Source organism: Perca flavescens, chromosome 2 (assembly GCF_004354835.1).
Source record: "Perca flavescens isolate YP-PL-M2 chromosome 2, PFLA_1.0, whole genome shotgun sequence".
In the NCBI taxonomy this organism is placed as follows: domain Eukaryota; kingdom Metazoa; phylum Chordata; class Actinopteri; order Perciformes; family Percidae; genus Perca; species Perca flavescens.
The window spans coordinates 21,978,421-22,100,316 of NC_041332.1; the positions used below are offsets into that span (position 1 = coordinate 21,978,421).

At 39.6% G+C, this 121,896-nt stretch overlaps 11 protein-coding genes and 1 long non-coding RNA gene across 17 annotated transcripts; 7 read left to right on the forward strand and 5 right to left on the reverse strand.

Annotated features, from left to right (window-relative positions):
* Window positions 1–1,639: 1,639 nt before the first annotated feature.
* On the forward strand, window positions 1,640–3,123 carry LOC114546936 (retinal cone rhodopsin-sensitive cGMP 3',5'-cyclic phosphodiesterase subunit gamma). Its single transcript, XM_028566117.1, has 3 exons — window positions 1,640–1,694; window positions 2,743–2,864; window positions 3,006–3,123. The coding sequence occupies exons 2-3, from the start codon at window positions 2,755–2,757 to the stop codon at window positions 3,121–3,123; spliced, it is 228 nt and encodes a 75-aa protein (XP_028421918.1). The 5' UTR covers window positions 1,640–1,694; window positions 2,743–2,754.
* A 6,480-nt stretch (window positions 3,124–9,603) lies between these two features.
* Window positions 9,604–14,907, forward strand: erp27 (endoplasmic reticulum protein 27). The gene is made up of 7 exons (XM_028590132.1): window positions 9,604–9,661; window positions 10,625–10,710; window positions 11,637–11,774; window positions 11,875–11,991; window positions 12,917–13,042; window positions 13,159–13,356; window positions 14,866–14,907. Exons 1-7 carry the CDS (start codon window positions 9,604–9,606, stop codon window positions 14,905–14,907), a joined length of 765 nt encoding a protein of 254 aa, XP_028445933.1.
* Window positions 14,908–23,978: 9,071 nt separating this feature from the next.
* bglapl (bone gamma-carboxyglutamate (gla) protein, like) lies at window positions 23,979–25,131 on the forward strand. The gene is made up of 4 exons (XM_028567410.1): window positions 23,979–24,046; window positions 24,164–24,523; window positions 24,645–24,741; window positions 25,029–25,131. Exons 1-4 carry the CDS (start codon window positions 23,986–23,988, stop codon window positions 25,129–25,131), a joined length of 621 nt encoding a protein of 206 aa, XP_028423211.1. The 5' UTR covers window positions 23,979–23,985.
* A 5,269-nt stretch (window positions 25,132–30,400) lies between these two features.
* slc34a2a (solute carrier family 34 member 2a) lies at window positions 30,401–44,185 on the reverse strand. Its single transcript, XM_028589087.1, has 13 exons — window positions 44,162–44,185; window positions 42,833–42,854; window positions 42,562–42,672; window positions 40,008–40,136; window positions 39,345–39,488; window positions 39,044–39,155; window positions 38,449–38,641; window positions 37,063–37,158; window positions 36,854–36,974; window positions 32,152–32,319; window positions 31,938–32,054; window positions 31,490–31,614; window positions 30,401–30,958 (listed from the first exon to the last, which is right to left on the reverse strand). The coding sequence occupies exons 1-13, from the start codon at window positions 44,183–44,185 to the stop codon at window positions 30,401–30,403; spliced, it is 1,920 nt and encodes a 639-aa protein (XP_028444888.1).
* Window positions 44,186–47,367: 3,182 nt separating this feature from the next.
* LOC114566361 (OCIA domain-containing protein 1) lies at window positions 47,368–54,170 on the forward strand. Its single transcript, XM_028594758.1, has 8 exons — window positions 47,368–47,567; window positions 47,765–47,849; window positions 47,967–48,020; window positions 48,120–48,167; window positions 48,715–48,844; window positions 48,930–49,102; window positions 53,666–53,815; window positions 53,953–54,170. The coding sequence occupies exons 1-8, from the start codon at window positions 47,514–47,516 to the stop codon at window positions 53,988–53,990; spliced, it is 732 nt and encodes a 243-aa protein (XP_028450559.1). The 5' UTR covers window positions 47,368–47,513; the 3' UTR covers window positions 53,991–54,170.
* Window positions 54,171–55,014: 844 nt separating this feature from the next.
* rhbdd2 (rhomboid domain containing 2) lies at window positions 55,015–57,053 on the reverse strand. The gene has a single exon (XM_028599197.1). It carries the CDS (start codon window positions 56,444–56,446, stop codon window positions 55,448–55,450), a length of 999 nt encoding a protein of 332 aa, XP_028454998.1. The 5' UTR covers window positions 56,447–57,053; the 3' UTR covers window positions 55,015–55,447.
* Window positions 57,054–57,079: 26 nt separating this feature from the next.
* Window positions 57,080–63,433, forward strand: chic2 (cysteine-rich hydrophobic domain 2). The gene is made up of 6 exons (XM_028599204.1): window positions 57,080–57,428; window positions 59,011–59,065; window positions 59,288–59,443; window positions 59,579–59,635; window positions 59,726–59,785; window positions 60,611–63,433. The coding sequence occupies exons 1-6, from the start codon at window positions 57,292–57,294 to the stop codon at window positions 60,659–60,661; spliced, it is 516 nt and encodes a 171-aa protein (XP_028455005.1). The 5' UTR covers window positions 57,080–57,291; the 3' UTR covers window positions 60,662–63,433.
* Window positions 63,434–64,128: 695 nt separating this feature from the next.
* On the reverse strand, window positions 64,129–66,731 carry LOC114546507 (uncharacterized). The gene is made up of 7 exons (XM_028565331.1): window positions 66,694–66,731; window positions 66,190–66,271; window positions 65,902–66,041; window positions 65,717–65,781; window positions 65,462–65,575; window positions 64,846–64,944; window positions 64,129–64,396 (listed from the first exon to the last, which is right to left on the reverse strand). The coding sequence occupies exons 1-7, from the start codon at window positions 66,726–66,728 to the stop codon at window positions 64,218–64,220; spliced, it is 714 nt and encodes a 237-aa protein (XP_028421132.1). The 5' UTR covers window positions 66,729–66,731; the 3' UTR covers window positions 64,129–64,217.
* A 37-nt stretch (window positions 66,732–66,768) lies between these two features.
* On the forward strand, window positions 66,769–72,825 carry LOC114546525 (uncharacterized). Its single transcript, XR_003691062.1, has 2 exons — window positions 66,769–67,522; window positions 72,332–72,825. It is a non-coding gene; the product is annotated as an uncharacterized LOC114546525 (long non-coding RNA).
* On the reverse strand, window positions 69,253–72,436 carry LOC114546515 (uncharacterized). The gene is made up of 6 exons (XM_028565343.1): window positions 72,127–72,436; window positions 71,604–71,746; window positions 70,128–70,189; window positions 69,797–69,910; window positions 69,575–69,673; window positions 69,253–69,484 (listed from the first exon to the last, which is right to left on the reverse strand). The coding sequence occupies exons 1-6, from the start codon at window positions 72,238–72,240 to the stop codon at window positions 69,360–69,362; spliced, it is 657 nt and encodes a 218-aa protein (XP_028421144.1). The 5' UTR covers window positions 72,241–72,436; the 3' UTR covers window positions 69,253–69,359.
* A 2,127-nt stretch (window positions 72,826–74,952) lies between the features above and the next one.
* On the reverse strand, window positions 74,953–88,895 carry fip1l1b (FIP1 like 1b (S. cerevisiae)). 5 transcript variants are annotated; one of them, XM_028604178.1, is made up of 16 exons: window positions 88,518–88,895; window positions 88,040–88,094; window positions 87,587–87,656; window positions 87,308–87,420; window positions 86,840–86,904; window positions 86,550–86,657; window positions 86,166–86,296; window positions 85,656–85,774; window positions 82,336–82,392; window positions 81,467–81,566; window positions 81,098–81,248; window positions 80,880–80,961; window positions 80,320–80,375; window positions 78,752–78,947; window positions 77,258–77,404; window positions 74,953–75,633 (listed from the first exon to the last, which is right to left on the reverse strand). In XM_028604178.1, exons 1-16 carry the CDS (start codon window positions 88,594–88,596, stop codon window positions 75,489–75,491), a joined length of 1,674 nt encoding a protein of 557 aa, XP_028459979.1. In that variant the 5' UTR covers window positions 88,597–88,895; the 3' UTR covers window positions 74,953–75,488. The 5 variants fall into 5 exon arrangements, with proteins under 5 accessions (XP_028459979.1, XP_028459994.1, XP_028459988.1 ...); XM_028604193.1 differs by lacking the exon at window positions 82,336–82,392 and adding an exon at window positions 83,185–83,238 and having other exon boundaries at window positions 88,518–88,894; XM_028604187.1 differs by having other exon boundaries at window positions 74,953–75,630; window positions 88,518–88,893.
* Window positions 88,896–97,897: 9,002 nt separating this feature from the next.
* kitb (KIT proto-oncogene, receptor tyrosine kinase b) lies at window positions 97,898–119,730 on the forward strand. 2 transcript variants are annotated; one of them, XM_028600245.1, is made up of 21 exons: window positions 97,898–98,059; window positions 99,821–100,096; window positions 100,192–100,476; window positions 102,103–102,242; window positions 102,930–103,098; window positions 105,566–105,755; window positions 105,837–105,952; window positions 109,436–109,550; window positions 110,368–110,555; window positions 111,337–111,443; window positions 112,662–112,788; window positions 113,154–113,258; window positions 114,236–114,346; window positions 115,057–115,198; window positions 115,340–115,407; window positions 115,491–115,582; window positions 116,213–116,335; window positions 116,661–116,772; window positions 117,048–117,147; window positions 118,674–118,779; window positions 119,574–119,730. In XM_028600245.1, exons 1-21 carry the CDS (start codon window positions 98,005–98,007, stop codon window positions 119,715–119,717), a joined length of 2,871 nt encoding a protein of 956 aa, XP_028456046.1. In that variant the 5' UTR covers window positions 97,898–98,004; the 3' UTR covers window positions 119,718–119,730. The 2 variants fall into 2 exon arrangements, with proteins under 2 accessions (XP_028456046.1, XP_028456053.1); XM_028600252.1 differs by having other exon boundaries at window positions 115,343–115,407.
* The last annotated feature ends 2,166 nt before the right edge of the window (window positions 119,731–121,896 follow it).

A 121,896-nucleotide genomic window follows, 5' to 3' on the forward strand; every position in this document is an offset into this window, starting at 1 on the left:
ACTAGTTCAGTTAAGTTGGCAGATCTGTCTCAGTGTTGTCCCTCTTTAACCCGAGTCTGAGCCACGAGATGAGAGATTAGGAGCTGGATGCTTAAAGTAAGTGTTCTTTATTTGTCTCTAAGTGATTGATCACCTGAACGGGGTCAGGGCTTCCCTGATCTTACATCACATGCTCTGATCTTCGTGCCATGACACATGTTTGTTTGAAAATATATCCTAATCTTTAGTATTAGTACGATTACTGCTGTTTTCTGTCATAGTGCTGTATCATTATATGACTGTGAAGCTTCATGTAATATTTGGAAATTGCTGTTTGCCCTTTTCAAATCTCAGTAAAACTGGGAACTAAAACTAGCCCATATATTCCATACCATCAAACATATAGACTTATTATTATTTGTATTATTATTATGATAAATAAATAGGGTAGTAGTGGTGGAAGAAGTACTCAGATCCTTTACTAGAAATACCACAGTCTAAAAATAGTCCTAAAAGTACAAAAGTATTTTCAGCTAAATGTACTTAAAGTATCAAAAGTAAAAAAAATACTCATTAAGCTTCTGTCAAAGTGTTACAGAATATAATATTATTCAGTGTTTTTTTTAATCACTAACGATTCCATGTAAGAGCACTTTAATGTTGGTCAACATGGAGACAATTTTAGATACTTTGAAAAGTCAAATAAAGATTTATGATAGTCCAACATCACAAAGCATGTCCCAAAGGGCTGTACACATAATAAAAACAGCAATAAGCAACATTAGCAAAACACACACAAAGATAAACTACATACAACGCATTACAAATGGAATATTTGACACACAAGACATACAATAAAAACAGCGATGAGCAGCATTAGCAAAATATACACAAACATACAGAAGTGAGATAACACATACAAAAGTATGCGTAACATACAGTACGTATACTGTACGTAACCATGCACATATTTACAAAAGGCTTCAGAGCAGCTGCTGATTCACACCTTTTTGTGTTCTTCAAGATATTGAGTAAGATACTACATAATAAATTATCTCTCTGCATTTGCCAGCTCCCCTTCTTTTTTCTTTGTGGCCTATTATCACGATCCTGTTTGGAAAGCCTTTCCCAACTGTTTTTGTAGATGAATAGTAAAAACAAAGGTGATCCACATTAACCATGACATGCAGTTATTTTTCATATTGTAAATAAAGTATTCCTGTGGTTAAACCCAAATGAGCAGTTACTTGTACTATAAAGAACTGTAGAATTTAATGCAGAAGGGTACAGTATGTGTGGGTGAAATAACTGATGTATGTGGTGTGCTGTGACAGATAGACAGAAAGACAATGGATATCGTTCAGCAGATCTTTTGGCTTCAACTTGACAGTCTAATTACTGTCACTTACACCTGCCAATAATGAAACCTCAATAGTTCACTTCAATTCAACATGTTGACCGATATAGCTACAGTCACTTGGAATACACCTTGTATTTATTTATCGCCCTCCTTGATCTCATCTATTCGTGGCTGAGCTGGTACAGAAAAGGACAGAGCAGAGTTGGCACACAAAAACAATCACATAACATCTGAGTGGATTAGCCGCTCAAAGGACTTTAAAAAGGGCCAGACAGAGAGAGGAACACCAAAAGCTAGAAACAAGACAAGCTCATCACACAGCATCAGAAAATACACTTGGAGACTTCAACAAAAGGTAAGATGAAACTGCAATTTTATTAGCTCTGGTACAGTGAGGCTTTTACTGCTTTGATAACACGTAATGCTTCAGAAAAAAAGAAAGACAGACATATTGATGGCTTTATAGTCTTTGTCTTGAGTATCATGAGGAGCTGAAATGAGATCTGAGATTCTTACTGAGAAGACTTCATACGGAGTAGTTATTTGTGCTGTCCTTCTTGTAGGCCCGGTTCTTTATAATGTCCTCTTTTTACTTGATAGATTTGGATGAACCCAGAGGAATTTTGAACAGTGGTGGTACTTTGTTTTTATTATCAATGCCTGAGGCATCAATACTTTGGTGTTATGTCTGGACATGGATAAGCTTTTGATTTCTGATTTTACTGTGATGACACCTCTACAAAGGGGAGAATATTAGTTGATGGGAGCAGAGGAATCTGCGGTGCAAGACACGCTTATGTGTATAGCACCTTTCAACAGCAAGGCCATTCAAAGTTTAGGTTTATTTGCACAATTTAAAATGAACAGAGTGACAAAGATAACAAACAAATATAACGCAGGGAGAGGCAAAAAACCCAGTGGGCTTATTTGAAGCCTCCACCTTGATACTTTTAAAATGTCATTACATTGTATCGAACAAAAACAGAGACAATAATAAGACAACATAAAATTGATGCAAAATAAAATAAAAATACATACAAAAAAATTTGGGAATAACGGTATTAAATTAAAAACAAGATCAACACGTGTGTGTACATGTGTGCGCACGTGCAACGGTGTATAGGCTATTAATTTATCTGTATGAGCGAAAGTAATGATACATGATACAAAGTGCTGTACATTAAACTCAAAAAGGCATTAAGAAAAGATATAAAACCCAAACCCAAGGCAACCTAAAAAAGATGTAAAATGTAAATAGGATTTCATAAAGGAAAAGAAATTGAATAAAAGTGATGGTGCAGTGTGAGATATTTAATTGAATACAAAGCAGTGGCAAACAGGAAAGTTTAAAAGAACTAAGAGTTGCATGGATCTCATAGACGTTGTTCTTTTTTCTTTGTCAGTATCCAATTAAAATGGCAGACACAGCCGTTGCACTTCCCGCCGACAAGAAGGCCCCTCCCAGATTCAAGCAGAGGGCCGCTCGTACCTTCAAGAGCAAGGCACCTAAACCCGGCCAGAAGGGGTGAGATGGATTTAAGATCACACACAACAAAAAACCACATCTTTTCTTTATTTGCCATTTTAGGCCTACTTTAAAACAAAAAACAACAACTTGGATCTCTTACTTTGTACTCATCAGATCTTTTTTGTCTTATGCACTCAGATTTGGAGACGATATCCCCGGCATGGAAGGTCTTGGCACAGACATCACAGTGGTTTGCCCATGGGAAGCCTTCGGGGACATGGAGCTCTGTGACCTGGCGAAATATGGAATTGTTTAGCCCTCTTCCCTACCATCCGTTGTTCCTCATGTATCCCAACTGTTTACTGAACAGCTGAAAAGAGATAGCAGCTTTTAATTAAAGGTTTTGATCTGGAAAAAAGGAAATCCAGTACTCTAGCTTGTCTCATGCACTTTATCTTCGACCAATTTTCCATCATCCTCGTAACGAGTGGTGTCAGCAGCCTGTACTTTCCACAGAGGAAAAAAAATAAATCAAATGGAGTATTTATTTTATATTATGAAGGAGGGTGCTCTTTTTCCACCTCTTCCCCTCAAAGCTGCTAATCCAACATGCACAGATGTCTATTTTGTGTCTTAGCTACATAAACATTTTATTTTTAAGAGAAAGTCTATGATTCACTTCACTCTTCAGTGAAAAGATCATGTATCTATTTTGTCAGTAGAGAGGAACAACTCCATAAACACAATAAAAGTTAATAGTTTGACCATCTGTCTTTGTGTTCTTCCTATTATTAACACCACATGCTACACTGATATTTAAAATGATGAACACATAAAAAAACAATAACAAAAAAAACAACTCCATAGGCCTACATGTTGTTTGGCCTCTTGTGTCTTTCACTGTTAGTTTTTTACAGTATAATTTTTTATAATGACTCACTTGGTGACACGGGTGTGGCCACCACCATTTTTTTTTAGCTGCCACACATATTATAGAAATATTATATAATAATTCATGAATAATTCACTCAAATTGTAAAAATAAATCTGGCTTCAAGGACAGAGAAGGTAAGGGACAATGGAAGAAGGTGACTGAAGCTGTTGTTGCTATGGCAACCAAAGCTGCTTATTCACAGCAAGTAAAAAGTCTATTGTTTTCCTCCACAAGTATGTTAAAGACAAAAATGTTTTTACCATGTGCCAATAAAGATCAAGTTATCAGCTATTACAGAAATCTGGCAGTTTGTAATAATGAAGACACAATTTAGCAAGAGATGATTTGTCTGTACAAATCCTAAGTGTACAAGTACTTGTACACTTAGTGTTATATAACATATGATATTATTGCATTAATTATTACTGATGCATTACAGTGTAAGTAGCATTTTTACTGTTGTATTTGGATGGGTAAAGATCAACTAGTTTATTTACGGTTGGGTAGTTTAAACTGTAACAATGCATCTTTTCATTCAATGATTATAGGTTTTATATTTAAAATCTTAATCTGCAGTGTAAACTATTATTCATAGCTGTCAAAAAAATGTAGCATAAAAGTATAAAGTATATAAAATATGTGTGTGTGTGTGTGTGTGTGTGTGTGTGTGTGTGTGTGTGTGTGTGTGTGTGTGTGTGTGTGTGTGTGTGTGTGTGGCCTCCAGATATCAATGCACATTTGTGTCACTGCACCAATTAACTGTTGGAGCGTCTAAACAGCAAGCAGACAAAGAGGCAGTGCCTCGTGCAATGTGGCATAAATAGGGCAAACATCAGTTCCAAACCTTTGGCCACTTTATGTGGGGACCTGACAGGGAGACGTGGGGTCTGTGGGTGAACACAGAGAAGGAAATGATTACAAGGTCTGTTATATGTGTGTGATTGCATGCAATTTTTGATGCATTTAAAAAAAGGCATTGACAAAATAAAAACCCACGTAAAACAAAAAAATAATTATTTTTAAAAATTGCCACTGCTAATGGATAAAAGAAAAACATAGATTAACATATACAAGACATTTGTAAGCTGCTTAAAGAGTGCAGTGTAAAATAATTAAGTTGTTCTTGAGCTAATTGTCTTGTAGTCTGTCAGAGCGCCTGCCAAACCAGATTATCAATCAGGGCCGACCAGAGCAGTCTGTCTTTTTTTTAAGATGCATGTTGTTCTCTGGTGAGCAGAGCTGCAACAGCTGCATCTGCTGGTTACTGAGAGAAAGAGGAGTCAGTTCACTGTGGTGGGTGTTAAGATGTTTTCAATTTTGTGTGACGTAGCCCATAATCATCATCATAATGTTGATTATCTGTACCCCCCTCTGAATCATAACGTTTGATGCCAAAACTCCTTTGTGGATTTGTAAATTAATGAATTAATTAATGTTTTGCTTATTTCAACAGCCAGAGATGGCTTTGGCAGAGAATAACAGAAAGACAATTTAAAGTAATATTGTGGTTAGGTTTGTTTATTTTAAAATGTAGCAACTACTGTATTTGGTACCCAGAGTAAAATTATCCTCTAGTGTCTATTTTTAGACTCTTGCTGTAGGATTAGACTCAGCAAAGTAACAGAAAGCCCATGCACAGTAATCATCTGGACTAAATCACACTGCGTACCTGATTTTGTGTACTAATTGTCTCTTATCAGCTCTACATTCAGTTCATGCCATTGGTTTTGTTTGTCCTGCCACTGCTAGGGGAGCTAATTTGTGTGTTGTAAAAAGGGAATCCAAAAGTTTACTTTTTACCAGTACAGCCAGGAATCCATGTTTGATCAACTTGAAATGTAAATTGTGATGAAACAGTTCTGAGAAACAATTTGCACAAGTGCACAACATGAGTGCATATGTACCACAGTGTAGTGTCATTTTACAGCTGACAATAAAGTAATAATAAATCTTTCCCAAAATGGCAAACAACTACATCCAGGAATCACCCACAAACTATGGCATGTGTGGTTAAAAATATGGTTCCTAAAGAGAGAGTTGATCTGAAAAGCCCATGAGTTTGTGATTGCAACATAAATACTGTGTGTCTAACATCACAAATATATTCCTTCTAAAATTCCAGCTGAAACCAGCTGCAACACAAGCAAAAAAAGGCTGAGGGTGTACAGAAAGCTCAGTGCAGAACCAACCTCTGCTGATGCCTTCAGTTACTGTCTGGTGGTTTACTATCCACTTTGTTGTTTGCTCTGCAACAAAGGTTTAACTCTTCAAGCTGACAGGCTGTGATAGGATTGGGGTCTGAAAACCACTGTGACCCTATCACAGAATATTGGATTCTAGAACTCTCCAGTTGTCTCTCCATCAGCTCCACGAATAGCTTTACAAATAGTATCTGTGCTTCATGTGGTTGACATTGGACGAGGGTGTGTGGCTGTGAGTCGAGATAGGGAAATCAACCTGCATGTCTCCTGCTGACTCGTCCTTCCTTCCAACTTTTACACTGATTAGTTGCAATTTCATTTTAGTTGTGGACAAATTACCTGGTAATTATTATTTAATACAGTATGAATCCCCCAACTGACACAGATTCTGTTTCTCCTACAGAGATCGAGGATTATACAGTGTCATATGGGTAATTAGAGTGTCAGAGGGCCTCCCTATCCTCTGTGGATACCATCAGGCAGCCTGTAAGCTGTTTCCATCCCACACATGAAATCCAAACTGCAAACACTCCCACACAGCTGACACATTTACCATGACCCACAAAGACATTTGGGATATTATTCTAGTTAATTTATATTTACTGTAGATCATTTTAGATTATAAAAATACTTACCTTTTTTGCTGTATTAAAAAGAAAAATGTTTTGGTCATATGGTTGTTTTTTTCTTCAGTCTTTTGTTGCAGTTACATTTTTCTTATTCTTATTATTATTATTGTAAACTGAAGTAATTATTTGAATAATCATCTTGTTTAATTTTTTAAAATGTGTTTCTTATTACTGCATATTTATAAATCTCCATGGCAAATGTTGATGTTTGCATGTGCACATTACATAAGTGAGACAGTGATGGTGTGAGGAGAAGCTCATCAGCAGTCTGAGGCCTAACAGGGTTAAAAGTTGTGTAAGTGATGATCGAAATCATGACAGCTTTAACCTGACCACAATCTAAATACCAGTAATCCAGGTTTACCTTGTTACATCATGATCTCACCCCTAAACTAAACTTAGGAGAAGCATCTGTTGGAGGACCTGTTGGGACACTCATGTTTTTATGAGTAGAAACACAGATTCTGCCCTAATGTCTATCCAGCAACCTCCTGCAAAGCTTATTTTTTATTCAATACAAATATAGTCTGAATTTCCACAACAAAATAAACAAGAAAGAAAATGAACCTGTTAGATGGTACGGTGTCCTGCACAGTGTTTGCAAACTTCAGAGCATTTTTTTTTTTACAATTATTTGCTCACAAAGTTACCCTGAAAAAGACAAAGTTTCACCACAATCCATTTAGAGAAAACACATCACTAAGTCTGTGTAACTAATCAGATGTTTCTGCCACTGTGTGTATTGTAATCATCAATTTTGCTTTGTTTATTTGCAGCACCAACTATATGACCAACTGGGCCTGTAATTTTAAACTAAACTGCATCTTCCGTGAAACTGTTAAACATTTCACACTTGTCCACAAAGAGTCAGAAATGGCCAAAGACAACATTTTTTAAATTCATTTCTGTCCTTCCTACTTTTTTTTCTATGTTTCCTCTTCATTGTTCTCCCAGTGTGCCTTTGTGTCAGGAATGCTATAAACACCAACTTTACTGCAGAGCAGTATGCAGCATGTGTCAGCGCTGTTATAAATTAAAGATGGTAAACTGTTGTCTTAAAGCAGCACAGTGAAAAAATAAATAAAGGAGACATCTATGCAGAGATACAGAAAACAAGAAACTATTTTGATTGGATAGAAAAGAGAAAACAGAAAAGGTTTACATGTTTACTTCACCTCTGTACAACATTCCAGCCTAAAGTCTCTATAAGGTTTTGTCATGATTTATACCTTATATCTCCAACGATACAGTATATCCCTTTCTTTACCTCACTGGGTAATGATTTAGATTACCGCCCGCCCACAACTTAAAGCTTGTGCTGTGACGCTAGAGAGACAGAATTGTGTTTGTAAGAAGCTTTATTTTCTTGGGTCCTCACCTGAGAAGAGTTGCAGTATCACTGCTACAGACGTCACCTGTATGTGCATTTCACACAAGTCATGGGCCTATGACGTTAGCAGTATTAGTGTTGCCCTTAAGCCCTATGTAAACATACATTACAAAAACCAGCCCTGAGAATAAGGCAAGACTTTTCACAGCTTGGAACAACACGTTTTTTTAAATCTCAGAAGACGATTGTTGGTGTTGTGATAAGTTATAAGTTATGAGTCTTTTTCATTATTGCTCTCATTAGTCTCCTTGCACTGAATACATTTGAACTTGTAGAAACAGCTAGGAGGCTATTTGTACAATCTGTTTCACAACCAGAATAACGTTTTTTATCTTTTATTTTTAGAATTATATGTAGTGTATTTGGATTTTATTGACACACACACAAAAAAAGTTTACAGGGTTCAGACCATTTTGTCCTATGGAGTTCACTGTATTTTGGTACATCCTGGTTTTTCTGCTCTGTGGTAAACCAAACTTTAACTTGCCAGCAATTTTTAGCAGATTCCTTTTCTGGGAATTCTTTTTTTTGAAAATCATCAGAGTAAAACATAAAACTTCATATAAATTATTCTTTTTGAGTTTAGTCCAATAATTCCCACAATGCTATTACAAATAATTCTGCATTTGAGAGGCTTTAAGATTTTTTCGACACATAAAACAACATTTCTGTGGTGGTTTGTGGGAGCTACTGAAGGCTTTTTCTTCTGTCTCTGTATGTAATATTTTTTGGCTTACAATTTTAGATTTTTAGTTGTTCTTCTGTTATTTGTTCTGGTATGGTTACATCATCGGTTTTAATCAATACTATTAGCTGTTAAGATGTTAGATTACAGAGCAAATGTGCACTCACTCTATTTCTGGTGAACAAATTAACTGTTATTGTAATGTCACATCTGACACCACTCATTTGTGGGACTGACATGATTTTATGGTAGTTTTATGTTGCACTTTTCATCAACTCAAAGAGGTTTTAGATTTATGTAATAACATGTAATAACCTATGCATAAAACAACATTTATATTCCAAAGTGTCTCCAAATACCAAACTCTAAACTCCATACATTTACTTCCCTGGGTGTCTGCATGGGGATGAATGGATTGGCTGGGAGTTGTGTCCCTCCTGTGGAGAATGTACCAAAATGCAGCCCAGTTGAACTCCTTCACTGGTCACACAGGCCTCCTCACTGGATATCTGCAGCCTGAGTATTAACCAGGCTGCTATGTCAGCAGAGGCTCACACCCACAACTGATGTATGTAACTCACTATAGCACAAGACATTTTCAAAGTTTTTAAGAAGATGCTACTAACGAGACACAGGAAGACGTGTGTGATATTTCACAAAAGCAAAAGTCAGGTTCAATCATTGTTGTCCCTCTCAACTTTAGATTGCCACCACACCACAGTGCAGAAACACACTCACACCTGTCCCCTGTCGCACAGTGACACGTAGTCCAACGTCCCAGCACTCCAACTTATCAAGAACACCTGGCTGGTTCTCATGAAGGCCTCCAATCACATCCCAGAAGAGTTGTGGTGGCTGTCAGAGACAGACCAGAGTTGACACGACTTCATACAGAGTCAAACAGCTACAACGTCTTGTGTGTATTCCTGCCTCTCTGTCAGTCGGATTATTTGAAACATGCTGATCACTCTGTTTTTCTCCCTTCTGGTGTCTACTGTCGTTGCCACAGAGAAAGGTAAATTGATTTTAGTATACTGTGTCATATTGGTTTTATTCTAGTTTTCTTTCTGCTTTCAATGCGGAAAATCAAACTTCCCTCAAAGTGTTGCACCTCTGCTAGTATAGTTTTAGACTCTATGTTTGGTTGGTCTATCACCACTTTCACTTGCCATTAAAGTTTGTACAATTATGACTATTACTAGTCCCCTGAGGATGAATCCTAATCATTTTGATTTCACCTCTAGTGCCACCATGAGGTTGACATTTAGATTTTTTTGTGAAATGTCTTGACAGCTGTTGGATAGATTGCCATGAAATACTGCGAAGGCTTTCATGGTCCCCAGAGGAGGAATCCTACTGACTTTGGTGATCATCTGACTAGATACGTTTTCACTTATCTAGCATACAATTGTGATATCAATAGTGCCCTGAGGATGAAGTTTTCACTTATTTAGTGAAGTATCTTAACATCTACGGTACTTGATGGATTGTCACAAAATATTGTCGAGATATTCATATTTCCCCTGACTTTTCCTTCAACGACACCCTGCGCTTCACATCATGGTGATTTTGAGTGAAAAGAATATTGGATAGATTTTAATGTAATTTGGTGCGAACAGGATATTATAATAACTTTGTTGATCATCATGTCAATATTGTCATTTGTTCAATACTTTTATTTATGATCAAATACCTGCAAAACTAATAAGACATAAAGCCTTGGCTGTACTTTGTGTATATTGTTAATTAGCTAATAAGATGAACATGGAAAACGTTATACCTGCTTAACTTCAGCATGTTAGTGATTTTCATTGTGAGGATTTTAGCATGCTGACGTTAGCATTCAGCCCACAACTGTGTCTAAGTACAGCGACACAGAGCTGCTAAAGTGGCTGTAGAATCTTATTGTTCAGACAACGTCTAGGACTGTAAGGTACAAAATATGTTTAATTGTGTATCTTGTGTCTTTCTTTCTCAGACAATGCCCTTCCCAGACTGACTGACACCAAAGCTGCTGAGGCCTTTATCGACTCTGCTGAAGTGGTGGTCATCGGATTCTTGGAGGTCAGACATGAAAATTGCATATTGAGAAAAAAAAAGTCTCAACCATGGGCTCAAATCAGATTTTAGACATCTTTTAAACAAGCCTACATGGGTCTACATTTTATGGCTTTGTTTATTATGCTAACATGCATGCGGCGAACCAGGCAGGATCAAACAAATTAGCTGAGAGTGAGACTGTGAGGGTTCCAAAAATACAGCATTTGTTTGCACCCTGGTGTTGGTGATGCTGCTGTCATGAATAAATCTGGAAGAAGAATATATTTCCTGTGGCCACACCTTTGGCAGCGCTGGTGCAGTGAATGCCATGGAGGCGAGCCCTTTGGCTAGACTCTGTGTGCGGGGGAAGATGGCGGGGCCACTTCACAGGAAATACATGAGTATCTGAAGACTTGCGGGATTGGCTTCATTGACCCTCTCGTAAACAAACGCAGGGATAAGGTTCACGAGAGGAGAATGGAAGAGAGAGCCCATGAGAATCAGGCATAGTTGGACTGTGATGCTGAAGGCAAAAAGAGACCAAAATATTGGTGCTGTGACTCACTGGGAATGAGCACATATTACAGGCTGCAAAATGATTAAATGAATTGCCAGAGCTCATGCAATACTGTCTCAGAAATACACATGATTCACCTTCCTTTGAGTCAGCCTCACCTCTCTCTTCTTAGTATATATTCTTTTGTTTCTCCATCTCTGACTTTCTCTCTCTGCTCCCTTCCCTTTTTTAAATTTACATTTTCTTTGAGGAAAAAGGATGGTAACAGGAGAGTTTCTGGTGTCTGCTATACCTAAACCTTCTAAAGAGGAAAAAATACATCCCAACTCTAAGATGTGTTATTGTATGCCTAAGACTGCATCCATGGGTAAAAAAGTGTGAGAAGAGAATGTACATGAAAAGATGAGATGTAACTCACTCTCTTTCCTCTCAGGGAGAGGAGAGTCTCGGCTATCAGGAACTCGTTGCAGCTGCAAAGCGAGTTGACTCAGTCCCGGTAGCCATCTGCACTGAGAAAGAGGTGTGGGCAGTCTACAGCCTCTCCTCAGACACCATCACCCTTTTCAGAAAGGTATTTTGCACCATTTGTCTACATGAGGCATCTTTTTCAACAATAAATGTGATGTGAGTTTTTGAATGATGTCGATATTGATGTGTGTGATGTGATCCAGGCAGATAATCACCAGGAGAACCTTGTCATTGCCGAAGCCAAGAAGTTAGAAGCTGAGGGTCTTGTAAACTTCATCACCATCAACGAGGTCCGATACATCACAGAATACAACCAAGTGGTAGGTCCAACTCATGTAGTCATCACTATCATGTATGAAATGTTTTAACAGCCTGCCTCTGTTTGTCAAACTGTTCTTTATTTATCCCCTAAAGCTTTACTTCTTCCATCTTAATAATATATTTTCAATGAAGACAAATGTAAAATTGAAAAATAAGAAAATGGGGCAACATAAAAAAGTTACACTTCTTATTTTGTAACATTCCCTGCTACCCACTCACTCACCACTCCATCATCATTGTCTCACCACAGTGGTGGAAGAAGTATTCAGATATTTATATGTTGATATATATTATTTACTTAAATAAAAGTTGCAGTACCAAACTTAAAAAATACTCACTAGTAAAAGTCCTGCATTCAGAAGTACTAGTAACAAAATGTACTTAAAATATCAAAGTTCTCAATAGGCAGCAGAGTGTCCTGTCAGTGTTATATTACCTATATCATATTTGCACATTATTATTCCTGATTCCAGCATTTTAATGTGTATTTTTAACTAGTTTATATACTGTAAAGAAGTTAATCCTTGACAATGTATGATTTCAAATAGTCCGATCTGAATAGTGACTGTCAGATAGTAGAGTAAAAAGTACAATATTTCTCTCTAAAATGTAGTTGAGTAGAAGTATAAAGTTGCATAAAATGGTAATACTAAGGTACAGTACAAGTACCTCAAAATTGTACTTTTAGTTTTTCTCCACCACTGGTATTAAGAGTATTCTAAGAATATGAACGTATCCAACATAAATGACAAGTTGATACAAGAACAATAGGCACACAAATGTCACTACAAAGAGTAAAAAAAAACACAACAAGCTCAGGTGAGAGGCTTCTGAAAAAGAAAACCATGGTTGGCCAGTGGGAACAGAGCTTCTTCCACCTTAACCAGTATTCTATAAGCTACGTGCTGTTTTCCCTCTCCTCAGACCGCAGTGGGCTTGTTTCATTCAGAGGTGAAGACACACCTCCTGCTCTTTGCCAACAGGGGGAGTAAAGAATACACTGAGCTCAGGGAGCGACTGGGAGCTATGGCCCCTGAGTTCACAGGCAAGGTGAGAATATTCATCTTACTTCACCTACAAAATAATAGTTTCAAATACGGCTGAGTTACCGGTTACTTAATATAAGCTATAATAAGCTAAATAAAGTCATAAAAACTGTGTTCCAGTTTTTGTTTGTGCTAATCAACGGAGCAGTGAAGTCCAACTCCCGGTCACTGGGCTACTTCGGCCTGAAGTCTAAGGACCTCCCTCGAGTTGGCATGTATGATGGTGACTCGGACATGAAGTGGCTCCTGCCAGAGGGAGAGATCTCTACTGAGAGGGTACGGGAGTTCTGCCAGTCCTTCCTACGAGGGGAACTGAAGGTGAGTTAAGGCTTACCTACAATTAGCCACTGCTGATGGTTAGATGTATTATAACCTGGTAGCTGCAACACCTGGTTAAGATTTAGATGTTGCTCATTGTGCTCAGAAGCCCTGTTTTCTTGTAACATGTAGACTGACTTTAAACAATTTAAACCAAAAAAAATGGGCAGCAGATTTTAGTGATTTAAAATCATAAGCACATTATATCAAACAGGAGTTTCATACTTTCACTCATCATGTTGGAAAAAAAAGTATCAGAAAGAAAAGTGACAGTGAGTTTGATGATAAATAAAACCTAGGTGGCCAATAGATTTAAATTCACGGTTGAAACAAATGAGATATAAATGAGATTGTGATGCACGATACAGTACAAGGCAGGTGACATATGCAAGAAAGGATCAAAACAGATAAGGAGAGAAAATTGTTCTTTAAAATACTCTGTTCAAGTTCCCTAATGACTTAAATCATCAACAATCAACCAAAATCACAAAAAACACAAACAATGTCAATCTTCAAGCTTCAGTTTTGTACATTTGACTCAATGACAGTATTGCAGCTTTCTACAGGATCATTGCTTGAGAAGTAATTACATTTTTTTTAATAATCCCTGGACCTTTACCTGACAAATATGGTTCATAAATTAGTCCTGCCCCGAAAAACACCCCCATAAGTAATTTGTTCAAGGCACAATTACGACTCTTATTTATGTTTTATAGTGGTGGGTCCCTCTTGTGGCCTCCCATAATTATTATGGGATCAAGGCAGGAAGTAAGGTGACAAAGTATAAAAGCCCAAATTTTGCATGAGGAGGTTGGGGTGTTGGATAGGTCAAACAAACACAGGACTTTCACCCAAGAGACTAGGGTTTGTGCCAGAAAATAAAAGTAAATGGTGAGGTTTTTTTTTTACTTTACGGAACAACGTCATGTCTGTGTCATGTGTGTAACATGTAAAGTAATTTAACAAATGTAATTTCAACCCAAACCAAGATCTTTTTCCAAAAAACTATAAAGCTTTGGTGCTTAAACCTAACCAAACTGCAACCGTTTTACAACATTACGACATCCACTGCGACCTTTATGTTCTCTGGTTTAGATATGAGGATGGAAAACGCTGCCACCTTGTATTCCCTGCCACTGCTAGGGGCGCTCATTTATGAAACACTCCTGTGGATCGTGTTAGAGGATAGGAATAAACGATAGGGGTGTGCAAAAAAATGGATTCACATTCATATCACAATTCAAGTAAATCTGTAAAATGTTATATTTATTCTTCTGAAACCAAATAACTTAAAATTCTTGACATATCAAACTAAAATTGAAGCAGAGCCAAAATAGATTGATGTTAATTACTAAAGGAAAGCATTTCGTTGAGCTTTCCTTTGAAGGGAATCCAATAGTAGACGTATTATGTCTGTGTCTGTTAAATGCTACATACTGTAAATACACTCTAGGTAAACTATATTACCTCTTTGCTGTATTTCACTTATTACACTTTTATGTTTTTCAGGAGGTGAAGCAGGCAGGAACAGAAACAAAAACAGAGCTCTAGGACTTTAAAACAAATGTAAATTAATTATTAAAATAAAAGACTAAATGGAAAAGGAGCTTCTGGTGTGAATTCTGTCTTCTGTGAAAGCCCTGCAATTTCTTTCTTCCAACTCAAAGGAAACTATGCAAAGTGAACAAGTGTCTGTGTGTGTCATGTGTTCTTACTTATTTACCCATGTGTGTTATGTTTTGTCTGTTTACGCGAGTGTGAGCTCGTCTGCGGTCTGGTTAGCAGACCACAGGTCACTGCATGGCCACAAGTCGCAGAGATCTGGTGGAGTTTGTTAGTCTGTCCACTCATGTTATTGTCAAGACCACAACACAGAGACCTCAGCGAGACTGACAGAGAGCAGACCTGGAAGATATGGACCAAGGCGGTAAAGTCTTCATATAATTAATCCTGGACAGAAAAGTGCATCAATAGAAGTGATAAAAATCATCTGTAGGCCTACATGATAAACTAGAAAATGCATTTCCTGCAGAAAATGCTTGTGAATGCTAAAAAGCTAAATTGCTGAAGCTAAACTGGATTGCTGGCATAATTGCATAAGAAGAAGGTGAAGTAGTGAGAATAGTTGGAAAAGTGGGAATGGTTTTAATTAGTATGAATTTCATTGAAATGTTGAATAATATCAATAATGTATAAACCAAAATGGAATATTTCAAGTTGTTTTTAAAAAGCTGTCTAAATTACACTAAATTGCTAGTTAAAATGTGTAAGAAGATGAAGTTGTAGGGAAATGTGGAAGAGTGGAAATGGTTCTAATTAATAAAAATGTCTTAAAAAGGCTGAATGATACCAATATGATATGAAAGTTTTTGTAAAAGGTGATGCTAAACTGAATTGCTGGCTTTAATTTGGATGAGGAAGTAACTGAAAGAGTAATGAATGACTTGGTAAAATGGGAAATGGGTGGGTCAAATGAGGAAATCTCAATCAGCTGTGTTTAATATTTTCAAAAACTACAAAAAGTAGAGAATTTATAAGTTGTATAAAACTCCTAATGAATGAAAGATGTGGAACATTTTTAGGCTTGAATTAAGTATGTATCCCTAAATAAGAATTGATTAAGCATGGAAAGCAGCTGAAGCAATATAAATAGCTAAAAAAAGGAATGGAGGATGCAAAATAAAGAGTAAGAAAGTACAGGGGTTCAAATGTTTTGCCCATCTGCAGCACAATTTATTTACAGCAAAAATGTACAGTACAGTACAGTAAAACATGTAAACATATGGATATGTAGAGAGTCCCCATTTTGGTATTACAAGTAGACAGCTCAAAGTACAGGTGTAAACACACTCAGAACACACATACACTGACACACATGCCAAAATGCCAAAAATAGTCATAGTATAGTATGTCGAAAAAAGTGATAAAAAAAGTCATAGTATAGTAATCCCAAAAATAGTCATAGTATAGTATGTTGTAAAAAGTGATAAAAACGTAATAGTGTAATATGTCGAAAAAAAGTTATAAAAAAGTCATAGTATAGTATGTCTCCCCTTTCATATCTGAGCTGTCCTATTAAATGAAGGCAGTGGGGCATTTAGCTCAATTGGTAAAGCAGGTGCACATATAGAGATGAATTCCTTGTGCAGAAGGTCCAAATCCAATCTGTGATGATTTTTCTACATGTCTTCCTCTTCTCTCTTCCCTTTCATGTCGAAAAAAGTCAGTATAGTAAGAAAAAACTTACTTGTACTTATAGTATGTTGAAAAAAGTCATAGTATAATAAATCAAAAAAACTGATAGTATAGAATTTAGAAAGAAATTATAAAAAAAAGTCATAGTATTGTATGACGAAAAAAGTGATAAAAAGTAATGGTGTAATTAGTCAAAAAAAAGTGATAAAAAAGTAATGTTAAAGTCATAGTATAGTATGTCCAAGAAAGTCTGGAAGAACATGCAAACTCCACATAAAAATGGCCTGGACTGGGTATCGACCATAAACCATAAAAAAGTCATACTATAGTATAGTTTCTCAAAAAAGTTATAGTATAGTATGTCGAAAGCAGTCATATTATAGTATGTCAAAAAAAGTGATAAAAAGTAATATTACAGTGTAACAAAAAAAGTGATAAAAAAAGTCATGGTATAGTAAGTCGAAAAAAGTAATAAAATAGTCATATTATAGTATGACGAAAACAGAGGCTCAGTCCTTGCCGCAGTGGCTGCCGGTTCACTTCCGACCTACTGCCATTTACTCCATGTCAGTCCCCCTCTCGCTTCCCTTTCATATTTAAGCTGTGCTATTGAATAAAGGCACTGACTCAGTTAGCTCAGTTGGTAGAGTAGGCACATGTATATATATATATATATATAGAGGTGTGACCCTCGAGGCACAAGGTCCAGGATTCAAGTCTGACTTGTGACGATTTCCTGCATGTCTTCCCCTTTCATATCTAAAAAAGGCATTGTATATTATGTCGAAAAGTCAGTATAATAAGTCGTTAAAGTAATTAAAAAATCATAGTGTAGTATGTTGAAAAAAGTAATTGTATAGTATTTCGAAAAAAAGTCATAAAAAAGTCATAGTATAGTGTGTTGAAAAAAGTGATAAAATGTTATAGCATAGTATGTCGAAAGAAGTTATTGTATAGTATGACATAAAAGTCATAGTATAGTATGTCAAAAAAAGTGATAAAAAAGTGATAGTATAGTATGTTGAAAAAAGTGATAAAAAGTCCCAGTATAGTATGTCAAAAAAGTGATAATATAGTATGTCGAAAAAAGTCATAGTATAGTATGTCTAAAAATGTGATAAAAAAGTCATAGTATAGTAAGCTCAAAAATAGTCATAGCATAGTATGTCGAAAAATGTTATTGTATAGTATGACATAAAAGTCATAGTATAGTATGTTGAAAAAAGAGATCAAATGGCATAGTATAGTATGTCGAAAAAAGTAATTCAAAAAGTCATAGTATAGTATGTCTAAAAAAGTAATAAAAAAGTCATAGTATAGTAAGCTCAAAAATAGTCATAGTATAGTATGTTGAAAAAAGTGATAAAAACTAATAGTGTAATATCTTTCATTTATGTTTATTATGTCAAAAAAGTCAGTATAGTAAATTATTAAAAAGTCTTGTATGTGTGTGTGTAGTATGTTGAAAAAAATCATAGTATAGTATTTTGAAAAAAGTGTTAAAAAGTCATAGTATAGTATTTCGGCAAAAGTGATAAAAAAGTCATAGTGTAATATGTCGGAAAAAGTGATGAAAGAAAGTCAATATATAGTATGTCAAAGAAAGTCTGGAAGAAGATGTAAACTCCATATGGCCCAGCCTGGACTGGGTATCAAAACTAGGTTACAGTGTGTACTGCCTACTCGTTGGTGTAGTTGAAACATTGCTAACCACTGAGCCATCATGCCGCAAAGTTAAGTACGTACAAAAAAAGAGATAAAAAAGTCACTATAGTATCTCAAAAAAGTTATAGTATAGTATGTTTAAAAAAATCATAATATAGTGATATCTGTAAAAGATATCAAAACGCTGAATTATTTTCTTATAGCTGGAGGTTTTGCGAGTAGTTTGTTCGAATGGCGTCTGTAGGGAGTATCATTTCAAAGTGGAAGCAGCCTGAAGAGGATTTGAAGATTGCTACATTAACTTTCAATGTAAAAAGAAAAAAGCTTAAAATGTAAGTATAAATGGTAGAAAAAAGTTGAATACAAGCACAAATGTCCTTAAAGAGCTTGATATTTGAATGGTTTTTGTAGCTGAAAGTATGCAGAAGTAGTAGGAGACCGAAAGTCATATTGAAGAATGGAATAACAATACTATGAATGTTCAACTATCATTGGGGCTCTTAATGTGGATAAAAAGTATTTAGCAATAAAAAAAGCTCTATAAAAAACAACAGATGGGCTGTAGACATCAAGAGTAAAAATGTTGGGCTTGTCCCAAAAATATTCTCTCAAGCAACAAGAAGGGAATGTCAAGGCCCAGACTGGGATTGGTGTAATTAGGGGTGTTGTATTGCCAAGTGGATGCATCCGGCGGAATTGGGAAAGCCTGGCAGGTGGACGTTTCTCAGAAACCAGATGGAAATATACAGTGTGTGTCGCCTGCCATCTGAGTTTGTTTACGGCTGCAGTCAAGACAGTCCACATAAGGCAGTGCTACATGAAGCTCTTTATACCATCAACCGGAAAACTGTAAGACAAAGCTCCATTATCAAATAGTTAGTCCCATAACAGCTGTGTTATATTCTTCACTGTTTCATGTTACTAGATAGTAACAATAGTAACAATGATAACCCAGACTCAACAGAATATTAACCGTTTATTAGCCCAACAGCATGTCTGTATAGCAGCATGGCTAACACCAACAACGGAAGCTAAAGTTATCCACAATCCATTAGGTGTATCTCAACTACGAATCTTGTAGCCCAAAATACACAGCAAGCTAATTTTAAATAATATTTTGAGCTCAAACCATAAACAATATGGTCACTAATTAGACCTACTGTTGCCTACTTAAAAAACACATTAATGTAAACTTGAGGCTTAGATTACATTTACTTGATGTTTACATTATGTAAATAAATGTGATGTACAATTGTGTTGTTCATTAACATTTTTTGTGTTAATTAATATATATTATATAATATGTACAATAGCTTAAAACATACTTCATTGTGGTAAAAAGCATATACAATAGAACAAACAACATGAGTGTTACAGTACAGGTAAAGTATGAGTAGGCCAACATTTAGGCCTATGTTAAAGGGGGATACAAATAGCATCATTGTTGGTTCTCAATAAGGCATTAATGAGTTATATAATGGAGACTCTCTAATTAATTAGGCTTCTTCTGACCTCTCTCTCTATCTAATCTCTTAAATGGGAAACGAAAACAGCCTAGATCTCTGATTCATGTTATTCTCAACAAATTTAAATGAATTTATTTATTTATCTTGAATTAGCTGGAAAATGCATGGTCACAAAAGCTGAAATTTTTTTAGGGATAAATGGTTCTTACAGGACAGTAATGCAACAAACATATGATGATCTTATAGAATATGAGATGCTTTGCTGTACATTAAACTACCCTGTAGTATATAAAGGAGTTAAATTTAGCACAACCGTAAACATCTATAGCAGTAAAATGCAACACACACATTAATGCATCAGTAATAATAATAATCCAGAAACATCACAATAGTAAAGCACTGACAGGGAACATTTGCACAATGAATACTTTTACTGTTCATACTTTGCTGATAATACTTACATACTTTTACTTAAGTAAGGTTTTGAATGCAGGATTTTAACTTGTAGTGGAGTTTTTTCACACTGTGATATTGAGTAAAGGATCTGAAAGCAAGCCTTCTTAATGACATGTCACGTGTGAAGCAATTCTACTTCTTCATCTCGTACTTGAACTACACAACACAAAGGTCTTTAAAACACAGTAAATCCTGGAGGTCTCTCTGTCTTATTGGTGTATACTGAGAAGTAACTTGGCTCTTACAGTTCCAAAGAAACCTTATAAATCACTGAATGCAAAAATATAAAGGACACTTTTAGGTCCAATGTCCCATAACTGCACTGTTCTGTACGTCCAAACATGAGGAACCATGGATGCTGCATTAGATGTCTCCCACCTTATCTGAGTTTTAATTTCTTTTTTTCACATATACAAAATCACACGTACATTTTTTTTTAATCATCCAGTTGTTGTATTACAGCATCTTTCCCTAAAGTCCCTGCCACCTTGCTGAGGTTTCACATACGCTTACCTACACCAGAAAATGTTCTCTCTAAGTAATGAGTATCCACATGCACGCTGAGGTAATGGTTTAAAAAGAAAAGTCTGAATGCACGCCTGTAACAGGTCATTTAAAGGTTGTTTGTAGCAAGTATATGATGCGTGTGTACTATTGCAAGTAGAGCAAAGCTGGAAGGGCCAAAAGAACAAAATTTACAATCAAGATCCTTTAACATTACATTTAACAGCCATAAACCATGTATAATCTGTGCTGTGTAGTACACTTTAGAAAATAAACCTGCTGTTAACACTCAGCCATCCTTAGCAGTGTGCTGTACTCTACATAAATAATATTTGTAAAATGTCAAAATTGTTACATTTTGTTTTGTTTGAAAATCACAAAAATTAAGGGAAACACTTGAAGGAACTTTTGGATACAGTTGAAGGGTAATTGGAAACCCTAAATAAATGGCTTGATACTAATACATTGTCATTAAATCTAAGTAAAACATAATTATTTTAATTTTAGGTATCCATTCAGGGGAATTATATATATATATATATATATATATATATATATATATATATAAAAAACAGGGTAAGGACAAATGTAAAATGTGTGACAGTTAAAGGGGTGAATGTATGGAATAGTTGTAACAATGAATTAAAAGAATGTAGTAATATGTGTAAATTTAAGAAAATCTTCAAAAACATTATATTTGAAAGATAAAAAAACATGTGACCAACACTGAGAAATTATGATATATATGATACAATTATGATCTGTTTTTGTTTTCTAACCCAAGTTTGAAATTGGGTGTGGTCCGAGCAAGGGGACCGGAAGTAGGGGGGGTAGGAAGTATTCAGGGAAGGGGCCGCCCACTTTACACCCTTTGCCCAATTTGGCGTTGCGGCTGGTGTATTCGTTTTGCAAGATAGTCTCTAGTGTTTATCTGCTTCTGATAAAACATTCTAATCAAATGTCAGGCTAAAAACATTTTATGTTAAAGATTTTTATGTTTAAAGACATTTAAAAACAGTTTCAGCCTCTCTCAGATCCTCAGGCAGGTTGTCAACGGCTCAGGGCATAAAAATGATATGTCTGGCTGCCCAGACAAATGAAGCTCAGCGTAAGTTCATTCGGGAAGACCCAACCTAATCAGCTGCATTGTCATCAACTGAATGCGGGCATACTCTTTCAGTTAAACCCACCAGATTTTGCCACAATCTCTGTGAGCTACCGTGCTGTTGCATTCAAACTTTAAATCTGTTCAACTCTTTGCTGCTGTCACTTGTCATTTCAGGCAAAATCGATGCAACCCTCATTCACCTCTCATTCTCATCATTCCCAGCACCCAGGGTTCCTCCATCAGAAGCCCTGGTTCACATCGCATCCATCTTCAGGCTTCCTTTATCCCTTCATCACCTCCACCAGTGTCTAGACTCCATCAAGGGGATATTCCAAACATCCACGGCCTCTATACCCCTTATAATTTAACATTGCGATGGAGTCTAATCGCCAAAGACTCTAACATATCAACCTATTATGCAGCATGTTCATTAAACTTATTTCATTCTTAAATGCAGTCTCTCCTGATTGAAATGTTTTCGTCCTGCACTTTGAAACAACTTCAAGACTTAAGACGGGCCTCAGTTAAAATAAATTTAAAATCAATACAAAAACCAAAGGAACCAAATGCATTGACTTTGAAACAGGTGTAATGTGTTCTCTCCTTTTGGCCCTTGTCAATAAACACAGTATTATATTTGACCTGTTAGGACAACACATCACCGAATATAAATAGAAAGAAGATGCTTATTACTAATATAAGTTGACTGTGTATCATGTGCACTTGTGCATCTAAGTGTCTAGTTCTGCTGGACAAACAGGAAATGTGTAAACCCAGAACAACAGCAAATTAAAGTGAGCATTACTCATTGTCTATATGAAGTGATTTCAAAGCCAAGATGCTACAGAAAAAAGCAGAAATGCACGCTGTGGCAATTGTTTTCTCCAACTGTGTCTCCCCCACGCACTGAAATGCATCCACAAAAATGGACACTGGACCAGACATTAAAATTACACAGCACGTGGGCCAAGACAAATGCCTGACACCAGGAATAACGCTAGACTATATGAAACACGAAGGACATCAAGGTCACCCTGCAGCAGCACTAAATATCTCACTACACTATATATATATACATGAAGTGATATGTGTGCATAAACTTCAGGTTATCTAGACAGTATTTAATGGGCAATATGGTTTAGGACCAAGCTGCAAACTCCAAATCCCATTATGTTTAACATAAACCACGGCTGAAGCCACACTTAAAGTGTATCCAACAAACAGAAAGCTGCATCCAAACCCGCATGCATAACTCAAGGGAGCTGCATATATTTAGCTGTATAGCTGCTGAAATACATCAAGCGAGACTGTGTATTGGGCCACTGGTTGGCGTTGGTAAGCCATGACCGTGCCTGGATCTGGCAAGGAGCTGGACCAGAGATGGATCTGTAAATAGTGACTGACTGCGGTTCTGGTGGGACTCAGCAACACTCTAATTAGGCTCTGTTGCATAATGAGGCTCACTGCTGTTCCGTGTCACTCGATTAGTAGCTTGTGGTCAGCTCAAGCTATAGTTTGGGGTTTGTGGGGGTGGGAGATCACATCTGGGGCAAAGAGTATAGCAACATAACAGCAACGGCAGAACTGGCAAACTTGATGTTAAAGAGGCAACCCTGAAATAGGTCTCCCTGATTAAAATTTTCAAATTCACATTTGAATGGTATTTTATAGAGATTAGTAACACCACTGGTTTGAACTTTCAGGGGTTTGTCGTATTATTTATACTTCTGTTACGAGTGGTAAAGGGACTTTCATTGGATGTGTGTGTGTGTGTGTGTGTGTGTGTGTGTGTACAATGAGGAGACGGGGAATCCCCGTCTTTTCTCATGTTACTCTGTTTGTCTTGAATTTTCTTTAATGTCAAGTGAAGGCTACATACAGGACATACACATAGGTTAACATACAGTTGCCTACATGCACTGTATGTCCAGCTGAATGCCAGGGATGTTTGTGGCCATGTAAGTCTGTGTGCAAGTGAATTAGTTTTTGGACTCTGTGAGGGCTGCGTGGGTGTTAAGGGGAGCTTTTCATGACAAGTGGAAGCGGAAACGTTGACATTTGACTCTCCAGCCAATCAGAGGATAATCTCTGGTCTGACAAAGGAGGTGGACCAACGGTATATATTGACCTTGAAATTGGGGAAAGAAACACAGCAAGCCATCACAGGAAAGCAAAGAAAGAGCAAACAATCCAGAAAGCAGCTAGTCTACAGCCTGAAACTAACTACAAGGCATCATGAAGACTCTGACTCTCCTCTCCATCTGCGCTCTTCTGTCAGTGTGCTGGTCCATGGGAGGTAAGGACAAACTCCTCTCATCATTGCTGTGATTCCTGATATTGACCTCCATGTGATTTGGAACAATGTAAGCACCTACAGTGTGTCTATAAAAGTGTTATTTTCTGTGATCCCCAGCTGTTGAACCAGAGGTTGTTGTGGACTATGCTGCAGACACAGCTGCTGAAGCTGCACCTGCTGACCCAGCTGCTGACCCAGCTGCTGACCCAGCTGCTGACCCCGATTCATCTGCTTCGGACTCTTCCTCCTCCTCTGAGTCTGATTCGTCCTCGGCCTCTGACTCCAACTCTTCCTCAGACTCTTCAGCGTCGGATTCTTCCTCCTCCTCCTCCTCCTCCTCCTCTTCCTCCTCCTCCGAGTCTACTGAATCTTCTTCCTCTGAGTCTGACTCCTCAGCATCCGACTCTTCTGCCTCTGATTCTTCCTCTTCTTCTTCATCATCCTCCTCATCTTCATCAGAGTCCGCCAGTGCTGAGGGTATGCAACATTTTTGTTTCCAGAAAGAATCTTTGTTTCTTTGTCGTTTCTGAATTAGTTAGTTTGCCTGTAAAACAAGGAAATTCAAGAAAGTTTGAGTTTGTGATGTTTGTCCACTCAGCGGCTCAGGTGGTGATGAAGAGAGACCTGGCTGCTGTTCTCCTGAGGAGAAGAAGAGCTGCCGCAGCAGGAGACCTCAGCCCTCTGCAGCTGGAAAGGTACAGTTATTTACACTATTAGGATAAAACTAACTCACAAAGCAACAATATACTTTGCACACTATTATTTGGCTTGATGTTTGCTGCTATTAATTTGTCATTTAGTTATTCAAATGTATGTCAACATAAATTCCTTGCTGCAAAGTTCCTACCTAAGGTAAAAAAAAAAATTTCAGTTTTAGTCTAGTGTAAAAAAAAACAACTCAGAACTCTTAAATACAGAATCTAAGGTAAGTCCAAGATATTTTACAACCCTTCTGACCTTATTTCTCTCTTCTGCCATCCAGCCTGAGAGAGGTGTGTGAGCTGAACGACGCCTGTGACGAGATGGCAGAAACAGAAGGCATCGTCAAAGCATACGTCGCCTACTACGGACCCGTCCCCTTCTAAGATGAAGACTCCTCTTTCATCCACATGAAAGCTGTTTTCTTTGTCATTTAGCAACAACTGCCCGGAATCCAGACAAGGTGCAGACAATAATAATAAAAACAATGTTTGCCCCATGTTATGATGCTAGATGGAGATTTCTTCAAGGGGCACTTGTGCAATGATTTTCTTCAAAATCATTGCACAAGTGCCCAGCTTTAATGGTCCTGTATGAAATGATTTCAGAGAGAGGCACATGGAAACACAAGCATGTAGAGTATGTAGTATCCCACACAAGATTAAATTATTCTTCACATCTGTAGTATAATACAATGAATGGTGCTACAAGTGCATGTATTGTATATTAATGTATTGATATTTTTATGTTGTGCTTTAGTCTTACTTTAACTAGATGGAGTAGTTCTAGTAACTAGTGGATGTAGTAATTATGTACTGTAGTTTTAGTCTTAGTGTATTGATAGCGGTAGTGGTAGTGTACAGTGTGTGTAAAATGCACATCAGTTATCTGTAAGGACTGTAACCACAAATTGCCTCTAGGTTTTAAAATAATAAATTATTTTGTCTTGTCGAATTGTTGTTTTGTTCTCAATAACTGAAATGTTTTGATGGTAACTGTTGTAAGGAATGACATTAGGAATGACATTATTCCTAATGTATACCTGCAATAACTGAAAGCTGAAAGATGCTATAAAGAGAACTGCAGAATTGGGTGATAGTTCCCTTCAGGTTCTGGCACGACAAGTACTACCAACTCTGTCTGCTGTAGCAGTAATAGTAATGTAGCTGGTATTTCATACCAGAAGTGCGAGACAGAAGTTCAACATTAGCCCAGTTATAATATGTGTTTACCAATTGGAGATTTTGGCATCACTAAATTACAAAAGGTTGCACCACTCAACTAGTTCTCACAAAATGAGTTGCTACTAAATATTTACAGCAAGTAACTGCCAGGTATAACTAAAGCTAACTGACAGACTAACGTTATGCTAATAGATTATCCAGTCATAGTGAAGAATGAAGAGGTAATATGGAAAACACATCTGGCCCGACACTCGATAAATTGCTGTTTATTAATTATGTATACTGAGAATATTTAAAATGTAGCTAAATATCACAACATACCTCAAATTATAAAACATAAACTCATAATGTTTGAATAACATCAGCTAGGTTAGCATAATCAAATACTTCCCACTCATCTTAAACTACCATCTCTGAAATATACATGTTTCTCCATGTATGCATGTATAAATAAAACAAAGTGATGCCTACATTCACAAAAGCCACAGATGTTTTGTCACGATTGTGAGTTTCTGTGTAGTGTTTCCTATTTTATTTTGTAGTATTCAGTTTTCTCCCTTGTCCTGTCTGGTTTTACATCCTGCCTTGTGTTTTCCCACTTTTGTGATTGTCTGTCTCACCCTGATGTATTGCACCTGTTCCTATCCCTTGTGTTACCTGTCCCTTGTTTCTACCTCGTTATCCTGTGTATTGTGTTTTCTTTGTGTCTTGTCGGATCATTGTTCTGTTCTGTTAGTTTCTCTGTATGTTTCCCGTTGTGTACTTTTGTGGCGTGGCTTGTCTTCCATGTCTTGCTCCAGTTGTCTTGCTTCGTGGTTTTCTTGCCGTGTGGATAATTTTCCGAAGTTTTTGCCTACCTGTAATCAATTTCTTCTATCTGCATTTGGGTCCAAGCCTCGTTTTTTCCGTGAGAGATCCCTGACATGTTTCCAAGCAACAGAATTACACATTTTCTAAGTATTTAATGGCTAAGAAATTCCTTAGGTTTGATGGTGCAACCTGGTTGCACCACTAGTTTGAAACCAGCAGTGGCAGAAGAAGTATTCTACAACGGAGCATTAGGGCCACATCAAGGGGGAAAAAATGAAGGAGGAAGATTTTTTTAATTTATTTAGCATTTTGAGAATTAAGTTGAAATGGCGAGAATAAAGTGAACATGACAAGAATAAAGTTGAACTACCATTTTGAGAATAATGTCGAAATGTCGTGATTAAAGTTGAAAATACGAGAATAAATTCAACTCCTTTATCACTTAATCACATTAGAGAGACTTTATTCTCGAAATGGTATTTTTAACTTTATTCTCGTCATGTTGACTTTATTCTCGACATTTCAACTTTATTCTTGAAATGCAAAATAAATAAAAAAATCTTCCTTTTTTTCCCTTGATGTGGCCCTAATGCTCCGTGGTATCCTGATCTTCTTCTTTACTTGTTTTTAAATTACCAATGCCACAATGAAAAAATACTCAAGTAAAAGTCCTACATTCATTATTGTAGTACATGTATTACCAAGAACATGTAGTCTATGCTCTCCTGGGACTGAGATTATTACAGTATTATTATTACATTATATTGTTACAGTAGCCTCAGTGCCTAAGTAACATTTTATTGTTGTAGCTAGGTGGAGCTGGTTCTACTTTATATATGTAATTGGGTCATATTTGCCTTTATCTCTTGTTACAGTATACTTTTTACTGGGAGGATCTCCAAACTCCAGAACGTATGTGTTCCTGCAACTTCTGTGGTCCTGCAACTATACATTCCTTTGTGTCCCTTTCAATCTCCCCTTTTTGTACAATTCCCGTATGGGAGAAGTGAGTGTATTTGGCTCATTTATTATCCAAACTCATCCCTTTATTTCTTGTATTATTTTGTTTATACTTTTTTTTTTCCTGCAGTGTTATGTCTGTGCAAACCTGTCAACATATTGATTTCAACAGACTATCATTATTTTGTTGTTTTTAAGAGTTGATGTGGTTAGCTTGAATTTGCGGCAGATTAAGCTAGCTTCGGTTTTGTATATTTATGTTATTTGTGTACTGTGTTCTGTATGTGCCTGTAGTAGCTAATAAGGAGGTCCTGTTTTTTTTGCATAGTGTATGTCACCAGAATAAACAAATCAACAAAGAGAGTCCAGCGTCATGGTGTCTTGTCGAAAGAATCACAACACAATGCAGAAGTCCCCAAGTTATATGATCTAGTGGTTCCCAAACTAAGGGTCGGGCCCCCTTCAAAGGGTCACAAGATAAATCTGAGGGGTCGAGAGATGAATAATGGTAGAGGACAGAAGAAAAAAAAAACTAAGTTCTGCCACACAAACATATTTGAAGGTTTTTCTTTTTTGTGAAATATTGGATACTTTTTACCTCTTTGGTCCATGTAGTGTACAGTATTAAACTATAGCAATATAGTAGCATCAAAGCTAAAAAATAACCCATCATGAGTATTTTTTTTATAATTGCTATGGCCAGCAGACAAACCAACAAGTTCTCCAAACCATACAATGTAGGTTGTTAATTCCTACCCTCTTATGAGACCCAGGAGCATTTCATAAATTAGCGCCCCTAGCGGTGACAGGATGTAAATTTAAATGTAAATATCATGGATGTATGACAAAGATATGAGGTAAATATGTGTCGTAATTGCTGCTTGAACAGACGATTATGTTGGCTGTTTTCAGAGGACAGTCTCCCTAGAGTAAATGTACATATTTACTTTAAGTAAGTGTCAGTTGACCATGTGGAAAGTGTCCTGTGGTTGTTTGTGCACTTTGGCACAGTTGTGTGCCCTCGTTATTGACATATTGATAATCCATCTCATGCTGTTTGCACAAGGTTTACTGACATGTGACATAGCGGTCGGCACAACAGTTTCCTGGACACTGGTTGTGTTTCGCCCAGACACTTAAAAAAAAAGAAATTTCAAAACTCACAAATGCAACAGAACAGTCATAAACAAGTAACAGCAAACTACCTGACTTTCTGTAAGACAGCCATTACAAAAATAGTAAATGATTAATAACACTAATAATAGTAATAATGATGTTGATAAAGTTCATGACACTTTGAGATACGGAGCATGTTTGTTACTCTGAACTGTACTCTCAACTCTTTTCCTCCCTATACCATAATTGTTCATTCCCAAAATGCCTTACTCAGAGAAGTCTTCAGATAACACTGATAGTAGAGCAATTCATCTCTTATCATACCCATTATAGAGGGTCAGATGTAAGTTAATCTGGGAACATTAAAAACGATGAGTCTAGTGGTTTCTGCCAGGTCAGTAGAAAAAGAAACTTTCAATTAAGTATAATTTTTATCTTTTATTTTTAAATAGGTATTATGGAGACACAATATACAACTCAGCATTAAAAGTTCAAAACATTTAGTTAGATGCACATCTAATTTTTAAAATACATATTCCTTGAATACAATTATCCGTCAATTACAAAATAATTTTTACACCTTAAAACGATGTGATAAGGATCTCAATGTGTCTTTATACACAGTAAAAACAAGATTTTTTTCTTTTGTAAATAAAAAAAGATTCAACCTTATTTTTCTGAACAAGTCTGTGGTTTTGTGCAGATATGATCCTGACTGACTGTAGGCTACTGTATGTTAATGCACAAAGGCCCTGGCATCCTCAAGAGTTTTCACATTTAAACAATTGCCTATAAACTTTGCATTGCTGTGCTCTTTAAATAACTGTTTGCTTTGTTTGTATTGACTTTGTTCAACAACATACACCTTATTTGTATTTCATCAATTCAGTTATCTCATTATAAGATAAAAACCCAATCACTATATTTGAAAATGTTTAAATTGTGATTTATTCTGTTGAGCTAAAGTTGGAAACTCAAATACTATATTAGTCTGGTGATATTCTATATTTTAATATTGTCCACAAATCCCCTGATTATTTATTATATAACACCCTCCTGCTCCCGGAAATACTCACTAGAATTGTATTACTCTGCTGAAAATAGTCCACAATAAATGCACTATTTCCTTCTGTTAAGTATTGATTGTTATAAACTACAGTGCCCAGCTGCTTTAGGAAATTAATTTGCCTTTTTAAAAATTAAACTAGATATTTGTGAGCCATTTTTAACATTGCTTGAAACTGAAAGCCACAGACTGGGTATGGAAAGTCATAAAGTATTGAGGCAAGTCATAGAGTATTGAGAGATGACTAATGAATTGTGGGATTTGTTGAATATAACAAACAAAACAAAAAAGAATATTGCAAGCCATCTCAGTTAACACCATGCAGCTGAAAGACCAACACTTTCCTGCATGTGCATATTGTTGATACGCAGACAGTTTTAATTCTATATAACCATTTCCCACTAAAGTAATAGCATAAATATTACAAACATTTAAGAGTTTTGCATAAATGTGTTTTGTCCTTGTGCATGACTTTGCATCATACACAAATAGTCACACACATAATATGTATACAAAATCTCAAAGCTGGGTCATCTTCAGAATCTTAGGCTCTAAATTTATCTCATTTTCCACCTCCTTCTCTGCACTCATTGCAGGGTTATCATACACCTCTGTGTTGTTATTTCCCACTGGTTCTTTATTGCTGGGTTCTTGATCATCAGCAGAAATTTGGCAGCATTTGCAGCAGCAACAGCATTTGGTGGTAATCACACCAATCACTTTGTCCCAGGGAGCCAGGGAGTGGGCCCACAGCGGGAGGAAGTCCCAGGATCGCAGTGCTGCAGGCAGACACCCAGGTTTCCGTTTCTGCAGTATGTTGATCACTATGATGATGATCAATATGACAACGAGAGGTGCACCCACGCCTACCAGTACCTGCCAGCCGGCCAGTGACAGGCTGAAGATGAAGAGCGGTAAAACGAAGAAGAAAAAGATTATGTAGATGGCAGCAAACCAGCGGTAAGAGGCGGTGATGTTCCCCAGGCTTTTCGCCAGCCGGATAGGGATGCGGGTGCAGGGGAATGGATACCACAGAATAATGCCAGAGATGTTGAACAGGAAGTGCACAAGGGCAATCTGGAAACAACATCAACAAACTTTATTGATATGCTTCAGTCATTATTTTTCTCCTTATAAACTATTACAAAAAAATTTCTATTACACACTTTTTTATTTAATAAAACATTTTGGTAACACTTTTTTTTACAAGTCTGTAATTTCCTAATAATTTCCTTTAAAGTTTCATGGAAAGAACTATGTAGTATGTAGGCCTATGCTATGCTATATTTGGTACTGGATAAGTATAGGTAAAATAGAAACAGTATTTAATTGATACGCATCCAACTATTTATTCATTTATTTCATTTTCAGGCCAGCTGAAGACGTACAAAAAGGTATATCTTCCAAGAGTCCAACATTTTCCAATACATTTCCTAAGGGCAAATATGTTTAGAATGATATTTACAAAATTATAAATTTGGAAAAGAACAGCCTTCCTCCCCCTAATAGTTCTCATATCCCAACAATAAAATTCATATGAAACCTTAAAAAGTCTATCTGGTCATTCTACATGTGTGCAAGTTTTTTTTTTTTTTGTGAATTACTAACCTGTAGAGAATCACCCAGTGTGTCTCCAGGACTCGCCATAGCAGCCAGGATGGCTGTGGTGGTTGTGCCAATATTTGAACCCAGAGACAACGGGTATGCTCTTTCTATGCTGATGACACCAATACCTATTCAAACAAATGAGATGTTTACCATCACTACCATCACTTCCTCTCTGTTTTACCAGGAAATTAGTTGCATTTATCAGCTTTAAAAAAACAAGCAAGTAAAGTGTGTGTGCTCCCTAGATCCCTCTCCACTGTTTTCAACCTATCATTGTTAAAGATACAGTGTTTGTTTGTGTTTGTGTTTTACTGCCTAACATGTCACAGAGAGAGAAGAATAAGATAAAGAAACTTTAAGAAAAGCAGGTTTTTGGTACAAAATGGTACATAGATTTTAAAATGAATGAAATGGATGGATAGAAGGATGGATGAATGATTGACCTCACCAACAAGTGGAGTAATAGCAGAAGTGAAAACCGAACTGCTCTGCACAATGAAGGTCATTCCAGCTCCAACTAAAATGGCAATGTAACCTGTGACCCAGCCAAATGGAAAAGGGAAATCTGCACACACAAACAAGACATACAACATTTGTGTACTAACCAACACAATCACATTCAATTAATTGCACTTGAGTATACAATGTGCAGTGCTGCTTACCAGTGTTAAGGATCTTCTTGATGACTGTAGCCACCTGTCCCTTCAGCATGGAGTTGAGCAGCTTGACGATCAGGATCAGGCAGGAGCAGAGCACCAGCAGAGAAAGAGCCAGCAGGATCAGACCCACTGCCAGGTCAGGCAGATTCACATTAACAAAAAGATGCTTACCTGTGGACACACACACACACACACATTAAAGTTCTGTAGAAATGACACAATATGGATACATATTATTTCTACAATTTCTGCCCACATGGGTGCAGAAGATCTCCACAACAACTTTAAAAACACACATTCAATATAGTATCACTTACTAAAGTTGTTCTATTTCGTATAGGCTTCGCCCTCTAAGAAGTCACTATTGGGTTAATCCCGTCGTGAAGATTTATTTTGTGCCCTTGTGCCCTGCACAGGGCCTCTATTACGTCCGCAGTTACTATATATCACAGTTGCGCGACCATAGTACTGCTCCCCATTTTTCTTCAGCAACAAGCAGTTTGAAGACTTTGAAGAACAGCGGTTTTTGATCTCGACCTGTGTGAATGCCGAGTAGCACTCCCCTCTCCCAGGAGATGGATGTCAGTCCCGCCACGGCGGCAGAGCTTGGCCTCCATTCCGCTTCCGATGGCAACCTTTTTTCAGCCGACGGAAGCCCACATCGCCATCTCCCCGAAACCAGGTCCATGCTCGCTTCACTGATTGCACGTACCGCCTAGGTGACCACGGCGCTGAACAATACCGCTTTGCTAGCATGACCGCTAGCTCTGCTGTCTCCGCCATGACCGCTAAGCTTTGGCTGTTCCTCGCTAATGCTGGGGAAGTCACGAGCTGTAGGTAGTGGAGGGGATGCGGTAACACACCTCCTAGAGAGCGGCGCATCAGACACAGCGGCGACCCCGTGATGTCGGCTCAAGGAGACGGCACCCCACGGGTCTGCGCCTCTGCAAGCCCCATCTCCAGTTCCACCTATCCGCGGCGCAGCCATGAGGCCCGGCAGGCAGCACCCACCTGGTCCAATCCACTCGCCGGTCCGCTAATGGCGGCGGCCATGGATTACAAATATGATGTTCGTCAATTTAAAAGAAATTTTTTCAGCCGAAGAAAGTCTAAGTTAGCTGTAGGTTTGTCATATGACCACTTAGTTTTGTCGAAACCGCTCAGTGAACTACATCTCTTGTCTTACACAATTTACGTCACCTAGCTTGTTGCTCAACTTGATAGCTAGCAAGCTTAGCTTTGTTCCACAACACATGTAACGTTATCTTACCTGATGTGTTTTATCCAGTTAAGTGTTTTCAGCAGATAAGCAAAAGAACAAGCGCGATCCTCTGCTCATTTGAGTATTGTTTCTTCGGTTGAAAAATTATCTTTAAAATTGATGAACATCATATTTATAATCCATGGCTCAATTCAAACGGGATCAAAAAATAATCATTATCTCTCCATTGACTCTCGTTCATATTTTTTCGAAAGATAGGTCCCGTTGGCCGGAAGTAGAAGGGCATGACTTCAGCTCTCTGTTCCTGTTACTTTGTCACACCGGAAAAGACGGGCGGATTGAGACCCTTCTCGACCTGCCTCAATTCAACCGGTGTATTATGAAGCACCCATTCCACATGCTGACGACTGGACTCGTGTTGGAATGTGTGTGATACCACAAACGGGTCACTTCTGTGGATCTGAGAGAGGCGTACTTCCACATCACTATTGTCCCCAAAACACAGGAAATTCCTGCGCTACTCCTTCCAAGGAGATCTTTTCCTGTACAACCGGCTGCCATTCGACTACTCATTAGCCCCCCCTAAAGTCCTTTTTTATTTGGACGATTTTATCATTATGGCTCCTTCCCAGGAGAGGGCTGCGCTCCACACAATGGAGGTCGTGCAGCACCTACAGACACTGGGCTTTGGCATAAACTGTCAAAAAAGCTCGCTGGTCCCCTCACAAACAATAATTTATCTGGGCGTGGACATAGACTCAACCACTATGAGAGTCAGTTGTCAGTGCCCAGGAAGGACGCACTGAACTCTCTGCTGTCATGCATCACGCTACACAACACAGTGTCGGCTCTGTCTGTGATGCATCTCCTGGGCAGAATGTCTGCGAGTCACGTGGTGGTTCCCCTGGCTCAAGGTCAAGGAGTCTTTATTATCCCAGAGGGGCAATTCGTTGTGTAGCAATAGAATGCAACATAAACAACACATACAAACAACAGACAGTATCAATAGAGGACACAAATAAATACATACTACACAGTAGTCCACATCTCACATTGAATTATTAACAAAGCCTATAGCAGCAGGAACAAAAGAGTTTTTGTGTCTGTTTGTCCTGCATTTAGGCAGACAGAATCTGCAGCCAGACGGCAACGACATAAAGTAGCTGTTCAGGGGGTGGCTTATATCAGCCAGGACTGACTGGGCCTTCTTCATGGTCTTTGTCTCATATAGTGATTTTAAGTCAGTCAGAGAGTTGTGGGAAATTTTGCCACACACTTTAGTTATGTATTGCAGCCTGTTTTTGTTTTTAAAAATGAGGGACCCAAACCAGCTCACGAAGGCAAAAGAAAGAATAGTTTCAATAAAACAACAATAAAACATCCTCATAAAGGTCTTGTCAACATTAAAATTGCGAAATTTACAATAAAAAAACATGCATTAGTGTGATTTTTTACAGACAGCGTCAACTTGAGGCTCGAAGGTGAGTTTGTCATCTATTTTAATACCGAGGTATTTGTATTGCTTCACTACTTCGACAGCTTGATTGTTAATAAGGGTGGGAGAGAGGGTGGGGGAATTCTTCCTAAAGTTGATCAGCATTTCTTTAGTTTTTGCTGCGTTAATGTTCATAAAAGATGACTTGCACCACTCTGTAAAATCATTTAAGGTAGCACCATACTCAGGGTCGTCGTGTGTCAGCAGCGACACTATTACCGAGTTGTCAGCGAACTTAATGATATGACGCCTGGTGTGCTGGCTTTGGCATGCCATCCTCCACATGAAGAAAATTCAGAGATGGTTCTGTCGAATGCACCTGGACCCTACACGCCACAAGTGGCGGATGCTGACCATCCCTCGTTCCCTACAGTCGGACCTGGCATATTGGGGAACTTCCGGACCCTTTCATCCGGGGTTCCCCTGGGTAGAGCAACGTCACATGTAACAGTGTACACAGACGCCTCACCGGCTGGGGAGGCATGTGCGAATCACAGGTGGTGAGAGTGGGAAGGAGATGGCCAGTTTTTCTCCTTCCCCACATAAACTACCTGGAGCTGTCCACGGTGCTGAAAGTGTTAAAGCACTTCACCCAAGTGGTAGCAGGGAGACAACTGTGGGCCCACAGACACCTTTTTTCTCTCAGAGCGGTTTGAACCGGGCGGCAGACATAATGTTGAGGGGGGGGGGGGGGCTCTCACAACGAGTGGAAATTGAATCCCACTATTGTCCAGATGCTGTGGAGCAGGTTCAGGAGAGCGACAGTGGGTCTGTTTGCCTCACGCCATTTCCCACCAACCTTGGCCCAGAGCCCTCCTATACACTTTCCCCCCAGTCCCTCTGATTCTTCGCCTCCTGGCTCGCATCCAAGAGGAGAACCTGTTGGCCATTCTGGTGGCACCGGAGCGCACAAACGCATCCTGGTTCCTGACTCTGGTTCAACTACTGCCGGGGTCCCCTTGGCAACTGCCGTGGCATGGGGACATCCATGGCCCTTTTTAGGGGGATGGCAGTGGCTGACATCTGCGCAGCAGCCTCCTGGGCATCCCCGTGCCCATTCATCTGCTTTTATCAGCTAGATATGTCCGAGTCCTCCATGACTCACTTGGTCCGATCCACAATCGACAGCAAATGAGGCACTGTTGATGTGTTTTTGCTGCTGTCCCCATCCCTCCTGCACTTGGGTGGCTGTGAGGAATGCGAGTGTTCTGCAGTTATTAGTCATGATCAGACATGGGCCTTACAATCAGTATTAGGCCAATGCATAATCATGACAGGTTTTTATCAAAATAATATATTATTTGATACATTAAACTGGTGCAGTGCGAATAGGAAGTGCAATTATTCTATGTTCTGCTTGTGGACCTTGTGTCGCAGGTGGCATTGACTACATCAGCTTCGCCCTTGACCCAATAGCAACAGCTCTTAGAGGACGAAGCCTATACGAAATAGAACGATAGTTACGTATTGTAACTCCAGATTCTATGAGTATAGGCATAGCCCTCCAAGATTCAGGCCACCTGCTTCACCAACCTTGGCTGAAGAAAAATGCTGATGTTGGGAGCAGTTCTTTGGTGATATACAGTAACTGGAGACATAATAAAGGCCCCGTGCCGGGCAAAAGGGCATGAAAGAAATCTTCACGACTGCGCATGCGCGAAGGGATTAACCCAATAGCGACAGCTCTTAGAGGGCTACGCTTAAACCTATAGTTATGGTTGATGTTTTGCTAAACTCACTTTTTTGTTTTGCTAAAACCAGCTGTCTTCTGCTGTTGGAAATGGGGTCAATACATGTGCAACATGTAAAACCTGAAACATTTAACTAAAACAAACTCAAGGGGGATGTTACCGTAACTGCTCAGTTAGTTAAAACACTTTTGCCATGCCATGTGAAATGAGGCCATGTATATTATGGTGAGATTTACTAAATGTACAAATTACGGTTCTTGAATTCACAAAAAAGTATAAATATTGTGAAAGTCTTACATTTCTGGACATTGTACATTTCAGAAATGTTCTTCAGTGTGAAGGTGTAGTTGCCATCGAACCAGCAGAGAGATGGAGATGTGCAGTTCTCTGGACCAGGAACTGTGACGTTCATTAAGGTCTGAAACAGTGGCAGTTTGACAATAAAGATTTTGATTTTCTGGATGTTTTCAAATATTTGATACGTAGCTGACATGTTTTGTTCTTACTGAGTTGGTGAAGGTTTGGCACCATTTCAGGATGAGACTCTTATTCCTGGCTTCTGGGTCTCCTGTGGCAATCCCACTAATGACAGACTGATCCAACTAAGTTGGAGGGAAAGAGAACCACATCAAAGATAATATTGTTATATAATGGCATCTATCTCTCTGATACTCATGGTGATTTCTTTGGTGAGAGTAAAAACAACACAATTCCAAACAAACAGGTTTAATACTGCTTCATGGTTCACATTTCTACCAATGTATTGTTTAAGCTAAAGCTAATGTGGAAGTTCAGCAGTGGTCCATATAGATAACACTAACAATTTCACAGTAGCTTCTGTATCAGCCCAACTACCGTTACAGTATGTTCACTATCTGTCTTGAGCTCAGGGACAAAATAAAGAGCGTAACAGTTTACAATCAGTTAACCACACAGTTAGTGCTGCTAAAAGACACCTATCTACCCAGAGGTGGTCATTTCATACACATGCTGGTGATGAATTGATCGACATTCATTGTTGGTGACAGGTTCAACAGACTTAACCCTAAATCTAAATGACTACTGGCATAGCCAAACGATTTGTACTTGCTGGACATTAGTTTCTCAAACTCCAGCTTTCATTTTGTCTTTGATCCAGTGCAATGTTTTCTTCCACCAACGAATGGCTAAAATGGGCATAACAGTAATTTCTTTACAGATGGGTAAAATGTGCATTTAACACAGCAATCCATGAAGCAGTTCTTCTACATTGTGTTAATTTAGAATGTTGTTCTGATCTTTTGCAAAAACCTATATATAATATGATTTGCATCTTGCATCTTTAATCTGCAAGTGAAAGGTTAGATGTTTGATCTGGGCATTAGATGAGATCTATCCAGATTTTACCAACTGAGGCTCCTTACAACAAAATTACCACTTATTGAAATTCACTCTGGATTGTAGTGTGTCAAGCTAAATTTCAAAATTATTATGGTGTGAAAGTCTCATCAAATTATGTTAGAGGTGCCCTGTGGAGTTTTCCTATGAGCAAACAAAAGTAATTTCCTTCCTCATAAAACAACTGCAAAGCTTTTTTTCACATTTTAAATTTCCCATCTAATTGCTAGCAGTTCTTCCTCCCTGCCTTTGATGACGCATTGCTGTGTTTCTTGACACGTTACCACCACCAACTGTCACAGAATAATGTGATATATATATATATATATATATATATATATATATATATATATATATATATATATATATATATCAGTATAATCAAAATAGAACATTGCTCCTAGAGCTAAAAAAAAAACTCCACAGGGTAGCTAAAATGTCTGAATAACAAACATTTTCTTCATATTTGATAAATAAAGGTAGTACAAGTAACATAACCAGAAATACAATTTTACCTGTATAATTGACTCAGTGAGAATATCAGTGATCACATTTAACAGGTCCGGGGCCTCTCCATTCTCAATTTTGAAGGAGTCAATGATGAGCTTGGTGACCACATACAAATAACCAGTGGCGACCTCCAGAGGCAGCAGCACCAGCACAGAGAGCCAGTTGAAGAAGTCGTGCACAGTGGCCCCTGCAAAAGCCCTGGGTACATTGTGAGAGGAAGTTATGCAAAGTAAAATGACCTTTGATCTCGCTAATGGGAGCTACATATTATTGCTGTCCTGGAATAAGTAATCTAGTCAGTAAGCAGGTTAACTATTTATATAGTAATAGCAATTTACACATTTGGTGATTTTGTTATTTTTCAGAGAAACGTGAGTGTCATAAATCATGAATGAATGTTAAATATGGACTATTTGTCATTTTTAAATAAAGGAAAGGATTGTATTTTGTATATTAGACTGAAGATGTAATGGGTTGTAAATGTGTGTTTTCTTAGCTCATCAAAAGCTGGCATTTTGGATATGCTGTACATGTTTTCCACAGACTGCAATTAAAGTTGTGTTGCTTAAAGAGAAAGGAAGTCAAATATAAAATGATTACCTGCGAAAGGTGCTGCGGTCACCAGCCTGCGTCATGGCGACTAGTGTGTTGGTGACAGAGGTGCCGATGTTGGTGCCCATGATGATAGGAACAGCCAGCTGGACCGTTAGCACTGCCAAAGCAAAACAGGTCATCTTTATCATCAGTCGTCCTCCACACCTCCAACATCAATATCATTCATGCATTCTATGCATGGATGTTTATTTGTGTGTGTGTGTGTGTGTGTGTGTGTGTGTGTGTGTGTGTGTGTGTGTGTGTGTGTGTATGTGTGTGTCCAGAATGTGTGAATGCTCGTACTCACATCCAGAGGACACCATGCTGACAACTATGGAGGAGGAAGTGGATGAGCTCTGGACCAGCAGAGTGACCAGAACACCAATGACCAGACCAGCCAGAGGGTTGGACAGAATTGTGTTGTCCTGAAAGATGTCACCTGCTGCTTTACCTGGGCAAGGTGAGCAGAATGTGCATATTCAAAAAAAAACATTTCTCCCTTCAAACAAGTATTTGTGGAGAGTGATAAAATATAAATAATGATACCACTGTGCTTTTTTATGTGTAGTGTAAGACAAAGCAGCTACATATTAATACTGTTATAGGCATTTACATTAGAAAAATCACATTCATGAATAATACAATGAATGATGGCTAAATTCAATTTAGCTGCTTCAGTGTCAGGGTCCTGGTATGGTGGATGTTGGCTCACTGTCAAACTGTCATGACTTACTGGGGCATTTGAATAGAACAAAATAAAAACCTATGGCGTTATATTAGTTCCAAATGTCGAGAGCTCATTTGGTACTAATATAACGCCATAAAAGCCATTGTTAATGTTATTTAAAAACTACTTTTCCTCTTATGACAAGACAAATGCCTGCTGCAAAAAAGGCCATTAGCATGCATGTGAGTTTATGGGTCGTTATTACACCTGAACGTGGCTTCAGACAAGTGTTACTGTGTTTACCTCCAACAAGCTGGAAAGCGGAGCTGAGGATGTCAAGAGAGCAGATGAACATGTAGAGGAAACCCAGCAGCAGGATGAACTTCCCCACTGACACCAGCACTCTTAACACTTTCCCCTTGGTATCCAGAGCTGGAATAGAGACAATGCATGAATGGGATTAAACACAGAATAAAAAAGGGAAAAGATTATTTTCTTTAAAGATTTATCCAGTGTTTCCTTTAGGGTCCTTTTTCACAACAGACCTTTTCATTTGTCAAAGCAGGAAAAACACAGGTGTGATTAATACCATAAACAATGTCTCTGTTATTACGCATATTAATCAGTGAGCCAGCATGAAAAGTAGACCCTGGAACTGGTAAAGCTAAATGGAGCGCAGCCCTTATTATTATTAGTAATCACATCTGTTGTTTTTCTGCTATGACATATCAAAATATCTGCTGTGAAAAAAGCCTATTTCACAGCCTGCAGATTTGAGAGTCAAAAGAAACATTCTCTGCCTACAGTATGTTGGCACATACTCAGCTGGCTGTCTGGCAACTGTCTTTATCACATCCATTACTATTTATAACCTCAATGCTTTCTAAATAACCAGATCAATTACACTGATTTGTTGTCCGTCTAATAAAACAATGATGTCTTGGGAGTTAAGCAAACTGGAGTGCTTTTGAAAAGTATTAACTGCCTTTGGAAGTTTAGATGTTTTATTGTTAAACAACATCAAAATTAGATTAGATTAAATGTGGCTTTTTAAATACTTTTTAATGTCAAAGGGAAAACTTAAATCTACAAAGTTATTTGAATTAAAGCTGTGGTAGGCAATTTATTTTTGGTGGCGTTGGGCAAAGATTCCATAATAACCTTTCAGCATTATGTAATTTAAGTAGTCTATATCCACAACGTTCCACTTCTGGGATTGGTCCGTTGCAGCCGGAAATTCCGCCGGAAGTCACTCTTTATGGCCGAATGTCCAGTACTTTCCGCTTTCTTTGTGTTGGCATTTTAAACTCCGGTGGTTTTATGAGGACTATGGTTAACTGCTCCTCAGATCTCTGCAGGGTGAATCCAGACATCTGTCGAATTGAGTTTTCTGTTGCACGACTAAAACAACCTTTGAACGTACACATGTTCCACCAAAACAAGTTCCTTCCCGAGGCTATTTTGCAGCAGCACCAAGGCTCCGTGTGGTGCCAAGACGATTGTGATTGGTTTAAAGACATGCCAATAAACGAGAGCACGTTTTTCTTCCATCCCAGGAATTCTGTGTGGACTAGCCAGACCCTCCTCCGCAGCGCTGTGAAGGAAGGTCTGGCATTGCAAGACTATAATTTCAGTGATCTGAGAGAAAACTAGACTTCTGCATCTCTTATTGACTCTGTTTTCAGGCTGTAGATAATTTATCCCGTGATGGGAGACTTTTGTACGGTTGCCGACAGGGGCAAACGCACTGCATCTTAATGGAACACACGCAAATAGACAAAACACAAGCAAATTAAGAAAACATCTTCATTAATTTGACAACACATGCGCAGCATTTAGTAAACGCGCTGCAAATACACACAACACAACCACATACACAAACGCCCTGCAAATACCGGAGCAAAAAGAAAAACACACAAACTCCAAAAACAGAAACAACGCATAAAGAAAAGCACACAATCCCCGAAAACAAACGCAAAAAAAAAACTGCTGCATCCGGATTATACAACGGAAGTTCTCCAGGCCTCTAGGGGGAACAGCTTGATTTTCAACCCTTCTGACAGAGAGAGAGAGAGAGAGAGAGAGAGAGAGAGGGGGGGGGGGGCTCTGTAAATATTAAGTTAATGTTTGAGATATGTTTTCTCTCGTTTGATAGGTGTGTCTCTAGTTTATTGGCTCAGGTCACAGGTGATACTTAATCAGCAGAGACGTGTCTGTAAACTCGTGGTAATAAAAAGGCAGAGCGCTCTCTCCCCGTGGGGTCGAAAATCAAACTGTCAAATTTATGAAGATGTTTCATTAAGTTGTAGTGCGTTTGCCCGTGTCGGCCACCGTACTTTTGCCAATCACATGTCATTTCAGAGAGAGAGATAGATCGTTCCTATTGGCTGTCTGTGTGACAGAAAGGAGAGAGGGAGAGCTGCAGGAAGACGTCTCATTCTGCTTCAAATTCTGGCATATAAAATACATGTTTGCATAGGTATGCAATTCTGCAAAAAAAAAATTCAATTAAATCTACTATGTCTTGCTGTTTTTATATGTTAAAAAATATAAACTTCCAATATGTGTGAATACTTTATAGGCACGGTAAGAAGGAGTTACTCCAGACTTGTTATACTATATACTGTGAATGTATTAATATGTACAGCTATGCACTTGTTTATTTGACTGCACAAAAACAGTGGACTTGAAAGATACTGTGTGGTAATGTTACATAACAATGTTATGTGGGCATGTAAATGTATTACTTACTGACCATGTATATCCAATCAGACGTACACACGTATTCCTTTAAAAATACAAGGATATGACAACACTGTACTTGTCCTTGTAATAATGTTGCATTACAAGTCTTCACCTGACCATGGGACCCCTGTGTCCTTCAGCTCTGGCATGTCCCATGGGTCTGCAGCCTCCTGCTCCTCCTCAATCAGAGTCACCGTCGAGTGTGCGTGGCTTGCTTTGTCCTCTAAGACAGACAAAATCTCTGAATACATTTACTGTCCTTTTTTGTACAACTATATACATTGCATGTAACCGTGTTTATCAATACCCTTATGTTGCATTTCATAGGCTACGAAAAATACCTTTGCTCTTTTTTCCATGGCTATTATTGTGGTCTTCCTTACCATTGTTTTGAGCAGCCATTGGCTAAAAACAAAGAAAAAGGAAAACAGTATGTAAGGATTTAATTCCAAAATGCTATATATTTATTGTGAAAATGCTTCTTAAATTGTATTTGTCACCAAGAAAACCAAGAGATAGCAGTTAAATCAAATTTTAAATCAAAACGTTTTTCACATACATAATGATGGTGGTTGGCATCATATCATGTCATAACTTTGACAGAAATCAATTGTATTAATCCCTTGTTAACTGTTGGTCAAGTCTGTCTAAGTATGTGCCACCAAAATCACCATTACAGTTTGACTGTCAGGACATAAGGTTCAGAAATATCACACATAGGCATGCACGCACACACACAAACGCACACGCACACACACACACACACACACACACACACACACACACACACACACACACACACACACCAGGATATTGATCTTATCATCACATGGTCGAGCTGCAGTCAAATTCCATTCACAGTATGACACAGAAAGAAAGTTACCAGCTAAATCAATAATAAAAAAGTGTTACACTTTGAATGAGATATGTCTTATCAGTTTATTATTTTAATTCAATTAAATTTTATTTATAGTATCAAATCATAACATAGGTTATCTCAAGACACTTTACAGATAGAGTAGGTCTAGACCACACTCTATAATTTACAAAGCCCCAACAATTCCAACAATTACAGTAATTCCCGTGTAATGTATTCATTAAATACTTTTACAATTATCCTATATATAAATGTAGTGCTATTATATCATATTATTCTCTTTTCTGTATAATTTACTAAAGCCCTGCGTTCTATACTTACTTATGTCTATAATAGTATTACTACATAATTTGTATTGAACATTAATTTTGTTTCAGTAGTCCACAGGCAATCGTTCCCAAGCTAAATCTTACAGTATTGTGTTGTCCGGGCACACAGTCTGCTTACAAGCTCATCTATTTTCTACATTTGTAGAATATATACTTTAAGCATTAAAAATGACATTTTACATCAAATACCATAGGCTACCTTTTAACCTTTTTTATGTTACTATACTAGTCCTGCTGGTTGCTGTCACCTATGTGTATGTTGATGGTGACATTTCCAGAATTCTCTTTGAATAAGTGTCTTGCTCAAAATGTCTTTGTGACAATATTAAAAAGTAAAATTGGAGTGCTGTCCTATTTAGTAAACAATGTTACAAATCTTACATGTTAGTACAGTGAAGTAAAAACAATGACATTGGTAATTAACTAAACTAAATAAATAATTAATATTCCAAAGTTTTCAGCAGTAATAAAGCATTCAGATCAATAAAAGCCATGCTTGACCTTACCTGTGGCAGGCGTAGTGTGTCCATGCTTCCTGTGTCTGCGCTGAGCTCACCTGGGCTTCAGGTTTAGAAGTGCTTCATCCACGCAGGTGGAGTGAAAGATTGGGGGAGGTGGGGGCGGGGGGTCCTTGGAGGGCAGAGGGGAGTGTGATGTGCAGTGTTCACATCACCAGGGACACTTCCGTCTCATAGATAAGATGAACACACCTTTCAAACCTTGATTAGTCTTACCTGACACTGTTGTAATCTCTATAAATTGTGTTGCAATCCAACTCACATCGTTCCTGATAGTGATAGGTCTTGAGTTGGTGGTGTCTGCACCTGCTGTTGTTAACCTGTATACATTTCCTAAATACCTCACTGCCTGAGATTCATATAAGGTTCTTTGGTTTGTTTGTCTGTTTTGCAAATGTGTCCATTCATTCAAAATAGAAATTCCTGTATTGCCTTAACAAAAGTTCTTCACATGCCTCAGTGATGATAGCTCCAGCCAGTGGATCCATTGGAGAGGAGTAGTGAGATAGAATGGCTCCTGTGGCAAAGGTTTATCCCACGAACAGATTGACCACATGGGGGTTGGGGGGTTGCCGGATGTGCACTACAGAGTTTGTCTATGTGGCTATGTTCTATTTTTGGCACACAATAAGAATCTATTGATTCTCTTAATACAGCTACCCATTGTTCAACATCAATGACCTGATCCTGATGCATTGAATTTCCATGAAAGTTGTGACCTGACAATATTATGTGAGGTAACATCCTCTTCAACAACTTCTATCTCTTTTTATCTCAGCGGTGCACACACTTACTGTCACCACCACTGCACTTTTATATCTGAATGCACAAATGCCCTTTGGTAATTTGCACCCATGGCCCAAGATTACACACCAGAGGCGTACTTGAGTGGCCCAAGTACCCATCTGGTTAGCTCAGTTCAGGTGACCCCATAGTGACCCAACTGATCGTCACAGGTGCCCCTCTCCAGCCCAATGCAGTTAAGAAACCATGTGATCGGCCCTGATGATTAAACTGCTCCCCAGGTGCTGCTGTGATCAGCACAAGTGCCCTGCCATTCTGGTGTGACCTTAGGACTAAAATGAACCATAAGCCTCCTGTATCACGCACAACAGCACAGATCAAATGAGTTTTGCTCTGGCGCTTCCTAGCATGTTAAGTTTCCAGCAGTCTATATCCTTGACGTTCCACTTCTAGGATTGCTCCGGTGCCACAGGAAATTCTGCCGGATGCTTGTATTTTTAGTTTCCATCCAATTTCTTTGTGTTGGAATTTTAAACTCCAGTGGATTTTGAGGACTATGTTAACTGCTCCTCAGATCTCTGCATGGTAAATTGAGACAGCTAGCTAGACTATCTGTCCAATCTGAGTTTTCTCTTGCACAACTATGTTGCAGCGGCTCTGTGCGGAGCTTAGCGCCCCCCATGACGATTGTGATTGGTTTAAAGAAATGCCAATAAACCAGAGCACGTTTTTCTCCCATCCCGGAATGCAATGTGGACTAGCCAGACCCTCCTCCGACCACAGCATGTGGATGGTCTGGCAAAGCGAGACTATGTTGCCAGTAAAACTGAATGAATGATAACTGGGACAACAAAGGAAAAGAATACACCTCTATTTTTAGTTTTATCAATACATGTTAGCCTATTGATTCTTATCCAGTCATTCTTCTCCCCTCTGTCTCTTCCTCACTAGACCTGCTCTGGATAAAAATGTGTACTCTAGCTTTACCAAGTTTTCAGTACTAGCATCAAAGATTTTTTATTTACTTTATGCAGTCACATATAAGAGGCAATCAAAGTCTTCTCACTGATGTAAAGTAAATCACACGTTACAGCAGCACAGCAACAGGCTATGAAGTAAGAAAATTGATATTTAATGAAATTATTCATGAAGGGAAACACTGGAGTTGACTTAATTGATGTCAGCATGACTGAGAAGCAGTCAGCAGTTTGGCAGTTAAATCAGAACATTTATTTACAGAAGGCAGATTCAGGTTCTTTGCTTGTGTGTGTGTGTGTGTGTGTGTGTGTGTGTGTGTGTGTGTGTGTGTGTGTGTGTGTGTGTGTGTGTGTGTGTGTGTGTGTGTGGTTTTAACTCAGCAACAAGAGAACAGATTATCAACAATAGATCAAAAGAACATAAATTGTGTGTATTAAGGACAATAAAACATTACAGAAGGAAATCAACTCACAGGACACACACATCATGGTTGAGGTGGAAAAGAAGGATCAAAAGTAGGAGGGCAGTTTATATATGTACTGTATATGCAATAATAATATTAATGCTGCTTTCAAACTTTTTTGTAATGTCATATTTAAATGTTAAAATAACACTGTAGCATTTGTATTTATTTATTTTATTTTTTAACTTTTTGTTTTTAGTTAAAGCAGTTTTTAAGAGCCAGTGGAACAAAATTTCGTTCATATGTGCACTCTGTATGTACAGTTGAATGACAATAAAAATCTATCCATCTATCTATGCAGGACTTTTACTGTAACAATTTACTTGTTTATTTAATTAAAGAAAGTGAATTTGATGAAATTAAAAAGCTATTTAAATGATATACATTACAATACAACAGACTATATATAAGTGAACTGTGTAAATAATTTTACAAAAGAAGTCCAGTTCTGCAACTCCGGCAGCCGTGATGTGTGTAGGTGTATAAAAGTGAATACACAATTACAATATACATAATAATATATCTATCTATATATAAGTGTTATATATAATATATATAGTTTTTGTAATGCACACACAATATACGGTAACAATGCTATCAAATAATAAAACTGGAAAAGAATACTACCATAATATAGCATATTATATGAAAATACAATAACAAAAATTAGACTAGTAGAATAGTATTATTATATAATGATAAAACTAATATAATGCAATTTAATATAGTGTTAGGTTAGTATACGTTACTACGACTAATACTACTACTACTCTGTATTGTCATGTACCATAAAGTCAATTATTACATTATTATGCTATTATTTTAACAACCACTAGAGGGCGTACGTAGATGGAAATTAACTTTCAAAATAAAAGACCCATTTAAAATTTTGATTGACTAACTTATGTACTCTTTTAGGATTTGGTACACTAGTAAAACAATAATGTATGATTACTTTTTTAAATAATTTCCCCAGTGTATTGTTATAAAAGCACTATTGTCGCATCAGCTAACCTTTAAAATTTTACTTCCGGGTTATGTCACTGCTATAATGACATTGTGCCCGACAGTAAAGAAGTCAGACCGCCGAGTGGCTTACAGATTGTTATTTTATAAGCTTTAAAAGTTTAAATTAGCACTGACATTGCTGTCAACATGACGTCCACCACTACAGGTTTTACAGAGGAGCGGCAGCAGAGAGGAGCACAGGTAAACACGCATTATCAAACTGGATGCTAACGTGTTAGCTGGCTAGCGTGAACTCTGGATGAACTGCAGATAATAGTGTTGTCTGCTGTTTAAATGTCATTAGTTTTTCTGTAGAGTAGGACTGTCTAACTGCTGTCTAACTGCTAACTAACTAACTTGAAGTTAACGCTGGTGTTTGTGCGTGTGTTAATCTGCAGGCTCCAGTGGGCATGGAGTACATCCCCACAGAAGAGGAGAGGAGGGTGTTTAGAGAGTGCAACCAGGAGAGTTTTTGGTACAGGTGTAAGTTTCTGTCTTTCACATATAGGACAGAGTCGTGATTTTATGTTGTATAAAAACCACAGCTAAAATATGTATGCCCTCAGTATTGAGTCTGACACCAACATGCTTCCTTCACAGCTGTGCCCTTCTCTGTGGTCAGTGTGGCTATCACTCAAGCCCTAGTTGCCAAAGGTAATACTATGCATAATGTACAGGAATCAGCAACACAACTGTGAAATACATATAATGACATCTTTAACTTAACATCAACCTCGTTCTGTTTATTTGCAGGGATTCTGTCTGCATCTCCAAGATTTGGTTCTCTACCCAAAGTGGCCTGTAAGTTCATGGATGTTTAATGTAGGAGATGACACATTCAGTTGCCTCATATTAACAAGTGGACTAAATATTAGAAACATCTCTCTCTATAATGCAATAACGTTCAATAACAACAAAAAACGACAGCCTATAAGAAGACTATGACGCTGAATCAACAGTTCAGTTGACAACAGCTCTCGTAAAAAATGTAACGTTATAATTATTATCAAGGTATTGTATTTGATTAGATGTAGCTAATAAACTGGCAGATTAGTGTGATATAAGACTAGGCATTCTCTTAAAGGCTGCATTACAGTTAAGTGATGCAAACTTCTGAACCTAATTTGCCAGTCTAGGTGTGTGAACAGTCAATCCCTATACCTGTTTAGCTACAGTTTCATATTCACATCACTAACAATACTTTTTTCAGGGATCAACTACCCCTAGTTGAAATTAAATATTATATGAAAGAGCAAATAGTCATGGGCAAGCTATTGTCTCACAGTCGCTTCAGGGGGTATTAAATGTAAAAATAAATTGATATCTTTGAGTGCGTTTGTCTCTGCAGTTGCTGGCTTTTGTGGCTACCTGGCAGGGAAAATGTCGTACATGAAAACGTGCCAGGAGAAGTTCAAGAGGTTGGAGAACTCCCCTCTGGGAGAGGCCCTCAGACAGAGGACAGGACTGCCTCCACAATCGTGAGTACCTCACACACTTGATTGTGATACTATATGTTTTCATCCACCAACTACTCCTTGACTATTTTTCTATTCTCCACCCAAGTTCCAAGGCTCCTCAGTCTGAGCTGAGTGACCCAGACTCCCCGACATTTGACACCATGTTCCAGACAGCAGAAGCCCCCGGCCAGACACCCACCAACACCAGAGAACAAGGATTTGGCTACAATTCAGAGTCACCCGTGCCAATGGGCAAAGCAGATGACTTCAGCGCTCCAGGTACCACAGAGAGCTACTGTATACATTTTTCAAATACAATTTAATAATGGCCATCTTTCAATGTAATAATGACCATCAAGCAGTGTCTCAGGACTAGGGTTGGGAACCCGGTACTTTTACCGGTACCGACCGAATCAAGTTGGTACTACTGAGTATTGGTTCACGTAAAATCAAACGGTGCCAAATTTCGGTACTTGAGAGCGCGTAAGCGCAAGCTTACAGTGGGGGAAATAAGTATTTGACCCCTTGCTGATTTTGCAGGTTTGCCCACTTACAAAGAATGCAAAAATCTACAATTTTAATCATATGTACATTCTAACAGTGAAAGACAGAATCCCAAAGAAAATTCCAGAAAATCACATCATATGAATTTATTAAAATTGATAACCATCTGATGAGGAAAAACAAGTATTTGACCCCCTGGACAAACAGCAAATATTCTGGCTCCTACAAGCCAGTTAGTCTTTCTTTAAGACACAGCCCCAATCCAAACCAATTATCTACATCAAATACACCTGCCTCCCCTCGTTACCTGTATAAAAAACACCTGTCAACACCCAAACAACCAGCATCCAACATCACCACCATGGGCAAGACCAAAGAGCTTTCTACGGACATCATGGACAAGATTGTTGATCTGCACAAGGCTGGGATGGGCTACAAGAGAATCGGAAAGCAACTTGAGAGAAAAGATCAACTGTCGGTGCAGTTATCAGGAAATGGAAGAAGCACCACACCACCGCCAACCTCCCTCGGTCTGGGCCTCCACACAAGATCTTGCCTCGTGGGGTGTCCCTGATCATGCGAACGGTGAGGAATCATCCCAAAACCACAAGGGGGGAACTGATGAATCAACTGAAGGCAGCTGGGACCACAGTTACAAAAAGAAACGGTTGGTAACACACTACACCGTCATGGATTGAAATCCTGCAGCGCACGCAAGGTCCCCCTGCTCAAGAAGAAACATGTACAGGCCCGCATGAAGTTTCGCCATTCACCACCTGGACGACTCAGAAGAGGCTGGAAGAAGGTGATGTGGTCAGATGAGACCAAAATAGAACTTTTGGCCTCAACTCAACTCGTCGTGTTTGGAGGGCAAAGAACACCGAGTACAACCCAAAGAACACCATCCCCACCGTCAAGCATGGTGGTGGCAACATCATGCTTTGGGGGTGCTTTTCAGCCAAGGGGACGGGACAACTCCATCGTATTGAGGGGAGGATGGACGGGGCCATGTATCGTGGAATTCTGGACCGACATCTCCTTCCCTCAGTGAGAGAGCTGAAGATGGGTCGAGGATGGGTGTTTCAGCACGACGACGACCCTAAGCACACCGCCAAAGCAACAAAAGAGTGGCTGAAGAAGAAGCACATCAAGGTTCTGGAGTGGCCTAGCCAGTCTCCAGACCTGAATCCGATTGAAAATCTTTGGAGGGAGCATAAAATTCGAGTTGCCAGGCGACAACCTCGGAACCTGAATGATTTGGAGGCTGTCTGCAGGGAGGAGTGAGCCAACATCCCTGCCGAAATGTGCACAAACCTTGTCACCAACTATAAAAAACGTTTGACATCTGTGCTGGCCAATAATGGCTTTTCTACAAAATATTAACATGCTGTTTGTCCAGGGGGTCAAATACTTGTTTTTCCTCATCAGATGGTTATCAATTTTAATAAATTCATATGATGTGATTTTCTGGAATTTTCTTTGGGATTCTGTCTTTCACTGTTAGAATGTACATATGATTAAAATTGTAGATTTTTGCATTCTTTGTAAGTGGGCAAACCTGCAAAATCAGCAAGGGGTCAAATACTTATTTCCCCCACTGTATCTGTCCTCTCTGCATGTTGACAGAGAGCAGAGGTCCCACACACACACACGCTAGGGCTGGGCGATATGGATCAAAAGTCATATCCCGATATATTTTGGCTGAATATCGATATACGATATATATCCCGATATTTTTTCCGCAAAGTGAGAGCAAATGTTCAGTCAAAGCCAAAATCAAATATGACATGTCACATGTAGTTTCATAGAAACAGTTGCAAAATCAAATAAATAATAAACCGGTTTCTTCACCTGGTTCATGATTAAATGCTCAGCTGTTCAAATAACAATAAAATGTAAACCTAAATACTGTATAACAGGAGTACCTTTTTTGAAATCAAAGCTCCATATTTGTGATTCGTTCCAAAGGTCAATTAAGCTTTTGATATTAATATAATCTACTTTGTTCAAAATGTAATGCCTCATGCCTGTAAGCCTAGGTTTATAGTCCCATTCTTCCACTTGATACTGCTTCCACTTAAGTAAACTAAAAGATGAACTATCGACTACAAAACAAAGAAACTAATTAATGTGTTAATACAAAGAATATTTATTATGATCGGTTCACAGATCTGAGTCCAAACGGAAACTTCACCCTTCTGAACTAAGAGTTTCTGCTTCAAGGTGAAGTTTAAAACAGACTGAAATGTCCAGGCTCATTCCTCCACTATTTATTTCTGTATGTATTTATGCGTTACGTGTCATTTTAACGGGCACTGAGCTCCAGATCCTGCAGCCGCAGACGGTCTCTGCTGCCCCGCTGTAGCTTCTCTCCGTCCGCCTGCCGCCGGCAAACTTAGTGGAACTTTCCGCCCGATATCGACATACAGGTCGTCCTGGACTACGTGTAAGATCCTACCGATCACCACTCTGTCTTTGGCTGGTCCGATCTGGATCAGCGGGGACCGGCGCAGCAGCGAGGCAAAGCTGTGTTTTTCCCGGGGGAAGAGACGCTGCGGCCGGCCACGGAGCTCTCCGCCTCCCGCTGCCGCCGGAGCTCAGGTTGCTGGTCGAAGGCGGCATACATAATCATAAAACACATTGTCACCTGTTAAATGTTATTCATTGCCGTTTGTTCTTTTCATTTCCTCTATCGAACATAATTAAGCAGTACAAAAGTCCGGCATCTTTAGCGTTGATCTGAATGCTTCGGACCCCTGTTCCAAGATGGCGGCGGTTTTGACGTATATTTAGAACCTCAAGGCGACATCTGTGTATATATCTATGGGAGCAATGATCACATTTGAACTATATCGATATATGCGATATGGTCTAATTCCATATCTCATTTAAAAATATATCGATATATTTTTTATATCGATATATCGCCCAGCCCTAACACACGCGTGCGCAGATGTGCAGACGGAGCAAACTACGTCAGCTGTGCAGTTTTGTTGAAGTCACAGAGAGTCACGGCGATGCCGATTTAAAGTGGTTTCAAGTGTGGTTACAGTTTTTAAAAACTTCACGCAGACACCTTTCACTGTGATATGATATTAATTGAGAGCCGAAAGCAGTCGCGGTGCTGTTGACGTTACACTTCCTATGAGACGAGCAGGCACAACGGTGGTTTCAGAGCCCTGGGGACTGACTGACAGGCTGAGGTTTGAAGGCAAGGCAACTTTATGTCTACAGCACCTTTCAGCAACAAGGCATTTCAAAGTGCTTTACATAAAACATTAAAAAACAATTAAAAATGATGAAAATAAAACAGGCTAAAAAAGAATAATATACAAGTTTAATAATTATTCAATTTAATAGGTTGTAGGGATGGGTTTGGGAGGAGAGAGGGAGGGGTTTTATTTTTATTTAATTTCTGTCAGTGTAAAATATTCTGAATAAATAACAGAATGTTCTAAGTAAATAGGATAAATAGGTTTGGAATTATTTTCACAACTGAAATAATTTTTTTTGTAACAGACAGTAGGAAAGTACCAAAAAAAGTACCGTTGGGTGATAAAAGCTTAGCCTTTGCTAGTTATAAAGCTTTCATATGGCAAACAATGGGGCAAAAATGAAACAATTCAACAATATATTGTTGTTGTTTTTTCTCAAGCCGATAGCAATATTTTGCTATTGGCTATTTTTCAACTCAAACTGAACAATACAGATACTGATATTTGTATATAAATCTTCAAATTCAGGCACACAACAGATTTTGCTTTTAATACACTGTGTGTACTGTTGATAAAGGTAAATATTGTATACTGTCCCAGTTCTGCAGTCGAATATTGGCAGTAGAATTAATATTGGACTATATCTGTAATTCTTTTTTAAAGATGTTTGCCAAAGTCAATACTATGGCAGTGTGTAGATACATCTCTTAATATTGCACTCAACCAAAGACAAAAAGAGAGCTGTGTGCAGCTATGTTGAAACCTTCTTACCAGTGCTGAAAAAAAGACGCTGAATTAATCATATGAAAGATCATTATGATGGATTTGGCTATGCAACTCTTTTTTTGATGCAACAATTATGATGCATGCAAAGACAAAATATGAGCAGAATGTGCTCCGTCACAGAGGAAAGACATAACTGAGTTGCATGTTTAATTGTATTAAGTCAAAAGATGATTCATGCTTACTGTGGTTGCCTGAAATAAGCTCATTCTGGTGCTTTACCATTTCACCAAATCTGTCCTATCATGGAATTTGCTACAAGTTCTCCTATGTCAGTAAGTAACTTTTCTGTCAACGTTATAACCCTCTTTGCCCCTTTCCTTGTCCCCACCACCTTCAGTGGAAGATGAAGAGCCCAGGAGGAAGGCCATCCTCTATGAGGACCTGAGGCTCAAGAACCGAGAGAACTACGAAGTCACACTCACTCAGAAGGCCGAGACACTGCTCAAAACATCACCTGAGAAGGAGCCAGGCAGACCCAAGAAAGACGGTAAGCTTCTAGTGCAGAGATATGTGAAACACTTGCTGGGTTAGGACAAGTCGAGGGGTTGATATTAGAGTACATCAGTTTGCCTTTAAATGAATGAAAAAAATAATGAAAGACTGACTTTCTCTCTTATGTTACAGTGAAGAAGAACATCTATGGAGATGCCTGGGAGGAGTGAGTCCTTACTTGAAATAAAGATTTAATCCGTACGCTGGCATCCCTGATGCTGTGGCCATTTTGTTGCAGTGTGACTCAGGTGTCATTGAGTTGTACGGTTTCTGATATACATGTCTTTGAAAAAAGTCAATTAAACCAAAGTACCTGAGGAATAAAACTCTCTCTCTATGCTTTGACATTATTTGGAATATACTGTGCTCATTTTACATCTTCACTCTCACATTTAATAACTAAAGGAAAAATAATATTGACGCTACATTTTACTGCTATTAGAGCACAACTTAAATGCACGCAAGATAGTGCTGGTTGGGTGTTAACTCTTATTGTGTTCACTAATGACAACATAAAGTAAGCACAACTAAATGTCAGTGGTGTCTTAAGAGTTTTTTGTGGAAGATATGTTTTTTGCTAGTCTCAAATAAAAGCATTGGTTTTAGAAGCATGTATACCAACCAGATTGATCGTTGAAAAACTGAAAAGAACACTATAACATACAAAAAAAAAGTGATTTAAAGTCAATGTTTTTATCCCTTTGTCTTAATCGGGAAAGTGGCCAAGTGTATTGACACACAACTAATTACATACACAGGATTTTTAAATGTGGGAGGGGGAGTAGATGTAAATGTAAGAATTTTTTAACAAGGTTATTGAATTTTTCAGTGGAAAAAATGACACATTCCAAGCAGAGTATTTTTATGTCTTAATTCATGACTGGAAGGGGTCCTTAAATATGTTCAAAACATTTCTTACTCTATCTTGAGGGCCGTATTGAACATTTCTTTGATCTCTTGAATTTCCCCTTGGAGATTAATAAAGTATTTATCGATCTATCTATATCTGTCTCTTTGTTTGTTCACTTGACCCTAACATCAGCAGGATGTAAATAGTTTTGTGCACACATATACAGGTATACTGTACCTTGTCTATTGTTATGCATGATGTAGGATATGGTCAAAATATTTCCTTTTTCTAGTTCAATAAAGTTTTGGAAGCTTTAGTCCAGTTTGCATATACTCACAATTTATTGCATTGAAATAACATTTAATTTGTTATCCTGCACATGCTTTAGGCTAAATGTAGGACAGGATGTGCACACACAACCTTTAAAAGATTGCCATGTGTTTAAATGAGACTTTTTGTTTTGCACAAATTTGTTTATTTGTAGAAATGCATAAAAAAAATAGTACAAAAGTATATTTTTAAATTGATGTACAAAATGTCATGTAATTGTACAGCCAGGCAGAGTGCACACATACTGTAGAAGCCTACTTTAAAATCAGCTTAACGTGTCGAAGCATTTTACATTTTAGACGACGCAGTCCAATGACAAGAGATGCTGCAGGTTCCCGACAGGAAAATATATTGCAATATTGATAGAATAATCAGAATCAGAAAACTTTATTCTGATAAGACTCATCTGTATGGTTTGAGTGTTGTAAGGCAATCAAATAACCATGACTATAATTGACCAAGATGATTAAGACCATGACTATGGTTGTGGTTGCAACTTTGGCCAAAACTCTGCTCTGAACAGTGTCCATGATTTAGCTCATATCTATGTGCAGAGCCATGTTCATGAGGATGGAGAGGTGGTGTGGGACTGGTAACAGCACTGGTCGAATTCAGCCAGCCTTCGTAACTTTTGGCCACAGTATTGGGACTGTTAATGCTGGACAATGGAGCGTAAGCCTGGACAGGGTAGGACCCTGGTGTTGGATTGATTAGCGGAAGAAGGGTCTTCCTCCTCTCCTCTGTGGAAGCAGGGACAAACTTAACACCCCTGATGCTCCTCAACAACCTAAAAGGCATCATCTTCTCCAGAGCTCCAGACCTGGCTTCAGACAAGTCCAAAAAGGAAAACCATCCTTTCCCATACATACATCCAACCAGGATGCCAATAATGTTGCAGGGGAGCACACTGCGAGGAATGAGAGCAGTGGTGATTATGAGGAGCACCCAAGGGAGAGCCATGGTGGGGAAACTGAGTCCACACAGGAATCCTTTAGTCATTTTGGTGTGCATGGTAGTTAGAGCCACACATGCCAGGACCACAGGAACCAACCCCTCGGCTTGACTCTGGCTGCCGTCCTCTTGCAGAAGATCCAGGAAGCTGTAAAACAAGCCTGTGGTGGTCGACAGCAAGAGGAACAAGAACAGGAAGCGGACAGTGCCAACACCTTTCTCCAAACTTCCACTGAGAAACACCAGGGCTGTAATGTTCAGGAGAAGCTGAGCTGAAGTTTTGTGGTAAAAAGGGTACGCCAAAAGCTTGTGGAGGTGTCCATTTTGAAAAACAGTGGCACCAATACTGAAGTACCCCTGAGTGAAGTTGAAATATGTTTCGATGCCAAACAAAACACACGATAAAAGTATCACGGTTAGAATCCCGCTCGTGAGGACAGGAACCAGTTCTTTGACAACTTGAACGATCATTTTAAAGTGCTCAGTTCGTATCATTTTGCAGAAAAACTTAGAATATACACGGCGAATAAGCTAATACAAAAGTTTACCTGTGGTCTGTACACAATTTCCTAAACAGGAAGTAACGTTACTGTCATATCAAGACTGCTTTGAGACGGTGTCTACTGTAAACCCATCGGGTTGATGTAGCTAGCTAGGTCATGATGGATAACTTAGCTAAAGGTTTACAGTCATCGATTAACTTATTGACGGCAACAATTTAATACGACCGTTCAGTCGCGGCTCCCGGAAGTAAGACGACGATGAAGTTAGCTTCCGATTCGGCAGCTAACCCCAAAGTTAGCTTCCGATTCGTAGCAGCCGATTCGGAAGTTAGCTAGCTACATATCAGGTACATAACGGTTAACGTTAGCTAGCGATAGCTAGCTAGGTCCTACCTGCCGTGGTTGAAAAAACAAACAATTTTCCTATTTAGCTAAGTGAAGAAGAAAAAAAAAACATGACACATTTTGCATTCTACAAAAGAATCCTTCTGTACATAACATTTTTTATTTTAATATTTGATTTTAACTCAGTAAGCCTTACATTATAGCTAAAACAGTAACACATTATTTTTTCTGTAAATTATATTTTTGTCATGAAGAAAGCGTAGCACGTTTGTCCCTCTTCCGGTGACGTACCGTCACTGCGGCGGATGTTGATGTTTTGTTTCAGAGAGCTGGCAGAACGATGTGAACTGTATCGTCTCCGGGACGGGTTGATATTTTTCGTGGTTGTCTTCACGGTTCTATTTGTACTATTTTTCTCGGTAAGGCTCGCTGTCCTTCGGCATCGTGTCTGTCCCGGTGTCTGTCCCGGGAAGCGCGAGACCGAGTCGTGCGATGATGGAGGACTTTGATGAGATCTACGAAGAGGAGGAGGAGGAGGAAGAGGAGGACGAGGACAGGGCCGCGGAGGAGCAGCTCCTCAAGTACGCTCCGGACCCGGTGGTGGTGCGAGGGTCCGGCCACGTCACCGTGTAAGCAACTGGTGACACTTACGGGCACCAAGAGAGGAGTTCACCGTTACCGTCAAATCAGCAGCAGCCGCGGACTCCGTGGATAACTGGCTGCTAGCTAGTTAAGTTAGCTCCTGCTGGTGACCTAGCGTAGCCAGCAAGCTACTAAATTAGCAGCAAGCTAATTCTGGCGAGGAGTGGCTGATTAGATTGATCTTTCGTTTTAGCTAAGTAACGTTAGATACACGACCTAGCTAGCTAATACATGAGTATGTACCGTTTCTGTATGTACCACCTAACGTTAGTGTGATATGCTGGTATGTTTGCTATTTTAATGTCAAGACAGTTTGTTCCCGTCATTTGTTCCACTATTTCGGGACTTGAACGCGGAATCAGACTCGTTTTGTACAGATCCTGTCAGTAGGTTTAAAGGGTAACGTACCGATTTGGCTAAACCGTGCACACAAATTGGTACTTATACCCTGGAATTTCGTAGCCAGTGTGCATTAATTAGATATTGATACATTTTTCGTACTCTGAAATTACAAAATTGTACCCTCTGTAACGTTACTGACAGGCAAAGTATCTCGAGCAAAATATTAACTCAACGTTTTTGTTGTAGCACTAAGAGCTGAAGTTGCTAGATGTTGTATCTAGTCCAGTCAGGTAGGGAGGAGCACACAGTAATTTGGGGTTCAAACTAAGGCTATGATTCACTCAAATTAATAGTATTGAGTTGTCACATTGTTTCCCCTCACTGCTCTTTTTCACACAGTTTTGATACTACATTCGATCTTAGCACTCCTTTACTACTCTTGTTGGCACATGTGGCTGTTTAAAGCAACCCAGAATAAATTGAGACATGTAAGTCCCAAGTCTTACGGGGGAATTGTAATTTGATTGTGGTCTAAGGTACATGGATATTGGGTTTTTGGGTGTCTAGTGTGTAATCTTTGACATCCCTAAAATCCTGACCCCTCTCACCCACCGTAAGCGCCGAACCTGGGGAGACGGGGCCTTTTCCGTTGCACCCTCCCTCTGGAACTCTCTCTACCAACACCTCAGACTTTCCACATCACCTGCTAATTTCAAAGCTGCACTCAAAACCCATCTCTTTAAAGCTGCTTTTAACCTTAAACCAAATTAGCTATTTTAATTTGTTTCTATGCTGCACCTTTTTAATATTTATTTCTAGTTGTTTTGTTATTATTATACTGATCTTGTTATTGTTTTTCTTTGTCTTTACCATGTAAAGTGCCTTTGAGTGCCTCCTAAAGCGCTATATCAATTAATATATATATACTAATAATATTAATATTATTTTATATGAAATATCAATGCTTTGTGTTTCAATATTATAATAAACAAGAAGATCTCAGGAGGTTTATCCTGATCTATATTGAATTTGTAATACTTACCCATGATACCTGCTGGACTCAGCAGTTTTACCTTTGGATGATCTGAGTAAACAGGTGGCCTGAAATGTAAAGTTGTGGTAGACTTGATGCCACTTGGCAAACGTTTGTTTATCTAAGCCAATTATCCAAACAGTGTGTATGTCTGCTTATGTATAATAGTCTACTGTTTTCCCTTTCCCCCACAGCTTTGGGCTTAGTAACAAATTTGAGTCAGAATTTCCGTCAGCACTAACAGGAAAGGTGAGTGTCTTGTTGTTATTCAATAATGCATATGAACATTTGCATCACTACAATATTTACCTTATATTCTAGCCACCAGCCAACATGTTATATCTAATTTTTATATTAGAATGGCTAAATATTCTGTACTGTAATTATGTTGTATTCTCTCTGGTCCAACCTACTATCTAAGAACATTAAATGTTACTATTTTAACTATGCCATGTATGTGCTCTTCCTCAGGTGGCACCAGAGGAATTCAAAGCCAGTATCAACCGTGTAAACAGCTGCCTGAGGAAGACGCTGCCAGTGAACGTGCGGTGGCTCCTGTGTGGCTGCCTCTGCTGCTGTTGCACATTGGGCTTCAGTTTGTGGCCAGTCATCTGTCTCAGCAAGAGGGTAAGATTTCTATCCATGTTGCATTTCCTACAACGTTACAGTGAATCCATATCAACGAGCAATTCAGAAAAAGGCTAATGTGTTGATTTTTGGGGGTTGAAAAGAATGTCATCTAATGTCACTGTTGCCTTCCAGACAAGACGATCTCTAGAGAAACTTCTGGAGTGGGAGAACAGCAGACTTTACCACAAGGTGAGCATGAACAGATATGTGTGTATTAATAGTTTACCTTGTTAGGACGTGTTAGAAAAATATCTGATCTCTATTGCACTCTGTTTTCAGTTGTGTTTGCATTGGATACTAAGCAAAAGGAAGTGTGAAACCAACAACATGATGGAATATGTAAGTATCTGTTGTGGTGAGATGATGATGATAATATACAATACAGTAAAGTTGGTTTGAGTAGTTGATCGATAAGTTTGAAGGCTTATCAGACACCAAAATGCTGCACAGAGCTTTTGTCATACTATGAGGAGATGAAGATTTTACAACAGGAAATGTATCATGGCTGCAATCACAATTGCAAGGTTAATAGTAGAATTACAATGTTCACATGACATAGTAATCTACAATGGAATGTGTGCTTGAATGTATTTCATTGTTTACACAGTGGCCTGCTAATTGACGTCACATTGCATTGTTGTAAAATTTAAGCTAAGTTTAACTTTAGTAGTCTCCATTAAGAACTAGAAGGACACTCAGAGAGCGCAGACCTTCGCCAAGGCATGCCCTATCTTACAATCTTAATGCAGTGTGAATTTTCCTAGTTGGGAACTAATTCTTTCCTGATTATTCCAACACCACATGAATGCAGCGCAAATTATTCTGTTAATTATTCCTATTCTGTTCCAAAATGTTCTACTTGGGCTCATGCTACACCATTCCACCAAGTTTAATAAAAATTGGGCCAGTAGTTTTTCCATAATCCTGCTGACAACAAACAGACAAATATATCTGAAAACATAACTTCCTTGGAGGAAGTAAAGAATGAGCAGTTTTTCCACACTGTATTAATGTTGGTTTGAACATGGCCTTACACAATCAACATAGGGGTGGGTGATAACGTATACTATCTTATCTTAATACGTTGGTAGAAACGCTGTTGCAAAATCCCTACATCTTGAAAAATGGTCTTGTACTAACCGCTTTCTTTCTTATCTCCTGCAGGTAATCTTAATAGAGTTCTTACCTAAGATCCCCATCTTCAGACCAGACTAGCCCAATTGCAGCTGATCTTAAACCTCCACTGCTGCCCAGCTCTGAACCACAATGGCTGTCAAGCTCCTGAATGAATACCCCAATCTTTTTGTTTACAGGGTAGCATTGATCCTCGCTCTTTTCTCTTTAACCTGTTCTCCCACACATACCTTCTCTTCACCCTTGTTTACAAACCCGACATCCCAACACTCGTTTTTGGAGTGAATTCACCATTGAATCACAACTACGATCATCGGGCGAGCTGGCACACTGTTAAGCCATGCTAACCTGCACCAGCCTGTGGGATGTTGGGAGAACCAGCCATGGGCAGCGTTAATGGATTTTGGATCTAGAGCTGGAGACCGGACTCTCAGATCGAGTTCTCTGAGCTACGACTGGAATTTTGTCACTTGTATTTCCCCTAACCTAAGCACATGGCACAGTCAGACCATGATAAAACAGACACTTTCACGTGTCACCTACTGTCACACCGCCAACTTCACCTGCAAAAAATACACCCCAGTGCTTTTGTAACAGTTAGTGTGGTGCTCTAGATCATTACAAGAGGCTGTGGAGGCAACTTAACATGGAACTCCAAAGGAACCTTTATCCAAATCAACTCCGTAGCGGACAAATTAGTCTTACAGAAGCATGTTGGGCCACAGCCAGAACAGCTGAACTCAATAATGTCCCTCTTCTCATCAACTACCAAACACCCTCTCGCCTCCTTTGACATATCTGCACACTTCACTGTGCATCACCCCAAACCCAGTGACAATCACACACTCTGACTGTACTCTCCGTAGTGTGAATGGGTCTTTATGCTACACAGTTTACCTGAAACATTTTGTTTTCAACATTATGTGTCAAGGTGATGGGCTGGCTGCCTAGCAACTGCTTTTGAGTTGCAGTGGAAAGCTCGATGGAAAGGAAAGCCACTAGTGATGAAGAAGAGAGACCTTTTTTATTTTTTTCTTCTTTTTTTAGTATCTCAAGTTTTGGTGAAAGAGGCAATCAATACTTCACTGTTGTGTGTGTGTGTGTGTCTTTCTGAGAGAGAGAGAGAACTATAAGCAAATAAGCAAATCAGACACAAAGAGATACTCTTTACTCTGTAAAGCAGGGTTCTTCCTTTGATGTATTTTTTGCCATAACCGATCTTTGTTACTTTTGTTGTAATTTAATATAAATGCATGAATGCGCATAGAATCTGTGCATTCGTGAAAGGGGCCTCAGTTGTTTTTTTGCAAAGGTAAGCCATGGTTGCTTCCTTTTTGTCTTTATGGTCATGTGTCAACACTAAAACACACAATCGCTTTGTCCTTAACACCTTCACTTGGCCTCTCTTCCATATCTGCTGACCTTGGCTAACTTATATGAGTGTTCAAGTTAACGATGTGGCTTTTCTGAGAAAGTTCCTCTGCTTTAGATATAATCTGACCCTTTACATTCAGAGGTCTGGAGTGACCAAGAATGTTGGGTCATTTTTATTAGGGGTTAGGTAATAGGGTTCTGTATCATGAAGCAGGATTACTAAAGTTAGCTTAAAACTAGACTACACCCACACCAGGAATGTGGATTTCAAGCTACACTAATCAGTGTTTTTATATTAACAATAAAAAATGACTAATGTGAAAGGGGTTACTTGTAATGATGTACCTACCTACAGATAATTTGGCATCTTTCAGCTCATTGTTTTGATTTTCTGGCCTGCAGGAGCAGGCAGATGTTTTCAGAGACATTTCTGATAAACACTAGCTGCTCGGCACCAAACGACACAGTGACTAGCTGAAGATATTTCCCTCAGGAGTTAATGGAGACCGATAATGGAACTAAAAGGAGAATGAATCTTGGACTTACTTTTATCAGGTGTCTGGAAACCTGACCCCAATTGAATGTTGCAGTTTGCTAACAAGTTGTTCATTACTTCAGTTAGCTAGCTATCTAACAATCGTGCTTTGTTATAAAGGCCTAAGACAATTTTAAAACTGTCAACATGTTATAGATCACATCATGAAGCACATCTCAGTTTAAATGAAACGTACAACCAAATGCCAGCAAAAAGGGGATGGTATAGATGTAGCTTTTCACTGTCAGCATCACCTTTTGATTTATAAAAACATCCAGAGACTGAGATTCAACAAAGCCACTTTGTTTTAGGTCACACAGCTCCAGTGATTATGGGTCACACTCAGGGGATTATACTTACAACAACAAAATGTAGTATTGGAAAATCTCACTGTCAGGTATGTTCCAAAGTTATACCAGGGGCTCAAGTATTCTGCACAGATTACACATTACTTGAATAATTGGAGTATGTTATGAAATTGAAAAAATGCCTCTAAAGACAACTAACCTTTCTGTGGTCTTCCTGTTGAGTTAGTAAAGGAAGCACATCTTCCATGGACCCACAAAGCTCAGACATCATTTTGGTTTATATGTTAAAAGACCCAAAATTCACTCGATAACCACTGGGTTGCGTATTGGTTCATCAGTGACTTTTCTATATTTTTGATTGTGGTCGGTTCTATGTAAATCAAGGCATAAGGCCATATGCAGATATTTGTTGTGTGTGTGTGCACGGTGTATGAAGATGCAAATGTTCTTCATAGATCTCAGACTGTGATTGAACCCTGCACAGAAATTGAGTCCTTTTTTTATATAATCTTGAGTGGTCTGTGTGTTTGTGTGTATGAGGGTGAGAAAGATATGTACATATGACTCATGAGCAGGCGTGCAGATGTACAGTAATAAACTACCAATAAACAAGGCTATGGGCATCCTCCTCTTTAACTCAGTGTGATTTTTTCCCCTCTGTTTGTTGACAAAGTTTCTTTGAAGACTATCGGCCATTCAAGGTCACAGGAAATCTAGAAGCACTAAGTAAAAGGTGCCTGGATTTGTTGTTTTAGTCTAGCTTTGATTAAGCCCTCACCGATGAACGCAGCTGCTTTCATCACACCAAACATGGTTAAGCTTGTGCTAGCCAAGGCCAGTTTTGTTTCCATTGGCACTTCTAGTTTTTTGGCCTTGGGTGGCCATGCCTGTTTCCAGGGGCCTACGGACCACCGATTGCCCATGGACGGCCTGAGGTAGAGTCGAGGGTCATAAGCAGGACTTACCTGGCTTTGGGTGGGGAGACTGGTACAGTCAGGGGTGCCCCGTCAAGAGAGGCAAACCAGGCAAATGTTTCCCATGTTTTCCCAAACATTTTTGGGAAAAGGGGGCCCTGATGGCCAGTAATTTTGGCACATTGTGCAATGACAACTCTAAACCCCTTAAATCTCCCATAAAGGCACTAAACAGTGCACAGCTGCTGCAGTGTCGCTGATTGTCCATCATTGGGATGAGGTAGATTTTACCATATATTATAGGCGTACATCATCTTGAATTAAGATTCAGCTGGTGATGCATTATGCAAATGAAATCTGAATTTGTTAAATAATAGATACTCTAAAACAAGTAGTAAAAGATAGAAGAGTCATACTCCATGTTCATTTATTTTATTGGCAGAATTCTCTGTAGACAGACATGGCCTCTTCATTATGTAAAGCATGGCATGACATTGTTGACAATGTTAATTTTCTTTTACTCCAGCTAGGCCATTGGAGATCATTTTGAAAAGTGCCTGCATTCCACCTTCACTGTTGATAATTCTGTCAATATGGCTGAAAACTTCAGAGCCCAGGTCATTCATTAAATTGGTTAGATCAATGACCTCTGTTTCTTGGGAGTGAGACTCATCTGGGCAAAACCCTGTGAGGTAAACAATTATGAATCAATTTCATGTATTCCAGGGAAGAGAGGATTTCATGAATGCGCAACCTTATCAACCATGAAACTGAACAGTATAAAGGCAGAGACAAAGAATAGAGGGTTAGAGGTTTAAGCGGGGATAATTGACTTGTGTGTGACTGTCCCACGTATGCATTTCACTACTGGCTATACTATATTGTGTTTGTGCATAGTTACACCACAAGTAAAATATTGCTGCAGCTGCTGTACAAATGAAGGCACAGTTTCTTTTGACTATTAAAAGTGCAGGTGCATTCTGTATTCACACACGTTAAAAACATTAAGCATTAAACATGCCATTATGAAAAAGTGAAAACGGAGCATGTTCACAATCTCAGGGGATATACTGTTGAAAAACAACATATGGCTTTAAAGCCTTGCAGCCAGTTTATATGTGTGAAAGTTCATACCTTTTTCTGGGTCCAGGAAAGCAGGTGGTGGTAAATTCAGACATTCTACCTGCTTGGTAAACTCTTCTAGCTCAGCAGCAGTCACCTTATTTCTCCTGCCTGAGAGACAGAACAAGTGCAAGCTAAGGAGCTATACATACATACAGTATATTCTTTGTGAAATGTTGGACACAATTTGACCCCAACAAAACACTCATCTCTTATAAGGTCCAAAAAGGTTGGGAACCATTGGTTTTAAAATGTACCAATGTGTTGTGTTTCAGAATGTTATCATGTGTTTTTTTTATGTCAAATCTTAATCTGAAAAGTAACAGCTGTTAGATAATAAATGCAGTGGGAGTAAAAAATGTACATGTGAAATTATAGAAAATTGCCTACCAGGTAGCTTAATATCTACGGTTGTATTAGACCACCATTGCTTGATGACACTATTGGATTTACATTGGATTGGATTTTTGCATCAGCTTGATAAAGTACTGATTTGTCAGATATTTTTTTTCAAATGACTACAGAAACATATTGTACAATAAAACATCCACCCCCAGTTTAACCCATTTCAACAGTGTTTCCTAAGAACATCTTAGACCTGTTTTAGGAATTATGTCATAAATCTTACTCAGGAGTTGGAGGCCGCTGTATGTTCGTCCTCCAATATTGTACTTCCCGTAGGTAGCAAGGCAGTCAGGGCAGCCGGTAGTCAGTAGAACCTCTGATCCATTTAAAGGTTGCACTGGAGGTACACGCATACATAAACACACATCAACACATACACAAAGTGCAGTTGCAGTGTTGGACACAAAGTCCAAATTTGTTTGTTAAGTACATGGTCAGTCAAAATGTTTGTACAGCATGTTTCATCAATACTACTCACCAATAGACAGTGTGCTGTTTTCCAGGATCATCGTAGTTGTTAAAAAAGTGAAGCAGCGGCCAAACCTTTCATAAGTAGACATTTTAAAAGTGAAATTACACACTGACATGTTTCGAAATTGCTGGACTCTCTATGCAATACTCTGGCTCCTAAATAACCTAAATAAAATGTAGGCTTGAAATTACATTTTTTGAGACTGAAAAACATTGATGGCATCCTCAGCAGCAGTGATTTTCACCCTTGCGCTCTCCACAAACATCTTCGTCAGCAATTTGGATGCTGGCATGTTTGTGCTTTCTCCTATAAACGTCCAACTGCCCAGCAGCTGAAACAGACAGTGTCTTGCTAAGTTGCATAAGATGACAAATGGTCACATTAAAGATTGTGCCAACTTTTTGAAAAACAAAAATGACCCAACATGCAGAAAGTAAGATTGTGAGAGACAGGTGACAAGTGAGATGAGAGTGTCTTACCTTCTCTGTTCCGTTGATTTCAATAGGTTTGATCAGACTCTCACAGCTGCTTACAGGAGCTGACTGTCCAATGGACAGAAGACTGAGCACAGCCACAGCAACATGAATAAAATTCATGATGGCTCACCACATCTACTTGCACAAAGATCCTAAATCTGTGTGTCTTTGCACTGATCGTAGCTTCGAGCCGATTGTGTCTGTTATAAGCTAATACTGGCGTATTCAAGTTCAGATGTGTGTAGTCATGAGTTGTTTACACGTGTCGCAAGCAAGTTTAAAGGTTGATGAAGTGAAATATTTATTGATTTTTATTCAGACAACTGAATAAGGCATCCAACGTTTGAAACATGACAAAAGTGTTGATGTCAGATGCTTCATGTTTTCTCTAAAAGAAAGACTTGGAAATTAGTAACCAGTCGCTGCAGCTGGTTTGTTAACACAGAACGGTCTGAGAAGCCATTATTTGAAACTTCTGGAAAAGATCAAGCACTTTCAAAAAAATACCTGGCAGATGATTGGATGAACCATCTGTCTATCATATCCACGATGTTGTTTTGAACAAACAGTTGCGGCCGTCACACACACCTACCACGCCCTAAGCTGCCAGTAGCTCCTCACCGGACACTGATTGGTTCGGTCCGCTGCTGTTCGGACACAAACGCATTACTTGAAGCCTGACAAGTGTCGTGTGATTTCGTGACATCGCGAGAATCCAGCAGCTGTGCAAGGAAAGGAAATTAGAGCGATAAAACCCAAGATATCGGCGATTAAATTGCTCTGTGTCCCTTCAGGGCCAGAGTACCCCATCTGCCCCAGTTGTCCTACGACGTTGATATTAAAGGAGAACTATGCAGTTTTTGTTTTAGCTTAATTTACCTTAACTGAACAGCTTCAGAGTCACTGGAATGGTTATATGACTTTTTTGGGTTGAATGGAGGTCATCTTGCCTGCCCCTAGTGCCTGTGAGTGGAAAAAAACAGCCGTCGGCCCAAAGTTGCAGTGTCATGAAGTACAGCGTGCTATCAGGTCTCGTGATGTAACAAATTGCTTCATGGCACTGCACACATAGACGCTGCTACACGCCCCCATCCAGGAACCGGCTAGTTATAGGAACAAGGTAGCGATGGAGTTTTTCACACTATGGTCATGGCTGAGCCGGCAAAAAAGAAGCAGAAAGCTAGGAAAGCATTCTCGGAGGAACAGAAAAAGAAGAAACGGCAGCGAGGAGTCAGACACAAGTAAACATCGGACCTGCGTTTTCAGAATAGCGAGAACTGAGACAAACAGAAGCCTGCAAATCCGATGCTGACCTGGCGTTCTTGCTGTTGCACTTGTAAGTATCTTTGATCAGAAACTTTATCTGCCACAGAGTTTCTTTTCAGCTTGATGTTGACAAACGCAAGTTGCTTCTGCTCCGACAGCGTTCTAAGGCAAAAAAGAATAATGTTACGGACCCGGAGAAAAGGGTAATATTTTGAGAAAAACATCAGTGGACATGGCTCCGTGCGTTCGCTGGCTTCTTTGCCAAATATATATTCCGAAGCTGTAGGTGGAGCTCTATAGAGAAACATGCGAGCAAAAAGCGAAATTGCCAAAACTGCATTGCGCCCCTTTAAGGGAGGCGTCGTTTCTTCCATGCTTCTTCCCAAAGTCCATTATCAACTCTTTAGTCTTGCTGACATTCATGAGTAGGTTGATGTCCTGACACTAGTGGTTTAGGTCCTCTACTTCTTTCAGGTAGGCCATTGTTCACCATCACACCTTGTGAACTCTGAGGTTTCATAAAATTTCCACTTCCGATGTCGTTCATATTGATTCCTTCGTGAACACAGAAAACAAGACCCCATTTGAAGGAAGCATTATTCTGCCACCAGCAGTTGGTTTCAGTTTAACTATGGCTGCGTTCTGATCCACAGAGTACAGAAACAGTTCTCCCTACTCCCTGATCAGGGAATGTTGGTTAAGGGAACTTCACTCGACAAAATTCCCTGCAACGTCACTAACGCAGATATCACTTCCTCTATGCGTTACCCTGGTAACGTTAACACCTTGGATACGTTGCTGCTACTGTGGAGATTTTAATCTACTGAACTGAAACATTAAAACAAAAACTGATACCATTATAAAACGTATTCTATTGAAATGTATGTAACTTGTGAATAGTATTCACACAGACATACACTTTTAAATGAATTAAAAGACACGTATTCAATACATGTCTTTCCGTTCAGTTGTTCCCTACAGTTTGCAGTTCACTTTGAACGGATCATGTTGGCTCCCTACGGTTTAGAATCTTACTTAACATGGCGGGATACCCTGTGCAGTCCACTTCTCAGGGAACTACTAGGTGATCAGAACGCACCCATTATGTTGCTATAGCAACCCCTACTGGCACAATTCCATAGTAGTCCACCATTTTGTCAGATCTGTGACAGAGCAAACACTGACAGGCATCTTTTATTAATGCCACAAATGCCCTAGTTGGAGCATTATCTATAGTTGCTCTTTATATTATACCTGTTTTTGTTTCTGATTGGTGATTTAGTAGAATTGTTTTTTGGCTCTAAGTGTACTGCTAACAAAGTTATATTAGCCATCTAAAGCTAATGTGTTGCTAGTACAAAATTCTGAGTGAGCTAGTTAACTGTTAATTTACTGGTTGGCTAACTTCTCATGTATTTTACTCTGTTCATTTTTACTTTTGTGGACTTTGCATGTTCACTACATTAATTGCTGTGTCATACTTTCTATGGGGACTTAATGTAGATTTTTCACTGGTGTTTAATACATTTGATAGCCAGTCCATAAAGCTAATGCAGTTTCCTTGTAACTATATTAATTGATTTTTACATTTTGGCCTAACTCTTTGTAAACGCTATGATTGCATGTGTTTTGTGTTTTATCCAACACAGTTTTCATAGTTTCAGAGTTGCTTCCAGAGTTAATGGCTACTTTTAAGTTGTAGTAGAATATTTACTACATTGTGTTTGTTTAACTATTTACTTATCATTGTCTCCTTATTGTATCTACCAAAAATTATAATAATGAGAAAACAAGGCAGTTCCTCCATTTTAATTTTATTACATTTTCTTAGTTAGGCCTAATTATGTATATCAGGGACGGAAATTCACACTTTCCCATACAAAATTACCTTGAAATCTAATTGTAAATCAGTTCACAAATGTTTCAAAAAAAGCATCCAGGAGTCTTGCAACTCGATGTCCCATCTTGGCCTCTAATAAGGAGTTGAGGGCGCTGATCCCCTCCGAGGGCGAGATGTTGTCTGGGCAGATTTCTGTGTACATACACATTAGAAATAACTAAAAAAAATCAGTTTGGCATTATGGAGGCACAGTATGTGGAGATTAATAGTAAAAAAATGTACCGTAGTTTGTGTCTATCATTATGGGCGACAACATCTGGAGACATTCTGCTTGTGTCTTGAACATCTCCACAACAGCAGCTGAGACACTCTGTCTCCTGCCTGGAAATAAAGATGTCAGAGTTAGGAACATTGACTTAGAGAGATAGTCAGATAGTCAGTTGCTTAATTATGTCCAATAAGGGTCAATTCAGTGTTTTAGGGATGGATAAGTGAGTTTCTTACTAAAAAGCATAAGACTGGTGAAAGTATCTTTGCCAGAGATAACTTCTTCATGGACAACCAGACAGTCGGAGCAGTCAGTTGGCAGGTAGACTTCCTTGAGGTAGAAAGGTTGCTCTGTGGCGCACGCACGCACGCACACACGCACGCACACACACACGCACACACACACACACACACACACACACACACACACACACACACACACACACACACACACACACACACACACACACACACACACACACACACACAAAGGAAATAATGTGAGTGTTTCAATGACACTTCCACTCTAAAGAATCTATCTGATACATTGTGGCTCTTCCTCACTCACCAATTAACATTGTGCTGTTTTCAAAGGTCACATTGTATGTTAAGCTGGAACATTTGCCATATCTGTTAAGAAAAAAATAAAGGCTGCATCAGAACATAATATCATGATAGACTAGTAGGCCAGAATAATCAAACAGCTATACAGAAATTACCGCACCGTATATTAAATTTAGCACACTTAAAGCAGCTATACTCAACATTTTTATATTATCAATGGATCAAACGACTTTTGTAATGTAAACAAGTAGGCTATGCGTTAAAGTAACGTGAAAGGTGTTGCTTGTAGTGATGAACCCAAAGAGAAGACTCTGCAGTTTTAGTGTCTTTCCACTTTTTAGTTTTTATGATCCGCAACTTCACTGCTTTGATTCACTCTCACAGCTCTCATCAGCGTTGTTTTCAGAGACATTTACTGTAGATACTAGATCGTAGTCACTGAACGACAACACGGCATACTGTGCAAGCGTCCACACACAGAAGTGTTGACGCTTACATAGTATTCCAGACATAAATATGATGCCAGATTTGTTCGGTGACTCGTTCGGTGGGTATGATCTAGCATCTTCCCCACATTCACCTGCTGGTCAGAAAGTCGACTCCAAATGAATGCTAATGTTGCTCCATATCTATCGGACGTGTAAATAAGCAGCTGTTTGCTAATAGGTTCACTAGGCCTATAACAACTTTATAAGCAGATAACATAATGATGTGTTTACAGCTTGTTTGCACTGCCCCCAAGTGGCCAAAGATATGTTTATTCCCAAGAGCTTAATTGAAACTGAAGCTCTGCAAACTGCTAATGATGCATGTTGGATTTTGGAATTAATTTACAGTCCCTCCAGAAAAACGCGATTATGCGATCGCATAATTCAATGCATAATCAGCCAACGTCCGCATATTTATGCGGGGGCGGCATTTCTTTTTTTTTTAAATAGGCCTACGCCGCACTTTCGCTGCATAAATTGCCTGCATTTCATAATCCCCGCATTTTCGTTGCAAAAAAGTCACAAATATCTGAGCAGAAAGTTGAAAAATGTTGCGTTTACTTCACACAAGAACAGTCGGAACATGCAAGTTCCCACAATTTTTGCAAGTTCCCGCAATTTCATCGCAAAAATTGCATAAATATCCCGCATATTCCATATTTTTTTTAAGAAAACGTTCACAAACAATCACAAAAAATTAACTCCACATTTTTCTGATAGGACTGATCCTGTCGATGCTGCCATGTGACAAAAGCAAAACTATTTAGTACACAAATATCTTATTAATAATATATTTATATATGTAGTTATAACAATACAAGTTTTCTTCTTGTAACATTTACAATAGCAACAGGAAACACATGGAACCCTGAAACCATTAGAATTCATCTTTAGAGATTATATGGAACGCTTATTGGTTGGAGAATCCTCCCCTAACAGCAGAAACATGTAGCCTTCAGCCCTGTGGTGTGAAAGTGTGTCGGGGGATTTACATTCTCTGAGTCTGGATGAGATTGAGGATGTTGCTCTGGGTGGTTGCAGTGATGTCCAGCCAGACACTGGTCATCAGATGGCCCAGTGAGCGGCTTCCTGGGAGGTCAGAGCTCCCCCCGATGTACAGCCACTTTCCCAGCATCTAAAGCACACACATACAGAACACACAATGTCAACATTTCTCAACCTCTGGGGCCAGGACCTGGGCTCATGGGAGATTTGACACACTAAATTAATATATGTGAAGCACAGTTACAGGATTCACATTTTTTATTTTTTTAAATGTTTCCCCTGATATGGCTGGAGCTGTAGCGATTACAATTGTGTGTTTAGGTAAGTTATGGTTCCACTTCCACATTTGTTTAAGGATAATAAGTGTGCGTTTTGGCGTCTTCAAAACTGAACAGTTGAGGTTGTGTGTTGTGCAGAAAGGATATGCATCATTGAATTGTATCTAATGAAACCAGGAATGCTATTTCTATTGCTGACAAAAAAGTGGGTTGAAATTAAACACAGACTTACGTCTTCATTGCTGACAGTGATCGGTTTCAGCAGATTGTCACAGCTGCTCAGAGGAGCCGAGTGTCCCAGTGAGAGGAGACTCAGCAACACAACTACAGCAACACACTTCTTCATCCTCTAGATGGCTCTTTTGTTGTTTTTCTCAAGATTTCCTCCTGTGCCTCCCAGTTTGTCTTCGACACTCACCCTTTTATTTTGTCTTCAGGTGTCGCTCTACTGCCTGCAATCAAGTCTCCCTCCTGGATGCATCTCACCAGAACACATTTACTTTCTGTGAGCTGATGTAACAATAAGCAAACAGCCGGGGGGGGGGGGGACTTTGACCTGTTTGAGGAACTTATTGATTGGAATCTTGATCCAATCACATATGACCGTAGAGGCTGTTATATACAATATGTATGCAAATGTAATTTCTTTGAAAACTCTCTCTGATCTGTCACTGAAACTTAATTTTATAAACATATTTTTACACTTTGTGGTTTTTAATAGGAAACAGCAGCTTTCCTATTAATCAAAGCCAATAAATGCACCATCATAGTCAGTGTTTATTTTATTCTTTCAACCAGCAGCAGTGATGGAGAATGTATTCAGCTCATTTACTGTAGAACAAGTATATATGTAGGTGTTAAGTGTGTCTGTACTGTATGTGAATGTCTTTGCACACATATTTCGTAATTAAAAAGATAAGTATTAAAAGTATCTAACACTGTTGGAAGTTACATAGAGTATTTTGCAAGTTGAGTGTTGTTACAAATTGTGTAAAAAGTAAGACCGTAAAAGTGTACTGGCAATTGGATATTAAATAGTAAAATAAAATAGTAATTAAAGCTGCGAGCAGTGATGGACGGGCCCTCGCGCCTCTGCGCGCGTCGGGGTTACCAGCGGACGCCGCTCCTTGCGACCTTGCATTTGCGCGGCACTCAGACGCTGCAAACCGTCACCAATGAAAAGGGAACTCCCCGCCGAGTTCAACGATACCTCACACAAGACTACGTCATACGGTTCATTAGCTGTGAAAGGGGGCGTGGCTAAAGCATAGGGGGCAGGTTCAACCATCACCAATTAAAAATGAAGACTGCCGAGATGAATGATACCTCACACAAGATTCTACCTTAAATGGGTCAGCATGTATGAAAGGGGGCGTGGCTTAAACATAGGGGGCGGGACAAACCATCACCAATGAAGAAGGAAGTCTCTGCTGAGTTAAATGATACCTCACACAAGGGTATACCTTAAACGGTTCAAATGTTATGAAAGGGGGCGTAGCCTGAGTAAGTGGGCGTGGCCATATTATAGGGGGCGGCTCAGTATCACACATAGACCACACATTCTGAGTTTCATGCAAATCGGATGATGTTTGTCATATAAGGCAGATTTCCTCAAATTTCCAAGTCAATTTTGGCATGTAGGTGTCCTCAGGCATGGACCTTTGTCAATTGTGAGAAATTTAGGGCAGATACGACAACGTACACTCAAGTTACAACAACTTCTTTGTTCATTGCTAAACACTCAAAATGGCCGCCACGCCACGCCCACACCGTCTGACGAAAAGTTTTTCTTTTAATAACTTTTCATCAAGTGTTGGGATGGTACAGACCAAGTTTGAAGTTCATCGGATGAAATCTCTAGGAGTTCGTTAAAGTATAGCACCTTGACTTTTAGGCCTACTTCCTGTTGCCACTAGGGGGCGCTATGACTTTAAGTAAATATCGGCCGTTATTTGTCCTCAGGGTTGGACTCTTATGAATCCTGAAAAGTTTCGAGGTAATCGGACAACGTACACTCGAGTTACATCCACTTCCAGTTTCGGCGGCGAAACGCACAAAATGGCCGCCCCGCCACGGCCACGCCCTATGACGAAAAGTTTTTCTTTTAACAACCTTTCATCTTTAACATCTTAAGATGGCACAGACCGAGTTTGAAGTTGATCGGATGAAATCTCTAGGAGGAGTTTGTTAAAGTACGACATGTGGAAATGGCCAAAATCGCACTAATTTCGAACATTTAATTCAAAATGGCGGACTTCCTGTTGGGTTTAGGGTATGGCTCTAATGAAGTTTTTTGTACATCTTGACATGTTACATATGTGTACCAAGTTTCGTGAGTCTACGTTAAACGCACTGCAGGGGCTCAATTTTCTTAACTTTCTAGGGGGCGCTAGCGAGCCATTTTTGTGCGCCTATTCCCAAAACCCTTAAAATACGTACATTTTCACCAGACTTGATGCGACCGCCAAATTTGGTGAGTTTTTGAATATATTAAGCCCCTCAAAAAGCCAATTAATTTGACGGGAAAATAATAATAGAAAGAAACAATAATTCCTTCAGTTTCAATAGGGCCTTTGCCACTGTCGGCGCTCGGGCCCTAATTAAACTACGGTCTTTAAAGGTCAATAATTAACTACGCATGCTGAAGACCTAAAAGTGTTATGGATGAAATCACAACAGCTACTGAGCTCAATGAGCTGCTGTGAGAGCCTAAATCAAACATATTAATACTATGCGCTTTAATCACAAGTCCAAATCCCCCCCCCGCCCCCCTCGGTAAACAATTTTGGTTGCAATAGTTCACTTGAACTTTGTCCTCACTTACTGCTGTGCTCTGCTAAATGATCACCACTGGGACTGTTTAAGAATGTGTTGAAATCACACAAATGTTAGGTACAAACTAAATATTGCGGATCTCGAAGGTGATTAAAAAAAAAAATGCACAATGGGTAGAGTATACAGTTACCAATGTTGTGAAAGATTAATATGAATCACTATTAGAAAAAGAATATATGTGATAAATTTGTGATCTATTTATTCCAAAAAAGGCACAAAAAGATGTCTTATCAAAAGGGTTTTTAATTGAACTTAAACCGACAGCTGTCTATAGATGTCTTCATACGGGACAAGAACAAACAAATGACAAAAAAAGAGCTAAATCTGCAGATCGTCCTGACTATACAGTGAAATCTCCGAGCATGACCTTATTGTTACAGCAGTGCTCTGAGAGGAGGGATGAGGAGCAGAGGAGAGCAGGAGGGGGATGAAGACAGATTGATGTCCTGTCTAATGTCAGCTAGTGATGGAAAGACAGATAAAGTAAAAAGGACGACCATCCCTCCTTTACCACCTCCTCTGCTCCATCCATTCTCTGCCTGAAGTGATGGTGAGGATGAACGACAGCAGGATGGAGGAGGATTGAGATTGATGGAGAGGGGAGTGACAGGACGCATTGATCACTCTGCGACATCCTGGTTGTGTTGGTCTGTGCTCATCTTTTCCCTTTCCTTCTTTCTCATCTTGTGGGACACTGACACGGAGGGACAGACAGGACCGGAGACAGACAGAGAAAGGAAAAACAGGAGGTGGTGATCACTACTCCATGGCCTCCTGGTTCTCCTGGTCTGCGCTGATCTCTTCGTTGGCCTCTTTGCCCTCCTTGCTCCTCTTGCTCTTCTTGTGTTTGTGCCTCCGGTGGCTGTCGCCCTCCTCGCTGTCGTGCCTTCTCCTGCTACTGCTACTAATTGAAGGAGAAGGACCAAAGTGTAGAAAGGGCAGAGGAGGGAGATTTGAGAGGTAGAGGAAAGTTTAGAGGGAGAGTAAAAGACAGGGAGGTAAGGGAATAGGGGAAGGGAGATAAAAGATTAGGTAGGTAGGAGAAAGGGATAAATGGAGACAAGAAGATCAATAGGTGAGAGAAAGAAAAGGTGAAGTGCAATGGAGATGGACAAAAGGGTAAGGAAAATAAGAGAGGCAGCATGGTGCCAAATCGGAATAAAAGGAGGTTGAAGGCTGTTTTATGCTTCTGCGTCAACTCCACGCCGTAGCTACGCAGTAAAGTATCGAGAAATAGACAGTAAAAATCCATTGACCTAGTTACTGTAACCAGGTTACTTGTGAGGTGTCTGCCAGCCAGTTTATGTTCGCAAGCAAACTTTAGCACAACTGCCCAAAAATGTACTGCTTGCTGGCGAAGTGCTAATTTTAAAACATTACTGACATTTAAACACTTTGCAAACGGATAACCTCGTCATTGTAACCAAAATATGTCTGAGTTTATTTGCAAAGCTTATGTCAGTGAACTAGCATGTTGCTACTCCCCACAGCAGGCTGCTTGAAACACAGACTATCAACACACAGGATGAGTTGACCAATCACAGTCCTTGCGGTCTGTGTCGCCTCGGTGTATGTCGAGCAACGGCGGAGGGCTCGGAGGGGGCTCCGCGGCGACGCAGAGGGATCTGCGGGGGTACGCTGTCGATTCGACGCAGAACCATAAATCAGCCTTGAGACAACGGTCAATACAGTTTGTCAATTGACCATTTGCTAAGCCCTTAGCCACTCAGCTGCTGTTGTTAAGGCTGTCGATCTTCCCGTTCACCCACTGCACACATGCAGTTTACAATGATAACAGCAGATTGATTTTAGAGGAAGACAAAAGCACGTGTCCACTGGCCAGAAACCAGAAACCTGCTTTTGTACCTGTCGCTGGCAGATTATTTTTTTTTTTTTTACCTTAGCTCTATGAGTTGGTTGACAACTCTGTCTCCAGCTGACATGGTCATTTTTTGATTTGATTTGTTTTTTGAAACGAGAATATAAAAAAGGATTTAGTAATTACACTTTATGTCTACCTACACAATGTCACCCTAAAGACATGGAAATAAAAAAACAGCATTGTTCTTGTATTATAGAGCTACAATATTTACTATGACAAAATGAAATGTGAGTTCAGATTCTTATTTAAATATAACCCTGTTCAGCGACTTAGTTCACAAGTTAGTTCATATTTAAAAAAAAAAAAAAAAAAAGAATATTCTCACTTTAAGAGTTACAAGGGAAAAGGCTAACTGATGTGTTTTGCTAACCCAACATTAGCTCAGGTAGCATTGGCTGGGGTTTCACGAGTTGAAATTTTAGCATAGCATCTACTTCTTCTCAGTGGATTTTTTTTTTACTTTTCTTTAAGACTACACTTTAAACTCTTTATATGCACAGTATGGACTATTGGAGAAATCCAAATCTTGACAGGCCTGCTGCGCTTCGTTACAGTTTCTAAGCTATGATTGGACAATAACTATTCGGGGGAGGGATTTAGCAAACTAGATTTTTTTCCTACAACTTGTGTGTGTGTGTTTACGTACCTGCGAGAGGACTTGTGGCGACCCTCCTCTTTCTCTCGGTGCCGTCTCTCTCTGTGTCTTTCCTCTTTCTCTCGGCTCGACCGCTCACGATGTCGCTCTGCATAACCACGCTCCTGGTACTCGCGGTAACGATACCGCTCCTCTTCACTAGGAAGGTTGAAAAAACAAGAGCTTTCCCTTTACTGGGTTATCTTTGTATATCAAACAAGGCCATTCTCTGATTGAAATACAGATTCTTGTAGTGCGTTCCATTTACTTCAGAACTCGGAAGACGGAGCTGGGAAAGACGTCACACCCGAGTTGACCACATTCCATTAAAACAGGTCGGATTTTATTGAGGGGTTTGCTCTAACCAACCAACGATGTTTTTCGTGCATACAATCAGCATAACAACATGTCCACAGATAGAGGTTGGACAGTACTGTGTTTAAGACTGATGTAATGACACACAAATAAGACAGAAGTGCTAGTAAACTGTATATTACTACAGCTTTCACTACTGTTGATGCACAGAGCAGCCATGTTGGATTTTGAGCTCAGGGTACTGTGAGTTTTTCGAACTTCCCAACTCGGAAATCTGTCTTCCGAGTACACCATTAATATTAAAGTCTGTGACTATTAGTGCATAAACATATCCTGTTTGCCTAAAACAGGGGTATTCAATTACAATTCAAGGGGGTCCAGTTTCTATAATTTCCTCCTAGCAAAAGTCCAAACCTCATAATGTCTAAATTGCGTCCTAAGCACTGAATTGGATAAGGACACTAACAAACTACATTTAAAGCTTCAGTAGGTAGTTTATTTTTGGCATCATTGGGCAAAATATTCCTAATAATCTTTCAGCATATTGTAATCAAGTGGTCTGAGAGAAAACTAGACTTCTGCATCTCCTTCTTGGCTCCATTTTCAGGTTTCAGTCAATCTAGCCGTGAGACTTTGGCCAATCACAGGCACGTCCCTTCAGCGAAAGTTCTGTTCACCGTAAGGCTCAGGGCTGCAGCTAATTCAAGGCTAAAATATTAGATAAGATACTTTATGGTTATCCATCTATATACAGTACATAGAGGAATGAAATTGTGTAAAAATGTAGTCCAGTTTATGGAGTCTCTGGAGCGGACATTTGCAGTGAAAACAGTCGAGAGAGCAGGTCTGCTCGGGTTAGCCTTTAGCCTAGCACGAACAACGGCACCAGGCTTCGACCACAGGCCGAAGCAGCGGCACCACTTACTGCTGACCTCCCAACGAGGACACGCTGTAGGCGGTGTGAGAGGAAATGTAAATGTTTAGCTTTCTGCTAACCCTAGCAAATCTGCGGCTAATTCCATGTTTATTTAGCCAACCAGAGCCTAAAATTACAGTATGTCATCTCAAAGGGCTATACAAAGAAAACAGGACGGTCAATCTCATAGAATTGCCGCTATATAATGGCATGAGTACTATTAAATGTTACTGTATGAAGCCAGTGAAAGTGTGTGCGTGTTTTGTCCCCCTCACCTGGTGTAGCCCATAGCTGAAGGGCTGTGTTCCCTCTCTCTCTCCCGTTCATGTGTCCTCTCTCTCTCTCTGGGCCTCTCTCTTTCCTTCTCTCTCTTGTCGTCTCGACGGGAATAGTAATCCCAGGGTTTAGAGTTGTCCATCATGGGGGGCCAAGGAGGAGGCACCCCTCCAGCCATGGGTGGAGGGTATGCACCTGAACAGGTAAAAAAGGAGGGGAGCAGAAGACTTATTACTTTGAAATTCAAATTCAAGACTTGAAAATGGGTGATAATGCATATTAAACTATTTAAACATACCTGTATTTCCAACAACATTAAAACCAATGAGATGAATATCGAGGAATACACTTTGCATCTATTAAAATATTGTTGTTTTTACTGTTTTAAAAACACATTTCTGGGACTCTTTTCCATGTATACCACAACAGATCTCTTATTCAGATGGACTGAAAGCAAGTTCTGACATTTGATGTGTTGCTGATAGTCTTGCATTACCATACCTATCTCCACTGCACTGTGGAGTAAGATCTGGTTACACCACACACTCTTGTGGGTTGTTTGCATTTATTTAAACCAATCACAATTGTCTTAGGCAGCACTAAGCTCCGGACGCAGCTACGGTGGCTCTGCAAAATAGTATCCGGAAGGGACTTGTTTTGGTGGAACATTTGCATCCTGCAAAAGTAAACGCCACATAAAATATTAAATTAAATGAACTGTTCACACAATACAGTAACTTCAGCTATTTAAATTAGCTGGATACATGGTTAAACGTAATTTGCTCTTATTTGTATCGCAGTGTGTACTTCGTCCGCAGCAAACCTCTCCAATCTTTCCAAAATGTTGCAGTTAAAGTGCTCATATTATGCTTTTTGGCTTATTCCCCCTTTCCTTTATTGTGTTAAATATATTTTTGTGCACATTATAGGTTTACAAAGTGAAAAAGCCCAAAGTCCACTCCAAAAGGGACTTACCATCTCCAACAGAAAACACTGTTCACAAACTGCTCCAAACAGCTCTGTTGTAGGCCAGCCTTTACTTCCATGATGAACGTGCGTCACTTTGTAACACACGTTATAATGCTCCCCTAGCTGCTAGCATGGCACGCCCTCATACTCTGCTTCTGACTGGGTAGTAGTCCTAACCTAGCTACTGCGCATGTGCAACTCCCAACAAAGATGGAACAGAAGTGCGATGCCTCACTCTGTAGCTAAAACAGAGAGCTCAACACACAGGGTGAAAAGAGGAGCCGGAGCAATGTGCAGTACAACACAAATAAGGTGTTTTTTGAAAATTAAACCATATAAACCTATTCTGGTACAACCTCTAAATACAATTATGAACCTGAAAATGAGCATAATATGAGCACTTTAAAGAGTGAATGCCGTAAACATATTCTTTGTAAATCATTCCTCTAAAGAACCAAGGAGGCTTCCCTTGTTTCCTAAAGCAAACAGAGTTTAAGAACGGCCGCAGCATGACAGGCAATTATCCTGAAAATGTATTTCCGCTGAACCAGACTATGCTGCTGATTACACAGACAGATTACGTTGTAAATCTTCATACCTTGAGGGAAAGGGTAGGGAGGGACAGAGCGTCCATCATAACCTCCTGGGTGGCCACTGCGGAAACAGGAAAGGCAAAATGTTACAGTGTGCGTGTGTCCATATGCTCTTGATCTTCTATCATTGCGAGGTACACATTTTTTAGAACTTAACAGACTTGCTAAGCCATGTCCTCATGTTCAAAATATCTACAATGATGCCAGTGTGTAAAATGTTAAAACCCCAAAAGCATGCAAACTAATTTTATCACATAGTTTGTCATACTTAGCCCCTTTTGCGGTCAGAAATAATGTCAACATGTTTTTTGTTTTTTTTTATGTATTGTTAATAGTTGTAAAACAAATACCTAAAAAGGGTCTCCAATATCAGTAATTGCTTCTTTTTGTCTCAGTTGGCTGGAGGGGCATGTTGGTGTTTGTGGTTGACTAACAGCAGCTAGTGATTGTCTGAGTGTGTGTGTGTGTGTGTGTGTGTGTGTGTGTGTGTGTGTGTGTGTGTGTGTGTGTGTGTGTGTGTGTGTGTGTGTGTGTGTGTGTGTGTGTGTGTGTGTGTGTGTGTTACCTGTCCATAGTGGGGATGATAGCAGGAGGGGGCCCGCTAGGTGGAGGAGGAAAACCAGGGGGAGGGACAGTAATGGGCAACCCTACGAGGGAGAAAGAGAGAATAAACACAGTGAACACAATAAAACCGAGCAAATACAGGTTAAAATAGGATGGCTGCTTAAAATTAAATACACACAAGAAACCAGCTAAAATGAAAGATGACGATAATAAACTTACTGGGTGGGGGGATGAGTGGGGGTGCAGTGTTGACATTGGGTGGTGGAGGGAGGAAAGGAGGCGGGGGTATGTTTGGAGGAAGTGGTCCAGGAGGGAAGAAGGTGGGAATCTTAGCTGGAGTCGGCTCAGCGTCTGATTGTTCAGCGATCACCTGCACAACAACAGACAGGAGGAGGTTGAGATGACAACACACACTCAGCGCACTTTCAACATCTTTTAACTTCTAACTCTAGTTTAGTCAGAGCTCAGCTAACGCAACATTTTCACCAGGAAAAATAAAAAACACATTTAAACAGAAAAGACAATGTGTTTTTTTTTTTTTTTTTTTTTTTTTTATTCAGAGTGACCGTCTGTGTTGCTTCTGTGTACCTGGATATTGTTGCCTTCTAGATTGTGTCTACGTCGCCCTTCGACCCTGCTGATGGTGGCCGTCCCTCCACCTATCACGTCTATAGTACCACTCGTCTTCCTGGGAGGAGAATATAAAAATTAAAATCAAGGCAGTGAACATACGCACAGTCTACATAATAAGCAATATGCATTAACTAAATATCTAATTTACATTAAAAGTCACAATGCAGTCCTAACTCATTTCCTCAGACTGCAATGCTTAAAAAAGATTGATACAAATCGCTAACATTTGTTTTGGTTTTAAAGAACTGAACAACATACACTCACCTAAAGGATTATTAGGAATACCTATTAAATTTCTTGTTAATGAAATTATCTAATCAACCAATCACATGGCAGCTGCTTCAATACATTTAGGGGTGTGGTCCTGGTCTAGAAAATCTCCTGAACTCCAAACTGAATGTCAGACTGGGAAAGAAAGGTGATCTAAGCAACTATGAGTGTGGCATGGTTGTTGGTGCTAGAGCGGCTGGTCTGAGTATTTCACAATCTTCTCAGTTACTGGGATTTTCACACACAACCTTTTCTAGGGTTTACACAGAATGGTCTGAAAAAGGAAAAACATCCAGTATGCGGCAGTCCTGGTGGCGAAAATGCCTTGTTGATGCTAGAGGTTAGAGGAGAATGGGCCGAGTGATTCAAGCTGATAGAAATCTAATTTGACTGAAATAACCACTCGTTACAACCAAAGTATGTAGCAAAGCATTTGTGAAACCACAACACGAACAACCTTGAGGTGGATGGGCTACACCAGCAGAAGACCCCACCGCGTACCACTCATCTCCACTAAAAATAGGAAAATTAGGCTACAATTTGCACGAGCTCACCAAAATTGGACAGTTGAAGACGGGAAAAATGTTGCCTGGTCTGATGAGTCTCGATTTCTGTTGAGACATTCAGATGGTAGAGTCAAAATTTGGCATAAACAGAATGAGAACATGGATCCATCATGCCTTGTTACCACTGGGCAGGCTGGTGGTGGTGGTGGTGTAATGGTGTGGGGGATCCCTTTTGCCTTTAGAACTGCCTTAATTGTCATTCAACAAGGTGCTGGAAGCATTCTTTAATATTGATAGGATAGGGTCAAACACGGTATTAGTATGGTGTTCCTAATAATCCTTTAGGTGAGTGTATATACACTGAGTGGGGCATTTTTCAGTGTAATTACTTCTCAACTTGTCAGAGCTCTCTGGTTGACAAATTATGTAATGGTGTCACGGTTTCTAAATGACCTCAAACCTACTTTAGCAACTATGCATCTTCAAAAGACTTCATGTTGCACCAGTCGGTGGCCTTTAAAGGGACCTTTAACAAATAAATTACAACCCTACTGTTAAGGTTGCAACTTTAAGAAAAATTTTCAATGATTAATTAATGATCTGTCTATTCTCAACAAAAAAAAGAAGAAAGAGCTGTGGATTCAGTTAAAATTGACTACATTCTATTGTCCCTTTCCAAAGCACTAATTTATGTTCACTTTGACACATGCACATCACCCACCCCAAAAGAAAGAAAGTATTTTTGGGGCCTTGGAAGTAGCACCAGCAATTTTTCTATAGTCACTTTCATGTTTAAGAAAAACGCAAGGCCCCCTTTAAACACATTAACATGTAACACTTTTACACATTTCCCATCAGGCCCATTAACCTTGTACGGACAAGGCCATGCCAACTTACGTATAATAGGACATGTCCTGAAGAGGCGGGCCAGGCCATTGAGGGGGAGAGATCCTAACATTTTGAAACAAAGGACAGTGGTAAAGGAGAGGAGAGTAACATCGGCCTAGACACACACGTACGGTACAGCCCACGGGAGGACCCATTCTAACCACAGGGCATGGTGAATTTGAAAATTTGAAAAAGAAATTAGGGATGCACTGATACAACAAGTTTGGCCGATACGATAACCAATATTAAAATTGTTGTTATGGTCGATAACAATATATACCGATATGATCTGTATAAAAACAGTTTCAATGATAATCATATTTTGTATATTGAAAAACGTGTAAACACTGAATTTGAAAAAGTAAATGTCTTTTTATTTGGAAAACATTTGGAAAAGCCCATAAATCATAGATTTACCACATTGTTTTCTCTGAAAAAGTTACAGGGCCACCATGAAAAAACACAAGTGATCAACAGTGTTAGTTTTAGGCTACTTTTCTAACTTGTAGCAAGTGTATCACCTACGTCCAGTTACATCCTTAAATCATTAACTTGGGTCTCAAAACTAAATATCCTGTTTAGGTTTTAGGACTAATCAGGGTTGTCCCTGGGTTGGCAACGGAGAGATCATTAAAGCAAAACTTGGAGGGGCTCGTCACTAAAATGAAAATAGCTAGGCCACCATAAAGCCAGCACACCTAAAGTTAGTGAGCCTGTGCTAAAGTTCTCGCTAGCTCCGTGGCTGACACTAACCCCCTTCACTTTCTTTAACCAGCAGATAGCAAGCAAGACACGGGAGCTTGACTTGGGTCTTGAGGAGTTGTAGCATTTATTCACTGACAGACTGAGTACAGACTGCATTGCTACATTGCCAGCTATAATATAACTCACAGCTTTCTTTATACTCACCAACACACACACCTCCCTGTCTCCTTTTCTCTCTTTCCACCGCACAAGTGGACTGCAGCTGCCGCTGTTTGAGTTTAGGCTGCTTGCAAGAAGCTTGCTCCTGATATTGTTTATGAACTTCTGGATGGCAGTTATTTATTTGAGTGTAATTGGTGTTGAAGGATTTGACACGGCATCCTCCTCACATTATTTTAACATGGCAAGGATTGTATACTGTAACGGCAGCTAGACGCAATAAATTATTGTTTGTTCATATTGGACCTTTGCCGATGTATAAAAAACTGACTAACATCAGCCGATACCTATATGATTGCCGATATAACTCGCATCCCTACAATAAATATTTTCACTGTGCAGTTTCCCTTTACTCTTGTGTAAGTCTCCTCTTCCAGCCCTCCCTTGTCTATTCTCATAAGCCAAGTTTCCATCCAAATGTAGTGCAAATTTTAAACCAATTTCTTGAAAATCAGCAAAAGACAATGTGAATTAATGCATGGAACCATCCACTACTGCTATGTGAATATTAGGAGTTGGGCACATCAAGTTAAACAGTTGGTGGCTCTAATTTTAGAGACACGGAGAGCCTCACTTCCCATAACAAACCACCATCAGACTAACGTTCCGTCAAATACACACGTTGCCCACATGACCACCTGTCTTAAAGGGGAAGGCTCGGCCGGTAACGATCACAATCGCGTAAAAGGAGAACGGTGAAAGCAAAAAAGTTTAAGCGTCAACATCGCAACGTCCTGCGATGTGACTATGTGCACATCGCGATGTAGACGATGAAACTAAATATCGTGCAGCCCTACTTCACTCAGGTCTGATGCGTTTGTCTGCTGCCACTTTAGTCTCTACAGTTGGGCGGAAGCCTCAGTGGATGTTTAAACCTACATTGTGTAATTTTTTGAGTTGATTCTTAACAAAAACCCCTTTGTTCTTCCACAAATATGTGTAATTACTTCCAACAACTAATCAAAGTATAGAATCTGACATTCAGAATCATTCAGAATACATACGAGTGAGTCGCTTGAATGACGGCAGCCCTGTAGCGCCTCCATCTTTAAAATACATTAGCCAAAGAGGGACATACCTCCGCATTTCGCCCTCTTACACCTATTGGCACTGTGACGAAGGGGGAGATTACTCGCCAGGAAAGCAAAAAAGAGAATTAAAACGACAACGCAAAGCAACAAGACCAAAGTTAATATTGGAGTGGCTAGAACAGCCAACGATGTAATAGATGGAGAGAGATAATTTCGGTTTCGGCCACCGTAGCAAGGGCTAGAAAGTAATATTGAGTTGGTTGTCATATACAATTTCACCGCTAGATGGGAGAAATGCTTACACAATGTATCTTTAAGTGACATGCTTGATGTACGTTGGGATATAGGTTTTATCGATATACCAACCTTTCTACTTTTTAACTGAAAATGCAGACAAAACAGGTGGATGGAAGCACACTTAGTTAGCTTATCAACTTTTCTGTACACATCACTTCCAAGTGGAAACTGCACATGCGTTTTATTACCAGATTTCTTAATAAGTGAAGATAAAAGCAGAAGTGTTACCTGGGGACCTGACTGACAGCAGGCTTGTACATGCTGACAGGAGATGTGAAGTCTGGCTTGGAGGTGTGAACAGGCAAAGTGGATATGTCCTTCTCATTACCTGTCCTGCCTTGCTGAACCTGAGAAAGAGCCACAATACGCTTGTTAATATATTTTCTTTGTTAGTCATAGTAGAGAGTCTTGATTTTAACTTTATTTTTTTTTTGTCTACTTCATATTGAAGGGAGTCTCTTTACAACATTTAGAAATATAGGTGATAGGCATGTATGTTATGAAACTATAATGTTTACTTGTGTTAATGGTACTCTGACTTCAAGAAAAGGGACAAAGCATTTCTATAATTCATAATCTCATAATGTTAAGTTTCCAGTTAAACCACGAAGGGAACTACTCTGATTCCAACTAACTGACGAGGAGAGGCTTATGAAGAAAACAAAGGCGGTGAAATGTAGAGGGCGTTGACAGAAAGAAAAAAAAAAAAAAAAAACAGAGTAAGCAATGGTCTCTCACAGTGATCTTGCTTGTCACCGAGCCGACCGTAGAGACCTCCAGGCCCATCCGCAGTCTCTTCTGTTTTTCACAGTAAGCCTTCCATGTGTCTTCATTGAAGCCGTAGTTAAAGTAGTCTGACAGATCCGCTCCTACACACACACACACACACACACACACACACACACACACACACACACACACACACACACACACACACACACACACACACACACACACACACACACACACACACACACACACACACACACCTTGTGAAAAACTGTACATGCTAGGCATAACATGCCATTGTCAATGACACCAAACATCCTGAAAATGCACATAAGTGCGGTACTAAAAAGGAACCACCCCGACCCACCCACCCACACCCCCAACCCCACAGACCTGGCTTTCTCCAGGGTTTCTCCTCAAAGGACTCCATGTCCGCCTCCAGCACAGGAACCCCATTAATGTTTCCAGGAGCATCCAGATCCACTCCCTTCATCTTGGAGGCTACAGAAAATAAACAACATAACATGTTAACTGGACACAGACATTCTGTTCAAACACTTTACTCTGTGTATAATAGCTATGCTGTCTGAGTTTTGAACAGAACAATGCAGAATTGTACAGAAAAGAAAAATCAGTTTTCTTTAGGTCAAAACAGAAAACAGTTAAAGAATAGAGGATGATACCTTGTCCATAAGGTCTGGAGCCTGTCGTCTTTATGTTGAGATTGACAGGTGGAGCTCCATAAGTTCTGGGAGGAAAAATAAATAAATCCTGTTATTTACATCCCAAGGTCTCCTTTTAATTAGCTGCCATATACACCATATATAATACCATATGCAAGTAATGAATAGGAACAGTCAATTCTCTGGTAAATAAGCTTCTTGATCTGCTGATAGTGTACAATGACAAGATCAATGCCTGTTTCAGTTCCTTTTATGTTTTACTCCAAAGCTTTAGCATCCTCAGTTTGTTTGTGTACCAGACAAGCTATTTTTGCCTTGTGTCAAAGCACAAACGAGCTTATTAAGTACAATCAGGTAGGAAGGAAATTTCGGTTTTGTTACAACTAACATTAAAAACATAAGTTTGTTTAAAGTAGCCAATGACTGTTTAAATTATCTGCAAAACACCACACTTTGACCAAAACCTACGTGTACTGTGGTGCTCCAGTTTTAATGTCTCCAATGGTGACACGGACATCATCATCATCATCATCACTGTCGCTGTCACTGTCAACGTCCTCACCTGCAGCTTCACCTGTCGCCTGACAGACCACGGACAAAAGAAGGATGAGACAAGAACATTTCTTAAGACAAAAAACAGCTGTGAAAAGAATCAAAACTGTGAGGTGATCAAATATTCAAAAACAGACAAATAGCATGGCACATGTCACAGCACATACTGTGATTGAGTGCATGCACGCTACCTACCTCGGAGGCCACTCCATTTCCTGTAGCGTGTGCAGCAGCATCATCCTCTGTTGAAGCATCAGCAGGTGCACTGTAGATAAAATATTAAATTAAACTAAACTAATTAAACTAAATTAAAAAAGTTTATTTAAATTTTATTTTAAATTACAGATAGCAGGACATGACCAAATATTCTAAACATCCTCCAATAAGACAAATTAGTTTATAAATGCCCTGAAAAATGGCTAATAAAACATTCATCTAAATGCATGCATTTTTCTTTGAAACCTATGAATGCATACCTATAGATGTGGATACAAAGAAGAGGTTTTTATGCTTATTTGTGGTTTCTCTTTGTGCTGCTGTAAATAGCACATCTTCCTCTGGATGTAAACAGGAGTCTTTTGAGTTTTAAAATCACTTCACTTTCACAAATCCAAGGTGTTTGTATGGGTGAACATGGATGTTAAATACCTGACTGCAGCATTCAGTTTGCCTTCTTCGTCCTCATCTTTGCTCTCAGACTCATCTGAAAGATGAAAAATGAAAAACATATTTCTTTGAACCATAACTAGCTCAAAAGGCCATTCATTAGGTTTAACCTATGAAGATAATCCAACGGAGTGTGACAGAATAAGCATTTGCTACATTTTAAGGTTAAATACTAGCCTAATATGTGACAGAGACACATGTAATCGCTTTATTTCTAAAGTAATACGGCTGCAAAAGGCCGGGAAAAGCAAACCGTCGCTGCTAGCTTAGCTTTCAGGCTAACTCTTTAATCTTCTTATACCATATAACGTAGCTAAACGTTACATCCATCTTCTCATACTAGCATACAGCGTTGTTGGTTAGCAGTTCATTAACAGAGCAGCACACACACTGATTAATGACTCTTTCGGTCAAGAGGAGTTATGTTTGCGGACAGCATGTGGTTGTTGTTTTTTTTTACCTCCATATAACCATTCCTCCTCCTCATCTCCAGCGCTGGCGTCAGTGGTGGTTGTTTTGTCCGCTTCTTCCGCAGACATGTTCAGCTAACACGGAGCTACAAGCTAAACCAACAGCAGCGTCACAGAAATAACGTATAACAAACCTTCTGAATGCAGAAATACACGTACAATTTCACCGGGGAAACGCAGTTATGTACAAAATTATGCCTTCATTAGATTCATCTTCAACCTCTGCGAGTGAGTGTGTGAACCCGGAAGAAATTGTTGACATCCCGCTAAGGTGAACGTGTCAGTGCCTCAGTGCAGATACCACAGCGCCCCCAGGCGGCCGAGACACATCACGCTTTATTCAGGCGGTGCTTCTTGGGCCAATAATAACAGTGCACAAATACTCGGTTACAAGTAAAAGTGCATTACAAATGTGACTGTTTCCTGTTTAATTTCGAATTTCTATTTGAGTGAAAACAATGGAATTGTGCTGAGTGTTTAACACATAGAAATACAATCCATCCATCCATCCATCCATTGTATTTCTATGGTTTAGCAGGCTATCATGCTCCAGACTGCTAAACTCTCAGCACAATTCCATGGTCTGGAGTCTTGTTGTTGATACTTGAGCTTCAAGTTTTCAGAATTGTGTGCACAATTCCATTTTTTGTATGCGTATATAATGGAGAAAAACTGTAATACAGTATTTTCTCTAGGAGATGTCATGCCCATAGATCAAGACACACACCCATTTTGTAATACTGCAAATAAATAGCCTAATTATTGCAATACTAACATCAGTGGGTCATAGGCTCAATCACCATTGTGTTACTTCTTTTGGACATTTATTTAAATGAAAATCTTCAAGATTACAGTAGTACAAAAGTATTAGCATCAAAATATACTTCAAGTACCAAAAGTAAAAGTACTCATTATGCAGAATGGCCCATTTCAGAATCTTGCATATTATATTATCGGACTATAATTATTGATGCATTAATGTGTTCATAACTTTAATGTTGCAGCTGGTAAAGGGGGAGCTATTGATAATTACTTTATACAGGCTACTGCTGGGTAGCTCAATATGAAAATGTATTTTTTGATTTAAATGTATATTATAATCTAAATCTGCAAAGTAATTAGTAACTAAAGCTGTCAACTAAATGTAGTGGAGTAAAAAGTACAATATTTCCCTCTAAAATGTGGTGGAGTAAAAGTAAAATGTAGAATAAAATGGAAATACTCAAGTAAAGTACTTTAACATTTACTTAAAGTACTGGAGTTGGGGCCCACAGCTCATGGCCTCTAAGTGAATTTAATCTGGCCATGACCACGAGAGTGAGATCGGGCACTGATGTTGAGCGACAACTGTGCAGTCCAATTCATCCCAAAGGTGTTGAATGGAGTTAAGGTCAGGGCTGTCTGCAGGCTTGTCAAGTTCTTCCACACCAATCTGGGACTTCCTTGCTTGCCACAGAGATGGACCCACACTAATGTGTAATCTATCATATATGTAGCATCCTTTATATGGAACTAAGGGGCCTTGCACAAATTATAAAAAGCAGTCCCAGATCAAAAGAAGACAAAAGTATGTGCATGGTTGTGTTATAAAGTTGTAAATATAACAGAGTTAGAGAAGTGCAGTTGTGAGTGAAAAGTTGCAGGGTTAAATTGTTGGACTGCCAAGGAAATGAACAAGGCACTCCACCCTGCTCCAGTGGCCAGCATTAAGACTGTGGTTGTTGGTTTTATTGAGCAGCAATAGGATGTAGTAACCTATATACACTGTAACTGTATAACTATAGCTGTGTTGATTTAAAGCAGGGCGTTGCTGGAAAAGAGAAAACATCCTCAATATATAATAAACAGCTTTTAATTAAATCTTTTGTATATAACTTCTCTATAACACACTAACAAGGTGATTAAGCAGAGATGGACAGTAATACGATTATACACTGACAAACAATGCAAGATTGAATGAGATGAAATAATAAATATAAATGCAAGAGATATAAAATAATGCAAGTCAACTAAAAGCCATCTTAAAAATGTATATTTTTTAGCTGCTTTTTTATTGCCTTATGAGTGATTCTCAATTTCATTTCTTTGAACTTTTCCATCAGTTTTTCCACAAAATCCAAACATTCTACCACCCTGCCTGATGTTTAAATGGATGATTTATTTTGTTGTCACTCACAGAGAGTGAGAAGTTCTGCATCCTTTTATACATTTATGAAATCAAGCAGCAGCTGCAGGCTCATCATCAGCAAACCGATTGTTGTTCAGGTTCTGTTTGCACAATAAGTTGCCCTCTGTTAATGCAAAGAGGGCTGTTAATGCATTTATGGCCTTTGACCAGTTAAGTGGAAGCCACATTAGATTTGTCAATAAATGACAAAGGAAGGAAATCTGTGGATTCTCTCACCACCACCACTTTAGCTATCATCACTTCTTTACAGTGGTGATTATACAGAGGCGTGGACAACAATTACACATACTCTGATGCTTAAATGAAATCAATAAGGAAATGTGCACATACAGTAGCCTACACATGGATATAGACACAAGCATGCACACACAGTGGTAATTTTATGTTTGGGAGTATATTAATTTTTTCCTAGAATCACACAGGGGTTAATATCACAAGTATATACTGTTCCACATCATACATTTGTAAGTTCACAGCGCACACACACACACACACACACACACACACACACACACACACACACAAACGCAGATAAACCTCCATGCACAGAAAATGAGCATGGAAATTATACATTTATCTCTGTCTCCATTGACCACATTTTACTCCTCCCTGTCTTTCACCCCATCTGCTTTCTGATCGCAGTCCCTCCCCTTTTTTCTGCACATCTTTTCCCTTATCTTTATCTTTATTTTATTTGACAGGGTCAGTGCATATTACAGTAATAAACATTTCTGTAAATATGCTAGATTTAGCCAAAAGGCTAGTTTAGAAAAACACACATTTACACATAATTTATGTAACTATTATAATTTAGACAATTTACGGTTTCTCCACATTTTGAGTTAATCAAATAAACTGAAGGATTACGTGTTCCTTCATTGGTTCAGAAACATTTATACATCCTAAACAAAATAAACCATTTACAGTAAAAACCCATTGGAATATGGAAAATGGATTATTAGCAGGTGAAAAGTTGACATATGAGATACGTGTTTTTCACAGGACAGCAACACTACACACACTATATTATACAACATTCAGCGCAAAGTATACTATAACTGCAAAGAAATCGTTGAAATAAATTACCGGTAAAAGAATAAAAACTCAATAACACAAACTCCTCTCTGTATAATGAACAGTTTCAACATAAACCAAACATCACAATCTTCATTTATGCAACATGTATTGCTGGACTTTTGGAATAGACTGTAGTAGTTTTAGCGAGGTGTACCTAATAAACTGTAAACCAAGTCTACATTACAACAGAACTGTACAGTCCAGTACAACAATTTAATGTCATGTCACAGCTTCGATGTCGCACGGACCGCTACAAGAAATCATTCCTACCACAGGCAATACAACTTTTTAACACTTCATCACTGAGTGTTAGATAAGACTCATTGACATCACAACTGCACTAAGTGCACCTTGCACAATCTACAGCTTTATTTTAATTTTAATTTCCTAACAAATTATTATTTCATGTATATTGTATCCTATTATTTCAGGTATATTCTGTATGTGTGCTGTGTGTCTGATATTTTGCTGCTACAACACTGGAATTTCCCATTTTTATGGGATCAATAAAAATGTATCTATCTATCTATCTATCTATCTATCTATCTATCTATCTAATGGTGAGAACTATACAAGAAAAGAGATGAAATCAAAAGAGGAGGCAGTAGAGTTTCATGTGTTCCTCTGGTTTTCCCTCAGGCTGTGACCTGCTCTGACATAGTTTGCTGCCTTTCTTCACTTGTTTTTCCGTGATCTTTTCCTCCCTCTCTTACTCCACTCTTTTAGCCCTCTGCTCTCCATCCTCTTGCACCATGTTTGCCTTTATTTCCTCTTACTCATTCTTTTCCCCTTCACCCTCCGTATGATCCTGTCTCTATTTGGCTCTGTGCTTCCTCCACCCCAGTGTTCATCCCTCTCTCCTTACAGTGGACATTTTACAGCCTAGTCAATGCTTATCAGATTTATCCAGACAGAGGGCGATCATTGGGCAGTAATTACACACACTGATATTAGCTTACTCAGATATGTGCCCTGGCACATTTTCAATCCATCCACATCATCTCTTTGGATCAGACATATGGTTATCTCAACAATGTGACGCCATACATGGCAGCTTAACACGGCAGTTTATAGGCTACTCTTTTGTTTGGCAACACAAAGAAACACCTGTTGTGAGAATAAATGTTTGTTTAATGCAAAGGCTGCAGATATGAGATCATTGTTGCAAATATGAAGAAACTGTAATATTTCTATTGATGTGCAATTAAAATTTAAGATTAAAAATAACTGGTTTTGCTCTGTTGTTTTGCATCAGAAAGTTCACTACAAAACAGCAATTTAAACCAGCAGGCTTATAATTTTCCTCTATGATAATGTTTAAAGCAAATGTTATGCTTATTTAATTTATGCAGATTTAGATAAGAAGGCTGATACCACTCTATCCAGATACCACTATCTGTATGTCAAATTGTCTTTTTTCTTTACTTACGTTTTTTGTACAGATTATAAAAATAGAAAGATATGGTGATACCGTGGTATAAATCTTCCATCTAACTCTAACAGAAAGCAGAGGACCATATTTCACCAAATGTAGAACTATTCTTCAGGTTATAAATATACATCACTGGATTCAATCAAAGTAAATTATATCAAAGGGAATCTCAGGCCATACCCTGTTTCTCTGAGGAAATTCCTTTTATTTTTTTGACCCACCTCTTAGACCGATCTGTTCAATGGTCATAATTGAAACACCACAATTGAACCATAGATGGACACTTAACAACCACACAGTGTGGGTCAAAAAGAAAAAAAAAACTCTGCACTGACTGTATTAAAGGAGAGGGAAGACAAATGGACACAGATATCAAGTTTATAATGCCCGGTCAGCAGATAGAGAACAGTGTTGGATTGCATCAGGAAAAAAAAGGTTATGCTGAGCTTTTGGCCAATCATTGAAACGAGAAACGATGAGGTATTCTTTGAGTTTAAATGTGTGTGTGTGTGTGTGTGTGTGTGTGTGTGTGTGTGTGTGTGTGTGTGTGTGTGTGTGTGTGTGCCAAAGTGTAAGTGTGCATTTTCATGTCTGTCTCCTGTGGGTTTGTTGAAACAGCCAAACAAGGTGTACGTGCCTGCCTGAGGGTGTGAAGATCCATTTGCAGGTGATTGAGTTAGGATGTGTGTGCATATGTGTGCGTGTATGTGTGTGTGTGTGTGTGTGTGTGTGTGTGTGTGTGTGTGTGTGTGTGTGTGTGTGTGTGTGTGTGTGTGTGTGTGTGTGTGTTTGTGTGCATCACTAAAAAGGAGAAGGGAGACAGAAAAAGAGAAAGGGAAAGAGGGGAGAAAGAGGAAGGTGAAAGAGAACGAGAACGAGAGATGGAATGAGGAGAGAGAGAGAGAGAGAGCAATGTTTTTCATTACGTAATCTAATCTAAGTGGCTATTTTTCTTTAATAAAACCTCCGTTGCCCTCTATGAGACCGCTGTCCTCATCTGTCTAAAAGCACTAAGTGAGTCATGCTGTGGGTCGACACAGAAACACACACACACACACACACACACACACACACACACACACACACACACACACACACACACACCAAGTCATAGTGAGTCAGCCAAGATCTGCTATACACGCTCACCTCAATGATGAATAATGTAATAGGGAAAGGCATATAAACTGCTCAAATGACACGTGAACTCAGTGGACAGTAGACATATGGATGATCCTGCACATTTACGCACAAACAAACACAGTGACATCTTCATAGAGCTTATGGGCAGCTGGACTATGGGTGAACAGGTGGATTGTACTTTGGCACCTTGAGGTGCAGGTTTCCTTTGTCAGGATATTCAACAGAAGGTCTGTTGCTGAGAAAATCTGTAATTGAAGCAGAAGTTCAACATTTGGTGAAATGGGCTTATTCACTTTTGGTTGGTTGATAAAAAAAATATTGCAGCTGGTTAGCTTAGTGTAGCAAAAAAAAAGAAAACAGGGGGAAACAGCTAGGCTGGCTAAAGTTAACAAAATTCACCTACCATCACCTATGAAGTTTACTATTAACACGTAATATGTTGTTTGCTTAATTTGTACAAAAACAGAAGTGTAAACGAATTACGGTTGTAGGCTAGCTGTTTCCCTCTGTTTCCAGTCTTTGTGCTAAGCTACACTAGCTGCTGTAGCCTTATTTTCAACACACACACGGGAGTGGTGTCAATCTTCTCATCTGACCCTCCACCAGAATATAAATAAGCCCCTTTCCAAAAATATGAAACTATCCTTTTAATGTTAATGTAATTTTAATGAGGCCAAGACCAGGATGACAAATATTTGTGTTATGCTCTCAGGCTGCATGTTCTTATGAGCCGTGCGACCCAATTTTGGGTGAGAAACAACTACAACATTTTGTGGTGCAAATGTGAAATACCCCTTTGAGGCAGCACTGTCTGCCAAAACATTTTTGTCAAGCACATGGTTGGGCTGTGACTGCTCTCTCTCACCCCAGGCTTTTCAGTCAAAACCCTCCTCCCCTCCCTCTGCCATCCTTGCTCCCCAAAGGGTGCATGTCTCAGATTATTTAATCATAATCCCAGTTTCTAACGTCCTCCACAAATCTATTTGGCACAATTTCCACTTGAAAAATAGTGCTATAGTATATACCCAAAGACAGGATCTATCGGGACTGTGGTTCCACTTATCTTAATTAAAAAGCAGGCAGTTGTTCTTTTTTGCATAGACATCAGGAAGAAAAACTTTCCAAAAATTGTAAAGCTGAGCCCCAGTTGGTGTGTGTTTGCAGAAGTTTAATTCCCACACAGTTTTATTTCTGGTGATATTCCAACTAAAACCATTACTAGTCAGTTGTTTTCCAGAGAATTATGCTTAAAAAGACAAACTAATGAAGTAAAAAATCAATTAAAGTGAAGTTCTGCTTCTGTTCTAGTTTGTTTAGCCTCATCCTGCCATCATGTGCTGAGAAAGGCATTATTAGCCATGGGGCGATGAAGTTCGACATTAATCATGTGTGTAAGAAAAGAAATAAACACAACGGTCCCAGTGTCCTCTCACATATTCCTCTAGAGCAAAAGGAAACACACACATGCAGACCAAAAGATAAAAACACACATTACCAAACAAACACACACACATGCAGAGCCAGCCCTAAGGCATGAAGTGGCTCAGACACCACGAGGCCCTGAAAATGACTTTGTGTTTCTCTGTTGTGATATGAGATTAAAATGTTTCCAATTGTCCATCTTAATCTGTTTTTTGATGGCGCATTTGGGATTATGACAAAGAAGGAATGAGAAATTCTGCTCACTGCTGGTCTGTAGTCGTAACCACTTAAAGGAAAATTCCGGCGCAAAATGAACCTAGGGGTTAATAACATATGTGTACCAAATCGACCGTTCTCTGGGATATGTTTTTATGCTGTCTCTAGTTTGAAACAAGCTAGCGCAAACTGGTGATTAGCTTCTAACGCTAGCCTTCGGGGCAGAGGATAAATTGCTATTTCTACACCACTAACAAGGCTCAAAATATCACCACACATCAACGGTAGCATGATGAGGGTCCCTACATGTAAACCGAAGCATTGAGAACTTTGTAAGTGTACAGACAGTTTATTAAAAAGATAGATTATAAAGACATTACCTTCGGGTAAACAGGCAAGCGCCATCTTGGGATTTTCCCAAGATGGCGAAGTCATGACCAGTCAAACAACAAACTTCCGTGCAACCAGTAACCAGTAACATAGCTCAAACACGGCGTTCGTGGTTTGACTGGTCATGACTTTTTTCCAAGATGGCGCCTGCATGTATACATGAACGCTACTGTCTTTATAATCTATCTTTTTAATAAACTGTCTGTACACTTACAAAGTTCTCAATGCTTCGGTTTACATGTAGGGACCCTCATTATGCTACCGTAGAAGTGTGGTGCTATTTTGAGCCTTGTTAGTGGTGTAGAAATAGCAATTTACCCTCTGCCCCGAAAGCTTGTTTCAAGCTAGAGACACATTTGATTAGCATGAAAACATATCCCAGAGAACGGTCAAATCGGTACACATATGTTATTAACCCCTAGGTTCATTTTGCGCCGGAATTGTCTTTTAATTTACATCACAATGTTAAAACTGGATTACCAAACTGGCAACAAAGGCAACTGCCGTGGGACCCCTGAAGGCCCCAGGTTTTGTGTGCAGCAATTTGTTTGATTAAGTACGATTTGGTTATATGCACCAGTAATGCTGCACAATTAAGCAATAAAATGGTAAAAGTATTTTTTCCTGGGAGGACCCCTCACAGGTTAATCTTGTGTGACCAGAGTAACCAAAAAACTTGTTTAATTTTGATTAATTGGGGGCACTACAACAAAATCAGTTAGTGTTTTTATGCTCTATCTAAGTTTTTAAATCTTCACTTTCCATAAGAATTACACTGTCCAAAACATGTTTTAAACAGGCTGACATTAAGACTGATACCACAAATATTTTTTTTTGGTGTGTAGTGATAGGGGCTTGAAAATGTTTGGTCCTGCACACCCCCACATTATGAGCGTTTATTGACTCCTATAGTGGGATATAAAGTTGATTACATTTGGGGAAAAGAGAGACCATGCTGATTAGAGCTAGGAAACATGAGACTGAAGTGCATTACAAACTGAATGGGATTCTGTAGGGAAACTCCTGCCAAGTGAGAGCTGTCCTCATCACAGCAGACCAAGAAGTGTGTGAAGAGGCCGTCACCATAATGATCCTATATTTATGTCTGAGATAAACATTGCAGTCATCATATTGAAAATATAAATTTTTGTATATCAGCCAGCTCTTCCATTACTGGAGAGTTTTTTGTTGTTGACGTATTTCAATCATAAAGACTGTAAGAAACGGTAAAGAGCCGTGTGTGTGTGTGTGTGTGTGTGTGTGTGTGTGTGTGTGTGTGTGTGTGTGTGTGTGTGTGTGTGTGTGTGTGTGTGTGTGTGTTTTTTTTTTCTTCCAGTAATCACCTTGGCCGGTCTCCAGCCAATGCGGGATAGAAAGGAGTGGCAGGGATCCAGAGCAGGGAGGAGAGGCGCTGCACTGTGTCTTTAAGCTCCAGTGAAATCCATCAGGGGCAGTCTACAGGATCATTGTGTCTGTGCGCCCATAAACTACAGTGGAGAGACCTGCTGCTCTAGCTGTGTTGTTACGGTGGATCGGATCTGGTGTTTTTACAGGGTTATTCCTGCACTTGAAACGCATGGAGTAGAGTAAAAAGCTTCAACCCCGCACAATCATGAGATGCCACTGGGTTGTTTTTGTCTCACATTTTGTTTTGCTGCCACTAACAGGTAAGAAAACCATTGAAATGTTGCTTCAAATTTGCTTTAGTGACTCATAGTGTGTCTGTGTTCTTAATAATTACTTTAGTGACCTCATTTTATCTCTTCACCTCACAATATTTTCATAAATTATTATATTGCAATGTCATCATATTCCAAAGGACATGGGATGCCTTTAGTAAAGAGTTAATAATCGTATTGTAGCCTACTTTATGCGTATCGATATTCCCTATTCTTTCTCGCATTTGTAGACTCTGTCTTTTCAGATCACTGAAGTACTGTTCTGTCTACAAATTATTGCCCCACGTAGTTTTAGTGTCACTATTTAAGGTCTTGTCGCCCATCTTAATTAGACTAAGGTGTGAACAGCCGAGACAAGCTGTATCATTGCGGGTGTTTAGTGTAGCTCATCTTACGTGTTCCGGATACGAAGAGCGTATTTAATAGACTACTGTCTCCACATTGCTTCTGGAAACGAGTTTGACGTTATAGCCTACACACAAGTGGCGTTTGACGATGCAGTGTGATGAACCTGTCAGCTCATGTTTGCAGATCACATCCATCATTTGCGTAACTGTGTGGCCTGTGTGGGCCAGGCAACAGGTGTGTGTGTGTGTGTGTGTGTGTGTGTGTGTGTGTGTGTGTGTGTGTGTGTGTGTGTGTGTGTGTGTGTGTGTGTGTGTGTGTGTGTGTGTGTGTGTGTGTGTGTGTGTGTGTGTGTGTGTGTGTGTGTGTGTGTGTGACACCTGTGTAGGCTATGTGACCTGTGAGTTCCGACCACTGTTTGAGGACGATTCATTATTTATCGCCCCAAAATAAAAGGGATTAGGTTGTGCGACTTTAGCACGGCAGAAGAACGAACAAAGAATAGCCAGAAACGCATCTTTTAACAAAAACACACAAGCACACCCAGCAGCATCTTGACATGCTGACTGCTGTGATGATAGCTTTGTTTTTAGTCATATATCAGCCTCAGGATTCGTTTAAACCTTTCGCTTACCCTAAACACCAACTACAGAGCACCACTTCTAACAGATATCTGGTATAAAACATGCACGTACAGCCTGCAAACACACAGATATTGGCATTTTTTGAAGGAGAGCCTATTTGCATCCACATGCTTCTCCTTCTTTCTTTCTCAGCCCTGCTGCCTGAAGGCACAACAGTCACATTAAGAGCCTGTACTTCAAAGGGCGCCTATCGTAGAAATCTGAAAAGAAAAGAAAAGTTGGAGGGGGTCGGCTTTGGGGGGGTTAAACTGAGGATAGAATTTTATAGTTTCTTTTACTCATCTTAAGGGAATGAATTTAGGGGCCTTAATGCATGATTACTCAGCGTGTAGACAGCACATAATTATTGATTGTTCAATAGAGCCATGGTGGTTTGTGTCTTAAGGGGCTCTGTGCCAATCATAAGATTCCATTTGACGTCACACATTATGAACGTCTTTGGTTTTAAGAAATTGTGGTGATAATTTTTCACAATGTTCTGACATCTTATAGACTAGACAATTAATGGATTAATCAACACATTAATCTGAATACTAATCGGTAATAAAAGTAGGCTAATCTTTAGTTGCTCTGTCCTGTTTTTGTTCTTTTAATAGATTTATATCTCTTTCTTGCATTTCTTACCAGAGCTGGTAATTTATCAGTGTTACTAAAAGCAGCAGTTTGTTTTTATTTAGTTTTTTTCTTTACTGATGGCTATACAGCCTTCAAAAAAGCAGGTCCACCATACGTCAATCATATTATATGTGCTCTGTTTCAGTTAGGTGCCAGCCAGTCATCTCCCCCAACGGGCCTTACATAGTAGTTCCCAAGACAGGAAAGCTGGAGCTGCGTTGCCGGGACAATGCCACGACGTCTGGTGCCCCGTCCAAGTTGAGGTGGCAGTGGGAGAGGGCTCGCAGGCTGGAGGGAGAGGTGGAGGAGGGTGGAGTGGCTTATGTCAAGGTGTCAGCAGCGCAGGCCTACCACATGGGTCGTTATGTGTGTGTCAACAACAGCACACAGGAACACAGCTCCATCTATGTATATGTGAAAGGTGGGTGTTTGAGGTGTGTGTGTGTGTGTGGGGGGGGAGGCATATGTGTATCCCTCTAATAACATCTGTCAATCCAATCCCTTGCATCTCCTCAGACCCCCAGAATGTCTTCCAGCGCACCATAGTGAACAACATCCTGGTGCGTTCAGGTGAGAACTGCACCATCCCCTGTCTCGTGACCGACCCCGATGTCACCCTCGTGGCATTGGAGAGCTGCGATGGACAACCTTTGCCCTCCAGTATGAGTTACCACAGCAACCTCCAGCGAGGTGTCATCATCAGCAATGTGAGAAAGGAATATGATGGCTGTTTCGTATGCGTAGGACAGCTCGCTGGAGTCAAAGTGAAGTCGAGCCAATACACTGTGGATGTACGACTTGGTAAGTGAGAGATATGATGGACAAGGGCGATTTGTAGTATTCTTGTTTACAAGTTCATGTCGGTATAAGGGTTTCATATCAGTGTTTAATGGTTCTCCATGTGGCATAGCTTTACTAGATTTGTCATTTGGGCGATAATTAAACTAAAAGGGTAAATAGAGGAAAAAGTGAATGCTGTGTGTGCAGCTGTTGACAGGAAAGTAGTAAGGGAGGCACTCCTATCATCTTGACAGAAATTATCTCAATGCTGATCTACAAAGTCAAGTAAAAGTCACTAGCTTGTAAAAGGGATAATCAAGTTAACCCTCTTGTAGTCCAGTAACTAGTCAGTGGAAGGTAAAGCCAAAGCATTTGCCTTTGCTAATACCTTGGGGAACCATAACGTAAATAAATGTCCCAATATTTGTGTCAAAAAAAATTGCTGATCAATATGAGGAAGAAGTAGTCGACATATAGCCTAATTGTTAATAGGATATCTTCTGCCGTTATCAGAAGACACATCATGAGTTAAGAAAGGGAAAATCATGTGTGAAGTTGGCTTCTTGATGTTTATTGCACAGTAGAACTCTGCGAAAGAGTAGTTGCTTTGTAGTGCTAGACCTGTGATTCATAGACAAATGATAACAAGACTAAATTAGCAGTATACACAAAGTAAAGAGGAAAGAATGGAATTTGTTTGGTTATGAAACAAAATATTGGGCAATTTCAAAATTAGTCATCAAAGTCAGTAGGATTCATCCTCTGGGGACCATTAACAGTTGTTAAGATATTTTATTCTGTACCAAAGTGGTGGCCTAGTATACCAGCAGAGCTGCTAGCATGGCTACAAATAACATAAGAGACCATAATGTATCCTGGCAGAGGTCAGTGGTAGTCACAGCAACTATCCACATTGTAGATGTGTTTTGGCAAAATACGATAAGCTCATAATTTTTCTTATGAGCTATATTAATAGACAATGTACCATAAAAGCTTTTTTAAGTGTACGTCAGTGGAAACTGATCATGTTCGATTCATCCCTGCACTGAATCAGCATTTTCAGTCTGGTCTGCAGTGAAAATAAGTCTAAACCACGACGAGCTGGGAGGAGCTGGGGCGTAGTGTCCTTATGAATGATAGAGAGACAGTGAGAAAAAAAGAGATGTGAGGGAGGGAGGAGCAGAGGGATTAGAGTCCCACACTGAACAAAGCTTTGTAACTGTGCATGAAGGCTGTGTTTGTTTGTGGGTGGTGATGGCACAATGGATATGACCCATATGTTTGGTGTGGGATATCCGGGTTCTTTTCCCACTGCAATACATCAACCAATGTGTCCCCGAGCAAGACACTTAACCCCTAGTTGCTCCAGAGGTGTGCGACCTCTGATATATAGCAATTGTAATGTAACGTTTGGGGTAAATACTTTTATTTCAGTCAGTTGATGCAGTCTTCATCAAACACAGCCACTGAAGTGACGTCAGCAGGCATTTAATGTTGTAAATTAAGTGTCTGCATAGGCAAACAGGAGTCACGCACCCTAAAGGGTCTTTTATGATAGAATACATATAAAATAATATCAGACATGCAACCAATAGTGAGTGTACATGAGCTCAGTCATGATAATTGTTTTTGCATCTCTTGATCCAGTGCCGGAGGTTCCTCCAGTGATCACACTGTCCCGGAAAGACCCCGTTATTCTGAGGAAAGGAGAGCAGTTTGAGATTACCTGTAGCTCTGTCAACATCAACCCAGACTTTAGTGTCAAGTGGAATTTCCCTTCAACAGCGGTGAGATTGATAAAGGGATTAACTGGCTTCTCCTGTCTCTATGACCGAGCAACTGACTGTCAGGTTGCGAAACTCTGGCATCTTTCCATCTGGCTGACTGGCTTTCTTTAAAGGACATTTACCCTTACTAAACCAAGAAACAGCCAGACATTTACTTTTCCAGGGCTATAGCTACCATAGATGACACTGAAGTCATATCCTTAGTAATATTTATGGGAATTAGGGGGTTAATGACACAAAAAGGAGTTTACATTTTACACATTTTGGGGTTTGTAAGACTGATTCTTAAACTTCTTACAATGCTTTAATAATATAACCAATTTTAAGCAAATGATAGTATATAAATAATATCTGGCAGAGCAGAGAAGGCTTTGAAACATTTTAGGAGATATACTTTACATAAAATGTAATTGAATAGTTTAATGAGTAATGTGAAATATGTGACATATTGTAATTTCTTTAAATATTCTGACCATTATATTAAGTTTGATTGTTGGCAGGAGTATTTTTTTGGCTACTGCCAGGATTTTTATGTTAAGTTATCTGCTTGAGATAAATATTAAAACACATCTGTGTGTACACTCACTCACACACCAAAAGATTGACCTATCTGAAGCATGACACCTTGAAAACAGTGGATCTGTGTGACGTTGCACACTGCTCACCTTTGCCCCTGATGCCCTGCAGCATCCCAATAAATCCCAAACCTCCCACATCCTGTCCGGTGCCCGCGGTTACCAGCGTGCCACCTCACTCTTGATCACAGCTGTCAACCAATCAGACTCGGGCACTTACCGCTGCCACGTCCAGAACGAGAGAGGCACCAGTGCCACAGCAGTGCAGCTTGATGTCCGAGGTGAGTGTTAAAGATAGTTTACTGGTTTTCGTGCATGCATCGGTGCCTACAGGCAGTCAGTACAGACACACCCAACGGTACCAACTGGCTCTAACCATTGTTAAAAACTGGAGAGGAATCTGGGTGGAAAATTGCATTCAAGCAAGACCCTTAACATCCAACGGGAGCTTCCCAGTGGATGGCAGATCAGACTGTGGTTGCGTCCAGGTGCCAAAAGAGAGCTTGGCTCTCAGTGAAACGTCCCTGAATAAATAACGGGGGTGGGAGGTGGTGATGGCGCAGTAGATGTTACACATGGCTTTGGTTTGGGAGATCTGGGTTTGATTCCCACTGTGGTACATCAACCAACGTGTCCTTAAGCAAGACACTTAACCCCTAGTTACTCCAGGGGTGTGCAACCTCTGACATACAGTATAGCAATTGTAAGTTGCTTTGGATAAAAGCGTCAGCTAAATGACATGTAATAATAATGTAATGTAACGGTAAAATATGTATCTTGGGTAGACTTTTGCCATGGTTTACTCAAATGCTCAACAACATTGTTGCTCTTACCTGCATACTTATCTACAGATTGGTGGAAAAAGGTTAAGGCACATTTTCATCGGGCATTTTGGAAGATTTAGGAAATCACTAACTGAAATGAAGGTAGACAGCAGGTTTTAGAAACACAAGGAGGTATCTGCAAGGCATTAAACATCAAATGATATATTAACTACAGTGGGGGAAATAAGTATTTGACCCCTTGCTGATTTTGCAGGTTTGCCCACTTACAAAGAATGCAAAAATCTACAATTGTAATCATATCTACATTCTAACAGTGAAAGACAGAATCCCAAAGAAAATTCCAGAAAATCACATCATATGAATTTATTAAAATTGATAACCATCTGATGAGGAAAAACAAGTATTTGACCCCCTGGACAAACAGCATGTTAATATTTTGTAGAAAAGCCATTATTGGCCAGCACAGATGTCAAACGGTTTTTATAGTTGGTGACAAGGTTTGTGCACATTTCGGCAGGGATGTTGGCCCACTCCTCCCTGCAGACAGCCTCCAAATCATTCAGGTTCCGAGGTTGTCGCCTGGCAACTCGAATATTAAGCTCCCTCCAAAGATTTTCAATCGGATTCAGGTCTGGAGACTGGCTAGGCCACTCCAGAACCTTGATGTGCTTCTTCAGCCAGCTCTTTTGTTGCTTTGGCGGTGTGCTTAGGGTCGTTGTCGTGCTGAAACACCCATCCTCGACCCATCTTCAGCTCTCTCACTGAGGGAAGGAGATGTCGGTCAAGAATTCCACGATACATGGCCCCGTCCATCCTCCCCTCAATACGATGGAGTTGTCCCGTCCCCTTGGCTGAAAAGCACCCCCAAAGCATGATGTTGCCACCACCATGCTTGACGGTGGGGATGGTGTTCTTTGGGTTGTACTCGGTGTTCTTTGCCCTCCAAACACGACGAGTTGAGTTGAGGCCAAAAAGTTCTATTTTGGTCTCATCTGACCACATCACCTTCTTCCAGGCCTCTTCTGAGTCGTCCAGGTGGTGAATGGCGAACTTCATGCGGGCCTGTACATGTTTCTTCTTGAGCAGGGGGACCTTGCGTGCGCTGCAGGATTTCAATCCATGACGGTGTAGTGTGTTACCAACCGTTTCTTTTGTAACTGTGGTCCCAGCTGCCTTCAGTTGATTCATCAGTTCCCCCCTTGTGGTTTTGGGATGATTCCTCACCGTTCGCATGATCAGGGACACCCCACGAGGCAAGATCTTGTGTGGAGGCCCAGACCGAGGGAGGTTGGCGTGGTGTGGTGCTTCTTCCATTTCCTGATAACTGCACCGACAGTTGATCTTTTCTCTCCAAGTTGCTTTCGATTTCTCTTGTAGCCCATCCCAGCCTTGTGCAGATCAACAATCTTGTCCCTGATGTCCCAGAGAAAGCTCTTTGGTCTTGCCCATGGTGGTGATGTTGGATGCTGGTTGTTTGGGTGTTGACAGGTGTCTTTTATACAGGTAACGAGGTGAGGCAGGTGTATTTGATGTAGATAATTGGTTCGGATTGGGGCTGTGTCTTAAAGAAAGACTAACTGGCTTGTAGGAGCCAGAATACTTGCTGTTTGTCCAGGGGGTCAAATACTTGTTTTTCCTCATCAGATGGTTATCAATTTTAATAAATTCATATGATGTGATTTTCTGGAATTTTCTTTGGGATTCTGTCTTTCACTGTTAGAATGTACATATGATTACAATTGTAGATTTTTGCATTCTTTGTAAGTGGGCAAACCTGCAAAATCAGCAAGGGGTCAAATACTTATTTCCCCCACTGTATATGTTTATTTCAGTGCAGATATTGAATACTTACTGAATACACTGATGACATATAGCATTTACAGTATAACCTTTGCTTATTTGCAACACTACTACCACGGCACATAGATGGACTACAGTTATGTATGTTTCTGATGTCCTCCAGATCAGGGGTTCATCACCATTTTAGGCCCCCCAGGTCCAGTCCAGGCTGATGTTAAAGAGGGGGAGAGCCTGGGCCTCAGAGTAGAATTTGATGCCTATCCTGCACCCAGCTCCATGTTCTGGTCTTACAACGGCATACAGATCCTCAACACCACAGAGCACGTTATCACCATCCACCGCCACAAATACAGGTAAAGTAAGTTTACAGTATGTAGTTCACTGTGAGTACACATGCATGTCCACATGCAGAGAACGTATGTTTGTTTTATCAGACTCATCAGCAAGCTCAGACTAGTGAGGGTCCTCGGCTCGGAGGGCGGGATCTATAAGTTCTCAGCCAGCCACGAGGATGCATCTGAGGAGCATTCATTCCACGTCTACGTCATCAGTAAGTTGCTCTCACTATTGTTACATTGCACTCAAGTTCCTTTGTATCTATATGTTTTTAAGTTAAATATACGTGTCTCTTTTCTTTTTTTTTTCCCAATCTCTTTATTGTTTTTCCCAGTTAGCAACATTTGCATAAACAAAGTGATGTACAGATGAGTGATAACAAAAAGGAGCTTCACACCCATTCACTGGACCTTCCACACACCTGTCTTCAGGTCCCTATATAGTCCACCCACAAAAAAGAAAACGAGAACCCAGCACTCACACACAAACACACCCATACACACACACCAGGACAAAGAGACAGAATAGTCAAATCACAAAAATAAAAATAAATTAAATAAATAAAAAAAAACATAAAAAATAATTATACAAGAAGGGAGGGAGGGGATTGGCTCAGGGCTCAGTTAAGACAGGTTAGTTTCTATTAGTTTCTTCATTGATATCTAATGTGTTGACATGGACTAAAAAGGGATGCCAGAGTTTACGGAATGTCTTAAGGGAGCCTGTTAAAGAATACCTGATCTTTTCAAGCCTTACACATTGCAATACCTCAACAATCCATTTGTTACTGTATGTGGAGGAGGGGAGGATTGAGTCCATTTAAGAAGGATGAGCCTCCTAGCGAGAAGTGTGGTAAATGCAATCACCTGCTTTGCGGTTTTGGACGTGATGAGTGAGGGAGAGATTCCGAAGAGGGCGGAGAGGGGGTTGAGGTGTACAGGTTTGTCTAGGGCTGTGCTAATTGTACCAAATACTACAGACCAGAAAGCTGATAACTTGGGACAGAGCAAAAACATGTGCATGTAGTCGGCAGGCGATTGATTACACCTTTTGCACTTATCAGTTTTATCGGGGTATATTCTAGCTAATCTTGCGTTTGTAAGGTGAGCTCTGTGTAGAATCTTGCACTGTATAAGGCTGTGTCTTGCGCATATCGAAGAGGAGTGTACACGGTCTAATATCTGTTCCCATTGCTCATCTGCTAAAGTGACACCAAGTTCCTGACTCCAAATAGTCCTTAGGGCAGGGGTCGGCAACCTTAGGCACGCGTGCCACCAAGGGCACGCGGCACCTTAACCAATGGCACGCTGGCAATATGTGTGCAAGAGAGTTATTGATGTGTTGAAATCATGGTTGAAATGCTGAAGCACTCTCTCATCCGCATGCCAAATTACAACGTTCACAGTTGCTGACCTCATAGGTGCCGATACCGAAAAATACTGAGCACCCACGTGTGCCGGACTGCCTGGGTGCCATTGGTTAAGGGGCCGCGTGTCCATGGTGGCACGCGTGCCTAACGTTGCCGACCCCTGTTATAAATTGTAGATACGAGGCCCCATTGACTTGAGTTCTGTGATGTTTATCAATCATAGAACCTGGAGGTTGGTTAGGAAAGTAAGGCGATTGAGAAAGTACATAGTGTTGAATTTGAAAGTAGCGGAATAGGTGGCTATTTGGAAGGTCAAACTTTGCTGATAAATCTGAAAAAGAATAGAAAACGCCATCAGCATGAAGGTCGTTGATAGTCAGCAGACCCTTGTTTGACCAGATCTGGAAAGCTGGGTCCGAGCAAGAAGGAAGAAAGGAATGGTTATGAAGGACTGGAGCCAGATCTGATGAAGTATGTAGGCCAAACTGTCTCCTAAACTGATTCCAGACTTTAAGTGTGTTTCTCACTATTGGATTCGAGAGGAATTGATTAATTGGAGGTGGCAGTTGGGAGCAGACCACCGACCAAAGCGAGAAATGCGAGGAGGAAGTTTCTATATGGGCCCACTGAGGCAGAGTGCTCTGAACTTTATTTGTGTTCCAGAATGTAAGTCTACTAATGTTGCAGGCCCAGTAGTAGTGATGAAGGTTTGGCAAAGCTAGTCCTCCCTTAGAGCTAGGGAGCTGGAGAACTGTTCTCCTAATGCGCGCACACCCACCGCACCATAAAAAAGCGTGTGTTAACTGGTCTAGGGAAGAGAAAAAGGACTTACTTATAAGTATGGGAATGTGTTGGAAGGCATAAAGAAACTTGGGCAGTACTACCATTTTCACCAGGTTGACCCGCCCCACTAGTGAAAGAGGGAGGGAGGACCATCTAGCAAAATCTGATTTACACCGATTTAAAAGCGGGCTGACATTTTTGCCAAATAGTTCTTGGAATGAGTTGCTGACAAGGATTCCCAGATATTTAAAACCTTCAATAGCCCTTTTAGCAGGAAAGAGATCTTGAGGAAGCTGCTCAGCAGGGGGATTAATTGGGAGGTACTCACTTTTACCGAGGTTTAGCTTGTAACCGGAGTATTTCCCAAATCTCTCTAAAATGCCGAAAATTACAGGGAGAGAGGATGCAGGATTTGAAATATTATTATTATTATTAACATTGATTGAAGCAACAGGGGAGGTGTAAAGGATCCTAATCCAAGCTATAAAATCAGGGCTGAGACCAAATTTATTAAGTATATAAAACAGATAATTCCATTCAACACAAAGCTTTTTCAGCGTCCAGAGAGAGAGGACAATTTCTGGCGAATTGGTGGGAGGAGAAAAGATTATATTAAGCAACCTCCTGTATTTGAAAAGGAGTGCCTTCCTGAAATAAAACCAGTCAGGGTCTATCAGAGCTGGCATGATTTTTTCAAGGCGGCAGGCCAGAGCTTTAGCTAAAATCTTGAAGTCTACGTTCAATAGTGAAATAGGCCTGTAACTGCTACAAAGAAGAGGGTCTTTGTCCTTTTTTAACAATAAAGAAATAGAGGCCTCCGACAACATGGATGGTAGGTGACCCTTCAATACCGCTTCATTGAAAACTCTGACCAAGTAAGGGGCAAGTACAGAAGAAAAAGCTTTGTAAAATTTTGTAGTGTAGCCATCAGGTCCGGGCGATTTGTTACTTTGTAAGGATTTAATAGCTTCTTTTATTTCAGAAACAGTTAAGGGTGCACCAACAGTAGCAGCAAGCTCTTCATTAACCGGGGGATATATTATATGATCAAGGGGGTTAGGACCTTCCCAGTCTTGAGAGGAGGACTCAGAAGACTAAAGGTTGACAAAATAAACAGAAAACGTGTTGCCAATTACTGTAGGATCTGTCGAAATGTCTCCTGAAGGAGATTTAATGCTAGGGACTAGTCTAGAAGCACTGGCCGCTCGAGCGTGATATGCAAGCAGTCTGCCCGCCTGGTCCCCCTGTTAAAAAAATTGCTGTTTCGTCTGCAGGACTTGCCTCTCGATCTTACCCGTTGATAATAAATTATATTCAGATTGAAGCTGGAGCCGCTTTTTATAAAGTACAGCAGAGGGATTGGCAGAATATTGAATGTCAAGTCTTTGGATATTGTCTGATATTTCTCTTAATTTTGCTTGCTCGTACTTCTTAAAGTAGGATACAAAAGACATAACTTGTCCCCGTATATAAGCCTTAAAGGTCTCCCACAGTGTGTTGTTACGTGTCTCTTTTCTATCAATCTGTTCACCTTTTCTCTACAAGGCAAGCCGGTTATCATCGCCCAGGAAGGCCCTGTTGATGGACAGGTCCGGTGCATTGCCGCTGGTTACCCAGTCCCTAAAATAAGCTGGTACTTCTGTGAGCTGCCCCACACAAGGTATTCCTAAAATGTATTGCAATATTTTCATCCAAATTGTGTTTGTGTGACTTTATTGTTTATTTTATGAGATTGCTTACATTGGAATAAGACACAGCAAGTGTATTATCATGATCTGGATGTGGACCATTGACATATTTAATGTTTCATCTTGCTGTTCCACCAGCAGCACTGTTTCCTTATTTTATTTATCTATGGAGAGACTGATAGACTTTATTCACAAATTTAGATTTTTTTATTAGCTTCAATTTTCATAGTTAATTCCGTTCAGTTTCATTTCAATTTTGTAATATAAACAATAAGATATAGGAATAAGAAATTACGTTTTATGCATTTAAATTTACCTATCAAATTAAAAACTAGGGACTCCTTGGTTTTTATCCTGCTCATATTAAAAACTGTAATCGGACAGCAGTGTGACTTCTAGATCATTTTACACACAATAATCTCCAACACCTTCTGTTGTTTTGTCTAGCAGTTCCTCTGAGAGCAGGAGAGGCTCATGGGAGCTAAAGAAGTTAGTTTATGTCCTCTCATAGTCTCAGTAATATTCAGACAAATCAGCCAGCTGGATTTGTATTGTTGATCAAGACAATATAAGCATTTTAAAACAATTAGAGCTCTGGTAAAATCGGTATTTGACTTATTTTTGACATTTTATAAGCTAAAACATGAATTGATTTATTGCCAAAATAAGTAGTACAGAAGCTGAGAATGGCCATAGTTGCGATAATCTTATCATTGTGCTAAAACTTGCTCTGACGTAGAACTAAGAGAGGAAAATGTAACCTTCAACAACTTTATAACCCCTCAACAGGTGCTCACACCTGCCCAACGCCACCCAATGGGAGACTACGGATGTTTCCATGGTGACAGAGTCTACCTTCGGTAGGAGCGAGGTAGTGAGCCGACTGAATGTGAGCAAGGAGCACGCACACTATCACACCCTGGAGTGTGTAGCGAGTACGGTGGGGGAAGAGGCCTACACGCTGTTCTCCATCAGTGGTACAACACACACGCACACGCACACACACACACACACACACACACACACACACACACACACACACACACACACACACACACACACACATACACATACACAGAAATGAGCATTGACATTGTAACTGGTTTCTGCAGTGAATAACTGACGCACAGTACACATGTAAAAATGAGGCAGGGCCGGTTCAACTTGTTACAAACCTCACAAACACACACGCACGCACACACACACACACACACACACACACACACACACACACACACACACACACACACACACACACACACATACACATACACATACACATACACAGAAATGAGTATTGACATTGTAACCGGTTTCTGCAGTGAATAACTGACACATGTAAAAATGAGGCAGGGCCAGTTCAACTTGTTACAAACCTCACAAACACACACGCACGCACACACACAAACACACACACACACACACACACACACACACACACACACACACACACACACACACACACACACATACACATACACAGAAATGAGTTTTGACATTGTAACTGGTTTCTGCAGTGAATAACTGACACATGTAAAATTGAGGCAGGGTCAGTTCAACTTGTTACAAACCTCACAAAAACACACACACACACACACACACACACACACATTGACCCTGCAGCAGAGGCCAGTTGTGTGGTTATTGGGTGCAGATGGAATAAGATTAGTGTATGCTGATTATGCAGGCTGGGATGATATAGTGTAGAATCACTTATACTTGTCACATAAATAAACACCACTGTTTGTTTCTTCTCAGAACGCATCGTCCCCCATAGACTCTTCACTCCTCTTCTAACTGGCATGGTGGCCACTGGCGTCTTCCTCTGCCTCACTCTAGTGGTGCTGCTCTATAAATATATGCAGGTAAGATGGGAAATAAATCATACATTGCAATACCATTACTGCAATTGAATTAATTAATCTGGTGGGAGTAGGGTCAAAAATCTCTCGTAAATCACATAAATCTATCGCCATCACAGCCATTCGAACCCTGTTTGAAATTAAAAGACTTCAATGTGAAGTCAAGTTTGTCTACCACCATTGATATGCAGTTTGCATCACGGAAAAATAAATTCATCTTATTGTACGTAAAAGTTAGAAGCATCTTTCTGAGATCAGACTAGTTTTCTTACTGCATTTGGTTATGATATTCAACAGATAAGAGTAGAAGTACGTCCTTTTACAGTTTTTTCCGATTGCTAAACAACAGTGGGCACAACTGGAGTCACATGTGCAAAACTCAAACTACAGTCTGCACTACCAGCCAAACACTTTGCACAAGCCTCAATGAGATAACCACATTGTCACTCAGTACACACTAGGGTAAAAACACTACCGTTAAACACCAATACAGAAATAACAAACTTTTTCATCTTTACAGTTTGAAAAATTTGAGTGACTTTTACACTACTCAATAGTTTATTTAAGGACAAAATATAGATTGTATAGCATACCAATTTTTACATAAGGTAAACAAGAAGGAATGAAAATCTGCAGTTTTTCAGTTTAAAGTATTTTGTCTCTAGTAATTTATGGAATTACTGGGGAAAAAAAACTAAAAGGTACATACGTAACAGTACCAAAGAATAGTGTGACTAATCCTGCCTCGCTCCAGCATGATGTGGCAAGTTTTCTAAATAAAAGTTCTGAAAACTGTGTTCAAGCAATGAAAAACAAACTAGAGTTTGGTCCACACGAACTGCTGCTGTGCAGACTGTAGTTAGAGTTTTGCACATGTGATTCCAGTTGTGCCCACTGTCGTTTAGCAATCGAAAAAAACTGTAATCGTTATGAATGTGTCTTAATCAATTTGAAATGAATCAATCAACCATTCAGAGTACAAACATGCTGTGATTAAAGGCTTTTTGACACTCTGATCAAGCCATAACCGTAATGTGCCCCCCACAACATGCTGCTATTATTGCACTAAGATGAGTCAGACTCCTTGAGAAGTAGCTCATGAATTTGCAGTGAGATCATCAGTCTTGACATGGGCTGACAACTAAAGTGCATTGAGTAATATAAAATTGAACAGAGTTACTCTCTGTTTAAATGCCCTCTTTCATTTCAAAACTTTAACAGAAACCAAAGTTCCAGATCCAGTGGAAGGTCATTGAGAGCATCCATGGCAACAACTACATATATATTGACCCCACCCAGCTGCCATATGACTCCAAATGGGAGTTTCCTCGACAGAAACTACGTTTTGGTATGACGGCGGCCATGTTTGTGTAGCTATATATACTGTTTACATTTGTGAGAAAGCACATCTACAGGGCATGATGCAAGTGTGGTGATTATTGTGTCTTCATTTAAAGCCCCCCTCCACTTTCTTATTGTTATTTCCCTTGGCTGTTTGAGCTTCACTGTGCAGTAGAAGATTGTTTTCTCATTCATCTGTTGAAAAAAGGAAAAGATGTAATTTGAAGTATGTTTGTAAACGTTTCTCTGAAAAAAATGTATGACAGATATTATTCAAAGCAGAGTATTAGCAACACATTTAAATGCCTTAAATCATGTCTGTGTGTGTGTGTGTGTGTGTGTGTGTGTGTGTGTGTGTGTGTGTTTTCACAGGTAAAACGTTGGGCTCTGGGGCTTTTGGAAAGGTAGTTAGGGCCACAGCATATGGACTCTGCTCTGCAGATACCATTACAACCGTCGCTGTTAAGATGCTCAAACGTAAGCATGTGTTTTTTTATCTCTTTTTCTGTGGCTGTGTCCAAAACCACTCCTTGTTCTCTCGTTCCTTATTCCCTGTATAACTACATAACCTTGTCTTAATATTAATACTAGAGTCCCCCAGTGCTTGTTTTGTGAATGAAGCAGTACACGTGTAGTTGACCTGATGATGATCACAGCATTTAAGCTTTACAAGCAGTAGCGAGTGATGTGCAAACTTCTTTTTTATTATTTTCAGTTTTCAGTCACAGTTTGGGTTAGGTTAGGCTTAGGAAAAGATCATGGTTTGGGTAAAAACGACCCTTTCACACTGTTAACCACATGTTAGAAGGGCTGTCTGGCAGAATGATAGAGAGTCATGAAGGCTAACTTCTAACCCATGTACGTATGAGGTACGGATGTCTGCAGACATCGTCATAAGACATACAGTACTCAGGGCTGGTAAAGGTCCCCCAACTCTTTTGCATTTTTCGAGTAACATTTTTATTTTGCTGTTTTTATTTACAGATAATTCTCCTAAATAGACTATACAAGTGAACATCAATCAAAGATAATGCAGTAAAAGACAGGGCTCTAAGTAGTAATGATAGAAATGAAACAACATATAGTCTAAAGATAATTTTTTTTTATATAACTAATAACAATAGATGTCTCTATCAAGGATATATTGGGTGAATATTGGGTTAGTGCATTATAATGCGGCAATGTCTTTTTTTGGTATAACTAGCATTGTCATTAACAGCATCATAACCATAATAATTCATTATTGGCTAGATGGTATACATTTCTATAAATAGGGAAAATAACATTTATATTACTTATATATTACTTAAATTACTTGGACACTCACATAAAACGGTGGACAACAGATATAGTAAACATAGTAAATAGGGAGTGATTTCGGACACAGTTGGCGTGTTGTAGCAACATAAGACGCTGTAAAAGAGGTTATAAATGTCCTGATGATGTCATCGCAGCCAACGCTCATGCTACGGAGAAGGAGGCACTGATGTCAGAGCTGAAGGTGCTCAGTTACCTTGGAAACCACGTGAACATTGTTAACCTCCTGGGGGCCTGCACTGTCGGAGGTGAGAGGAGCAGCTTCACCAGGGACACACCACACTTAGTTCACTCTTAGGAAATTTAAATGTGAGAGATTTTGGGCTAACTTTGGTCTGGATTTTGTTGGGTGCGGACACTATAAGCCGCTTGCATTTGCATGTTTAAATATATTTATTGACTGATTTTGTTTTAAGAGGTCAATATTGTCCAGTCAATATTGTCCAGCCACTATTGACCGCTTATTAAAAATCAGATATTGGACAGTCGGTACCAGCCAGCTCCGATATGAAAACCTGATGCAGCTTGACTTGTCACAAATTTACTATTCAGTCGATCAATATAATCTACCCGTCTAGACATCAACATTGACTATAATGCAGCATTTAGATTGGATTCCAGACAAGTATGCACAAGTATGTTATTAGGGAAAGAAGTGCTGAACACTTACGCACGAAAAATTTTAAGATATTGACACACATTTGTTCACTATGTTTGAATAGATAAATATTGATTTTGGCTTTTAAACAAATATTTTTCAAATCTGTCTGGATGCACTTCACTTCCTGCCTTGAAACAGTCATATGAAAACAAATTCCTAAAGTATCCACCTGACACCATCTTCTTATTGGGTCATTATTAGAGCATTGGGTTTCTGTTTCTCTTTTCATTGTTATATGCTGTCACATGGTTTCAAAATCAGAGAGTGAGGTTTCTTTTCATCTCTGCATCCTGCCAGGCCCAATTTTGGTGATCACAGAGTACTGTTGCTATGGCGACCTCCTCAACTTCCTGCGCAGAAAAAGAGAGTCCTTTTTAAACTCCCAAGTTGGTAATGGTTACCATCGCAACGTCTCAAACCAAACAGAGCCTACAACAAGGTGCGTATGTGTGCGTGTATTAAAATTGTGATTGCAAAACGGTTACCTTGTCATCATTTAATGCTTATGTGTGTGTGTGTGTGTGTGTGTGTGTGTGTGTGTGGCGTGTGCGTGTGTGTGTGTGTGTGTGTGTGTGTGTAGCAGAGAGGTGACTGGTCCAGGGTATGTGCCCATGCTTCCCTCTGAGAAAGAAAGGTCTTCCCAGTCAGGTAGAAGGTCTCTCCGTCTACATTTCTTATCATACACACTGACTCACCTACTGTAGAAGTCTGACAATGTAATCTTTATCCAGTTGATGTAGAAGAGCTGTCTCTGGACGCCGAAGATCTCCTCAGCTTTTCCTACCAGGTGGCCAAAGGAATGGAATACATTACTTCCAAGAACGTAAGGCTTTACAGACCGTGTGCTTATTTATAGAGTCGATAAAAGAGATTTAAAAGTGCTGCTGCTAGTTTATAAATCATGTTATGGCTTTGGGCCAACATCCTGTGCATTGCTGTCAACTAATAGTGCCCGTACAATCAAAAGTTAAACGTTATGTTGAAGCTGCATTTACAGTAGCTCATGTACTGCATACACAAGGAACCAGCTTCTTCACGATCTTAAATAAACTCCAACTGAGACACTTAAAAATTGAATTAAAAGCCAATCTTGTTTTCCTGATTCAGTTTCTCTTACTGCACTTTTGTTGCTTTTATTATATCAGGCACTATTAATGCATTATTGTCTGGACTGTAATTGCCCCCAAGCAGTACTAACACTATTATTTCATTGATTTAATATATAGTTTTAGGGCATTTATGTATTGTGTAAATCACTGTCAGTTTGCCTTTTGTGTTTGTGAGGTTTGTAACAAGTTGAACTGGCCCCGCCTCATTTTTACATGTGTACTGTGTGTCCGTTATTCACTGCAGAAACCGGTTACAATGTCAATACTCATTTCTGTGTGTGTGTGTGTGTGTGTGTGTGTGTGTGTGTGTGTGTGTGTGTGTGTGTGTGTGTGTGTGTGTATAGTGTATCCACAGGGATCTTGCAGCCAGAAACATTCTGCTGACTCACGGCAGGGTGGCGAAGATCTGTGACTTTGGGTTGGCACGAGACATCACCACTGACGCCAGCTATGTGCTCCGGGGCAACGTGAGTCTGTCTGTCATTTTTCACTTTTTCTTGCTGACAAAACAAATGTAGTGCCTGGTATTAATGTAATGTTTGACATTTTTGCTTGAAAAATTACAATGAACGATTAATTAGTTATAAAAATAGCTGCCGTTTATTTTTCTGTCAACACAGCAATCGATTAAACAAATTTAGAATGTATTTGAGTATTACAAATACAAGACAGAATTACTCTTCAACACCCCATAATAAAACTTTAGAGAAAAGATATTGTATGTTTTAAGGAAGCAAAAAAAAGGGAACTTGGTCCATACCGCTTTTGTAATGATGGCTCTCGCTCCTGCAGGCTCGTCTGCCAGTCAAGTGGATGTCTCCCGAGAGCATTTTTGACTGTGTCTACACATTTGAGAGTGACGTGTGGTCCTACGGCATCCTGCTCTGGGAAATCTTCTCTCTGGGTAAGATTTTCAGTTAGCGCTGTGCTGTTGCATCTGTTTCAGCCAATATTATCAGCCATTTGAGCTGACTTGGTTCTTATTAGAGGCGATGACTCTCCCAAGCAGCAACATCACATAGCTGGGCGAATTGCACAAAATCATATTGATTGTGATACATGTACAATGTAGGTCCAGAAACCAGTATCATTTTATGAATTTTTTTTTCCCATGGAAAAATGAGTTACAAATGACACACATGTTTCAAAGCGTGTGCAACCTATATGTCTGTGTTGTAGGTAACAGCCCGTATCCCGGGATGCAAGTGGGCTCAGTATTTTATAGGATGATTCAAGATGGCCACAGGATGAGCAGGCCCAAGTTTGCTCCCATTGAGATGTAAGTGTGTGTCTGTGAGAGTGAATGTTCTCATTAGTAATATTATAACTAGGACTGCAACTAATGATTAATCTGCCAATATTTATTTTCAATTACAGTTTTTTCCGATTGCTTAACAACAGTGGGCACAACTGGAGTCACATGTGCAAAACTCAAACTACAGTCTGCACTACCAACAGTCACATGAGCTAAACAGTTCACATCACCTGCAAAACAGGCTCAGTGCAGCCAAACACTATGCACAAGCCTCACTGAGATAACACACACTGTCACTCAGAACACACTGAGAGTAAAAACACTAGCATCAAACACCAATACAGAAATTACAAACTTTTTCATCTTTACAGTTTGAACAATTTGAGTGACTTTTACACTACTCAATAGTTTATTTAAGGACAAAATATAGATTGTATAGCACTCCAATTTTTACATAAGGTAAAAAAGAAGGAATGAAAATCAGCAGTTTTCTTCAATATAGTATTTTGTCTCTAGTAATTTATGGAATTACTGGGGAAAAAAACTAAAGGTACATACGTAACAGTACCAAAGAATAGTGTGACTAATCCTGCCTCGCTCCAGCATGATGTGGCAAGTTTTCTTCATCACATTGGATGTCTGCATCATCTCTAAATAAAAATGAATGTGGTGTTTCTATTGCTTTCACCGCCATTACTTTCTGAAAAACAGTAAGAACGCAGTTTTACTATTGTAAAGATATAGTGTTTTTCACTTTTTTTTATAGCTGTGAATATAACCTCAGACATCTTACCTGGACATATTGGTATCTTTGCTCTTTTACCTGTTTCTCTCAAACAGTATAATGTAAAATTGTTTCATTCTTATTTCGTGTTTGTATACAAAAAAAGGCTTTCTGAGCTTTCTCTATATAAATACCGTATATGTTCACTAACTAGTCTAAAACAAGACACCTACTTAGGCTTTCAGCTAAAATTGCAATCAGCAGTGTTTGATAGGCACCAGACTGAAATCTAGGCTATTCTGTTTTGAATGTGTGGTTAACAGTTTTGACAGCAGTGTGTTAGCATTTGAACAAAGTGCTGTAAATCTACAGTGTTGTGCACGTTGCGGTTAAAGTCATGGGATAAGTGTGTAGAGTTCTGAAAACTGTGTTCAAGCAATGAAAAACGATCTATAGTTTGGTCCACATGAACTGCTGCTGTGCAGACTGTAGTTAGAGTTTTGCACATGTGACTCCAGTTGTGCCCACTGTCATTTAGCAATTGAAAAAAACTGTAATCGATTCATCGTTTTGTCTATAAAATGTCAGTAATTATTGAAAAAGGTGTGGCGTCATCAAATTTCTTGTTTCTTGTCAGTCCAAAATCTAAAAATATTCAGTTAACAAGACATAAAAATCAGACAAAAGCAGCAAATCCTCAATCCGCAAATTGTTTCAGCTCTAATTATAACTTGTGTCTCTTTTATATTGATGATAAATACACTAGGATCTATTGTTCATTTACACCTCCTTCATGTTGAAACTAATCTCAGTCTCACCTCTGTAGGTATGACATGATGTTGTCTTGTTGGAACCAAGACCCTTTGAAAAGGCCTTCCTTCAGGAAACTGGTGGAGAGGACTGAGCTAATGCTGTCAGAAAATACCAGGAATGTGAGTAGATGGTACCAGGACATGACTGACATTTTTATTTTATTATGTTTCAAAGATTTTTTGTGTGTCATTTTTGTCTTTATTAGACAGAATAGCTAGTAAAGCATGCTGGCTTGCATACTACAAAATGCGACTGGATGTAGTAGGACATCCTGGTATTTTTGGCATACTGCATGTGACATATGATACTAGTATGGGTATTGCAACGCACAGTCAGTATGAGTTTGGGGATTACAAATTTACCACAGAAAGCCTTCATTACAAACCAGGAGTAAGAAGTTTGAGAGAAAATGGACATTCATCAGGCAGAGAGGTTCTAACAAAAGTCGCTGTAAAGTTGAATTATGGGAAATGTAGGATCCAGTATTTTTGAAATGTCATCCATACTACAGACCAGTGGTTCTGAACCTAATGCAAAGCCATGTCTGCTTGTGATCCTTGGCCTTGCCTGCATTGATTTTGACAAATTTGTTTTAATTTGTCTCTTGCAAGTCTCACAACTCAATGGAAGTGCAATACTTAATCACCGGTGTATGATTTAATATACATCCTACTTATAACTACAGCAACAGCCTTGAAGACATTTTGAGAACATTTTATTGGTTGATAGAAGTAGGTTGCCAGGGCGTCCTGTTGGCCTAAAGGTCCCCTCACTGAATTTATGCAATAACTGTACATATGACATTGTGATTTGGCTTGTTACATTTCTCAGTACACTGCCGGACTATGTCTTTTTTTTTTTTTTAAAGTGTCATTAAAACTTCCATAAACCACAAATGTGTGTTGTTCTTCAGGTCTACCTGACACTGAGCAACGCTCCAGGTCATCCAGAGCAGCAGAGGACGCCGTCACGGAGGCTCAGCTCAGTCTGCAGCACGACAGCCCCCACCCAGCCTTTACTGCAAAGCACGGCTGACGTCTTCCTGGACTATGTCTGACATACACACACACACACACACACACACACACACACACACACACACACACACACACACACACACACACAAACAAGTATGCACATACCCTCTGCTATGAAATATACAACCCCCCTACCTCCCTGATCATTCTCTCCTTTTACCACACACACTTCAAGAGCCAAATACACTCTGCAGACTACTAACAACACATTCACTTAAACTAACTCTCAAACGCTGGCCTTCCTGCATCTCACACACACACACACACACACACACACACACACACACACACTCTGTATATATACGACCCTGCACTGGGCTCTCAGTATTGGCCTCTATCTAATCTCCCTATTGGCGTATTGATGTCTGCAGTAGGTATTTCAGGTGTACGTCTATATAAAGCAGACTCCAGCACTAACCGCCCATCAGATACAACATCCCCCATCAGCACCGGGAGGAGTTTTGGCTCACATTCAGCCTTAAGGCCCTGACACACCAACCCGATTATCGGTCGTCGGACAGTCTGGCGAGGTCAGTGGTTCGGTGTGTTCCGTGCTGTCGTCAGTCGAAGGAGGAGCCGTCGGCCTTCATTTGGGCCAATTTGACATGTTGAATCGGAAGGCGGGCAGTCGGACTCAATGACCAATTTGATTGGTGGAGTGCTAACCTGGGAATGATGAGCGGGATGAGCGGGATTAGAGTCTCAAAATCGGATGAAAATCTTCTTTGTCGATCTGAAATGAAGACAGATTGCATGGCCTATTTCTCGCTGAAAATGTTTTCAGAAACTCGTTTCGGTGAACTATTTTAGTAAAATATGAGATTGTATTCCGAACGAGACACCATGATGGTCTGTCTTTGAAATTCTAGAGAAGCCAGACCCAAGCATAGACAGTATATAATGGACCAACAGACCCCGTGTCTCTGGACGGAGACCAGTGAAGGATATTAGAAGCACTTTTCCAGTGAGCACTGAGCGTTACTGCGCAGCCTCCAACTGAGAGAGACGACGTAGATGTGACGTGAGCAACCTGTCTGAAAGTTGTAAGTCTTCTGGTAGCTGTGCCAAGAGAAATCTCAATCATTCCCAATCTTTCAATCAGAGACGTAGAGCGAAGGTATATATGTAAGGAGATAACATAGGCACAGGCTAATTATTGCTAACTAAAATACTAGTTAACATTAGTAATTAAACTTAAACAGCTAATGTAAGTCCAAACTGCCTGCGAGCTTCTTCTGTACTATACGGTAATTCCTCTCCTATGCGACAGTAAGTCGCGTGGTCATGACACAATCGTTAGCCTATTTTTACAAAAACGTCTGCTACGGAGCCATAACATGGGATAAAAGGTAATGGAGCCTTTTATACATTGTCGTGTTTGTTTAGAAATAAACAACGGACAAATAGAGTCTTTAAACACTTCAGATGTAAAGTTATTCGCTGTCAAAGTGACGTCAAAATGAATGGGAGTCAATGGGATGCTAACGGGAGGTGATCAAAATGGCGCCATAGGAGGTTCGAGTTCTGAAGCGAAGCTTAGCCCCTTGGACCCAAGTGATGTGTTCGTCCAATCAGCTACTGGTTTTCATTTTTTTGGGCGACAATACAGATTAGCGCTGCATGCTGTTATGGAGACATATTACGTCTTGCGCACGCGCAGAACGTACGCTCAAGTCGGCGTCGCTTCGGTGTGTTCCGAGGCACTTTTTTGACCAACTCGGGGAGGCAGTCAGTCCGACTGCCTTTTCTGCTGAAGGTCGGCCGTTGGGTTGGTGCGTCAGAGCCTTTAGCTTACATCTTAAGATGCTTTGGGGAAAACAGAGACCTTTGACTGAGGAATAGATAAGCACAGTTGGTGCCGTGATGTGTGGACTTTTTTGTGTCAGATTTGTTTCCCTTTCATTAGGAATATTTTGCCTTTTTTGGGAAGCATAAATAAATACCGCTTTCTTACAGAGAGTTAGATGAGAAAATCGATTATATATGTGCGTTAAGGATGGAGGTAAAGCAAGCCGCTTAGCTTAGCATTAAAGCTGGAAATGGGGGCAAACAGCTAGCCTGGCTTTGTCCAATAGTGATACATTTGGTCTACCAGCAGCTCTAAAGTTCACAAATGAACACATTATATGTCTTTAGTTTAATTCTTACAAAAAAGTACAATTTGTGGATTTAACGGGGAGTTGTGTGTGGGACTATTTT

What these genes read in the sequence shown, in the direction of transcription:
- LOC114566361 (XM_028594758.1), top strand. Translation starts at nt 47,514, where the DNA reads ATGACGTCCACCACTACAGGTTTTACAGAGGAGCGGCAGCAGAGAGGA. An exon ending in GGAGAGTTTTTGGTACAGGT is followed by an intron (nt 47,850 to 47,966) that starts GTAAGTTTCTGT and finishes CTTCCTTCACAG; the next exon opens with CTGTGCCCTTCTCTGTGGTC. An exon ending in AGATGACTTCAGCGCTCCAG is followed by an intron (nt 49,103 to 53,665) that starts GTACCACAGAGA and finishes CACCACCTTCAG; the next exon opens with TGGAAGATGAAGAGCCCAGG.
- LOC114546515 (XM_028565343.1), bottom strand. Translation starts at nt 72,240, where the DNA reads ATGAAGAAGTGTGTTGCTGTAGTTGTGTTGCTGAGTCTCCTCTCACTG. An exon ending in TCACTGTCAGCAATGAAGAC is followed by an intron (nt 71,747 to 72,126) that starts GTAAGTCTGTGT and finishes TGTGTGCTTTAG; the next exon opens with ATGCTGGGAAAGTGGCTGTA. An exon ending in CACCAGTCTTATGCTTTTTA is followed by an intron (nt 69,674 to 69,796) that starts GTAAGAAACTCA and finishes CTTTATTTCCAG; the next exon opens with GCAGGAGACAGAGTGTCTCA.
- erp27 (XM_028590132.1), top strand. Translation starts at nt 9,604, where the DNA reads ATGCTGATCACTCTGTTTTTCTCCCTTCTGGTGTCTACTGTCGTTGCC. An exon ending in TGGTCATCGGATTCTTGGAG is followed by an intron (nt 10,711 to 11,636) that starts GTCAGACATGAA and finishes CTTTCCTCTCAG; the next exon opens with GGAGAGGAGAGTCTCGGCTA. An exon ending in TCCTACGAGGGGAACTGAAG is followed by an intron (nt 13,357 to 14,865) that starts GTGAGTTAAGGC and finishes TATGTTTTTCAG; the next exon opens with GAGGTGAAGCAGGCAGGAAC.
- LOC114546507 (XM_028565331.1), bottom strand. Translation starts at nt 66,728, where the DNA reads ATGATAGACAGATGGTTCATCCAATCATCTGCCAG. An exon ending in TTCATCCAATCATCTGCCAG is followed by an intron (nt 66,272 to 66,693) that starts GTATTTTTTTGA and finishes GGCTGTGCTCAG; the next exon opens with TCTTCTGTCCATTGGACAGT. An exon ending in TTTCCTGGACCCAGAAAAAG is followed by an intron (nt 64,397 to 64,845) that starts GTATGAACTTTC and finishes TTTACCTCACAG; the next exon opens with GGTTTTGCCCAGATGAGTCT.
- bglapl (XM_028567410.1), top strand. Translation starts at nt 23,986, where the DNA reads ATGAAGACTCTGACTCTCCTCTCCATCTGCGCTCTTCTGTCAGTGTGC. An exon ending in AGAGTCCGCCAGTGCTGAGG is followed by an intron (nt 24,524 to 24,644) that starts GTATGCAACATT and finishes TTGTCCACTCAG; the next exon opens with CGGCTCAGGTGGTGATGAAG. An exon ending in AGCCCTCTGCAGCTGGAAAG is followed by an intron (nt 24,742 to 25,028) that starts GTACAGTTATTT and finishes TCTGCCATCCAG; the next exon opens with CCTGAGAGAGGTGTGTGAGC.
- LOC114546936 (XM_028566117.1), top strand. Translation starts at nt 2,755, where the DNA reads ATGGCAGACACAGCCGTTGCACTTCCCGCCGACAAGAAGGCCCCTCCC. An exon ending in CCTAAACCCGGCCAGAAGGG is followed by an intron (nt 2,865 to 3,005) that starts GTGAGATGGATT and finishes TTATGCACTCAG; the next exon opens with ATTTGGAGACGATATCCCCG.
- chic2 (XM_028599204.1), top strand. Translation starts at nt 57,292, where the DNA reads ATGATGGAGGACTTTGATGAGATCTACGAAGAGGAGGAGGAGGAGGAA. An exon ending in CGTCAGCACTAACAGGAAAG is followed by an intron (nt 59,066 to 59,287) that starts GTGAGTGTCTTG and finishes GCTCTTCCTCAG; the next exon opens with GTGGCACCAGAGGAATTCAA. An exon ending in TCATCTGTCTCAGCAAGAGG is followed by an intron (nt 59,444 to 59,578) that starts GTAAGATTTCTA and finishes GTTGCCTTCCAG; the next exon opens with ACAAGACGATCTCTAGAGAA.
- rhbdd2 (XM_028599197.1), bottom strand. Translation starts at nt 56,446, where the DNA reads ATGATACGAACTGAGCACTTTAAAATGATCGTTCAAGTTGTCAAAGAA.
- kitb (XM_028600245.1), top strand. Translation starts at nt 98,005, where the DNA reads ATGAGATGCCACTGGGTTGTTTTTGTCTCACATTTTGTTTTGCTGCCA. An exon ending in TGTGAGCTGCCCCACACAAG is followed by an intron (nt 109,551 to 110,367) that starts GTATTCCTAAAA and finishes ACCCCTCAACAG; the next exon opens with GTGCTCACACCTGCCCAACG. An exon ending in TGTCAGAAAATACCAGGAAT is followed by an intron (nt 118,780 to 119,573) that starts GTGAGTAGATGG and finishes GTTGTTCTTCAG; the next exon opens with GTCTACCTGACACTGAGCAA.
- fip1l1b (XM_028604178.1), bottom strand. Translation starts at nt 88,596, where the DNA reads ATGTCTGCGGAAGAAGCGGACAAAACAACCACCACTGACGCCAGCGCT. An exon ending in ATCATCCCCACTATGGACAG is followed by an intron (nt 80,376 to 80,879) that starts GTAACACACACA and finishes CTGTTTCCGCAG; the next exon opens with TGGCCACCCAGGAGGTTATG. An exon ending in CGCCACAAGTCCTCTCGCAG is followed by an intron (nt 75,634 to 77,257) that starts GTACGTAAACAC and finishes TCCTTCAATTAG; the next exon opens with TAGCAGTAGCAGGAGAAGGC.
- slc34a2a (XM_028589087.1), bottom strand. Translation starts at nt 44,185, where the DNA reads ATGGACACACTACGCCTGCCACAG. An exon ending in ACACACTACGCCTGCCACAG is followed by an intron (nt 42,855 to 44,161) that starts GTAAGGTCAAGC and finishes CTTTGTTTTTAG; the next exon opens with CCAATGGCTGCTCAAAACAA. An exon ending in CACTGGGTGATTCTCTACAG is followed by an intron (nt 30,959 to 31,489) that starts GTTAGTAATTCA and finishes TGTTGTTTCCAG; the next exon opens with ATTGCCCTTGTGCACTTCCT.